At 38.8% G+C, this 138,806-nt stretch overlaps 11 protein-coding genes, 3 long non-coding RNA genes and 1 pseudogene across 27 annotated transcripts in view; 7 read left to right on the top strand and 8 right to left on the bottom strand.

Annotated features, from left to right (window-relative positions):
- LOC126584716 (malate dehydrogenase-like) overlaps window positions 1-4,006 on the bottom strand; it is a 6,298-nt gene extending 2,292 nt beyond the window's left edge. The window contains exon 1 of one of the 3 annotated variants that reach the window (XM_050249043.1): window positions 3,888-4,006. Coding sequence is in view for 2 of the 3 variants with exons in the window: in XM_050249041.1 (XP_050104998.1) it covers window positions 47-245 (199 nt within the window). In the remaining variant the exon portion in view is untranslated. Of the gene's footprint in view, window positions 1-46; window positions 249-721; window positions 1,022-3,887 lie in introns of those variants that run through there. The other 2 variants (XM_050249042.1, XM_050249041.1) reach the window with 2 other exon arrangements.
- Window positions 4,007-6,595: 2,589 nt separating this feature from the next.
- On the top strand, window positions 6,596-9,238 carry LOC126584606 (uncharacterized). Its single transcript, XM_050248937.1, has 3 exons — window positions 6,596-7,070; window positions 7,240-7,587; window positions 8,513-9,238. Exons 1-3 carry the CDS (start codon window positions 6,741-6,743, stop codon window positions 9,008-9,010), a joined length of 1,176 nt encoding a protein of 391 aa, XP_050104894.1. The 5' UTR covers window positions 6,596-6,740; the 3' UTR covers window positions 9,011-9,238.
- A 4,758-nt stretch (window positions 9,239-13,996) lies between these two features.
- On the top strand, window positions 13,997-14,613 carry LOC126584490 (uncharacterized). Its single transcript, XM_050248848.1, has 2 exons — window positions 13,997-14,201; window positions 14,246-14,613. Exons 1-2 carry the CDS (start codon window positions 13,997-13,999, stop codon window positions 14,611-14,613), a joined length of 573 nt encoding a protein of 190 aa, XP_050104805.1.
- A 7,422-nt stretch (window positions 14,614-22,035) lies between these two features.
- On the bottom strand, window positions 22,036-24,415 carry LOC126586615 (myb family transcription factor IPN2-like). Of its 2 annotated transcripts, XM_050251521.1 has the most exons (7): window positions 24,298-24,415; window positions 24,029-24,245; window positions 23,863-23,939; window positions 23,685-23,745; window positions 23,471-23,537; window positions 23,169-23,211; window positions 22,036-23,032 (listed from the first exon to the last, which is right to left on the bottom strand). In XM_050251521.1, exons 2-7 carry the CDS (start codon window positions 24,210-24,212, stop codon window positions 22,355-22,357), a joined length of 1,110 nt encoding a protein of 369 aa, XP_050107478.1. In that variant the 5' UTR covers window positions 24,213-24,245; window positions 24,298-24,415; the 3' UTR covers window positions 22,036-22,354. The 2 variants fall into 2 exon arrangements, with proteins under 2 accessions (XP_050107478.1, XP_050107477.1); XM_050251520.1 differs by having other exon boundaries at window positions 24,029-24,413.
- Window positions 24,416-30,814: 6,399 nt separating this feature from the next.
- On the bottom strand, window positions 30,815-37,817 carry LOC126586614 (succinate-semialdehyde dehydrogenase, mitochondrial-like). The gene is made up of 20 exons (XM_050251518.1): window positions 37,526-37,817; window positions 36,576-36,689; window positions 36,352-36,451; window positions 36,101-36,149; window positions 35,920-36,007; window positions 35,712-35,822; window positions 35,270-35,332; window positions 35,054-35,164; window positions 34,258-34,323; window positions 34,057-34,134; window positions 33,873-33,950; window positions 33,366-33,432; window positions 32,650-32,735; window positions 32,509-32,541; window positions 32,371-32,403; window positions 31,996-32,096; window positions 31,682-31,767; window positions 31,443-31,549; window positions 31,286-31,363; window positions 30,815-31,087 (listed from the first exon to the last, which is right to left on the bottom strand). Exons 1-20 carry the CDS (start codon window positions 37,787-37,789, stop codon window positions 31,049-31,051), a joined length of 1,752 nt encoding a protein of 583 aa, XP_050107475.1. The 5' UTR covers window positions 37,790-37,817; the 3' UTR covers window positions 30,815-31,048.
- A 6,335-nt stretch (window positions 37,818-44,152) lies between these two features.
- On the top strand, window positions 44,153-48,757 carry LOC126585833 (ALA-interacting subunit 3-like). Its single transcript, XM_050250389.1, has 8 exons — window positions 44,153-44,673; window positions 45,557-45,615; window positions 45,738-45,812; window positions 45,902-46,015; window positions 46,224-46,294; window positions 46,928-47,225; window positions 47,448-47,737; window positions 48,466-48,757. The coding sequence occupies exons 1-8, from the start codon at window positions 44,586-44,588 to the stop codon at window positions 48,518-48,520; spliced, it is 1,050 nt and encodes a 349-aa protein (XP_050106346.1). The 5' UTR covers window positions 44,153-44,585; the 3' UTR covers window positions 48,521-48,757.
- LOC126585832 (uncharacterized) lies at window positions 48,692-53,070 on the bottom strand. The gene is made up of 8 exons (XM_050250388.1): window positions 52,898-53,070; window positions 51,493-51,718; window positions 51,272-51,406; window positions 50,607-50,829; window positions 50,316-50,502; window positions 49,821-50,005; window positions 49,505-49,642; window positions 48,692-48,967 (listed from the first exon to the last, which is right to left on the bottom strand). Exons 1-8 carry the CDS (start codon window positions 52,998-53,000, stop codon window positions 48,839-48,841), a joined length of 1,326 nt encoding a protein of 441 aa, XP_050106345.1. The 5' UTR covers window positions 53,001-53,070; the 3' UTR covers window positions 48,692-48,838.
- Window positions 53,071-53,429: 359 nt separating this feature from the next.
- LOC126585834 (uncharacterized) lies at window positions 53,430-56,252 on the top strand. The gene is made up of 4 exons (XM_050250390.1): window positions 53,430-53,541; window positions 53,642-53,696; window positions 54,031-54,238; window positions 55,917-56,252. The coding sequence occupies exons 3-4, from the start codon at window positions 54,053-54,055 to the stop codon at window positions 56,106-56,108; spliced, it is 378 nt and encodes a 125-aa protein (XP_050106347.1). The 5' UTR covers window positions 53,430-53,541; window positions 53,642-53,696; window positions 54,031-54,052; the 3' UTR covers window positions 56,109-56,252.
- Window positions 56,253-58,201: 1,949 nt separating this feature from the next.
- Window positions 58,202-73,504, top strand: LOC126586842 (ent-kaurene synthase 5, chloroplastic-like). 9 transcript variants are annotated; one of them, XM_050251808.1, is made up of 15 exons: window positions 58,202-58,465; window positions 59,080-59,132; window positions 59,219-59,263; window positions 69,331-69,571; window positions 69,663-69,843; window positions 70,345-70,562; window positions 70,661-70,781; window positions 70,868-70,965; window positions 71,047-71,270; window positions 71,371-71,483; window positions 71,619-71,717; window positions 71,876-72,091; window positions 72,226-72,367; window positions 72,703-72,948; window positions 73,036-73,504. In XM_050251808.1, exons 1-15 carry the CDS (start codon window positions 58,414-58,416, stop codon window positions 73,336-73,338), a joined length of 2,352 nt encoding a protein of 783 aa, XP_050107765.1. In that variant the 5' UTR covers window positions 58,202-58,413; the 3' UTR covers window positions 73,339-73,504. The 9 variants fall into 9 exon arrangements, with proteins under 9 accessions (XP_050107765.1, XP_050107761.1, XP_050107763.1 ...); XM_050251804.1 differs by having other exon boundaries at window positions 59,213-59,263; XM_050251806.1 differs by lacking the exons at window positions 69,331-69,571; window positions 69,663-69,843; window positions 70,345-70,562; ... (7 more) ...; window positions 72,703-72,948; window positions 73,036-73,504 and adding exons at window positions 59,590-59,770; window positions 60,112-60,329; window positions 60,423-60,543; ... (6 more) ...; window positions 62,407-62,652; window positions 62,740-63,137 and having other exon boundaries at window positions 58,216-58,465; window positions 59,219-59,504.
- On the bottom strand, window positions 63,003-64,599 carry LOC126586844 (UDP-glycosyltransferase 88F4-like; annotated as a pseudogene).
- Window positions 73,431-76,300, bottom strand: LOC126584489 (UDP-glycosyltransferase 88F4-like). Its single transcript, XM_050248847.1, has 4 exons — window positions 76,099-76,300; window positions 75,815-75,979; window positions 75,288-75,694; window positions 73,431-73,679 (listed from the first exon to the last, which is right to left on the bottom strand). Exons 1-4 carry the CDS (start codon window positions 76,298-76,300, stop codon window positions 73,431-73,433), a joined length of 1,023 nt encoding a protein of 340 aa, XP_050104804.1.
- Window positions 76,301-77,792: 1,492 nt separating this feature from the next.
- LOC126586799 (uncharacterized) lies at window positions 77,793-84,629 on the top strand. The gene is made up of 2 exons (XR_007610905.1): window positions 77,793-78,156; window positions 84,164-84,629. It is a non-coding gene; the product is annotated as an uncharacterized LOC126586799 (long non-coding RNA).
- A 4,807-nt stretch (window positions 84,630-89,436) lies between these two features.
- LOC126586784 (MDIS1-interacting receptor like kinase 2-like) lies at window positions 89,437-113,127 on the bottom strand. Of its 3 annotated transcripts, XM_050251734.1 has the most exons (3): window positions 111,138-113,125; window positions 90,079-90,864; window positions 89,437-89,983 (listed from the first exon to the last, which is right to left on the bottom strand). In XM_050251734.1, the coding sequence occupies exons 1-3, from the start codon at window positions 113,059-113,061 to the stop codon at window positions 89,634-89,636; spliced, it is 3,060 nt and encodes a 1,019-aa protein (XP_050107691.1). In that variant the 5' UTR covers window positions 113,062-113,125; the 3' UTR covers window positions 89,437-89,633. The 3 variants fall into 3 exon arrangements, with proteins under 3 accessions (XP_050107691.1, XP_050107693.1, XP_050107692.1); XM_050251736.1 differs by lacking the exon at window positions 90,079-90,864 and having other exon boundaries at window positions 110,352-113,126; XM_050251735.1 differs by lacking the exons at window positions 89,437-89,983; window positions 90,079-90,864 and adding an exon at window positions 109,614-110,256 and having other exon boundaries at window positions 110,352-113,127.
- Window positions 94,802-95,577, top strand: LOC126586800 (uncharacterized). The gene is made up of 2 exons (XR_007610906.1): window positions 94,802-94,915; window positions 95,008-95,577. It is a non-coding gene; the product is annotated as an uncharacterized LOC126586800 (long non-coding RNA).
- A 9,566-nt stretch (window positions 113,128-122,693) lies between the features above and the next one.
- LOC126586794 (uncharacterized) lies at window positions 122,694-123,600 on the bottom strand. The gene is made up of 2 exons (XR_007610901.1): window positions 123,355-123,600; window positions 122,694-123,030 (listed from the first exon to the last, which is right to left on the bottom strand). It is a non-coding gene; the product is annotated as an uncharacterized LOC126586794 (long non-coding RNA).
- Window positions 123,601-138,806: the final 15,206 nt, after the last annotated feature.

Raw genomic sequence — 138,806 nt, 5'->3', positions numbered from 1 at the left:
GAAATCATCCAAGACGGGTTTATCGATATGAGAATATATGGCATGCCTGCAGCACCGGTGACCAAAACAGTCACAGGATCCTTCTCCATATTCAAGAAGCTCCACATGTATTTTACGAGCTTCCAAAAGAAGGCAATAGTGAACAGAACAACCAAACTTTTCTGAATCAGTACAATATTCATATTCTCCATTTTCTGAAGCAGTACTACAATAGTCTCCATTTTTCTCAGAAAACAAACAGACATGCAACAAAGAATTCTCGTTAAAATCAAAACAATCCAATCCTATGTTTATATATAGCTTTAAGAATACCATCAATCAAACAAAGAATCTACAGTCTACAGGGACACCTCTTCAACAAGGCAATCAGATACCAGAACAAAGTCCACAAGATATTGTAAATACAGAATTTTTTTTATTATATATTCGAAAGAAAAGAACCTATACGTCCTTCTGTTTGGTCTATGCAAGAAACTAATAATAATAATGATATGAAATCTTGGAAAGTTAAATAATCGTGTTAGACCATGGGAGGAGATTTGGGTTTTCTGATCATTAACTAGAATACCAATTTTGATGATTTCATAACAATGAAGAAGTAGAACCGAAATTTCGCAGAACCGAAATTTCGAACTCTTCTCGGTATATCCACATTTTCTATAAATCCAAACTGGGAAAATTACTGGAAAAAGAAAGTTAATTTTGAAAAATATGACCATACCAGCGGCACCAGTGACAAGAACTCGAACTGGGTTTTTCGCCATTGTTGCAAAAAGTAGTTCTGGATCGAGAAAATGGGAGCAATTAGGAGTGAGGATGAGTGAGAAAAATGGCGGTGAGGACTGAGGAGGTTGTTCAAAATAATAGGAGTGGTTTATAAATGAGAAGGAGATGAGGAGGTGAAGATTACAATGACGAGAATCGAGGATAAAGATAATCAGATAACCGTGATGATAGGAGATGAGAGGGAGACTGTCAACTCACACAGTTACGCAGCAGAAATAGAAATTGTCGCCATGCAAACACTAGTTGGACGTCCACTTGTAACGCTCTCATCTCAGCGACTGCGTCACTGTGGTTTGTTTGGCTTTGTTTTATTTTTTATTTTTTGAAAATTGAAACAAAAAGTATTAAAACTCTAGCTGCTCTACTTATAAGTACAAATTTAGTTTATTTGGAAGCTTTTTGGTACCATTTGTTTTGATTTTTAGCTTTATCATTGGTTTAGAGATGGAGGAAAAGATATATAAACAAACAAATGCGAAACTAGTAGGGGTTGTGTTGTTGCCCTCGTTAGAGAAAAAGTTTAAATTGTTTATGATAGGGTGCAAGATCGAACATTTCTGAAAAATTAAATGGAAGTTGGAATGCATGTAGAGATTTCAAATCCAATCTAAATTTTACGTCTTTTTAAATTTGCTCTCACAAAAGCAAAATCTTGAGTCCGTCATTGGGTGAAGGAGGGTGGTGGAGCAGAGGAGGAAGAGATGAAGAAGAATTTATGAAGTGTATAAAGTGAAAACAATATAAAACTGGAGGAGAAACCCCACCAACCACACCGCCCAAGAAGTAGGAGGAGGCAGGGAGAGGGAGGCCTCTGATGAATGAGATGGAGCACTGGAGGCTCCAATCAGATATGATTGTGGTGGAGGACGTTGAATTCCAGGACCAATCAGAGTCGGCCAGGTCACAGATGTTGGAGCTTGTGGTGCATGAGGTGGTGGTGGTGGTGGTGGTGGAGCAGTGCCTTGTAGGGATTGCACATGTGTCGACACTGATGAAGATTTGTTGGCCATCAAAGAGTGATGCCAAAGAGACAAGAATGCCTTGGAGGAATTGTTTCCACCCAAACTTGATTGCTTTTGCACAATTATTTGAGCTAGGGAATTGAGGAGATTGGTCCTCAGAGTTTCTGGGTCTTCCATGTTTGGATTGGGGCCGAAGGGGTTGGATCAGCCATTACATATAATTGCTAGCTAGAGCATCTTCCAGAGAACCAACTAAACGCACACACTTTAATTTATTTTTCACACGTATTCATACGACACACTAATTTAACAGATTAATCATCCACAAGTCAAATTTAATTTAATTATAGGGTAAATTACATAGTAGCCCCTCAGGTTTGAGCTCTATTGCAATCTCATACAACATCTTTAAAACATTTCACTTTCATACCTCAAGTACTATTTTATTTCAATTTCATACAACCGTTAGATTTTCTATCAATGGATCTGTTAAATGCTGACGTAGCTGCCACATATATGACACGTGGCTGCCAAATGTCTGCCACGTGGCAAATAAAATAATTTTTTAATTTAAAAAAAAAAAAAACATATTTGTCACTTCTTATTCTTCTCTCTCTTTCTTCTTATTCTTCTCTCTCTTTCTTCTTCTTCTCTCTCTTTCTTCTTCTTCTGGGTTCGGACCTTTTTTTTTTTTTTTTTTTTCTTCTTCTTCTTCTCCCTCCTCCTCCTCTTTCTTCTTCTCTTCTTCTTCTTCCTCCTTCTTCTGGGTTTGGTCCCTTTCTTCTTTTTTTTTTCTCTTTCTCTTTCTTCTTCTTCTTCTTCTCTTTCTCTTTCTTCTTCTTCTGGGTTCGGACCTTTTTTTTTTTTTTTTTTTTTCTTCTTCTTCTTCTTCTTCTTCTTCTCCCTCCTCCTCCTCTTTCTTCTTCTCTTCTTCTTCTTCCTCCTTCTTCTTCTAGGTTCGGTCCTTTTTTTTTTTTTTCTCTCTCTTTCTCCTTCTTCTCTTTCTCTTTCTTCTTCTTCTTCTTCTGGGTTCGGACCTTTTTTTTTTTTCTTCTTCTTCTTCTTCTTCTTCTCCCTCCTCCTCCTCTTTCTTCTTCTCTTCTTCTTCTTCCTCCTTTTTCTGGGTTCGGTCCCTTTTTTTTTTTTTTTTTTTTCTTCTTCTTCTTCTTCTTCTTCCTCCTCCTCCTCCTCCTCTTTCTTCTTCTTCCTCCTTCTTCTGGGTTCGGACCCCTTTCTTTTTTCTTTTTTTTTTCTTCTTCTTCTTCTTCTCTTTCTCTTTCTTCTTCTTCTGGGTTCGGACCTTTTTTCTTCTTCCAATTTCAGGTTTTTAAAAAAAAAATTAAAAAATTATTTTATTTGCCACGTGGCAGACATTTGGCAGCCACGTGTCATATATGTGGCAGCCACGTCAGCATTTAACAGATCCATGGATGGAAAATCTAACGGTTGTATGAAATTGAAATAAAATAGTACTTGAGGTATGAAAGTGAAATGTTTTAAAGATGTTGTATGAAATTGCAATAGAGCTCAAACCTGAGGGGCTACTATGTAATTTACCCTTAATTATATGGAACCAAACAAAATGAATTTGTAGTTACCTTCTTGCATATGTTTCCTCATGGACACAAGGTATGGACTTTCACCTAATTTCAAAAAAAATATTCAAGTAGGGGTGTGCTATCCACACACCCTATTTTACTTCTCACACACCCCTTGATAATTTCTGTTCGTTAATCTTTTTCAATTCATTTGATCCGACGGCCGAAAATTAAAAAGGTGTGTGAGAAATAAAATGAAATGAGTGGATATCACATCTCATTCAAGTAAAAGGGCTGGTTTCGGTTTGGGACCCAAACCAAAAACCAATCCCGAATTCTGATCTCGAAAATGTCGGCTCATATTTTATGTCCGGACCCCGAACCAAAACTTTTAGAATCCCAAAATGTGTTTCGGGCCGGGTCAGGAACTAAATGATGTTTTTTTGGGCAAATCTTTTTTGGGCAATTAGCTGTGGAGTTGAAGCCATAATTCCAATAGATGCCCCAAACCCATAACCCAAAATCAAAAAGCCTAATTAAAAAATTTAAGAACCCTAATTTCAAAAATGAGGAATTAAACAAGGGAAAACATCAATCATACCTTTATTTCAACTGGAATTGAAATGAACAATTGGACCCGTTAGGGTTTCCAATCTGGTTGTGGAGTTGAAGAATGAGGTCATAGCCTTACGAGGGGGTTCAAAGATGGAGGACAGAGAGCAAGAGGGAGAGAGGGAAGTTGAGAATGAATTTAAATTCATCCAACGTCTGTCATCTTCTCAAACATATATAAAATATAATTAATATATATATAAATTAAAGTCGATTCAGTTTGGGATTACTGAACTAAACAAAACGTTTCGGGGCCCGAAATATGACATAGAGGCAAAATGATCATACAAAAGAAATAAGGAGTATAAATTCTGATTCTGAGTTAAAGAGCTACAAGGTTATGAGCTTGGGGCCTAAATCACATGTGGAATGACTGTATATTCAGTCAAAGTGTCGCTCAAAGGTGAGTGAGAAGTCCCCCACAAAACAGATGTGGCAGGGTCAGAACTCGACACATGTTCAAACTTCCTTTTTCTGTTTAGTTATTTTTGCATCTAAATGTACTTCCTCGGTACGATGAGAAAGCTAATATGTTAAACTTTGGCTTGTCCCAACCCCAAGTCTCATTAGCATTTCAAGCTATGGACCAAACACGAACCCAAGCCCTAAGTTCCTAGATGGTTATTTTTAAAAAATTTTAACGAAAAACTTTCGGTATTATTTATATTAACGAAAAATCACATTTTTATACTAAAAAATCAATCATGATACTATTCACTTTATCTTTTATTTTGTCCTTATAGTTAAAACTCAAAGTTTTCAAACTATTTTCATTAGTTTTTCAACTTTTTCTTATTTCTTAATATTGAGATACACATATTTTGGGTAAAGATTCTAAAGTCTCAAGAGATTGACGATAATGGACAAGCTTGGCATATTAAATTCATATGCCACATCGGCTGAAATGCACACTTCCATGAGGATCTAAGCCAATGTAGCAATTACAAGCCCCTCCCAACCAATGAAAACCACACTTGAACGTTTTCTAATATTATACAAACAAACAAAGAGAAAGCTTGACTTGAAAGATCACCCAGACCTTAAACCCATCGCATCCGCCGCTCCACCACCACTCACACACACCCAACCTCTCCTCAATCCGTCATATTTCCTTTTCTTTGATGCCGACCTTCCACCACCACCACCAGTTGCCTTGCTCATTTCAATTCATTTGTATTTGTCTAATTGGATTTGGGACCAGCATCCGGCCCCGACTTGCAGGCCCCACCTTCTCCCCACTATCCCCATCAGAGCTCGACAGCCGGCCATCTTCCCCTCACTATCCCCATCAGAGCTCGACAGCTTGCCACGTTGACAAATTAGGGTTAATGTTAACTCTTCTATCATGCGAAAAATTGGTATCATGTGTATTCTGTGGGTTGGGAGGGCCCACTTTGGTAAGTGTGAATACGTGTTTATTGTTTTGACCGAGAGAATAATCAAAAGATGAGAGGCTGATCCTTGTTTTTGGATCTGATTTTGATAACTGATCTGAGACTTGGAGTAATTAATTAATATGTAAAAGAAGATTTGGTAGATTTGTCCTACATGGGAGTGGGTGAAAAGCCTGCAGTCATTCAGCCTAGGTTACCATAATAACCTTGCGTAAATTTACGAGAAAAAATACTCTCGATTACGCATTTACCCAACGTTCATCCATATGTGGGTTAAATTAGTTGAACATGATCAATCTTCTTATATTTTAGTTTGAAAATTCTTCTTATAACATCGCTAAATGGTTTATAGTTGTTGTTACTTGTCCAAAACTTTTACCTCATGAGATCTCAATATAAAAGATTCAACGTTGTCCGATTTTTTTTCAATTTTTCATTCAGACATTTATTCTAGTACTTGGTAGGCATGTCGTTATTTTCTTAGTTCTATCGACAACTTTCATTGCCTGATGCCCAGCATCACTTGGCCCAGGCGTGTTGGTAAGACTTGTCTCAATATTTATTGAGCATCACTTGCCAAGGCCTGCCAAATTCTGCCTAAAAGTCATTTTATCGAACAGTTTGTTGACATACTAAAGATCGCATACTAGAATGCCATAAGGTCCTCCAGAAATGTTCTTTATATGTTTTTCGACTTCAATAGGATTCCGGAACCCAGAAGAACTAACTAGGCTCCATGCAGATGTTTGTATTACCAAAAACTAAATTAGTGCCATTGTGTTCGTACTACAACCATATACACAAACTATGGTATAAATTATATATGCCATTTAGCAACTCTATGTTTGCACTTGCCAAAAACCAGAATAAGAAATAATACTCCATAATTTTCTAGAAAGGGCATAAGGGTCCTTCACTGGTTAAGACATGAAATGGGGACAGGCCAACCCAAATAAGCCGGTAAGAAGGGAGGCTTTGAGCGGCTCAAGAAAGAGAATAATGAACATAGAAATAAAATGACAAGAGAGAGACACCTAAAGAGAGCTAAGAATAAAGTAATAGACAGGCCAACATGCGATAGTGTGGTTTTATCATACGGTAATATTATAGTAACTAAATTTGATAAAATAAATTATATGAATATTGATGATTGAATTATTAATTAAATATTTTATTTTTTTATTAATAATATATTATTTAATTTACAAATTTAATTTAAAATTTTGATTTTCCTAACCTTAACTCTCTGTCGTCGGATAGATAAGCTGTCCCTTTTGTCTCTCTCATACCCATATAATCCCTCCCTCCTCGCTCTCTTCCAATCCAACCTTCATATAATACGATCTCCCTCTCTTTTAAAACCTCACCACTCCAAACCTACATTAATCCCTTCCTTCTTTCCATCTTTCTCTTCCACCATATATCTTCATCTTCCAAATCAGACAACTATGGCTTCTAAAGCAAGGAAGAAGCAGATATGGTGTCCACAGCCACTGACGCCGCTCATGGAAGGGCCAGACCCGGAAATGCAAGAGGAAGGTGGGAAAAAGGAGAGCTCTTGGGAAGTCATTCGTGAATGGTTTAGGGCACAAAAGGGTGGTCCTCCTAGTCCCGGGACTAATTTGTCAGCCTCGGGATATGGCAGTGGTGGTACTATTCCAGCCAAAGGACAAGACTTGAGGCTCTTGCTTGGTGTTTTAGGCTGTCCTCTTGCTCCAATCCCGCAAGCCAATGACCCAATTGATCATCACCTCCTTCACATTAAAGACATCCCATTTGTAAGTAAAAACCCAACATTATATTATCATTGTCATTATCTTATACAAGCAATCCTAGAACATATGGGTGTTGAGCGCAGAGCCTCAAATGCATGAGAGAATGTTCTCTCAAATTTTTGGTATTTATTGTTTGATTTAGGTTTTTTTTTGTTTTTTAAATAATATGTAGGAAACTTCTATAGCGCATTACATTATACAGCAGTATTTGGCAGCCACGGGGTGCTTGAAGCAACAGAAGTGTAACAAAAACATGTATGCAAGTGGGAGCGTGAAGATGGTTTGCTGTGAAACGGAGGTTTCTGCAGGAAGAAATGTGAAGACTTTGGGAACAAGAAGTGGGGAAAACGGGTGCTTTGTTCTTTGGCAAATGTTGCCTGGAATGTGGTCTTTGGAGTTGGTCGTTGGAGGCAACAAGGTGGTGGCTGGTAGTGATGGCAAGACGGTTTGGAGGCACACCCCTTGGCTGGGTACTCATGCAGCCAAAGGCCCCCAGCGCCCGTTGCGCCGCCTCATACAGGTATACAAACAACGCCGTTCTCACAATAATCTTCCGACATAAATCGTACCACTAATTAATTTATTAAAAAAAAAAAAAACAGAACATGCGCACCTTATATTTAAGAAATTTTCATAAACTTATAATGCTACATGTTAATGATTCCTATTATGATTTTGGCCACAAACAACTTTTGATTTTGAACTACAAAGAAGAAGAACCGTAGCCTTCAATTATTCGAAATAGCCTTTACCAAACAAAGATAGAGATTGAAGGAACAAATCACAATCCCAATAAAATGGTATTTGGCTGACAATGATAGAGAAAAACTGTTTCATGCTTTCCCTACAGACTTTTTTTTTTCCCTTGTGAACAGCTCCAAAGGGACCACGTGATGCCCTTCTTACTTCATATACTGGTCATATGTATTTATATACATCCAAGAATACCACATATGCTGAACTAAAGTGTCTCTGTATTATTTCTTGCTTTAACTTTTTCTTTTGCACTTTAGTAAGTGCTGCCGGATCTATTGTGTCGGTGGCTCATACCAGCATTTTTTCACAACTTAATATCATAATTATCAATACTTTGTAGAAAGGGTTGTTTTGATTTAGTGTTGAATGTTTTGTTAGTGATGAATATACCCTTTAAATTAAATGAGGAAAAAAAATTAAAATCTTGATTAAATGCATTATTTGATTAAATTATACATTTTGAATTTAGAGAGCTTGCATTACCCCTATAAAAACTTGAATTCATAAGAATCTGTTTGTCCATCAAAAAATCAAGTGTTGAGATACACAATCGGTATCTAACTCATCTAAATTACCTACAAATTCGGTATCAAATCATCACGTTACCTACACATTCGTATCAAACTCATCACACTACCTACACATTTGGTATAAAAAATTTAATAAACATCTCTATATTTAATTTGCAGGGCCTAGATCCGAAAAGCACAGCAAGCTTGTTCGCCAAGGCACAGTGCTTGGGAGAGAAAAGAATCGGAGATGATGATTGCTTTGTACTAAAAGTCTCCGCCGATCGAGCGGCTGTGATGGAAAGAAGTGAGGGTCCGGCAGAGGTGATCCGACATGCGTTGTATGGATATTTTTGCCAAAAGAGTGGCCTCCTCATTTATTTAGAGGACTCACACCTCACCAGAGTTGAAACCCCAGAAAGTGAAACTGTGTACTGGGAGACCACCATAGGAAGCAGCATTGCTGACTATAGGGATGTCGATGGTGTGCTCATTGCTCATCAGGGCCGCTCAATCGCCACAGTTTTCCGGTGTGGTGAGGTGTCGATGGAGTACACAAGGACTAGGATGGAAGAAGCTTGGAGCATTGATGATGTTGTGTTTAATGTACCAGGGCTTTCCATGGACTGTTTCATTGCTCCTGCCGATGTATTTGATAGTACTCTACCATCACCATGATCATTAACTTTCTACTCACGTACTGATGGAGCTTAATTACTAGGATGTTAGTTTGGTTTTAATTACAAAAATATTGGTGGGTACACTTTGTTAATGTGGTGTAATATTTTGGGCTTTTTCTTCCTTTCTTCAAGTGTATTATGTAATATGTAGTAGGGTTTGAAGTCACTAAGTTTAAAATGACAAATTCAAGCATGGGGTGGAATAAGGGATCTTTTTGTATTCTAATCTATTGCATTGTCTTCGTTTTGTTTTGTTTTTTTTCCTGAATCTATTGAATTTCAAAAATATAAGTAGACGCAATGAGTAAAGTAATTAATATTTTCTAAATGTATGTTACATTCACTGTAGGAAATGTGATTTGTAATCGTGATTCCACACAAAATTATTAACGTTCTCCAAATTTATGTTTGGTGGTTTGATAAGAAAAAATTGAAATGATGAATTCTCCTTCCACAACGGATGGGTGGAAAAAAAAAATCAAAATCAAGAAAAGTGGCAAGAACATGAAATATTAAACTTTCTTCTTTCTCTCCAGAGGTGGTCTACCAAATCTAACAGAGTAGCCCTAGCCCATGTGTACTTTTATATTTACATCGGCCTGACTAAATTTTGGTTTAAGACACATTTTAGACCTTTTGTCATGAGCGAGCAGGTTCAAGTATTAAGCCCACCAAATCCGTGGTTTAAAAAATTCTCTAAAACAAAAATTGAATAGATGGAGGAGGTCATTTGCAAGTCTTGGTTGTTGAGACTCTTGAGACCGGCTCCACATATAGAACTTCATATTGCCTCAAAACAACCAAGCATGCCTAACATATTAACCAAGATCACCATATAACATAATTATAAACATAATTATATAAAAAATGTGTGATGTTATTCATAAAGTCAAAAGTGTGTAAGTGCTAGCTAGATCCATGCACAGAACAATAGACTGGTTGGGCTACTCCGGTCCCTTTTCAAATGAGAAAATATTTAACATAAATAACATCAGAACCGATTATGAGTTTTTGGATGCCCGTGGCGAAATTCACAAAAAATAAAGTTTATGGCTTCAAAATAATCCATAACTTAATTCAAAGACAAATTGGAAATTGGGTTTAGCCTTCAAGTAACTCCAACCCAATAATATAAGAAAATGACACATTTTGATTTTTCTAATTCGTCTCTCATTCTCACTACTCTATATTTTTTTTCTTTTGAACACACTACCAGCATGATTGTTTAATGCACGCATACATTTTCTTTATCAAACAGTCATTTGCCACAATAATAACTTGGTGTTGGAATATTTTCTTTAACTACCGCACCTATTGGGAGAAATCCCATTGGTACCTAATGTCTCCTAGTCACTTATGCATTGCTTGGAAATTCAATTGGGATTTTGGAATATTAACTTATCATATATCATGTGCCTACTAATGTTTACTGTTTCAAAAATCCCCGCCTAGGCATTAGACGGCTGACCACTGTCTCGATTAATGCTTAGGCGTTTGAAAATTAAGAAAGGGTGTCTAGACTTGTTTAGGCAACCGCCTAGACTTGCTGAGGTGCCCGTTTAGCCCGACAAGACCAGCCTAGGTCGCGACTCACTTAGACAAAAAAATAGATAACTTTCATTTTGCATTTTATTTTATTTTTTTCAATAAGTTGTAAGAGACTTGTTGTATACTTAAATGAACACACATTATATCCTTGTTCCATAAGTTTTCATTATGTTCCAATACTTCACAATATATATGTCATTCTATTTTGTAGTTTATGATGAAATTATATATATTTTAAGTATAAGCTGACACTTATTTACACAAAATATAATAAATTTACTTAAATCCGCATAGGCACCCACGTAGGCCTAGCCTAGCCGCTTAGGCTCTAGGCCCCAGCCCGTCACCCAACTAGCGCGTAGCGTCTTTTAGAACCTTGCTAATGTTTAATGAATTTAGGGTTAATCTCAGTTTACTGCCTTGAAGTTTCTTGGTTGTCAACATTTGATACATAAAGTTTTTTTCGTCCTAGTATGGTACCTAAAGTCATAATTTTGGGACACTCTTATACATCTGTTAAATTTTTTGTCAAATGATTCGTTAACTAATGACGTGGTGTCCACATGGACAATGATTAGACGCTATGTGTCAATATGAGCCCACGTGGGTACTAAAAAATTTAAAAAATTGTTCTCTTATCCTCCCCCTTCTCTTCCCCGATCCTTCCCACTCATCCCTCTTCAACCCCTCCTTTCTTTCTCCCCAAATCAACCTTCACCCACCCCAACCCAAACTACGCCTCCGCCATCGCCCAAACACTAAACCTCCAAATCCAGACCATTCAAATCCAATAAACAAACTCAAAAATCAAATAAACAAACAATTAGCAATCAAAACTCACTCTATAACAATCAAACCGGCTCTGCGTTTCAGAGAATCCACCGAAATCATTTATATCCTCTTTTTCACCATCAGCCTATTCCTTCCACGGCTCTTCCGATACATCCTGCAACTATTTTTAGGGGTATAATTTCACCAATGACTTCCACCTCCTCGCCGTTGTAAGATGCAACATGGTTCTCAGAGTTGATTGGTTGGAGATCTTAGGATTCATTGGTGGAACTTTCTACTCCAGGTCATGGAATTCTCGGTGCACAAACGAACTATCGCTTGGTGGGGTCTTCCACCTCGCCCACAGTAGGTTCTCCTGTGTCAGTGTCAGTTGACCATTCACCTAGGGACTCCCTCAGTGTCGCTACGCAGTTGTCCAGTCTCACCTCATATTCTCATATTCATGCACCAACGCCGACATGCATTCAAGCTCTCATTCTCCAACACCATACCCTCTTTCAAACACCAATAACCTTGCCCCCACATCGTGACATTGACCATCGGATTCCCCTACTCCTAGGCATGGGTCCGATTAATGTCTGGCCTTATCGCTATGGGCATGCCCAAAAGGCCGAACTCGAGCGCCAAGTTGACGAGATGCTCGCTACAGGCATTATTCGCCCCAGCATGAGCCTTTTTCTTTGCATGCACTGTTGGTGGTGGCAAAAAGTGACTCTTCCTGGTGTTTCTATGTGGACTACCGCAAAGTTAATTCTGTAACCATTAAGGATTGTTTCTCGATTCCCATTATTGAGGAACTCTTGGCTGAATTGCAAGGGCGTTTGTTTTTTCAAAACTGGACCTTCGCTCAGGCTACCACCAAATCCACATGCATGAGGTGGACATCCATAAGACGGCGTTCCACGAGGGTTATTACGAATTCACTGTCATGCCATTTGGCCTTACCAACGCTGTCGCAACGTTTCAGGCTCTGATGAATGCTATCTTAAAACCACTACTTAGGAAATATGTCCTTGTGTTTTTTGACGACATTCTGGTTTTTAGTGCTTCACTGGAGCAACATGTTAGACATTTAGCAGCAGCTTTTGACATCCTTCAGGAGCCTCACCTCCATTTGAAGCCATCTAAATGCTTATTTGGTTAGGAATACATTGCTTACTTGGGTCATCTCATTTCGGCCAAGGGTGTCACAGTTGACCCGTCCAAAATTACAGCCATTGTGGACTGGCCGACGACCACAAGTGCCTGAGCCCTTCGAGGATTTTTGTGTCTTGCTAGATATTACCGTCGGTTCGTCTGACATTTTGGTCTTATTACCAAGCTATTGACATACTTGCTAAAAAAAGAAGGCTTTGGTTGGTCTAAAGATGCGAACACCACATTCTCTGCTCTCAAAGGGGTGTTTTCCACCATCCCAGTCTTGGCGTTACCCAACTTTACTAAGTCTTTCACAATTGAGTGCGACGCCTCCAATGTTAGTATTGGTGTTGTGTTATCCCAAGACAACCATCCGATCGAGTTCCTCAGTAAGTCCATCGCTCCCAAACATCAATCTCTCTCGGTGTATGATAAGGAAATGCTAGCGGTAGTGTTTGCGGTTCAAAAACGGCATCCATACTTGATTTGCCACCATTTCAAAATTCTCACAGATCATCAGACATTGAAATATTTCTTGGATCAGCGCATTACTACTCCAATACAACATAAATGGTTACTGAAACTTCTCGAGTACAACTATACTTTGGGGTACCGCTCCGATGCTTCCAATGTCACGGCCGATGCATTCCGGCCGTCCGGAATTTCTCTCCTTAATGGGTCTCTCTTAGCCCTTGTTTGATTGTGTGGCCGAAATCCAAGCAACCTATGCCACAGATCCTCAAGCATCAGTCATCATCACGGCCTTACACAGCGATCCAACTAGTCAACGTTCCTTCCAACTCCAAGGAGACCTTTTATATTACAAGTTAGGCATTTTTGTGCCTTCCACGTCTCCTTGGCGTTCCCACATTTTCAAGGAGTTCCACGCATCCCCATCTTCTGGTTACTCGGGCTTCTTGCGCACTTATAAGCGCATCACCCACAACTTCAATTGGCTTGGCCTAAAAAAAGATGTTAAGCACTTTGTGGCAACTTGTGTTGTGTGCCAACGAACCCATTATGAGACAATAAAATCGTTGAGACCATTGCAGCCCCTATCCATACCCACCCAAGTGTGGACAGATATTGCCATGGACTTTGTCGAATGTCTACCCACAACCTATGGACGGAATGCTATCTTGCTTGTGGTGGATCGTCTCTCCAAATATGGCCACTTTATTCCTATTAAGCACCCTTATATTGTACCTCAAATTGCCAATATTTTCATTCAGGAAGTTTTTCTGTTGCACGGGATGCTAGTGTCCATTGTGAGTGACCGGGATCTGATTTTCATTAGTGAATTTTGGACTGCCTTCTTCAAACATCAACAGACAATGCTTTGCAAAAGTTCAGCCTATCATCCACAATCGGACCGCCAAACGGAGGTTCTTAACCACACATTGGAACACTATCTAAGAAGCTTTGTCATGGACAAGCCGAGCACTTGGATCCCTAGCTTCCATGGGCCGAGTGGTGGTATAATACTACATTTCAGTCCCTCATCAAGATGTCACCCTTCCAGGCAGTTTATGGTTACCCTCCACCTTCTGTGTCCTCTAACCTTCCTGGTTCCTCGCTCGTGCACTTGGTCGATATCACTCTTCGAAACCGGGACACCTTACTCAAGCAACTCATGGAGAATATACAGGTGGCACAGCAGAGGATGTGTCAACAGGCGGATAAACATCGGTTGGAGCGCACTTTTCAAATAGGCAATTAGGTCTTCCTCAACTATAGCCCTATCGGCAAACATCAGTATCCAAAAATCACTGCCCAAAACTGGCTCCTCACTACTACGAGCCCTTCCAGGTTGTCACCAGAGTTGGATCGATTGCTTACACCTTGGACCTTCCCCCGCAATCACGTATTCACCCCACATTTCACGTCTCTCTACTTAAGCCCAAGCTCGATGCTCACACAGTTGCCTCTGCCACTCTTCCCCAGGTCACTTCTGATGGCTCTCTTCTGTGGTTCCCGGAACGAATTCTGCAACGTGGCATGTTCAAACGTGCCAACAAAGCGGTTACTCACTGGCTCATTAAGGGGACAAGACTGCTGAAGCATGATGCCACGTGGGAGGACACTAACTCTATCTTGAGCCGTTTTCTAGATTTTGAAGCCTGAGGACAGGCTTGTTCTCATGAGGGGTGCCTTGTTAGGACCCTGCATGCCTTGGTTAATTTACTTGGCTCGTAGTGGAATATAAGAGGTGGTAACTCAGTACTTGGGTTACCTAAGTCTTTTGTCTATAGTGGATGATGTGGGTATTTACAATCCCATTGTAATCTCCTTTGCATCATGGAATAACAAAACTTATCTTTCTGCAATTTTCCTTTTCTCTGCAACTTTTCCTTTTCTCTGTAACTTGTTCCCCTATTGAGAGACTGGAACCTACCATTTTGGGCGCGGGTTCTCCTTGTCCTAGATCTCCTGCGGCGAGGAACGGCTCCGGATTCTAGTGCCTTTCTCTCTCTTTCTCTCTACCTCTTCTTCCTCATTGATGGTGCTGCGACTGTAGGGGAAACTTTTTCTGCTATTGAAACTGGAAAGTTGAAACCACCACCACCTTGATTTCTTCAGTCTAAAATCCTAATTATATCTCAATCAAATTGCGGTTTAGTAGTCGATTTGGATTTGGAGGTTTAGTGTTTGGGCGATGGCGGTGAGGATGGCGATGGGGAAGGCGTAGTTTGGGTTGTTGCAGCAATATTAGAAAATATGAAAAATATAAAACAATTCCAATAATAATTATTATAAAGATCAATAATATATATGAGATTAATATAAATAACTAGAGAAAAAGTTAGAAAAACTGACAAACTTGGAGATTGAGGCTTGCATAAATGCAATGTTCTAAAGTTCAACAATCTTCTTTAGTTGTCAAAGCACTTCAATCTTTGGACTCTGGCGAACTTTATATATTCCGCACTCTCAAGACACGACTCGAAATTTGATGCACGAGTCATTTGAGAAACAAAGTGGGGCAACCCTATTTCTCAAAAGTAAAAATTAACTCTAATTTTCTATATTTAATAACAATGGTAACATGAGTTTATATAGAATTCAACTTCTACTTATTAAAGAGATGTAACTTTTCATCTATATGTATACATCACTTATAAAGGGAATATCACCTAAACAACATAATCTTTCTAAGAAATTGGTTAACCCTATTTTTCATTCAATTATTAAAATTATATATTACAATATTTCATATTATAATATATAATTTCCTACAATCCCCCACATGAATGAAAAATCAGGAAGAATTTGATAGTACAGGCGGACAAGAGATGCATCGGGATATGTGTCTTTTGGACTTGAACCTACCCTAGTGAATACTTATCGGATTTACTTAGTGACGCAGTGAATATAAAATCTTGAACTGTTCACCGCAGTAGTAAACCGAGACAATAAGCAACACACATCACTAATCCTAATATATTACGGTTCATACGGTTGTGTTCATTTTGGTCCTGAACAAATCCCGGATTCATGAGAGCTTTAAAGAATTTAGCCATCTCATATTCATAGAAGCGACCCACTTCTACTCTCACATAGGTGACCACTGATTAAGAATAGTCTGCTCTATTCCTCTTATTTATAAGATATCACTGTCATTAAGTATAAATATACAACCTAAAACGTCTGCAAACAACACACTTCTTCCATCACAGGAATGAGGTATATAGTGTGTTAACTTCTTTGAATCATGCCCAACCAGTTTGCCTATTGAACTTAGACCATGGGATCTCCAATCAACTAAGTTAGGTTTCCACTCGGCTGATTTAATAGTTATGTTAGCTTTAGCCTCATTCCCCTCGATGATCAACTTATTCTCTAGTCTAACCTTTAATAATTGGTACCATTTAGGTTGACTATCTTTAATGGTGCGCACAATCCATCTTATGAAATTGTATTTCATATGAGAGTAGTTGTTTGACATTGTTTGAAATGTCAAGCCCTCATTATATTAGGACTTAATTACTATGTAATTTGCTAACACTTGGGTAAACTCCCCCACATTTAAGGTATTTGTAAGATGGTCTCTAACCTTGTCATACCTTAAACAATTACTCATTACAAGAGATGACATTTTGATTGTCTCACTCAATTAGCAAATTACATTTCCATTCTTCTTATGCATATCTCATATCTCAAAGATAAATAAGCGGCCCCCACAATTCTTTCATAATTGTGGTTAATGCTTAACTTTATCGTTGAATTGATCACATTTGTAGTTTAAGAAGAAGGAAATGATTAAGATATAGACTCTATCTTCTTATATATAGACTCTATCTATCATCTTAGGCCTTAATATGCCTCACTACTCAGTTCTAGGCAAAGCACTTCTTGGCTTTCATCCTATGCCTACTTTCAAATTGCCATGGATGACGGATTTGGAATCCTCACAAAGGAAATGTCATCCCCTTTTGAGTTTAGGCTTTGGCCTATCAAAGTGACTATGCAAAGTATTCTAATACTTTCAAAGTCTCTTTATTTCCTTCAACATAGGTCTTGTCCTTTATGAAAGACCGCCACACTTTCATGATTATTTCATTATATTAATATCACTTTAAATGACACTCAATATCATCATGGGCCTCTTGAAATTTATAAATATATCACTTCGAAGAAAGCATATAAACGATTTTGCAACATTATTATCACTATATGATAATACATCCAGTCGGTATGTAGAAGTTTACATACCAGCCCATGAACACATTTGAATATGTCAATGACTAGTTGGAAAGGTCATACCATTTCACTGTCAAAAGCAGCTTTTCAAATGGCATGCTTTTTCCTTGAATCTCACATTGCAGATTCAATTTTCAATTCCACCACATTACAAAACCATCCATTTGTTAAATAGCTGCATCTTTCTACAACTTAACCGCCACATGGTTCTATATGACTCAAAATCCTTGACTCAAATATAATGGATATAAATATTTATTATTGATCTTTGAAATTAAGAAATTTATCCATAAGACATATCACATAAGTCATGCAATTCATGCTTTCAAGATAAACACATATAGACGTAAGCATGCATATACATACCAGTGATCCAAATCACCCAAACAAATTGCTCAAGTCTTTTCATCAAGTGATGCATTGCCCAGAAAGTTATAATTTTAAATTTCATCTTTTCAAAAAGAAACAAGCGGTTGATTGACATCGCTCCACATGGATAATACCACAACATCATCCAACCCAATCATCAAGACTAAATCAGAGATTGAAGTCTTAATTGCATCAATTCTAGGCTTCACATCAAATATAACACACATGTTGCCCAAGACTTTTAAAGCCACAGCTTTAAACTCTCAATATGAGAATTGTGAACATTCATATTTTTTATTGTTCCATAGAGATAAAAACTTCTATCTTTAGATTGTTGGAGCAATATTAGAAAATATGAAAAATAACACAAGAATTCCAATAATAATAATTATAAAGGAAATTCACAACATCAATAATATATATGAGGTTAATATAAACAACTAGAGAAAAAGTTAGAAAAACTGACAAACTTGGAGATTGAGGCTTGCATAAATGCAATGTCATAAAGATAGAATTACGTCCCTACTCTTGTGCTTGTAGTTTAATAGCCGTCCATCTCTCAGGATTCAACAATCTATAATCCGAAGTCAAAGCACTTCAATCTTCGGACTCTGGCTAACTTTATATATTCCGTACTCTCAAGACACGACTCGGAATTTGACGCACGAATCATTTGAGAAACAAAGTGGGGAAACCCTATTTCTCAAGAGTAAAAATTAACTCTAATTTTCTATATTAAATACCAATGTTAACATGGGTTTATATAGAATCCAACTTCTACTTATTAAAGAGATGTAACTTTTCATTTATATGTGTACATCACTTATAAAGGTAATATCACATAAACAACATAACCTTTCTAAGAAATTGGTTAACCCTATTTTTCATTCAATTATTAAAATTATATATTACAATATTTCATATTATAATATATAATTTCCAACATGGGTTGGGGTGGGTGAAGGTTGATTTGGGGAGAGAGAAGGGAGGGGTTGAAGAGGGATGAGTGGGAGGGATCGGGGAAGAGAAGGGGGATGAGAAGAGAATTGTTTTTTTTTTTTTAGTACCCATGTGGGCCTATATTGACACGTGGCATCCAATCATTGTCCACATGGGCGTCACATCATCAGTTAACAGAGCATTATTTGACGGAAAACTTAACAGATGTATGAGAGTGTTCCAGAATTATGACTTTAGGTATCATACTGGGACGAAAAAAATTTCATGTACCAAATGTTGAAAATCAAGAAACTTCAGGGTAGTAAACTGAGATTAACCCATGACTTTAAGTAATATGAGCAAGAGGTTTCCTAGTCTATTTGGACTTAATATAAGGATGTATAGATGCATAAGGATTCCTGATAGACTTATGATGTGCATATCCTATTACGTTATGTACGTTATATAAGTATGAGTCGTTGACTCCCTTGTTGGTACTACGAGCATTAAACATAGTACTCTCATTCAGTAATAGGATATGCTGATCATGATTAGTACGTAAATTACCAATTGTGCAACTTAGATCTGTACACATCTCAATTTTTTCACATAAATAATGTACATATTTTTACGTAAACGTAGCTAGTAACTAATGTGTGTAAGATTCATCAACAACAAAAAGAAAATGTCTTTGAAACCCAGCGATCCAGGTTAGTACGTAAATTACCAATTATGCAACTTCGATCTGTACACATCTCAATTTTTTCAAATAAATAATGCACATATTTGTAGGATTTATCTGTTATATGTGCAGCATATTAAATACAAAGCAGAAGTTATTTTTCTTGTTAGCCGATATGTGCATCGATCGAACTACATTATTTCAAGATAATCACTACTCCCTACTCGTTATTATGCCAATCCCATAGGATCAAATACACACTAGTTTTTTTTATTATCATTATTTTTTTTTTTAATTTTGAATTAGCTAGAAATTATAAGTCTTCTTTGAATATACTAGCTACGTTAAAGGTGCAGTGTCTCTTTGTCTCCTTTATTTATTCCATATGGATCAAATAAACGTTAATTGCTTCTTCTTTGTTTTTATTTAAGTGGTTGCTTTCTCTTTTGGTAGGGGGTGAAAACGCATAGAGCCAGCCATGCCATTTTCAAGAGGTGGTGGTTTAGTTGTGGGCGTGTCCTAACTGATTAGTACTAATGTTTTACCAGGGTCCATGTATGTATACGAGAGAGAGAGAGAGGAGGAGGGGGGGGGGGGGGACAAAAGAAGCTTCTGGTGTATACTTCGTAAGCAACAGGAAAAAAGACCCAAAGTTGTCAAATGAGTAACATGCAGAATTCAAAGTACATATGTTGGACAAGTACTGCAAATGATTTGCATTTGCATGATGGAAGGATATGCCTTGAATAACAGCTTCTTCAAATCATAATCATATGCTGATCATGATTCCTTATAAATTACAAAAATATTATTACTGCATGCAAACTGCTGAAATTATATAAAAAGAAAAACGTAATTAATCAATATAGCTTCATATATAGCCATGATCATCATCAGCAGCTTTTGATGCAATGAGAGTACCCTTTAACTTTGCCCACATAAAGATAGAAGCTTCCTCGATATGTGCACGCGTGGGAGTGCGTTGTATTCTTCCTTGCTTTTAGGCTTTATCATCTTTTTCTCCATCTCTCCCTCTCCCTTCAATTGTGTCTATGCTGAGATTAGAGGTAAAGGTGGCAAATCAATCTATTAGATTGTTAATAGGTACTCGTTAAAATTTGTTTAATTTGATATCGTCATAATATATAGGTTACGATTTGTAGTGATGATTATGGTGTAAGATGAAATTAAACTAAATGAATCTTAATGAGTACCCATTAACAACCCAATAAATTAATTTGTCACTTCTAATAAGAGGGGAACTTTCCTGCCAACTTGCAGTGGCTAGATTTTTCTCTGCAACCAATAAAGCCAATTGTGGCACCACTTTCTTTTTCCACACACGAAAGAGAACGCCCTCTCACTCTGCATGGATCTAATCTATTTACTTTGCCCTTAATGGGATCACCTGTTAGAGGCAGTTAGATACACACATGACCTCTATCTTACTATAATAATAATAGTAATTGGAATCCATGCATGATTGCATGTGGCCCTATAACCTAGTGAATAAGGTGTTGGGTTTCCAACCATGCATTATGGGTCTCTAGATTATTGTAATAATTTTGAATCCTCCCTCCCCTTAATAATAATAAAATTTAAAAAGAAAAAGAAAAGAATCCATGCATGATTATCAAAAAAATCAAATTAAGTGCACCAATCATGAGACTTTTTTTTTTCTTTTTTTTTTCAATAAAACTTAAACACACAATACTGACATACTTGCTAACACATTTATATTATAGATGTGAGCTTTATGATTACATGTAGGACTCAAATATATCAAACAGTTGCATCAACAAGTCTTTCAGTTTGTATGTATTGCGAAATAAAAGTCAATTACTATATATGTCACCTAAGTAAGTAGTTGTGTTAAAAATTGTTTAGTAAAGTGGATAAAGTCAAGTACATACTTATTGTTGGGTAAAGAAAAAAATTGATGAAAGGTACACTTGTTGTCGGCCTCCTTGTATGACACCCAAGGAATGTGAAGGACTAAAGAGTGAAAAAGGAGCTTGAAAGATATTTAGATATATACTATTGGTCGGGTTCTTGTAGGGAATTCTTTCTCATCTTTAAAAAGGAGCACGTCCTCCCTTAAGATCTTCCTATGCCAAATGAGTATTGTATTGTTCCTTAATAATTGTATAATCAATTTGTTTTCTTTACTGTGCTCTATGCATGTGTTCGTTAGCGCGCTTATACAATTTTGTACTTTATTGGGAAATATGTTTTGTTAAATTCTTAGTTATTATCCCAAAAGGTTTTGTCTTCAACAAGAAGATTAACTAACATAAAAAAGCAGCATCATTGCTACTTGCTAGTCTTCATATATGATATAACAATAGAATTAATCTAATAAACATGGGATCACATTGACCACATACTATTACCATACCTGCAACTCAAAAAATGAAAAGGAGAGAGAGAGAGAGAGAGAGAGAGAGAGAGAGAGAGGGGGGGGGGGACATAAAAACCCTTCAAGTGCATGGCCTTACCCTAATGTATTATGGAATTCAAACGCTTGTAAAAACCAAAGTATCATCCAACCGTAAGATGACCTAAGCTATAACGTTCTTAAGACTAAACGTTAATTGGGAACTAGAAGTTGCAGTTCAGTTTCTTTTAATTAAAGAATGCATGCTGAAACCTTTAAATAAAATATCTTGATTAATACCTACGAGAGACATCAAAGTTTGCATGCTGTATATCAGACTTGAAAAGTACAATCGAAGTTGTATTACTTGCAAGTAAGGAACAATATATTACTTTGCTTTCTCAATCATACTTAATAAACAAAGAAAATATACCTGAAGGTTTTTATTGTTAAAAAAAGTTATTATTCATAACTAGTATTCAGGAATTAATGTTGCACATTGCCACTCATATATAGTACTTATTCATGTCAAGATCAAATTTACCATGACATCCATGGAAATGTGGAAATTAGGTATCAAGCTACAAATGTGCTGATAAATTTAACAGTGTAACTTTATAGGTTTGCCATGCATGGCATTTATCATACTTTAATTTAGTAGAAACCTAATATGACGTAATAACCAGCATGAACATCCCGACAAGAAAAAAACAAAATAAAAAGAAAACCTTCATGTCGTGCATGGACCAAAACCCTAGATCGATCTCATCCTTCAAATCTTAATATTGATTTTGGGCTCACCCGAAAGGTGAATTTCTTCCTTGTCGAATACCACTGTTAATCATGGGGTTCATCCTGTCCGAGCCTAGTGGTGCTCTCCGTGGCGAAGGCCTTTCGAGTTTATTTGCTGAATCAAACTTCTTGTCATCTCCTTGTAACATTGGCTTGGATTCGTAAATGTCTGAAATAGAATCGATCTCTGAGCCTCTCTCGATAGATGGCGGAGCAATTTGAATTGAATCTGATGATTTGAAAGGATCATCCTGAGGTCCAAGACATGACGCGGCTGTTCCCAAGTCTTGAAGCCGGAGATCGTCAGACCAAAGCAAAGGGCTCTTGCCGCTACCACTATAAGGGCTAGGCCTTTTCTTTGATCCCAAGCAAATGTTGTTATCGTTAGTCGGCATGAAACTGTGATCAAGAGGTGGCCTGTCCAAGTTTTGTTGAAGATCGAGGTGGTCTCCTCCATATATGTTAAGGTCTTGAAAAGATGGAAAGTTGAGAGAAGAATTGAAATCTTTCAACGCTCCCATGTCAGTAGGGTTGACACCTTGGTTTCCAATATTACCCTTGTAACTTCCTGCAGCAGCAGCTGCCATACTGTTCTCACCAGCAAGTGTTTGGCAGGCTTTCTCTAATATGCTTTGCATGTACTTTCCCTGAGCCTCGATTCTCAACTGAAGGTGTTTCTGGACCTTTTATATATATAGTACAACATATTATAATCAGGATCAAGGTCATCCATGCATGAAATATATGTACAGAACCTTAATTACTTTTGAATTTTGATCACTGATATATTTAGGTACCAATGCATGAGTTGAAATATACCTCCAATTGTTCATGCAGTCTTCTCTGCACCTCCATTTGCATCCTGATCTCATCAACCATGTTGCAATTAATACCGTTAGATACAGTTTTTCACATACATTCCACAAGAAAATGCAAAATCCCCAGCCCTCAACAAGGCATATGAAAGGATATACCTAGCCAACCGAGTTTTAAAATTAATAATAAATAATTTCTTTGCATAATTGATAAAAAGGTTATACATACTTTCTTCAAGATATTAAAATTCCTAAACGAAAAAAAAAATAAGAGAAAGAAAAAGAATAGAGAATATATATACATACTCATTCATACTGCGGCCTATTATGGCAGAAGAAGATGCACTATTTCGTTGGAGATCCAGTGGAGATGCTGCCACGAAAATCAATGAATAGAAATCAGATATGCCACATGAAAACTAAAATTTGTTAATGAAAACAGTCGAAATTTTATACATGTATATATATATATATATATGTACTGTAAGGAACCCTAGAAAGGAGTCATATATACTCATACCATGATCCTTGATTGAGTGGTCATTGAATTCCTTGTGAGGTTGCTTTCCAAGCCTAAATTTCTTTACAAGTAGGAAACAAAAGAAATTAATGAGAAGAATGGAAAAGAGAGAAAAAGAAATATCAATAGCCGACCGAAAAAGTTTGAAAAAAACATTATGTGTGTATGAAAATTAAACCTGGAGGTGGCTCTTGAGGTGATAAAGTGTAAGACCCTTCACACCCATAACCCTCATGATAGTTTTAGGTGTAGCCTCTGAAAAATTAAGAGGGAAATCAATGAGCTTATGTGCATAATATGCATGAAAGTTTCATATATGATGAAGCTTGAAATGGTGGTATTACTGTCTGGTCCTCCAAGCTGAGTGACAGCATCGACAAAGCGTTCATGGAGCTCGACAGTCCATCGGAGACGAGGCTTAGGGTCAGTGGTGAGGACAAGGCCAGAGTCCCCTTGGACACACATGGGTCTGTCATGGGAAGTCATAGTTGATGGCTTCTTGTGGTGTTGGTGTTGGTGTTGGAACATTATTCTCTCTCTCTCTCTCTCTCTCTCTCTCTCTCTCTCTCTCTCTCTCTCTCTCTCTCTCTCTCTCTCTCTCTCTCTCTCTCTCACTCAGAGTTGGGGGCTCTGGGAATACCGAGAGATTCAAGAACAAATGCGATGCAAATAGGGAAGAATAGGGTGCGGTTTTGAAGAAGAGGAGGTGGGCTGCCTTTGGTTTCTCTCTCAAGTACTAGAAAGCATGGGAGACAAGCTAACCTTGTATAAAAGAAAATTGTTTATCATTTAAAAATAAAAATAAAAAAAATTAAAGCACACCCTAATTTGTGCTGCTGGCCTGCCTTTGCCAAAATATTCTCTCTCTCTCTCTCTCTCTCTCTCTCTCTCTCTCTCTCTCTCTCTCTCTCTCTCTACACCAATTTTACGCTAATTATACTTATGCCAGAATGTTGATTATATATATTATAATGTAATTAGATAGTATTAATTTGAGTGGTTTTTTTCTAGTGGCGTTTCTTTAATTAGTTTGTTATTTCCAAAAGAGGAAGAGATCTTTGTAGTGTTATATATTCTGTTAGCATGTGAAAGCTTTTTTTTTTTTTTTTTTTGGCATTAAGATATGAATGAGACCCCTCATGGCAATGACAATGGGCAGTATATGTTGTATTTTATTTCCCCCTTCTTTTTCTGAACCATGTATACATATAACACTGCATATACATACACACACACACACACACACACATATATCCCCTCTTCTCTCCCTCATTATATATATAAACCTTCACCATAGTTTTTAGTATACTTACATTGAACCAATTATAAACCTATATATCCAACATCATATGGTGTTTAGAACACAACGACATCCTTTATGTCATTACCAACAAAAAGGTTTCAAGTATCATTATTACCATTTTTTCGTGTTTGTATTAATTAATGTAAGATTCATTTGCCATCAACCCCATTAGTTTTCAAGTTTTCTCCCCCTTTATTCGTGCTGCTAGCTAGATTTGGTTCAATGAGTGTTTAGCAGTAAATTTGTCTTCATTTAACTAAAAATTAGTATTTATCTTATGTCAGCCGATTTTAATTACGCTTTCTTCTTGGAAGATTCCGACTCTGTCATTATTGAATGGTTAGGCATTGCATCAAGCTTTTGGGACTATATGTGATTACAAGAACTTGGTTATCAGAAAGATAATCGAAACGGAAATATAGATATGACCCATTAGATCTTATCCTAAAGTTAAATTGTTACTACTCTTAATGTGCATGGTTGTTTAAAATAATCTTTATGCGTAGGTTTTCATATCAATCGTATTTTCATACAAACATTTCATCACATAATACTCCATGAAGTATAAAATGCGGCGTAGGACATGTTTTCAACGTCATATATCCAAAAATATTGTTTGCAAAACCCTCATCAAAGACGTCTCAAGATTAAATGTGAAGATAAACTATCAAATTAATATGTTGTATATATTTATAAGATTAAAGATCAATGAATCTGAATGCTCGAATTAATTATATATGGAGGAGAAAGCACTAAAAAACAAGAAAATAAGGAACCAAACTTTAGGGTTTGTGGTTGGTAATATATGAGGACGTGAGCATCAATGCATAAAGGGTGGTGTAATGTGGAGCTTTTGATGACATGAGGAGTAGGGGACCTTGGCCTTACTTCTTCTAAAGCTTAATTTGCTGGGCCTCAATCCCTTATCTCACTTTCCTGGAACTAAAGACTGCTCAGCTGCCATGCAATATATTTCTACTCCAATCCAAACAACAACAAACAAAACAACTCAAGTAAGAATATATTCCTACTCCAATCCACAACAACAAACAAAACAACTCAATATTTAGGTCAAACCTAATAAGCTACCACAATGCCCCACTCACTCTATATACTAAAGGATGCAAATTAGGATGCGTATATATGAACAACGTGAAGAAAAACGCAAAATGGAGAACAAAATAAAAATCCCTCTCTCTCTCTCTCTCTCTCCCTCTCTGTCTCTCTCTCTCTCATGCAAAATGTTAAATATCTACACAAGTCATTATATATATATATATATTTGCTAATTACTATTAGTACTTCACCCAAAAAATGGGGGATCAAACTGGAGTTTTTAAGTATAAGGGCGAACGCTTTTAATTATTTGAACTGAAGTACATACTAGCATATTTAATAATACTATTCAGTCACGAGCTATCTTTTTCAACTTTATCAATTCAAATGGCAATTTTTTATTTATTGCAAGTAGATTATAAGATGCACCTGACAAATAAAACATTATCACATCAATTAGAGTCTAAAAAATTTGAAATACTAAAACACAACTACGGTTTTTAACAAACTTTCTTACGTACATTTTCGTCTATAACCATAATTGTACCGGTGACTCTATAGTATTTGCCTAAATCTCAATTGAGAATAAATGCTTTCTTCTTTAACAATCAAAGGAAGATTCTTCTCCTAAAAATCTAGAACTTCATGAGTTACACAAAGCTCAATATTTTAAGATATAGAACACTTTATGACCGTCCCATCTTTGTTTACATATATGATTTGGCCCCATATTAGTAAAAGATGTTGACCAGGTTCTGCCTGATTGTTCAAATCAAACCTACGCATTCATGTCAGGTAGGAAATCAAACATTGCAGCATAGATTGATTTTTGAGTTCCTTAGATTTGACCCTCCCTCCCCCACCACCCTTTGCATGTAAACGAAATTGCTTTATAATTTTGGCACCCTCCTCTATCCAAAAATGTGTGAGAGAAACAAAGCATTTCTATTTAGAATTAGAGATTATTCTTCTTTAAATTAAACCACTAATTATAATATAATTCAAGCAAAGTAATGATTTAACTTTTAGTTGATAATAATAATGGTTTTAATTCAAAGCTAAAAACCAGTGGAAAAGTTGGTTGGCTTAGTGTTATGGGTATGTTTGCTTGAATTTCAAGCATCCTTTCCTTTTTATGTGATCTATAGAGAATTATTCGATAAAATGAATATATTCCTTAGAAGGTGAATGTGAATTTGTGGGACCCTACTTTATTGTACAATTTGAATACTTTACAAAGCTTCCCGCTTTTCTATCGAGTGCCCAAGGAGGATTGGATTGCTGGACACAGCATGCATGCATGATGCATCTGCATGCATCAACCATGCATCAACCATGCATCTGCATGCATCAATCATGCATGGTTTCGTTGTAGCAAGTATGTTTGATTTCGTGTTAATTAAAGTTTTGACGGATAGATACATATCTATGTGGAATTACTTGGAAATGTTCATGGAGCATGAGAATTTTAAGTTTTATTTAAGGGAAAAATGTACATGACACAAGAAAATTAAGACATAATGGCTATAAATTAGGGATCACGTGATGAGCTATATTTTATAGGGAACTTTAACGAAAAGCACCCGGTACTGTTCACTTTAACGAAAAACCACATTTTTACACTAAAAAGTCAATCCTGGTACTATTCACTTTACCCTTTATTTTGTCCTTATCATTAAAACTTAAAGTTTTCAAGCCCTTTTCATTAGTTTTCCTTATTTTATATAGGATAACCAACACATGAACGGACACGACACTGTGTCTAATGATTTGATATATGTATCCTATTTTCTTTTGTATGTAAAACAGTGTCTCTTAACTAGCATATTATATATTCTATCACTGGACGACGGTGGTTGTTGCTCATCCCTCACCTTTTTTATTTTTCAAATAAATTATTTGGCAAGACAGGGAATAGATGAGATGAAATTGTATTAGTGAAAGAGAGAGCGGTTTTATTTTATTTTATTTATTTACACTTGTAAGGAATTTAGAGCTATTTATATAAGATCAAGCTTATTCTTTATCAAACTTTTTTCTTATTCGCGCACCGGAAGCTTAATTTTTCGCCAACTCCGGCAGCCCACCCCATACTTGTATTGAATTTCATGGATTGGTTTGGTCCCGTCATTTCTCACCAATTTCAACTGAAAACCACCACTATTGCAGTGATAGCGGCGATCCCATATTTGTGAATGATTATTATGCTCCAATGACTATTGTTGTGATATTTTTGCCTATATTATATTTTATTGTACATATTTTTTTTAATAATGAGATAAGACATAAAAGACTTAAGCTTAACACCTCAACATCTCAAGACTCGCGCCTCGTTTTGTGAGACAAAAACCCTCGACTTACACTTTTGTCTCTGAAAACATTGGTAGCATCTCGATCAATGAGTAAGTGAATGATGAAATGATGAACTGATGATGATGTTTTTCTTTCTGTAGTTCTTTTTTCTTAATTTTTTGCTGGCAGAGAGATAATGGTTGAGATGATCATGATATGAGAAAACAGGTTTGATCTTGAAAGCATATATAACATATATAGGGAATATATGACATTCAATTGTCACGTCACTTTCACATCTTTTTCATAAGGGACCTCTCATAACTATTTTGATTTTAATTTTCAATTTTTGTTGTCATTTTTTATTTATTTAGAAAACTGAAAACTCGTTTACAACAACGGAGCCAGCTAATGGATGCTCTAGGCTCTAGCATACCCTAAATTTTAAAAGAAGAAAATTTTTGGTGTTAAAATAAGCATGTTGTGGAAAACTTAAGCCTAATATATATTCACAAATTAAACAGAAAATTGGCCTACCCCCAACTTCTAAATCTCACTTCATACTAAAGAAAATAAATTAGCCCACCCATAAATAAGTTTTTAGCTCCGTCCTTACTCGTTTAGTGACTACTTTTTAGAATGTGAATTGTATATGGAATTTGATGGGCTTTCCTTTCAAATCTAAATGTACTCAATATAGACTTCTATTTTTTTTAGTACATCAATATTTCTACATTGGGGGGAGGGAGAGTTCAGCTAAGCCACACAATGGGCAACCTAATTTGGTATCCATCAACAAGATTCGAACCTAAGATCTCTCACTTCCAAGTGAAAAGGAATACCATCATACAGTAATAATGTGTGGCAAAGAAAAAAAATATAGACTTTTAAGGAGTCAACAAAAGTTACCATGTATTAAATAAAGACTTTTTATAACTTATAAAACGTCAATGAAAATATTGTGGTATTCAATTATGGTTTTTTATGAGTCTACAAAAAACCAAGTGTATTCAAAATTTCATTTATTGTATAAGATCTTAAAATGCCATGGATTTTGAGTGCTTTTATAGTAAGTTTTTTGTCATAGCAAACCTAACCTCCCCTCCCCCCCCCCCCCCCCCCCCCCCGATTTTGATGGATTTCATTTTTCTCAATTCTTTGATGATGTACTCCACCCCCACCTTAATGCCATATCATTATCATGTCACCACCACCATCTTACCATGACCATCTCCTTCATCCCCACCACTATCATTGTCACCGTTGCCGCCGCACTGTCATTGCCATGAGCGTCATCTCCACCATTACTATGAACCATCACTGACACCCTATCATCATGATCGCTACCTCTATCATCGTAACCACCCCATCACCACCAGCCTCATCCCTACTCCTCTATCGCCCCAACACAACAATCACCACGTCTCCTTTCGCGGCACCTTGCCAACAATCACCACGTGACATTTTCACCACCTTCGTTGCTACCACCACCTCCTAGGATCACTTTGTGATGGTCATGATCAGATAATTTTAATAATGAAAAGTTAAAAATAATAATGCTTACAAATAAATTGGTCATAAAAAATCCATGAGAATCCACATAATTTTAAAAAATTATGCGCATTGAAATCTCTAGAATTATACAAAAGGCTATCATTTTACTCTTGCTTTTCTAAAAAGTATATCATTAGAATATGGAATTTTATGGTATTTATAATAGTAAAAGTCTACTAAATTCTGTCTTTCACTTTAAAAACTCAACAAAAGTTCATATAAGTATAAATACATTACACCCTTTAGAACTGAAAATAAAATAATTATCAAATGACCCCTAAATAATTATATACTTATCAATCCAGAACACAGAGGCAAGCTGCTGACCTACTATTATACTTCATTAGTAAGTTAGGAGAAAATGGGGGAAAAGGAAAAAAAAAAAGCAAGCAAATAATGTGGTAAAGTTTAACCCAATGTAATATGAGACTTTCTTCACAGCCCGAGCCTGGCTAGTAGATAATGTGGTAAAATTCGGAGGCTCCAATTTTGTAACTCTGCCACTACTTGGGACTTGCCTAATCTGATTTTGTAATTTGGCCAATGATCATTTCGGACTTTCCCCTAAGTCTTTACTCGATGTGAAGAAATGTTCCACAAGTGTGCTTTACTTCACTCAAAATGCGTTTTGCATGTGTCGAGTTTGAAATTCCACTACGTAAGGAGGCGTACAAGAATATGAAAAAATGTACGACGTACGCCAAAAAGCTAATAAACTTTACAAGACTTTATAAGGGGTTTGGTTAGTCCCCTCACTAACTGCTTTTGAAGTGGAACCTCAATCTCATCTACTAGTTTACTTTGTCAAAAGAAGACCCAAACTCGAACCTCATAAAACGATGGTCGGTTAGATACCTAGAAACTTTGCTAGAATTTCAATTGGTACCAAAAATTCAGGTGAAGAAAAAAAAAGAAACAAACATAATTGAAAACTTGAAACATCAAAACTGAAAATTTATTCATGTTCTAACAAAATTACATTGGAAATTAAAACGTACTTCTCTACTACAACGATGACTTTCATTTTGTGTTCTAAGCGAAATTACATCAAACTGAACACTTATTATCTAGTACAACACATTTTCGAAGTAACAAAGGTTGCATCAAGTTCCAACTTGTGTTTTAAGCTTGGCAACGATCCAGCTAGAAACCAGGCACATCAGTTACTGCTCATATTCCCCATGCACACGTATTTAACCTGCGATGCAGCATTGAGAATTGCCTTAATATTACATAGATTATCGTTCGTAGGGGAGTATTGTATGTAGTGCCTAATTATCCCGTCTATAAGATAGGTGCGAACTGACATTTTGCAACATTTGAACCTACTGATGCATCGGGACATTTTGACATGTTTTGTTAACTATAATCAAAGGGGTATATTCAGTAAACTTACTTCCAAATATTCATCCATCCCATACTTGGAACCTTCTCGTCCAAGACCAGATTGTTTGACACCTCCAAAGGGAGCCACCTTCATTGATACAGATAATCTCATAAATACAGCAATAATTAGAAAAGAAAATGCTGGTGGATGTAGGTTTGGGACCCACCTCTGTCGAAACTAGGCCTTCATTGACACCAACAAGTCCATATTCAAGTGCTTCAGAGACACGCCACGAACGTTGAATGCTATTTGTAAATATGTAAGCAGCTAACCCTGTAAATGTATGCCAGAGAATGTGTACATGAGCAGCAGGATAGAAATTTGAATGAAAAAGTTCACCAGGTTCTCTAGGGACTAATGGAGGATGAGGTATCAAAGTATGAAAAGGAAGCTCGAAAAAAGAACCTGCGTTGGTGTCATTAGCGATGCGGATAGCCTCCTCCTCAGTTTTGAAACGCAAAAGGGGTGCCACAGGCCCAAATACTTCCTCTCTGAACCAAGATAAAATGTTCTGAGCGCATATAATCAACTAAATAACAGAAGCCAATAGTTTCTGAGCACAACTACATAAAAAATTTCAGACCCCATAGCAAGCTTGCGATCATCTTACCAGAGTAACCAGTGTTAAGCTTCACTAGTTTAAATAAAAAATCCTAATAATTTGATAATGGAATTCAAATACTGTTAATATATCATATACCATTTTTCCAAGTATTTACCTTGATATTAGCATATCACTCTTGACATCTCTGAGAACTGTAGGCTCATAAAAAGTCATTCCAAGGCTATGCCTCTTGGCTCCAAGAACAACTTGTGCTCCCTTCAAAAGATTAATCGTCAAAGAATTCAAGTCATTACTGTTTCAATGAAAAGTTTCATTTGTTTTATGTCCTTAAGTAGTTGAATAAGAGAGACAACGCAAAAAAACAGTGGGATAGCAACATAACAGTAAAGAGGAAGATAAATGGCAGTCAACGTTTCATCCAACTGATCTTAGTTCCAACCAACTTGAATACTGCAACAAGGTCACATTTACATTTGTTCTCCAAGGTCAAGCTTAATATTCTTATGGCGCTAAAATGTAGAAAACTAACCTTTGATAAAGCATCTTGAACAAATGATTCGACCTGTAATGTGAATTTCCAAAGTGATATACAGAAATGCATAAGATTGAAGGGAAGATGTCATACATCAATACTAATGGAATACTAATTTGAAAAAGAAAAGCAAACCTTTTGTACTGCTGCTTCATTTATTAAAGGGCCCTGCAAAGAAACAAAAACAATAGGTTAAACCATGGTTACATAGTGGTGATTCCAAGCATAAGCCCTGGAAACCAAAAAGGCGATCACGATAGATGCATGAGTGACTACCTGGACCACACCTTCACTGAAGCCATCCCCAACTTGCAGATTCTGGACAGCTTTCACAAAAGCATCCATAAATTTCTCATAGATACCTGAACAGATAAAAAACTTAGTTACAAATGAGCACCATACATTTTGAGTCGAGTCCTAAATTGCACGAAAAGCTCAGTAAGGAAGAACCAAAATCAGAACATAAACTTCAGTCCAAATCTGGATTTGTTCAGACAGGAACGAGAGCTTTAAGTATTAAAATAAGAATCAACAGATCTAACTTCACAACCACCCACTTTAGTGTGCATAAAAAATCTTGTTTTTTAGAAGAAAGAAAGAGCATACTAAATCCAAAAGAAGCCCAAACCCTCGCGGGGCATAATGATTCTTTACCGCAATACTTGAAAATAATAAGGATACAAGAGTTTAAAACTCCAAAATAAAATGGTGTTGAAATGACTAGGGAGTAGGGAGCACGTATTGTAACAACGACTTTCAAGAATTAGCAGACCTCACTATCACAAATCTTATACATGCCATTTGAAAGGAGCTGGTGCTTAATGGACACCTGAATTTCCAATGTGTATGGAAGCATACATCAATGATTAGTCTCAGAATCTATACATGAGGGAGCATTCACTCAACTAGAAAGTAATACAAACTGAATAGCAACGTGATTTCAAAATGCATAAAGTTTGTAACTTATTAGTCAAGTGTGTTCCCATCCTTACCTTCCTGTACGATAATCCTGTTTGCACAAACACATGTCTGTCCACTATTACGGAACTTTGCTGCAAGCTGCAAAAAAAAAAGCAAAAAAAAAAAAAAAAAAAAAAAAAAAGCGTGATTAATGGTTCTGCTGATGAATGTAAAAAGAAAGTACTTTCAAACAAACAAACAAATGTACAAGGTACCAACAACACAAACAGAATATTTTTGTGGCTAACTTCGGGAACCTGAAATGAGAACACATTTCCTGCTACAGAGCTAAAAAACTTGAAACTACAACATTCACCAGACTTTCTATTCAAGAAAACATTACTGTGCACGATTGATGCTCTAATTCTTCGGAATCAATAACCAAATAGAAACCAGACTATCAGATTGGATGCATATATTATTTCCGTATCAAGTTATTGAACGGAGACACAATTAAAATAGGTGCAACAGTCAATAAATCAGCACATATATAATATGAAAACAACACAGTTACAATGCATTTAGACAGTTTTACTCACAGTTCCTTTTACTGCTACATCCAGGTCGGCATCATCAAAGACTATGCAAGGTGCATTGCCACCAAGTTCAAGAGATACCTAAAGTAATCAAGAAACAAAAACAATTAACCACATGATGATTCCTCAACTGCACGGACCATCAACTTCTTTCCAAAACTCTATATCCAATAGACTATATCTTTACCTTTTTAACAGTCCCAGCTGCACCGGCCATCAACTTCTTTCCAACTGCTGTTGAGCCTGTGAAAGTGATCTTTCTTACCTGAATAAGTTGTATAATGCAAGAATGGTTAGTGTTTTATATTTCTATAGCCATATACCTTCACAGGAAAATTGCATTATTGTATTACATGTGAAAGGACCGGCTTATGTATAAACTATATACCTGTGGACTTGCAAGTAAAGCATCCCCAATTTCAGAAGCATTCCCCATAACCACATTCACCACACCCTATATCACCAAGGGTAAACACCATTAGAAACACAAAAAAAAAAAGGTCGTACCCAGTGCACAAGGCTCCCGCTTTACGCAGGGTCTGGGAGAGGTGAATGTCGGCTAGCCTTACCCCCATTTATGGAGAGGCATTAAAATTCAATTAGGATGACTGATGACTGTATCAAAGTTTGGGAAACCAAATGTTCTTTATACAAGATGTAAAGTCAACAAGGAACTACAACACATGTTTCATGGAACATGGTATCATGCATCAAGACTTTTCTTTCTAAAAATTTTCAATATTCAACACTGAGAGTGAGAAGTAGAATCCTAAAAGCCAATCAATGGTTCAATTGAATCTGCAAACGGATATTTGGTCTACTATTCTTTTCTTTGGAAGAGTGAAGATGGAAACACATTTTGTGGTCATGACAGGAATAGTCTTTACCAAAATCAAATCAAATCAAATCAAACCAGACATTCATAAAACTATAATTATCAAAACATAAACACTAAGCACTAACCAAGAAATTAAGACACATTTCCAGCACTTAACAACAATACAAATGACAATCTATATTACATGGCAAGCTTGAGGGTAAGAAATATTAACCAGAATGAGTATTAAAACAGATTCTGGGTAAGGAACATTACCTGCAACTCCAAGGCCAAAAGAAAACATCATACACTATCCTTAATACTAAGTGTAAATGTGTGTGGATGTGTGTGCATGTAAGAAACATACCGGTGGTATTCCAGCCTGAAGGGCGAGCTCAGCTGCTGCTAAAGCTGTGAGGGGAGTATATTCAGATGGTTTTATGACTACTGTGCAGCCACATGCAAGAGCAGGACCAACCTTAAACAAGTGAGGAGTAGAATATGAGATTTTTTGAATGCTAGTCATGCACTAAAAAAGATTGGAATGCTTGAAGTCTGCACAATTCAAAAATACTAAAAATACCTTGCGGGTAATCATAGCCAATGGGAAGTTCCAGGGACTAACTGCACCAACAACACCTACAGGCTGCAAATTAAAATTTAATAAGAGATCAACGAATAAAAACAAAAGTAAATCCAGCCCCCTGCCTTCCACCCAAAAAGAAGGCTAAACAACCCCTGTTTGTCTATTTTATGCTAACGTGTAATAGCAATCTTTAAAACTGAAGTTGGGAACTGGATGGGTTTGAAGAGTTTTTGTTGATGTACTTGTATGTTTGAACAGCAAGTTTAACATAAACAGAAATGTACCTCTTGTGTCTTTCTTTTTCTATTTAATTTTTCAGCAAACCACTAAGATATTCATTTCGATTAATTATACAGGACATCAAAACACAGTGATGAGCTAGTTCTCATTTGGAGTAATTATATAGGACATCAGAACACAATGATTCATAATAAATCACCTGCTTCAGAACAAACAACCGTCGATCAGCAAGAGTAGCAGGAATTATATCACCATATACACGTTTTGCCTCCTCAGCATAGAACTCAATAAACGCAGCCCCGTAGTTCACCTGTAATATCCAATTTGTATTACATGTCGATGATGATGAACGAAAGTACAAGCAGAGCTTGCTTAAATTCCTTAAACAAAAATCTGAAATAAGATACCTCACCAATCGCTTCTTTTAGAGGTTTCCCTTGCTCCAAGGTAATGAGTTGTCCAAGCTCTTCTTTGTGGGATATTATCAGATCATACCTTGAAGGATGGGGAGGAAAATGAAATACAAGATTCAGGATCAATGCAAGTTCTACAACAAACAGATATAGAATCACAGAACAGCAAATATACCATTTCCTTAGATATTTGCTCCTTTCAGAAGCAGTGAGGTTGCTCCAAGCTACACTCAGAAAGTTTAGATATTTAAATCAGTAAAAGAAATTTTTACAACCTCAAGTTATGTTAAATATGACGCCTTCTATATTTATGGTGAACACATAAGCATCATTAGCTCAGTTATAGAAAGTATGCTAAATGCCGAAGACAGATTTCTTCAAGAGTCTGATGCAATCACAAATTCACATATGGATCAGTTCCCATACAACTAAATGCACCATAGGCTGAAGATATTGCATCATTTGTCTCCTTTTGACCCATGCATGGAACAGTTGTTATAACTTCGCCGGTTGCTGGGTTGTGAACCTGCATAATAGGATATAGATGCAATATTTGAAACATTCAGAACCAGGTAACATTTATTAAGTTAATGTAAAGATCATCCAAAGGCATAGGCACCAGGGCAAACAAAGAGATTTTTTGTACATACCTTTATAGTGTTCCCATCGTATGCATCAGACCATCTCCCCCCAATAAGGCCCTGGCTACGTAATAGACCAGCACCATTAAGCTGAGAAACGAAGCTTTTTGCGTCCATGCTAATCTGATAACAAAATCCCACATTAAAACTTTGATATATAATTATGCACACAAAAAAAAAAAAAAAACCAACTTCAAGGTGGAAAATTCTAAAAATAAATTGTATAAAGTGAAATCTGATCATGCTACAATTTCTTGAATATAAAGAAGAACAATCCAAACATAAAGAACAATCCAAACATAATCAAACAGTACTACTAGAGTAGGAAGAAACATATAATAATTTCATGTATACTAAAAACAAGAAAAAGATTAAATATTTCTATAGGAGAACTACTAAAACACTTTGATATCCTCCTGCATGTCTGAGAGCACATTGAAAATGCAAGGGACATAAGCATAGTATATCAGCATTTTGTGGTTCCAATATAAATTTGAAAGCTCCTTCAACACCCCAAATCCTTAGCAATATCCACTTTTCAATCTAACCCATTGTCACACAGACCAATTTCGACCATAAAACAAAGCAATCAAATGGGGATACAGAAAAAAGCAGAAACTTTAAATTAAAAAAAACCCAGAAATTTACCTAAAGAATATTTCTCATAGAACATTGAGGCAATTGCCAACCTGATCATCCTCAATCAAATTGATATTCAATATCCAACAAAACCCAACTCAAATCTAATCAAACCCAACGTATACACATGCTTGATCATACTATACAAGCATAGAGAGAGAGAGAGAGAGAGAGAGAGAGAGAGAGAGAGAGAGAGTCACTAACAGTGCTGCTTGCTCACAGTTCAGAGTGTGAGGGTGTTGCAGCTGCTGGGCAATATAAATACAGAGAGAGAGAGAGAGAGAGAGAGAGAGAGAAATGACAAACAGGTGGTGGGTTACCTGGCGAGAGAGGGGAGTTGGGGCGTGCATGTAAGGCAAATGTGAGAGGAGCTTAAAGGATCGACCTGCCATGGATGACGCTCTGAAGGTCATGTCTGATTCAAATTTCTGTCCTTTTACTCCTTTTCTGCTGCTTCTAGCTCTCGTGTTTTTTCGATTGTTGCAACTCACTGCTCTCACTGAAACTCGCGCTGCCTTCGTGACTGCAATTTTGACAATTGGGGCGGTCTCCCTGAAGAGGATTTTGTTTTGGAGTGTCAGCATTTCGGGGTGTTTGGCTACGAGCTTATTCATTTTCTGGATTGAGGTTTGATTCTTGATCACTATTGTGCCTCATTTGGTAAATCTTAGGACATCTCCAAACGAAGGAGGGTCAGCGAGTTCGTTTTAACCCTCTAACCCTTCAAGAAATTAATATTTTTATGAACAGTGCAAGATCATATTTCTTACCATCTCCAACTGAGAGGCCAGAGAGCCATAGGCCAAACATTTGCACATTTAGATGTTACTATCCTACTATCAAGGGGATTAGCTACCAAGAGTATCTATCCATCAGTAGATCATTTAGATTCAACATCAACTATGCTCCAACCTCGTATTGTCGGTCAAGAACATTATGAAACTGTGCAAAGGGTTAAATAAACTATACATAACATATTATAACACAAGAGATTTTTTTAGTATATTCAAAAAATTTAGCGCTAATATATTATAAGAAATATCGTAAATTTTTTTATAAGGGTTATTATACAAAATGGTCCCTGAGATTTGCATGATCAATAGAAATGGTCCTTCAGATTCTCCATCATCCATGATTTTGGTCCTTCCGTTAAAAACTCTTTGGGCAATTTTCAAAGCTTAGTAACTCAATCGATTCTTAACCAAATTCGACCCATAATATATCAAAATGAAGATAAGAAAGTGTAGAACAAGATTATACCTATTTGGAAACCCAATGATTGCCGAAGATGGCCAGAAAATAGCCTGAAAGGTGACTGGTCAGCGGGAAAACTGGAAAACTCGTCAGAAACTGGGTAAACTATAAACGTTCATAACTTCTTCAATACTCAACAAAATTGAGTGATTCAAAAAATGAAAATCACACTTCTCGACGAGACGAAGAGAATGATATCTTTTTTTACTACTAACTCGCCGTGGTTTGGCCAAAAAACTGCTCGAAAGTGGCTAACTCAAAATGGTTAGCCACTTTCGAGCCGTTGTCCGACCAAACCACGGCGAGTTAGCCTTCGAAAAAGGTACCATTCTTTTCGTCTCGTCAAGAAGTATGATTTTCATTTTTGAATAACTCGATTTCGTTGAGTATTGAAGAAGTTATGAACATTTAAAGTTTACCCAGTTTTAGGCGAGTTTTCCAATTTTCCCACGGATCAGTCACCTTTCAGGCTCTTTTCCGGCCATATTCGGCAATCATTGGGCTTCCAAATAGGTATAATCTTGTTCTACACTTTCTTATCTTCATTTTGATATATTATGGGTTGAATTTGGTTAAGAATTGATTGAGTTACGAAACTTTGAAAATTGCCCAAAGAGTTTTTAACAGAATGACCAAAATCACGGATGGTGGAGAATCTGAAAGACCATTTCTATTGATTTTAAATCTCATGGACCATTTCTATTGATCATGCAAATCTCATGGACCATTTTGTATAATAACACTTTTTATAATGATGAGCAATCATGTTTGATCAGCCTTGTCAATATTAAGTGGTTGCCAATTCAAGTATTCAAGCATTACCTAAATTTCTGGTAGGCTTAGAGACTCATCCAGTGCTTATGTGTTGGGGCTAGGTTTACGAGTTCCTTCATTAGTTTCATGTTGGCATGCTGATCATCAGCTGCACCAATCCATGCATGCAGCAATGATCCACCATTAAGAATTGAACTTGATCACGAAAACTGGATTGGAACATGAAGACTGGTATTTTTGTAGATTTAAAAAATTATAGTATTGAATAGTAAATGAAAGATTGTAGTATAAGAAAAAGAAATTGTCCAATAAGAACATAAAAAGACTTAAATAATATAACTCTAGTCGCTATTTGAAGAAAAAAAAAACATTTTGGGATGGCGGCAGTCTCTCTTTGGTCTCCTTTTTCTTTTCCATTTCGTGTTGCTTTTCTGGTTATGATCGCTCTCTCGTTGCGGCAAGAAGAGTCTTCGTAATTGTGGTCGTTTTCTCGCTTTATTGAGAATAGCCTCTGTGGCGTCTATGATTTATGGGTCACACTCAGATCTTGAACAACGACTTTTGTTTAGAACTATGGTTGGTTTTTTGTTTTGGTTTGTCAACATGACAAATGAATATGACGAGGATGCTCGATGTTTGTTGGAGGTTTTCATAGCGGTGCTTCTTTCTCGTGATGTGGTTACAGTGCTCTATAACTTGCAAGGTTGTTTATCTTTCGTGTTTGTTAGTTGAGGAATTGTATTGTATTCACGACGAATTTATAATTGTGAATTTGTGTGATGTTCTTTTGGCCTGTGTGACCTTTTGGTTACGTTTGGTATGCATATCTTATGTACATTTTTATTGCCTAAAAAATTTCTATTCAAAGATTAAGGTTACAATAAAGGGATTGACCACAATACATATATATATTTAATACAATCATCATTTGATGTTTATATAAATAATTCAATCATTATTTCAACGTCGAGACAATAATTGTACTATAAAATATAAAACAAAATTGTCTGACTCCGATCTGCCCTTTATTATATCACCAGTTTACAAAAACATAAATAATAAATTGAGCAAAAAAAGACTATATATTCTCACCAAACTATTGATATTATATATTATATGATCTATAGCCTATGGGTTAAGCTTCTACTTATTTGTTAAATATTTTTTTGATGAAAATTGTCACCCAAAACTCCTTCCACATACTCTTTCTTTAACGTCACAAGAATTAAAAAAAAAAAAAAGACGTAAAACAAGATAAAAATGCCCAAACTCCAATCATCTTCATTACTTGTTCTCCAGTTTCTTTGTAGGGACCATTTTTATCTTTTTACCTGTTACCATATATGTTTGTAAAAAATTCGATACTTAACTGTACACTAATAGTGTAACTATCTTATCATTTGCAACAACAAAGTACATAAATATTTCAGTTGTAGATGGTGTTTTAACACAATAACAAAAAATAATCATGTTTATGCATTCTAGTGCAGATTCTATCCTTGTTGATTCTACTTTCCTTAATAATTAAGAATGACAATGTGGCTGAGTAGGGACCGGGAAGTGCCCTTATTCCTCTTACTCCGGTTATGTTCTGCCCCCATAACTATGTATTTTAATCGTGGATTCTCCACCCATGCCTTTGCAAAGGATAGTACCTCTAAACTTGCACTTGTCAACCCACATATTATGAAACTACGAGTTGGTGGTCCAATGGTAAATGGTGAATTGCGAGACTTCATTCAAATTAAAACTTGATGGTCTTGGGTTTGAAACCCGCTGTTGGTGTGGAAGCCATACTTGTGGCCATAGGCGGTTGAAATGTCTCAGTGAGTCTTCCCGGCCCCCATAAGGGATGGCTAACCGTGGTTTGCCACCAGTTGTCCCCATTTAAAAAATAAAAAATAAAAAAACCCACATATCATGAAAATTTTATTTAATTAGTCAACTACTATATGTAAATAAAAAAGCTAATAAAAATAATTACCTTTAAATAAAATTTCACACAATTGTGGTGCTTTAGCATAGTGGTGGAAAATAATGATGCATATATCACAGCCTGTCCCGAAATATTTTTATCGGTGGTGTGAAAAGTCTAAAATGCCATTGAGCGTTGGGTTGTGTTTGTGATTTAAGCTAAGGTTTTGGACCAATTAAGTTCATTTCCTAATTGATTGGACGCAATTAGATTTTTAAGTTTATTTGTCTTTGGTTGGGGACCAATCTGGACCACACACACATACCCTCACCCTATCCCGTTGACACTCTCTCTCCTCCCTCTGGCATTTTCTACCATTTCCGTACAATTGTACGGACAAACCTTGAACCTTCACTTCCATCCTTAGATCGAACCAATAGAGACCATTTCAAGTTCCTTGCGAGCCCAGGAACCCATTAATACTATTATTTGAACGTGAAGCCTTTATTTTTCTGAAAAACCATAATCTCTTATTTGAGCACTGTTCATGCAATCGTAAATGTGAAATTTTTAGGAGATTTTAAGTGCTAGGAAGCTTTAGGACATCTTCGCGAAGCTCAAAGAAGAAAAACGAAGTGTTTTGGACGTCGGGAAGTTGAGTTTGGAAAGTTTCAAGTTTGGCAGGATTATCGAGGTTTCTCCGGTGAGATTCTGTGGATTTTAGGGCTTGAAATTGGAAGGTTTTGTTCTTATCGTTGTAAGCTTCATTTTGGTACAAATTTCATAAATTTTGGTTGAGAAATGAAGAAGATATTGAAGTTTTAAGATTTTCCAGTTTCCGGCGATCGCACTGGCACTGGCGTTGGACTCCGGCGAACCAAGGAAGAAGGAGGAGAATATTCCGTCAAAGTTGACGGAATATTTTAAAGCCGTCAGGTATAATTAACGGTATATGCTTATATTTAACAAAATATTCCCTAAACCCGTTAGGGAATCCGTTTGGCGTGCCAGGCACGTGCCTGCGTGTGGGCCGCGCGTCTGGCCGTACCTTGGCTAGTGCATGAGGGTGCATGGGTGGTCGGAATTTTTTTCTAAAAATTTGGGGATGTTCCTGAGGTTGAGTAGGTCATGACGGTATATTCAAATACCCTAATTGAGCAATGTATGAGAAGTTATTTCCTAGTTTTTGTGTATGTGCTTTAAATAACGTTTATTTAGTTATTTCGCATATAGGTGAGACCTAAGGACGAGCGCCATCAATCGAGGCTCGGGGGCTACGACCCTTCGACATATCAATGAGTGAGCTTTTGGTTTTCCGTATATATCTATATACTTGAGATTTTTCCCAGAAAATGAAATTGAATAATTATGCGTTTTAAAATGTCATGCAAAGTATCTGCCTATTTTATTTATGCATTAGTCGTTGCATATATTTATGGTTGGTGTTGCAGACGAACATGTAAGTGCCAGGTAAGTTCAAAATTAAAGATATGAGATTGCTTTAGTTATGTGTGATGTGTTGAGAGCTCATAAACCTACACCCTGGTGTTAGTGCTCCCGCCCAGAGTTAGGGCACAATCTTTCACGTGATGTTCACCTCCCGCACCATATACTCACCTTGTATCCAAGTTAGGTGCACATGCTTGTCGTATAGACCATTATAGATGGTTTCGACTTGTAGGTGACCTGCGATCATTCGCACAATATTCATGTGATCGTAGCACTTGAGCATATTTATTTTACACCCAGTCTTGTAGTACAGACCACTTTAGGTGGTTCCGACTCGTGTGCAGGATTTGATATGATTGAGATTGGTTATGAGCTATAAATTCATTCATGCATGTCACGTTAGATGGATCTGGCATTGATATATTTTAACTAGATTATTTATGGCATTTCATTTAGACACTTTGGCATGGTATATTTCTATGGATTTTCATCCTAAGCATGATTTCTAATATGACATATATTATATATTTCTGGGAAATTATACAGGTTTTACGGCGAAGGCTTAGAACTTTTGAGAAATGAAATGATTTTGAAATGCTTTGTTTTTGCCCACTCACACTTTCTGTTTTGCGCCCTTTCAGGTTTTAGGTAGAAGTGCTTTGGTGGCTCACGGGGATTTCGACGGTGGTTTTGACAAAAGATCATGTAGGATCACCTTTGGGTGTCGTATAATTAGTACTTGTCCTGCTTGACTGCACTTAGGCTATTTATGCTCTGGTTGTGTATTTCACACTTAATCTCGCACTAGCATCTTATCTTAGCTAGTACTGCTAGTAATTTGGTTTTTATTCACGCGTATTTCTCTATATCCTTATTGTTTCCGCACTGTGCACATAGTTACGTCACGCTCACGTGATGGCTAGCACGTCCTGATTTAGATCGGGGTGTGTCAGCATATGTGCCTGGTGTGGGTTCAATCCTTATTCCTCTAATAACTAATAATTTAGGGGTGTGATATCCACACACTCCATTTTACTTCTCACGCATTTTTTTAATTTTTGGCCGTCAGATCAGATGAATTGAAGAAGATCAACGGACAGAAATTATCAAGAATGTGTGAGAAGTAAAATGAGGTGTATGAATAACATATCCCATAATTTAACCCACTAACGCTATTGTTTATCCATGAAAAAAACCTCCAATTCGTTGACTTTTTATCCTTCCATGTAACAGCATAGAAACATCCAATCGGGTCGGGCTCAGGTTAGGAGATAGTAATACCATCATCGCTCGATCTGCGGCTCGGGTCTTTAATAAAATCCCCAAACTGTCCCATTACGGACAAGTATCTACGGAAAACCAAACCGGTGGAGTTTTTTTTTTGTCATCCAACTAATAGCTAACTATTTAACTTACCACCGTTTGATTGAAAAAAGACATTTCAGCCATATTTTATTTCAATTTTCTTCGATGAACAAATTATAGTAAATATAAAAAAACAAAAAAAAAAGAGCAAAAAGAAAAATCAAATTGAAAAAGATTGGACACCGAGTCTAACCGTGTAATTGCATTGGACTGGTTCGATACTTGAATGGTCTTTGTTTCTCTCTCTCTCTCAGAAATTTCTTGTTCTTCTTTCTTCTACAGAGAGAGAGAGAGGAGAGAGAGAGAGAGGAGAGAGAAGAGAGAGAGAATCGCCGGCCACCTTGCAGAGAGGGAAAGAAAGGAGACGCTTTCTTCCACATCCCTCTCTCTAAAAAAGTCAATACAAATTCACCAATTCCTCAATTCCTCAAAACCCACCACCACCACCCCCATTTCCAATTAAACCCCCTCCCCCCACACCCACACCAAAGAAGAAAAAAAAATCCGTTGGTCTCTTTGATCGTCGCATACAATTCGAATCCATAGGTGGAGTGGGTTTTCTTAGTTTTCGGAAAAGAAAAAGAATTTAAAATCTCTGCTGCGGAAGACAGGGTTCGTCTCTGATGAGTTCCAATACGGCGCCGTCTAGCTCAGGAGGCGCCGGATCTGCGGATGCAACGTCTACCAGGAGGCATTCCAAGCGACCCAAATGTGATTTCCTTCCCAAGCCCTAAACTTTTGTATTAATTTTAGGTTTTTAGTTCATTTCAGAAATACCCAGATGGTATAGATTTTCAATTATCTGAATTTTGTTGTTTCAAAATTTAAATTATTTAAATTACATGCTGTGCATCTCCTAGATGTTCCTGGTTGATACATATTTTCTGAGTTAGGTTTAGAAATTTAGAAGTCAATTATTTATCGGAGATAATTTATTAAATTGTGAGAGTGAATTTTCAACCTAGGCTGCTTTCATCAATTCGAAATCAAGGCTAAGGAGACTGGGTTTACGAAGATCGACGCGAATAACGTCCTGGTTTTACATTTAAATTATAAGATTTGAGAGCATTAGGAACCTTGTATGCATATGGCATCTGGTGGGTTAGCTTAGATAATGGATAGTTAGGGGTCCATACCGCTCAAATTACTCTTACTACAATCGATTTATATAGGGCACACGGAAACTAAAGTTGGAAATCTTTCTGTAACTCAGTTCTTGGGTACCTATGTGAAAGACTTGTCTATGGTAACAAAAGGGTATCTAATGTATAGATGGATGTGCCACATACATAGCGAGTGATTTCAGCCAAGTGTGAAATCTGTGATTATGTAATCCAAGATGCTGATATGTAGAGGAAGCTTTTCCATTGTTTTTCCTTTTCTTCACCTGATAAGTTGTAGGAGTAGGTAATCCAAGATGCTGATATGTAGAGGAAGCTTTTCCATTGTTTTTCCTTTTCTTCACCTGATAAGTTGTAGGAGTAGGTGGTCATGGACGAAGCTGACTTTATGTCGTTACATTGCATTTCATATGATTCTCAGTAGCCTTTCTATCATTCGTAAACTAAAGATGTTATAAACTTGATCTTTTCAGATTCAAGATTTACTCAGCAGGAACTTCCAGCGTGCAAGCCAATTCTCACGCCACGATGGGTATGTTTTATAGTATTGTATTCGATATCTCCTTCGTCATCGACCTTTGCGTGTTAGATTTTTAGCGGAACTCTTGCCTTATCTCTTTGTGCATTTGTTCGTGTGCACGCTTGTTCATGCAGGTGATCTCAGCATTCCTGCTCGTAAGCGCTGTCTTCATTCCCATCGGAGTTGTTTCCCTCTTTGCTTCTCGAGATGTATGGCTGAGTTAAACCCAATTCTCTGCATAATTTGTTGTTCTTTTCTAGTCCTGCGTGTAGATTGATCAGGAAAATGTTTCTGTCAGGTTGTTGAAATTATTGATCGGTATGAAACTGATTGCATACCAACACCCTCTAGAGATGATAAGGTCAGGTTCATACAAGGGCCTGGAGTAAAAACATGCAACAGAACTCTAAGGGTAAGGTTCTCCTTGTTTTTTATCATCAAGAGATTTTAGTTGCCACATTTGTGATTAATACTTATTTTTGGTGGTGGTTGCAATCCTTGTCGAGCTACCAAGGTATCTCTAGGAATTATGCAGCATTATGTGCATTTAGATAATATTTTTAATTATGACTGAGAACTTAATCCCCATGGTCACTGATGGATAGTTTTCCTGCGTGAAGGTATCAAAGCATATGAAGCAGCCTATATATGTATATTACCAGCTTGACAATTTCTACCAGAATCATCGCAGGTATGTCTCCTGCCTTGGCCATAATCCTCCATTTATGTTTAATATGGTTGATGCAAAAACGTTTATGTGGAAAGTTAACGAAAGGATTGGATCAAGTTACTGCAAGGCCAAAATTTTATCATAGCTATATTGGAGCCTTGATATTTGCGGGCCATATATGGACAGAGCAGTAGGTAGACCAGGTTCCATGGAAGCTCTTACAGCAGATAATGACATATGGTCCAAAGAGTCATTATGGTCCAAAGAACAGCACCCCTATGAGATCATGTTTGGCATCCTGATTATGTTGTAGTTGTTGTCTAGTAGAATTTGATTCCTACTTGGTCTTGTACAAAATAACAAAAATAAAAAACTTAGTCAATCACGAGAATCTTAGTAGTATACACTTTATGTAAATCCATGTGATGTTGCAGCATAATTTGGTTTAAGGCATGCACACTAGTTCTTTGAAGAATTTTTTCATGTACACGGTACACTATTCTCACTTCTACTACCGCCAGCAGTTCTCGTTCTTGAATAGTTTCACTCTACAAATGGTTTTGTGTGAAATATTTATTATAAAGTCTGAGATCTTCATTTTCCATTATATATAAATAATATCATCCAGCCTGACTGCGGTTTTCTACATGTCAGATATGTTAAGAGTCGAAGTGATCAACAGTTGAAAGATTCAAAGTCTGAGAGTGAAATAGATGCCTGTAAGCCTGAAGATAAGGCAAATGGTCTACCTATTGTACCTTGTGGTCTTATTGCTTGGAGTTTGTTCAACGACACCTATACTTTTTCCCGCAATAGCCAGCAGTTGACGGTGAACAAGAAGGATATCTCGTGGAAGAGTGATAGGGAGCACAAATTTGGCAAAAATGTCTTTCCAAAGAACTTTCAGAATGGAACTCTTAAAGGTGGCAAGTCTCTGGATACCTCTAAACCAGTAAGCATTTTGCCCCTTGTCATCTCTAGTTTTGTAAGCGTTACAGTTGCTCTTATGCATCTTTAAAGACACTGAACCCTGATAAAATGTCTTTTGTTTACTGTCAGAAATAGGGAAAAGTGTCTTGTATTGTCCTAAAGGTTATTTTTGTGCTGAAAAGTTTTATTTTAACTGTTGGGTTAGCAAACTGTTTTCTCAAGGAGGCAATTTTTTGTTTAACAGTTAAGTGAGCAAGAGGACCTTATTGTTTGGATGAGAACTGCTGCACTACCGACATTTAGAAAGCTGTACGGGAAGATAGAGGTAGATCTGGAAGAAAATGATACGATAGAAGTGACACTGGAGAACAATTACAACACATACAGTTTTAACGGAAAAAAGAAGCTCGTGCTCTCGACCACCAGTTGGATTGGTGGCAGGAATGACTTCCTTGGCATTGCTTATCTCACTGTTGGAGGGTTGTGCTTCTTTCTGGCCATGGCTTTCACTGTTGTGTATCTTGTTAAGCCAAGGTAAACTCCTAAACCAATTGCCCTGCCTATGTTTATCATGCGAGGAATATTAAATGTTATCAAGAGTTGCCTTACATGAACTCTCCTCTTTGTGGCATGATCTCTTGTATTATTGTCTGAACGGTCTTTCAAGATGCATAAGCACCAGCTAAAGAAACCCTGTAGATTAATTCATGTCGAGCTAGTTATTAGGGTAGATGCGATTTTTCAAAATAGAAAGATGTGGCATTTTTACTCCGTACCCGCTTGTTGCCTCAAGTAACACTCTTTGTTGGCAGCTTAAAGATGCTTGTTTTGCATGCTATGGACCAACTTTCCCTTGTGATTCTTAAGTTCAGTCCACTTTTGCTTTGCTTTATGGCCGGTGTACTATTACTAGGACTTGCTTTTTCTTTCCCTTAACTTTGATATTACCGGCCTTGATTTTCCAGCACAGCCTCCAATTTCGTAATATGTAGACACACACACACTCATCCACATTAAATCTACGGCTTTGGCGAATATGAACTTTCCCCATATTATACGTTGACAGATGATGTGTTAACCGTACCATCCATGTTAATCCAACAGACTGTTTCGCAGTGATCAACTTTGTCAATGCCTAGATAATTTTGTCCAGGGTTGGATGTGATGTGGCCGCTATTTCTAAATGTTTCCACGTATTTGTTTTTTGATGGTAAACAGTTTAATGTTGTGATCCCATGACCGATGATCCTCTCTTCTTTCAGGCAACTTGGAGACCCATCGTATTTGTCGTGGAACAGAAATCCGGGAGGTCACTAAGGCGAGTAGAACCGCTGATGTCGACGGACTGGCTTAAGCGTTTCCCAATCACCGATTTTAATTATATGTATATTAGTGTTTTCAGTGTGAGCAGTACATATAACTTCGAAAATAATTTTGTGTCATTTGGAGTTTTCTTTAATTTTTTTTTCGCAATCTCTTTCGAGAGAATGACTGAATGAACGCGTCCATGTATAATTCCAGAAGTAGTATTGAATACATCTAAAGTTATGTCCATTGATCGATCGCTTTGTGTATGCGCTGTTCAAAAATATTATTGGCTTTTTGCTTGTGTTCTAATGCAAGTGATTGTCATCTTCAAAGGACCCTCAGAAGGACGTTCGAAAGGTATTTGCCTTCTGGGTAGGATGGGTCAATGGGATGATCGCATGCCGCTCCGGCGTCCCGTAGAACGGTAATCTTTCTCCCTGCCGCTGATGCTGCACCCTGATACAAAGAAATCAAAACAAATTGAGAAGGATGAAGAGAGGTTCATCAAATCAAATATTAGCAAGTCACTCGTTTTTGTAACAGCAGATGATTCCAGCCAAATTATATGCCATTTTAAAAATGAGAAGCGATTTTCGTTCTATCCTTCTCTTCCCGTGCACTTGCAGAAACAAGAGGAGTGTAGAAGGAGAAAACGGGAGCTTGAACACAAAATCTATTCGTTTCGGCTGAAAAAACGATTTTCAGAACCTCACTTGAAGACTGGATTGTATATGCTTTCTTTGGTTTCAGATATTGAAAGGCAGAGCTTTTTCCAGCGTTTAAAAAAAAAAAATCAACTTATTTTCAACTGAAAGAGTCATCAACGATACAAAACACAGATGAACCTGAACGAGTAATCTTCTTTATACATATGAGGCTCCTAAGCCAGCGAAAATCGGTGTTCATAGAATTTCAGGAGATTAATAACCTCTACTGTATTTATGGGTGTCAAACATTTAGTGAAGGCACCGTGCAACAGAAAATTGAAATTACCTGAAGAATACGCAAGAACATCCCACTTTGCGTCATAGCCCCCGAACATGAACAAGTCATGAGAAGACCACCTCTCTTTGTCAGTTGCATTGCCAGTGAATTTAAATTTCTATACATGCCTGATGCATTTTGTAAAACCTGGATTCAAAGTGACCCAATAAGAAGGGGTAGCCAAGATTCACAAACGAATCACCTATGGTCAGGTAGTTGAAGTAAGGAGTCATAGACGGGGGAACAAGCAATGCACTCATATTTGTACCGAAACAACTCGTATACATGCTACGGAAAGTAACAAATGCATTTAACTGAATAGTACCTTCTTTCGGGGTGCTAGTTTAGGAGGATCTAAAATGACAATATCCCATGATTCGTTCCTAGAAAGAGCACCCTTCATAAACTCACTTGCATCTTCTTTCAAAAATGTTATTCTCTGTGGATCCATGTTGTTAAGAACAACATTTTCTTTGGCTAGCTCAATCGCAGGCAATGATGAATCGACACCTGACGGAATACAGGAATGATTAGAAACTCATCTAGCCTTGAACATGCAATCTTAAGATGTCCCACGAAGATGAATATAAATCATCTAATTCTAGATGTACTTTTGAACAAAAGTCTCATAAAATGACTATGTCACTGGTATTATAATGATTACTCCACGGCTTCATATGCATATTCTATGAGCAGGATGACCAAACAACAACAGTGGGATATAATCTAGCCTCCAATGGCAGTTCAGTAAGGATCGAACCTAGCCAATTTCAATGAAGTTCTTATAGAAAGGCAGGTTCTAAATTCCAATTATTCATACCGATGACATTTGCAGCACCCCCTCCTGCAGCATTTAGAGCAAAACCACCACTGTAGCAGAACATATCAAGAACTTTCTGGCCGTCTGAAATTGTTGATATGAATTGACGGTTTTCACGCTGATCCGCATAAAACCCTGTCTTCTGTCCCTCAAGTGAAATGGAATAAAAGATCCCGTTTTCCATAACCTAAATAATTGCAACATGAAATTAAATATTCACATGCAACAGACCTCATATAGCAAGAAACAAAAAGTATAAAATATGCTGTAACATTTTGTGGGATATCCTACCTTTGTTCTTTGAGGACAGATAGACGGATCCCTTTCCTTGTAATTTGACACATCCAATCCTTCTTCTTTTAAAACTTCCAAAGATGGTCTCCAGTTTACATAATTAACTTCGTCAATTCTACTAATACAGGCCTCTACTTCTGCTTTGTACTTCTCAACCCAAGCAGCAGACGATGCCACTACTGCTACATCTCCAAATATATCAACTATTAATCCTGACAATCTGTGGTAAAAAAGTGACATTGACCTGAAATTAGTGAACTAGTATGTCCAGAGACAATTCCATGTAATGTAGACAACTGGTGAAAATAGCTATGGATCCACAAAATAGTATTGCCACCAGTTACACTAAACATTTCAGATTAAATGATACAAATCCCACATGTTTCATTTACCCTAATTTAATTACAATTTAAAGGGTTCTTACCAAAGGATAACTAGTTTCTTTCAATCCTAACACGCATACCACATAACATCCACACATTCTCAACCCCCGGAGGAGCTGAATTATCACCGCTACGTTGAATAATTAAGTGCGTCTTTAGTTCTTTACCAATCCATATATAGGTTTGGCCCTTCTAACAAAAGACAAGGGGAGAATCTTCATTCATACTCAATTACAAAACACTGACAGAAATCTCAATTTACTACTCAAGGTCATGTACCTGTCTGCTTCACTATTGACAAGACGGAATGCATTTGTACTAACTGATGGAAGTCCCAAACTCTTTCGTAGTTCTATAGCTTCATTAATTCTTGTCTCAAGCAGTTTCTCCATGTTCAATGCACATGACAAATCCCTGTTTCATAAAGGTTATCAATTTGAACATCCTTGTGAATGTAATGATAAATCAGAACTAGAAAGGACTCATAGAAATAGTACTACCTTGTTGCTTCCTCTTCGAGTTGCATAAGCCGAACACTGAACATGGAGACTGAATTGTACATGCCCCATCCTATTGGTTTTTCTGCCCCATCAGCTACCAACACAATGTCTCCAGTCCTGGGAGGTGGTCTACCAATTATTCTATCAACTGCTCCACTGTAGACCATTGGGCTGCCATCCTTGAATAATTGGGTCTTCCCCTTTTTCAGTACAACCCTCGCAACACCTACCAAGGCCAGCCCAATCACAAAAACGTTTTAAGAAATTTTAAGAAATTAATCAATGGATAAAACACTCCTCAAGAAATGCATGAATTTCTAGCACCAGAAACAAATGAATGTTTGATTGAGTTACACACTTCTAAGGAAACCAAACATCTTTGGCTTCCTCTAGCCTAGACCCTAGAATGGCTACAAGATATTGTTCTACAAAGAAAATAGAGCTTCAAGATTCAAAAGAAACCCGAGCCTGATCATCGCTCTCCACACATCAAATTATCGTCATCATCATCTATTAGCTATACATTGTAGAGTTGTCATCTTGAAAGGTGTAGAGGTTTATCTATCCCTTTTCATCTCTTTTACTCTTTCAACTTTTGGGGTAGGCATGAGATTGCAATGGAAGATGAAAAGAAAGAAATGAACATGAATGCAACCATTCAATTTTCATTAGATGTCAAAGCAATCCCCTCCTCCCCCTCCTCGCAAACCATCAAAAGAAAAGGATTGCACAATCACCCAAGAATCAAGACCCGTTTATCGAATACCATTTCTTGCATTTTAGCAGTCTAAAGGAATTACTTGCAATTGGTCATCAGATAACCTTCTAGTTCTAGCTGCAAACGGAAATATAGTTTTCGTATCAAGCTCCATTAAATAGCAAGCCGAAAAGAATCTCTGCAACAAACGAATTTCAGCAGCATTGGAAATCGGGTCTGGTGATTGAGCAAAAGTAACAGAATTTGAAGGCTAGGCAGGCATTTTCACAATCTGTCAAATTGGATTTGCTTCAGCAACCACATTATCAGGTAAAGAAACATTCACATGGTTTTGAGCTTGACTCATAAACACACACACACACACACACAAAAACAAAGCTGTCTTCTTGCATATTACTTCTCATTGCCCATCATCCATTACTTAGATACAATACACAGTTTCAAACACACACTTCAACTTTAACAAATTGGTAGCCCTCCAGATTAAGGATTTGGTCACTCGAGAGGTTGTATTCAGTTGACACCCGTCTTGTAATCGTGTTGCAATCTTGTTTTCTTATCAATGAATTGTCGCTGTTATTCGGTTGAAAAATAAATAAATTGGTAGCTTTGTTTCTATTGAGAAAGCAATTTGTGACAGACACAGTACCCAAAGTAGGAGAGAGAGAGAGAGAGAGAGAGGCAGACCTTTGGGGTGAGTAAAAGCAAGTTCGTGAAGGGTGGAGGTGGTGCCTGGTAAAGAAGTAGCAGACAGAGACTTTATGAGGCGGGCTGGAAGAAGATGCTGCATATTTTTCAGCAACTCAGAGAAGAGCACTGTTTCAAAACTCAAGGATTTATCTTCACTTTTTCCATTAGCAAAAGTAGGGTATTCATACCCGAGATTACCCGGTTTGCATCACATGGATCGGGTCATAGTCCATCAATTGTTTTTATTTTATTATAGCAATGGATCGGTTTCGTTCTTTCTTCCTCAATATCACTTAATTGAAAGGAAAAAAGGAGAAACTTTTTGCACCATGTCAATTTTGAATTCGACTAGTTGCATAATCAATACCTTTAGTAGGAGGGATATGTGTTTTAAACGTTTTGCGTATTGATTAACATGTAAATTGACACTAACCAATTTGAATGTAAACGGGTAATTTGAGAACGACCCAGTTACCTTGGGCTCCATTTAGCGGGTTAAGCGTGTGGTTTGACAGAAGTGCCCACGCTCTTAGCTCAATATTACAGATTGCCAATCCATATTGTATCTCTTCCGCCTCCGCTGCCCGCTGCTCGACCCACTCCCAGTTCGTCTGTCATCTCTCGCCATCCACCGCCACAGTGAGTGCCCATCTTCTTCTTCCTTGTTCTTTTTTTTTTTTTCCTGGTATTGTTAATTGCAAAGTAAAAAGCTTGTTTCTTTTGATTGGTTTCATGGCAAGTTTTGCACAACTCGGAGCTGTTGATACAAAAAGGAACCCACCTCAGATAAGCTCAGGTGAATCGAGAAAACCCATCTTTCTTAATTGATAATCTGGTTTATGAATCTTAATCACCTTTTAAACTCTTTAAATTTGTTGAAGAGATGTTAAATATTCCATTTGGCAATAATTTACTTTGGAAAAAGTAATTTTTGCTCTTAAAGTTGTAATCTTTAAATAATTAACACCATTATACTTGATACACTCGTGCAATTAGGAATTTTTCGTTTGTGGTTAATTGTCTGTCTTTGTTCTTCAATTGGAAGAAATGGGTTTCTCAAATAATTAATAATTATGGTGCTGATTATTTTTTGTGGTCTGATGTGTCTCTGTGTGTGTGTTAATGTATAGGATAAAAGAAGGAGAGTGAACAATGAATAAGGGTAAGATTTTCAAGCTAGCCAAGGGCTTCAGGGGAAGGGCCAAGAATTGCATAAGGATTGCCAGAGAGAGGGTAGAGAAGGCCTTGCAGTATTCCTACAGGGATCGCCGCACCAAGAAGCGAGACATGCGCTCCCTGTGGATCCAGCGTATCAATGCTGGCACCCGCATCCATGGAGTATGTTTCGAATTGTGCCTAATACTTTATACGTGGTGCATTTTTGAGAGAATTATAGAAGTTTCTATTCTTTTTTTTTTATGTGGTTTTGGTCTTCAATCTCAGTTTTTTTACTTTCATCAAACTGCCGTTTCTTGCGTCCATAGTTTTGGGTAGTGCTATATCCACACACCCCTCTCAATTTTTGAAGTTGGGTTGAATGAATTGAAGAAGATCAATAACCAAAAATTAACAAGGGTGTTTGAGAGGTAAAAATGGGTGTGTGAATAGCATTTTCCTATAGTTTTATCTGTTCACAGTTGATTTATTTCTGCAAATTTGATGAAGGGAGAGAGACCAAGAGAGAATACTTGTGAAAACAGATGCACGATGAATATTGATTTGGTCTTGGATTTTTATGTTGAGCATTGGGCAGCCAATACTTGTAATGGGTGGTGGTGCGGCAGTAGAGTAATGAGTCCTTGGTTTTTGGTGAGATAGAAGTGAGTCAGTGACTGGGTGATGCTGGGCTGTAAACCAAGGCTCATGTTTTCAAATACGAGCCTCACCATAAGTAGACCATGTAGGTAGGCTGCGGGGCTTTTAAAAAATAGGATATAAACGGAACTGTGTCAGGTCATTTTGTTTGGGTATATTTCGAGTGACCTTACCTCCCAGCTTTGTCAATTCTCTGTCACTTTACTTCTCTTTCTGTATGTCCTGACACCCTTTTGGGTTTCTTTCGGTCTAAGATTATGTTGAGGTCATGTATTGTTGACAAGCCTGATTTATTGAAAATTGTGGACTTGAGAGCTGTTCAATATACTGCAGAACAATGAATCTGTCTATTAGTTGGTTCATAACGACTTTAGTAGATTGCCTTTGAACATATGTGGATCGCAAGTTGTTAGGGGAAAACCACAAAATGTACTTTCCAGTGTTTGTTGGTTTTAGTCGTTAAAATATGGAAAACAATAAACTACCTTCTTTATGCTTAGAAGGATATTGTTCTCGTAAGATAGCAAGAAGATATGGTTCATCTATGCAGGGTCATCTAAACCCAGTAGAGTTTGTTTTGTAATGTTCTGTTTACTTTGTGTGTCTAGAGGTTGCTTATTAGCCTTGGTTGAATAAAAGATGAAGACATTTATTGGTTCGCTTATTGTTCTTGTATTTATTAAGAGATGGAAATATAGAAAATGGAGAGTAAACGTCTATGAATTTGATTACTGAAAAGTAGCTGGAAAATAAAAAAATCGTATGAGAAATTAAGGGTCCTCATTAGAATTCTCGGACTTGTTGTACATACATACAAGCATGATTAATTAGCATGTTGATCCTGGCTTGCTTAGTGTTTTGAAATTGACTTTGAATTTTTAGTTTCAAATTGGATTTCTCTGGCATTAAAGTAGATTCAAAATAGATTTGGCTTTTCGAAAATCTTGGAAGTTAGGGAGAGCTTCAACTGTTTAGAAGATTTGGATTAAGATGTGCCGGATCAAATGTATCTTTCCGGATATTCCGGCATGAAAGTAGCTGTTGAGTGTTGAGATATTGGATCGGTAGAAGCTGGAATATGTTGTTGATTTGATCTTCTTAAGTTATTGTACTTTCCTCTCTCTCTCTCTCTGTCTATCTATATATATATATTGTAGTGCATGCTGATCCCCCTATTATCTTGTTTTACTATTGTCATCAGGTTAACTATGGAAACTTCATGCATGGGTTGATGAAGGAGAACATTCAGCTGAACAGGAAAGTTTTGTCAGAGCTGTCGATGCACGAACCACACAGTTTCAAGTCCCTGGTAGACATTTCTCGCAGCGCCTTCCCTGGAAACAAGAACGCGGTGCCTGCTCCTCAGAAAAAAGGCCTTCAAATTCTTGTGTAATTGGCCAATTAGTTAGATAAAATCCATCTTTGCTTAACATTTAGAGCTTTTGTGGAACAAAACTTGATGAGATTTTCTTTGTTTTGGTCCTTCAGAACTTGATTAGTATTATTTGCCGTCAATGCAAATTGGTGAACCTGCAAATTTCCTCTCTTTGAACTCCTCTGACCTTCCTTTTCCACTTCCTCGTTTATCTTCACTCCAAAATAAATTTAAGCTTCACAAATCAATTGATAATATCATAATAGACTCAACTTCTTATAAGCTCATGCAAGATTTTTTATTTTCTCGATGTGTGATATTTCTTTGCATCCTCATGCACCCATCCCCATGTGCCGTCATATTGCATTGTCACTCAGTATTACGGTCTGATGGTATTCCTCTTCATTTGGAAGTAAGGAGTTTTAGGTTCGAATCTCATGGATGACAAATTCGATACCAAATTCGGTTGTCCATTATGTGGCTTGGCCGAATTCACTTTTCTCTTATTATAAAAAGATAGATATATTTAAAACATGATATTGCACTGAATAACGTAATCAAAACATTATTTACAGGATAATGCTTAACTCACTTTTTGGTTTTGCCCCAATGATATTTAACATACGTTTTATTGTTTAAAAAAAATAGACGTGTTAATTAATTTTGATTGGGTAAAATAAGAAAGTGAATATATATGGTACTCACTAGTGACTACCTAAGTATTATCCTTATTTAATTGAGAAAAATATGTATTAATATTCAATATTTATTATAATCGTTGATCAAATTGATGACATCATTCAATTTAAAAAAATAAAATAAAAATTCTCATATTTGATATTAGTATGCAATGAATTTATAACATTAATGACAATTTTCCTTCTTTTCTTTTAGCAAAAGCATTAATTCCCCTTGCCACTTAGTAATATGGTCTACTGGTATTCCTCTTCATTTATAAGTGAGAGGTCTTAGGTTTGATTCTCGCAAAAAACGAGTTTGAACCACATTATTGTTAGCTCATTGTGAGGCTTAGTCTACACCCTTAGTGTAGATAATATCGTTTGTTCAAAAATAAATTTTTTATTAGTCCCCCTTACAATCCACATAGAATTAAGGGTAGTGCTATTCACACACCCATTTTCTTTTCTCACATAGCCTTGTTAATTTTTGTCCATTAATCTTTTTCAATTCATTCAATTTGACTACTAGAAATTGAGAGTTAAATGAGAGGTAAAAATAGGTGTGTGATAGCACCATTGTGTACATCCTACATCATACATGCAATAGGATTTTTTAGGAACCCGAGAAATGTAAAATTTGTAAGTTAGCATAATTAATGAATTTGTTTAGGTGGATCCTAGTCATAGAGTTTTGTTCGAGTAAACAAATTATATTGGTTTTTTGTGAAGAAAATTGAGTTTGAGGGGGCTAAAGTCACATTTTCAGAAAAAAAATTCAAAGGATGGTAAAAGACTAATGGTGCACAAGGCCAACTAAACATGGAGTGAGACTTACTTCCATGTGGAATGATACTACCATGGTGTTCTTAACTAATAGTGCACTGTTATGTGGTAAAATCAAACACATGTTACTGACTTAAATGGATGATATTGTCCCATTGACATATCAGATATCGATAAGTCATTTCCCTAAAAATGAGTTTTGTATCCCAAACTTTAAAGGAAGGATATTGGAGAGTAATTTTAAGAGATGGTGATGTTATTTATTTATTTATTTATTTATTTTTACAATTTAAGCTACAAGATTCTTGTTTATAATTTGTCTTTTGGATGGAGAAATTTTGTTTGTGGACAAGGACAATTTCATCTTATAATAAGTAGACAATAAATCTATACTTTGTAATATTGTAGTTATTAAATAATATTCATGATTAATCAAATAAAAAATAAACATGTTATAATATAAGTCCAGATGCTTAGTACCTACACATATCAAATTTGGTATTCCAAAATTTGTCAAATGACATTTTGAGTAGGTGACAAAATTATGGACATTGACATGTAAAAAATATGCTGTAAATTATGATATAACAAATCTAAATATATAATACACAGATATATATATATATATAGAGCAGTAGGTGTCAATGGTTCGAAGGAAGGCGAAAGAAGCGCAGACAGCAATTTACTTGATGATTTTTTTTGTCGTTTAGTCTCTCTTGCTGGGCGTATATTGTGCCATTTTTATTCCATTTTTCTGTTTCCATTTCTCCACCAATATTTATAATTAGACTCTCCAGAGTGAGAGTGAGCTTCCTGGAGTTGCTGCAGCTATCAGAATCTCTCTCTCTCTCTCTCTCTGCATGTCTTTCTCTCACCTCAGCACTCTCAGACTTTCCACCTTTCCCTCACCAGGTCTATCTCTCTCTCTCTCTCTCTCTCTCTCTCTCGCCATTTTTTCTGTGGTTTTGTTTTTGTTATGTTTTTTTTGGGATCATGCATGATTTTCTCGAATTGGGTATTTTTATTTTGTGTTGAATCTTTGTTATCTTGAAAAAGCTTGTGTCTTGATGGTATTGATGTCCCAATTTTAGAACTTTACTTGTCAGTGGTTGGTGAAATTGTACTTTTGAATTGTTGGTGACCTTAGTGCTCAGGTGGGTTTTATTTTATGGGAATCCCCTACTCGTTTAGGCTTGCAGACACGCGTGTAGCCAAGTTGACTAGAGCATGTGCTCCCAAGTTAGAATCCCCTGCGCGTTGTTTAGATTAGATTAATTAGAATATTGCGCGGAAGAAGAAAATATAGGATTGATTGCAACTAGAAGAACCAAAAGAAAGTTCTTTAGTTAGTAAGCAATTAATATGCAGGTTTACTGGCTTCTTGTGAAGATACATTCAAGTTTGGCAGTCTGATTTATGTGTTGATGTAAACATGTGAAGGGTCACTGACCTCTTGGATTTCTGCTCCTTAATATGTACCTTTTTTTAAAAAAAAAATTCTGGACATTATTTCTTGCCACAAGCAGCTTCAACAATGTCGAGATTAAATGGGGCAGCGGAGGTCAATGCTGCTGTTTTGGTAAGATAATCCTCCTAGTTCTATGATTTCCTACATACTCTTTTATACCGTTAACGATATAAATTTGGTTCTTTTAATAGAAGCAGAGTTCTGAGGGTACGAAAGAAAGAATAAAGAAGATGTTCGACAAGGTTCATCTCTCGGTTTCCTCATATGACACTGCTTGGGTGGCAATGGTCCCTTCTCCAAATTCCCCAAAGGACCCTTTTTTCCCCGAATGCGTAAACTGGTTATTGTGTAATCAACTCCATGATGGCTCATGGGGTCCTCCTAATTTGCAACCCTTGTTCACGAAAGATGCTCTCTTATCTACCTTAGCTTGCATCCTTGCACTGAAGCAGTGGAATGTTGGCGAAGAACAAATTAACAAGGGTATAACCGTTATTCTTGGTTCTTGCTAAGTTTCCTCCATTAATGTTTCAAACATGAACACCTTAACATCCTCTTGTTGTTTTAGGGCTACATTTTATTGAATCAAATGTAGCTTCAGCTACTGATGAAGAACAACAATCTCCTGTTGGATTTAATATATTGTTTCCTGCGATGATTGAGTCTGCAATGAATTTGAAGATGAACCTTCCCTTGGGTGCACCAACCCTAGACGCCTTATTTCACAGAAGAGACTTTGAGCTGAAAAGGTATATTTTCATTTTATTTTATTTTCTTGTTTTAAGTTCGGTTCCATCTTGTAGTAATTTATTTATTATTACATCCTGCTCTCACTAAGCAGTGAATCCCATGGAGCTCAGCTTTTTCTATGTGGCTTTGTATGTTAGAACCTCAGGAACTGTTCCTTCATCACAGGGGAAAGAAACTATTTTCTTTTCTTTTCTTTTGATAGGAAGGGAATGGATATACATGATATAATCAGTTCATATGCTAGTGATAATAATAGAAATGTATCAGTATAGTTATACTTTTGTTTTGCATCCTAAACGATTCTGATTGACGATCCCTGTTCCAAAATGTTATTATTTAGAGGCTATGCAAGCAACTCAGAGGGGTGGAGAACGTTGTTAGCATATATTTCAGAAGGATTTGGAAAGTCGCAGGATTGGGACCTGGTCATGAAGTATCAAAGGAAGAATGGGTCCTTGTTTAATTCACCAGCAACCACCGCCTCTGCTTTTGCTCACCTTAAGAATGCTGATTGCCTTAAGTACCTACGCTCACTCTTAGAGAAGTTTGGGAATGCAGGTTTCATACTCAACATTTTCCATTAATTTCCTAGGTGTATTTATGTACTACATCAGGATAAAGCTTCCAATGTTTTCAACCTACCTTTTTCAGTTCCAACGGTCTATCCTCTAGATAAATATGCCCGCCTTTCTATGGCTGCCAGTCTTGAAAATTTGGGTATTGATCGACATTTCAGGGAGGAAATTAGAAGTGTACTGGATGAAACATACAGGTAATTTTTCCCATATAAGTATACCCCAGTTTCGAGATTTTATTAGTTTTCATCCATGGGAAGCATGACATTAGCCAACAAACAGAAGCTGGCTGCAGAGTGATGAAGATATATTGTCAGATGCTGCCACCTGTGCAATGGCGTTTCGACTCTTACGTGTTAATGGATATGACGTTTCTGCAGGTATTTTCAATTTTGGGTACCTTGGCTTTCATGACTATGTTTTGGCAAAAAAAAAAAAAAAATGTAACTGAGTTATGCTGTCTTTTAGATCCATTAACTCAATATTCAGAAGATCGTTTGTTCAATTCCCTTGGAGGGTATATGAAGGACATCGATGATGCCTTAGAGTTGTTTAGAGCTTCAGAAACCATCATACATCCAGATGAATCCGTTCTAGAGAAACAACATCACTGGACAAGTCATTTTCTGAAGCAGGAGTTATCCAATACTTTAATTCGGGGTCATAATCTGAATAAGCATATCGGCCTAGAGGTAGCCTTCTATGCTAAGCCTATCTGATTTATCTGACATCTTTAATCTCCTATAATCCCAAGATAGTTCATAAATTAAAGCAACTTTTGATTGTTTCCAGGTGGATGATGCTCTTAAACTTCCTCGCTATGCAATTCTGGGCCGATTGTCAACCAGAACAGCTATAAAATATTACAACACAGATAGTACAAGGATTTTAAAATCGTATTATCGGTAAACTTCTAGTATTTTCTTTGACAGCTCCTCTTCTTCCTTTTCCCTTCCTTTTAAGAAAAATTTAATTTGTTCTGAATTATTCTGAAGGACCAGTGGATATAACCTATTATTCCTTGCGCTCGTCTTATGTTAGTTGTTTGAATATTGGAAATGAAGATTTCCTAAAGCTGGCTGTGGATGACTTCAATAATTGCCAATCTATACACCGTGAAGAACTCAACCATCTTACTAGGTACGTACAGTACTCTCTCTCCCAAGCCGAGCTTCTTGGTACTAGTGTTTCCACCTGATCTTGATATAATATAAGTGAAGGAGAGTGCAGTTGTATAAGGAAGTGCAGAATATTCTAATTTATTTGTTTGTGATTTTACCTAAGCAGGTGGGTTGAGGAGTACAGATTAGACAAGCTAAACTTTGCTAGACAGAAGCAGGCATACTGTTACTTCTCTGCTGCTGCAACCCTTTTTCCTCCCGAACTATCAGATGCACGCATATCATGGGCCAAAAATGGAGTCCTTACGACTGTGGTTGATGATTTCTTTGACGTTGGAGGTTCCGAAGAGGAACTGATAAACCTCATACAATTGGTTGAGAAGTATGTTTCCTTTTCCCATTTGTTTCTTATTTCTGTTGGATCCATTGTTGGGCTACAAGTCCTGCTTGTGCTCCTAGTCCTTGTTAGTTGTTTCTGACTTGAAGGTCTTAAATTTTCATGTATTTGGGCTTCAGGTGGGATGTGAATGTGAGTGTTGATTGTTGTTCCGAGAATGTTGAAATTATATTTTCAGCACTCAAGAACACAATCAACGAGATTGGAGCCAGGGCATTCACGCGGCAAGGACGCAGTGTGACAAGTCATGTTATAGAGATTGTAAGTTGAAATATTTTAATTTGTCCTTGTCATCGTTGTTTCGGTTCATATAAAATGTTTTTTCTTAGAGCACTAGCTGTCTCCTGAACTACTTAAAATGTTTCAAGTACTTCACTTTCACGAAGTATCTTACAATAACCCGAACACTCCCTTAACATTGATTCTGATGGTACTTTATCGTGACTGTCTAGTCGATGATAAGACCGTTATTTGAGTTTTCTATTCATTGACTTCATGAAAAGAGAGTAAAGGGATGAAATGAGCTCTGTTTGATTTTCCAGTGGTTGGATTTGATCAAGTCTATGTTCAAGGAAGCCCAGTGGTTGAAAAACAAGTCGGTTCCAACAATGGAGGAGTATATGGAAAATGCATATGTATCCTTTGCCTTGGGACCGATTGTCCTTCCAGCTCTCTATTTGGTTGGGCCTAAGCTTTCAGAGGAGGCTGTAGGAAGTTCCGAATTTGATCATCTGTATCGACTCATGAGCACTGCTGGGCGCCTTCTCAATGATATCCAAGGGTTTAAGGTAGACAACATCCCCCCATTCTCCTTCTATAAAAGTAATAATATCCCATCTAAAATTGTTAACTCTGAACTCTTGGCTACGTTGCAGAGGGAATCTGCAGAAGGGAAGCTAAATGCTGTGTCCTTGGCCATGATTCATGGCAACTGTGTTACCGAGGAAGAGGCCATTAACGAGATGAAGAATGTAATAGTCAGCAAGAGGAGAGAATTGCTAAGATTAGTTTTGCTCGAGAAGGGGAGCGTAGTTCCGAGAGCTTGCAAAGATTTGTTTTGGAACATGAGCAAAGTGCTGCACCTGTTTTACGCTAAGCATGATGGATTCACAGCACATGATATGATGAAGACGGTAAATGCAGTAATGGAAGAACCTATCATTCTCAGCGAACTGTAACTTTTGTGTAATACATCTACAAATAACTGTCTTCTAAGTTTGCATCTTCATTCTGAGATTTAATCCAAATGCAGATTCCGAAATTGCTTATCCAATGACATCTCTCCAGTTTTCTTGCTCCTTTCTCTAAGCGCTTTCCCTCTTTCCAACTGCATCAACTCCCTCACTTTCCTCTCCAATTCTTCCCCGCTCACGAACCCATCTTCCTCTCTCTCTCTTCCACCCTTAACGCTATTTCCATGTCGTTCACCAGAACATTTCTGTTCATGTGCTGCTCCTTATACAGTGGCCATGCAATCAATGGTACCCCGGAAACCACTGCTTCGAGCACCGAGATCCAGCCATGAACTTGCTTTGTTTTCACATCTACCGGTGGCTTCTTCACCACCCACAGAAACCTCTTCCCACTCCTCTCCAACCCTTTTGCTACCTCTTTCAGTTGAATCAGCGAGAATGATCCCCTGCTTCCGAAACAGAGAAATATCACGGCACAACAGGCAGTCCTCCTCCCCTTCCGCGGTAGCATTACCGGATTCTTTCTCTTCATCAATCGAGGGTCCAATATGGTACACAGGCGGAGTGGGACCATCAGAAACGCAGAGACCTTGGACTATAGCCTTTAGGGTGGAAGCAGGCTCGAGTTCTTCGACTGTGTTGACAATGATACCGTTGGATTTGGAAAGATGTGAGCAGAAGTAGAGCATGTCCCAGTAAGCAGGGCGGTCTCTGTCGAGCATTGGCTGAACCATGTGGATGGCCTTCAGAGGGGACTTTTAATCCGGGGATTTCGAAAACAGTGTTGGTGATGTCCTGGAAACTCTTGGTGGTTTGTTCATGGAGTTTGGGGAAGTACAAGAAAGCCGCAAGAGCTGCTGCACCAGAAGTGTAGAAGTAATAGGTTGGGATGTGGAGTTCCTTTGCGATGGGAAGCGCAGAGATGCAGAAGAAGTTGATGATTAAGGCGCGAATGGCGGTGGAGGATTTGGAGATATCTTTGGGGGCACGGCGGATATGGGGATCATTTTGGGTATTTTGAATGAGAGGGCGGGAGACGTTCTGGGGCCCGTAGCGGGGGAGGACAAGCTTGCCGAGCTCCACAACGGAGACTAGGTGCCCCATTTGTGGAGCTGCCTAGAGCACTATAGCATCTCCCATATTTCTGTGAAAACCGATGCTTCTGCTGCTGCTTTACTTGATCTGAGAACCCTAAACTCACAGTCAAGAAATTCAGCAGAATAAGCGCTGGTTCGGTATTGCTGTGCTTTGAAGAAAAATAAGTTTCTGCTGTGCTGTGAGAATAAGTAGCTGTGAAATAAAGCAGCAGAGTGTTTGGTAAATTTTTTTGTAAAAGTGTTTTTGAAAAAAAAAAGTAATATTATAGTATTTGGTAAACTTTTATGTAAAATAGATGTGAAAAAAAATCGGTTTTTCAAAGCTGGGTTTTGCAGCTTTGTGTTTTTGGTTTTTTTTCATCCAAAATTGTGAAAAAAAACTGAAATTGAATGTTTACCAAATACAAAAAAGCTTCAAGTTTTTTTTGATACCCACTTTTTTCAGAATCTCAAAACCAAACCAGATATATCACTCGTGCTCATGTGTAATTTGTTACAAGGAATAGAGGGCCGAACAAAACTTAATTTGTTACAGGTAAAAGAAATCAAGCAGAACGACAAGGAAGACCATGATTTGTGACGCATTGGCATATAATATTACGGACGGATCCACAAGCGTCTAAATAAAATATTTAAAGGATTAAATTTTTCTTTACTGCAAGTTTCAAAGACAAAGACAAACACGAAACACGTGTTCTTTGTCAAGCTCGTTGAGAATCAATAACTACAACCACAACATGTGTTGTTCATTCAACACAAAAGCCGAAGACCACCCATGACCCTACTCTTGGTTCCAATTTGTTTAAGATCAAGCCTCGACAATCCCAGATCAAATTACATCCGATACAAGAACAAATACTCGCCACTCTTAGATGAAACTCAAGATTGAAAGTCAAATCAAAAGAATATTCTTTTAAAAGAGTATTATAATCCTAAACAGTGTAAACACTCAATAGTACAAATATTATTTTGTATAAAAAAACTGCTAGAAATTTGGAGCACCATTGTGCTCGGACTTTTCAATGCTCCCCTTCAATTTCAAACCTGGTGCTATCACTCTCAAATTAAAAATATTCGCCACTTGTAATAATTACACTAACATTCATTGAAATTTATAGAGTTTTCACAAAACTCATTCACATAAAACATTTCACAAGCATCCATTCTAATTACCTCTCATACAACTCCTTTAGTCAAAATTTTGCTCATAAATTTACTAATTTACCATTATAAATTACTTGAAACTAATAAAGAAAAACTTTATCATTAAGAAAAAAAATTATAAATCATTAAGAAACCTCATTTATAATTTTTATTGTTATAATCAACGTCTATCACATGTTAATTGTATTTATCTACCTATATGAAAGATTTTATTTTATTTTTTTATTTTAAACTGTATCACTGATTAATGTATCTTATTTGTAGGTGTGGTATGTTTTTGTATCTTTTAGTTAGGTTTCATATTTCACTTATAGATATTATGTTTAATTTTTTATCTACCTATGGCCTAGATTTTTGTTCATAGTTTACCTATAACACAGATTGTATTACATATTATTTCTTTTTATAATCTACCTTTATCACAAAAGTTAATGAATTTAATTATTTTATCTAAAAAAGACAAAATTAATATAAAAATATGTAATTAGATAAATGAACTCAGTGTAAAAAACAACCTATATTTTTTAACCTAGATATAAACGCCCTAAAAAAAATGTGCATACCATATTACCATGTGCCATTCCATATTGTATTCTATTAACATATGACCACGTGATATGCCATGTGCTATAGCATATTACCATGTGCTATCCCGTATTGTATACTATTTATTTATGATGAATTTTTTACGTTATATAGCAAGTCTAAATTATAAATGTAATATATAATAAGACTCTCCAGTGTGAGAGTGGAGATTGAGCCTTCTGGAGTTGCTGCAGCTTTCACAATCGCTCTCTCCATGACTTCCTCTCACCTCAGCAATCTCAGATGCTCCACCTTTCCCCCACGAGGTCTCTCTCCCTCCCATCTCTGGCCATTTTTTGTGTAGTTTTGTTTTTGTTATGTTTTTTTGTATATCATAATGTTTGCCGGGAAATTTAGAAAAATAACCATTATTATAATTTTATGATAATTATAACTAAACCTTGATCTCACAACAACCAAAACACAACCTTTAAACTACCTTACAATGAGAAATTAATCTCCATCATTTTTTTGTTTTCATTATTCCCTACAACTTTTGAACTACTTTGCAACTTTCGGATTTCTCACCTTAAATCAGAAAGAATGAAAGCATCCTTCGATTTTGTATAAGCAGCAGGGATTTTGCATAACTCAATATAGTGAACTTAATTGGGGCTATGGGACACAGCAGCCTTTTTTGACCTATGTCTTTGCAAGCATTAGAGATTTTACATAAGCAGCATGGACGCGAGGAATATATTCACTTTGCATAACTTTGATTATTTTTTGTTTTTACTTCATCCTTTCATTCTGGTTTAAAGGTTGCAGACATCTAAAGATGTAGTTAAAGGTTGCAGACAATAATGAAAACAAAAAAGTGATCAAAATTAATTTCTCCAATTGGAGCCAACTTTTCAAAAATAATGTGGGAACTCGAAAAACTCTCTCCATCTATATTCAAATCTGCATTTTTATAGGTTGTGTTTTAATTGGTGAGAAACCCTAAAATTAAGGATATATTAGTACTTTTCCATAAAGTTTTGGTTATAATTATCATAAAATTAAAATGGTGGCTTTAATTCTATATGAGACCTAAAATTTGGTTATTTTTCCAACTTTCTCATATTTGCCCCCTCCCCAATTCTTTTAGAAAAAAAAAAAAGTTTGATCTTTACATAATAATCAACAAAAAATTTCAAAAAAAATCATGCACTCAAACACGTCCAATACCAGAGCTCTTTCAAATGTTTCTAAAAGAAGAAAAAGAGAACGTGTTCATCACTGATATTGAAACGAAAAGAAAGTAAATTTGTATATTTATCTTTCCGCATTCCCAGTACATTTGAGAAATTTTTTCTTATCAACGAAAAGTAAAATCACACTAACGCGCTTAATCATCGCACGCAGAGATTTGTAAACAAATTAATATTTCCAAACCACTATTTAGAATTACTTATAATAAACCTATCTAGAAGTTGAAATTCAACCCAAAATAAACATTAGGCACATCACTAACAGTTTAGAAAGAGCGAAGGTGTATAAAAAAAACATAAACCCATAACTCACAATGAATCGATACTCAAAAGGCAGCAGCACAACAATCGCATTAAAAAAATACATGTTTCACTAAACATTTGCATGCATATTTCACTTATAAAACCTTCAACATATCCATATCCAAATAATTCAAAAACTAATCAAAGCAGTTGAACCCACACGGTAAAATAAGTCTTTCAATTTGGATCTACATTCTATTGACTTTACATGAAGAGCTTATGTACAATAAAAAAGGCGGATCTCTGAGTTTCAACTATATACAATTTCAAAAATTACCCACATTGATTAGTCTTTCAGTTTGCACTTACATTTTACTGACTCTATATTAAGAGCCCATGTACAACAAAAAAAGGCAGACTTCAACAACTTAAAGGATGGACTTCTAAGTACCAAATATATACAATTTAAAAAATTGCCTACATTGTTCTATTTTCCATGACTTAATTTCTAAGTTATCTGTTCTTGGGCTCATCACAAACTTTTCACATTGTTCTGTATTGCCAACGAGCACCTCGCTCTTCTTTGTACTTCGTTTTCCTGTAGAGACACTTTTATTGTCATTGAATATATTGTATGGCTGATACATTGCCAGTGAGATTTGTGTTCAAGTAAGTTCATTTTTGATATGTTGCCAACTGAGAAGACGCAATCTCAACCCAATTAGTAAGCAAGATCTGCCCAAAAAAAAGGATTGGGGTACCATCACCTACAAACAACCCATAAGTTGTTATGATCTCTATGGCATTTGAAGTGGTATGATTGTACACATAGAGTTTGGAATGAAATTTACGTGCTGTTTGATTTTAAATTTTTCGAACTGCAGTTGAAGTCTTGAAGGTTTTCTCTCCATTTATGTCCTAGTTCCTATCCACCCTAAAATAAAAATGGAATAAAACACTGATCTTCTTTCTATCATATTTGTTCTTTTCTCTTCTAGCGTAACATACATTGTAAAGTTGCTTCTTACTGAAGTGTGTATGGGCAAGAACTATGCTGTTATGTTTTCCTTTGAATGATCTTTTTCCAAATCCTTTACTGAAACGTGTTTCTAATTTTTGAACATCCTAATACATGGATAATGCTGCTTGGCCAACAACTCTCCTTGCTCTGCTTCTTTTAAGCTCAAAACTTTCACACTCAATGAATCAAGTAATCCTTGTTTTTGATACCCTTTTGGAGTTTGATTTTGAAGTTGTTACATTTTTTTTTTCTGATTTGAATAAAGGAAGGAAAATAATTTTGAAGAGGAGTATTTTTGCCGTTTTTGTGCTTAGAAGAGTGTTTTTCCCTTTGAATTTTAGCATATATAATTTTGTAGATAAGTGCCTAGTCAAGTTGACTATAGTATGTGCTCTCCAAATTAATTTGGCTATGGCATGTGCTCTCCACCCTACGCGTAGTGTTTAAGACCTCTCATTTATAAGTGAAGAGGAATACCACTAGACCGTGTCATTTAGTACTACCGTCAAGTAGTATTCCTCTACACTTGTAAGTGAGAGATCTTAGGTTCGATTCTTGCTAAAGGAGAATTTGAATTATATTATTGCTAGCCCGTTGTGAGGCTAAGTCCATACCCCTCCCCTTTAGTGTAGATAATATCATTTGTTAAAAAAAAAAAAGTGTCGACACCCTACGCGTAGTTAGATTAATTAGAACATTACACGGAAGAAGAAAATATAGAATTGATTGCAACTAGAAGAACCAAAAGAAAGTTCTTTAATATGTACCTTCTTTCTTGCCACAAGCAGCTCCAACATCGCCGATATTAAATGAGGCAGCGGAGGTCAATGCTGCTGTTTTGGTAAGATTATCCTCCTAGTTCTATGATTTCCTACTCTTTTATACTGTTTACGATATAAAAAGTTTGCTTTTTTAATTTGAGCAGAGTTTTGAGGGGACTACACTAAGAATAAAGAAGATGTTCGACAAGATTGATCTCTCGGTTTCCTCATACGACACAGCTTGGGTAGCAATGGTCCCTTCTCCGAATTCCCCAAAGGACCCGTTTTTCCCCGAATGCGTAAACTGGTTATTGTGTAATCAACTCCGTGATGGCTCATGGTGTCCTTCTAATTTGCATCCCTTGTTCACGAAAGACGCTCTCTTATCTACCTTAGCATGCATCCTTGCACTGAAACAGTGGAATGTTGGCGAAGAACAAATTAACAAGGGTATAACCGTTGTTCTTGGTTTCTTGCTAAGTTTCCTCCATTTATGTTCTATAAATGAACACCTTATAGAACATCCATCTTGTTCTTTTAGGGCTACACTTTATCGAATCAAATTTAGCTTCAGCTGCTGATGAAGAAGAACAATCCCCCGTTGGATTTAATATATTATTTCCTGCGATGATTGAATCTGCAACAAATTTGAAGATGAACCTTCCCTTCGGTGCACCAACGCTAGATGCTATATTTCACAGAAGAGACTTTGAGCTGAAAAGGTATGTTTTCATTTTGTTTTATTTTCTTGTTTTAAGTTCGGTTCCATCTTGTAGTAATTTATTTATTATTATATCGTGCTATCACTAAGCAAGTGACCCCATTGAGCTCACCGTTTTAGATGTGGCTTTGGCTTTGTTTATTAGAACCTCACGAAGTGTTCCTTCATCATGGATATTCGCAATATAATCAGTTCATATGCTAGTCAGAATAATAGAAATGCATTGGAAAAGGGAAGAAATATTTTTTTTGTAGGCTAGGGTTCAGGAAACAGAAAACCTAAGCTCTGATACCATGTAGAATTGTAAAGTATTGATTCAATTAATATCACAATGGTACAAATATATACTAGTCAAGCGCCTTGTTGTACAAGTAAGCCTAAGCCCATGGGAATTTACAAAACCTAACCCCAACAGAATCCTAACCGGATTCTCCTATACTAACAGTTTTGCATCCTAAATTATTCTAATTTAAGATCTCTGCTTCAAAATGTTATTATTTAGAGGTTATGCGAGCAACTCAGAGGGGTGGAGAGCGTTCTTAGCATATATTTCAGAAGGATTTGGAAACTCGCAGAACTGGGAGCTGGTCATGAAGTATCAAAGGAGGAATGGATCCTTGTTTAATTCACCAGCAACCACCGCCTCTGCTTTTACTCACATTAAGAATGCTGATTGTCTTAAGTACCTACGCACACTCTTAGAAAAGTTTGGGAATGCAGGTTTGGTACTCAATATTTTCCATTAATTTTTTAGGTGTATTTATTTACTATACTACATGAGGATAAAGCTTCCAATGTTTTCAACCTACCTTTTTCAGTTCCAACGGTTTATCCTCTACATAAACATGTCCGTCTTTCTATGGTTGCCAGTCTTGAAAGTTTGGGTGTTGATCGACATTTCAGGGAGGAAATTAGAAGTGTACTGGATGAAACATACAGGTAATTTTTCCCATATATGTATACCCCAGTTTCGAGATTTTATTAGTTTTCATCCATGGGGAAGCATGACATTAGCCAACAAACAGATGCTGGCTGCAGGGTGATGAAGATATATTTTCAGATGCTGCCACTTGTGCAATGGCATTTCGACTCTTACGTGTTAATGGATATGATGTTTCTGCAGGTATTTTCAATTTTGGGTACCTTGGCTTTCATGACTTTGTTTTGGCAAAAACAAATGCAACTGATTTATGCTGTCTTTTAGATCCATTAACTCAATATTCAGAAGATCGTTTCTTCAATTCCCTTGGAGGGTATATGAAGAACATCGGTGATGCCTTAGAATTGTTTAGGGCTTCAGAAACCATCATACATCCAGATGAATCCGTTCTAGAGAAACAACATTACTGGACGAGTCATTTTCTGAAACAGGAGTTATCCAATACTTTAATTCAGGGTCATAGACTGAATAAGCATATCGGCCTAGAGGTAGCTTTCTGTGATAGACCTATCTTATTTATCTGGTGCCTTTAATTTCTTATATTCTCAAGATAGTTCATAAAATAAAGCAATTTTTTATTGTTTTCAGGTGGATGATGCTCTTAAAATTCCTCGCTACGCAATTTTGGGTCGGTTGTCAACCAGGACAGCTATAAAATATTACAACACAGACAGTACAAGGATTTTAAAATCTTATTATCGGTTAACTTCTAGTATTTTCTTCGACAGCACCCCTTCTTCCTTTTCGCTTCTTTTAAGAAGAATTTGATTTGTTCTGAATTGTTCTGAAGGACCAGTGCATATAACTTATTATTCCTTGCGCTCGTCTTATGTTAGTTGTTTGAATATTGGAAATGAAGATTTCCTAAAGCTGGCTGTGGATGACTTCAATAATTGCCAATCCATACACCGTGAAGAACTCAACCATTTTACTAGGTACGTACAGTACTCTCTCTCCCAAGCCGAGCTTCTTGTTACTAGAGTTTCCACCTGATCTTTATTTTTTTTAAGTGAAGGAGAGTGCAGTACCTAAGCAGGTCGGTTGAGGAGTACAGAGTATTCTAATTTATTTGTTTGTGAATTTACCTAAGCAGGTGGGTTGAGGAGTACAGATTAGACAAGCTAAAATTTGCTAGGCAGAAGCAGGCATACTGTTACTTCTCTGCTGCTGCAACCCTTTTTCCTCCCGAACTATCAGATGCACGGATATCATGGGCCAAAAATGGCGTCCTTACAACTGTGGTCGATGATTTCTTTGACGTTGGAGGTTCCGAAGAGGAACTGATAAACCTCATACAATTGGTTGAGAAGTATGTTTCCTTTTCCCATTTGTTTCTTATTTCTGTTGGACCCATTGTTGGGCAACAATTCCTGCTTGTGCTCCTAGTCCTTGTTAGTTGTTTCTGACATGATGGTCTTAAATTTTCATGTATTTGGGCTTCAGGTGGGATGTGAATGTGAGTGTTGATTGTTGTTCCGAGAATGTTGAAATTATATTTTCAGCACTCAAGAACACAATCAACGAGATTGGAGCCAAGGCATTCACGCGGCAAGGACGCAGTGTGACAAGTCATGTTATAGGGATTGTAAGTTTGAAATATTTTAATTTGTCCTTGTCATCGTTTGGGTGTGATGAATATAATAAAATGTTTTCTTAAAGCACTAGCTGTCTCCTGAACAATTAAAATGTTTCAAGTACTTCACTTTCACGAAGTGTCTAACAATAACCTGAACACTCGCTTAACATTGATTCTAATGGTATCTTGTCGTGTCTGTCTGGTCAGTGATAAGACCGTTATTTGAGTTTTCTATTCATTGACTTCACGAAAAGAGAGTAAAGGAAATTTAAATGTTCATTACTAAGTTCAACTTCCTTTATTCATTTAACTGGGGATGAAGTGAGCTATGTTTGATTTTTCAGTGGTTGGATTTGATCAAGTCTGCCTTCAAGGAAGCCGAGTGGTTGAGAAACAAGTCAGTTCCAACAATGGAGGAGTATATGGAAAATGCATACGTATCATTTGCCTTGGGGCCAATTGTCCTTCCAGCTCTCTATTTGGTTGGGCCTAAGCTTTCAGAGGAGGCTGTAGGAAGTTCCGAATTCCATCATCTGTATCTTCTTATGAGCACAGCTGGGCGCCTTCTCAATGATATCCAAGGGTTTAAGGTAGACAACATCCCCCCATTCTCCTTTTATAAAAGTAATAGTATCCCATCTAAAATTGTTAACTCTTAACTCTTGGCTACGTTGCAGAGAGAATCTGCAGAAGGGAAGCTAAATGCTGTGTCCTTGGCCATGATTCATGGCAGCGGCATTACTGAGGAAGAGGCCATTAACGAGATGAAGAATGTAATAGTCAGTAAGAGGAGAGAATTGCTAAGATTAGTTTTGCACGAGAAGGGTAGCGTAGTTCCGAGAGCTTGCAAAGATTTGTTTTGGAACATGAGCAAAGTGCTGCACCTGTTTTACGCTAAGCATGATGGATTCACAGCACATGATATGATGAAGACGGCATATTCAGTTATAGAAGAACCCATCCTTCTCAGTGAACTGTAACTTTTGGCTTGTGTAATAGAGCTACAAATAACTGTCTTCCACAAGTTTGCATCTTTTTTCTGAGATAATATAAGTTTTCATTTATATAATTTTTACCAAATCCAAATGCAGTTTAAGAAAACTTGCTTATCCAATGCTATTAACAAAGTTAACCAAGTTTCAAGTCTACGAACCAGTCTCTCCCAAAGCAGCCATTGCCATCTCTGCATTTGCTTGCTCCTTTCTCTAAGCGCTCTCCCTCCTTCCGACTCCATCAACTCCCTCACTTTCCTCTCCAATTCTTCCCCTCTCAGGAATCCATCTTCCTCTCTCTGCTCCACCCCGGTCGCTATTTCCATGTCCTTCACCAGATTATTCCTGTTCAGATGCTGCTCCGCGTACAGTGGCCAAGCAATCAATGGTACGCCGGAAGCCACCGCTTCGAGCACTGAGTTCGGGCCACAATGTATCACAAACCCACACACCGATTCCTTCTTCAACACCGCTGCTTGCGGAGCCCATGACTTCACCACCATGCCCCTGTCATTGGTCCTTTCCAAGAACCCTTCAGGCAACAGACCCTCCAAATCAAAGTCGTTGTCAACTCCATGAAGCCGCTTTGTTTTCACATCTACCGGCGGCTTCTTCACCACCCACAGAAACCTCTTCCCATCCCACTTGTATCCCACAAAATCTGCTAATATTGAAATTGAGAGACTTAGGATGGAGGCAAGTGAGAGAGAGAGGAAAGGCAAAGTATTGAGTCAGCAAATGTGGTTGCACAATTGAGGAAAGAGCATACCGATTCAATGGTGGCACACAACAGACGGGTGGACTTGGAAGTGGAGAACATGAAGCATGAAATGAGGGCTAAAATTATGTCCGCGCTGAAGAGGACTGCTGATGGAGGCATGGTGGAACTAAATGGAGTTGATGTGACTCAAGTTTGTGTCAATAGAATTGAACAAGGAACTGGTTTGGAGATCCAAGCAAGTGGAGAAGTTGAAGATGACGGTTTTGTTGTGCTGCAGAATATTGGCATAGATGATGAGATTGGGTATCGTCCATGCATGGTGAATGTCACTGGCATTAGTAAGTGAAAAGTTAACTGTGATCCTTTTTGTGAATTTTGCTTGATGTATATAGTACAAATGCCATAGGGAAGGCATAGAACCAATTAGCAGATTTTATTAGTTATCAGTTTGTTGTTGGTGGATGTGCATAGGTACATAGGTGTTATAAAATATAACGTCATCACCCTTGGGTACTTGGTTGTGTTGGACAACAGCGTTGAATGTAATATGCTTTCTTATGTAGCACAAACCTTGTTATTGATAAATCTATTGGATATAAAGTGTGGTTGGTTGGAAATGTGAATCCTTTTGCAAATTTAAATTTCATGTGAATTTTATATTAAAAAGCTGAGTTTTAATATAGTACAGAGATATTACTAAAATGCATGTAATACAATTCGAACCTACTAGCCATTTGGAATGCTGTAGATTCACACCATTGTTGGTGCCTATACTTTAAAAGCCATTGATCCTAATAGAGACACATATGATTGGTGTGTGTATGAGTATGAAAGGCACCAATGTTAGTCTCAAATCTAGCTACTAATAAGAGGGACAATGAGATATTTTGAATTTTAGAAATAATTATAAAACCATAAAAAAAGTTGTACTATTCACATACACACAATGCAATATTGGTAGCCATTGCTACAATAGAGTCCTCTACATAGAACATGTTCTCTAGTTTAGTGGCTGCTTGGTGCCCATTGAGGTTTGCCACCAATGAGAGTGTCCACAAATGACAATAGACACCAATGAAAAGAGTGGCTTTTAGCCAAATTTCTAGTAGTGGGTGTCCATTTTCTACTTTACGTTGTGCATTATTTATCTTGTAGTAATCACATTCCTGACACCATCTTCCTCTCTCTCCTCCACCCTGGTCGCTATTTCCATGACCTTCACCAGATTATTCCTGTTCAGATGCTGCTCCGCGTACAGTGGCCAAGCAATCAATGGTACGCCTGAAACCACCGCTTCGAGCACTGAGTTCGGGCTACAATGTGTCACAAACCCACACACCGATTCCTTCTTCAACACCGCTGCTTGCGGAGCCCATGACTTCACCACCATGCCCCTGTCATTGGTCCTGTCCAAGAACCCTTCAGGCAACAGACCCTCCAAATCAAAGTCGTTGTCAACTCCATGAAGCCGCTTTGTTTTCACATCTACCGGCGGCTTCTTCACCACCCACAGAAACCTCTTCCCATCCCACTTGTCTCCAACCCTTTTGCTATCCCCTTCAGTTGAATCAGCGATAATGATCCTCTGCTTCCGAAACAAAGAAACATCACGCTTCGACTTTGCTGCTTATCTAGTCACTAGAGGCAGTCCTCCTCCACCTCGGTGGCAACATTACCAGATTGTTTTTCTTCTTCGATGAAGGATCCAATGCAGTATACAGGTGGAGTGGGGCGATCAGAAACGCACAGACCTTGAACTATAGCCTTTTAGGGCGGAAGTGGGCTCGAGCTCTTCAAATGTGTTGTCAATGATTCCTTCGGATTTGGGAAGATGTGAGCAGAAGTAGAGCATGTCGTCCCTGTAAGCAGGGTGGTCTCGGTCGAGCATTGGCTGGACATTTGGATGTCCTTCAGAGGGGACTTTAATCAGGGGATTACGAAAACAGTGTCGGTGAGGTCCTTGAAACTCTTGGTGGTTTGTTCATGGAGTTAAGTGAAGTACAAGAAAGCCGCAAGAGCTGCTGAACCAGAAGTGTAGAAGTAGTAGGTGGGAAGGTGCAGTTCCTTTGCTATGGGAAGCGCAGAGGTGGAGAAGAAGTCGATGATCAGCGCGAATGGGGAGTGCTTAGAACCGTGGTTGATGATTTTGCTGACATTGGAGGTTCCGAAGAGGAAAATAAACCTGATGATACAATTGATTGAGAAGTATGCTTCCCTTTTCCCGTTCATTTCCCATCTCCATTAGATCCATTGCTGGTAAAAAATTTCTGCTTGTGCTCCTGATTTTGACTTTCCTGCATGTAAATGTGAATGTGAAACCTCATGTGAATGTGATTCACTTTTCCATCTCCATTGATCCATTGTTGGTCCTAAAGTTCCTTGTATTTGAAACCTCAAGTGTGTGAGCGTCGATTGTTGTTCTGAGCACGTTGAGATAATATTTTCAGCACTTAAGAATGTGATCAATAAGATTGTAGCCAAGGCATTGGCACGCCGCACCGTGACAAGTCATTTAATTGAGATTGTAAGCCGAAATCTTTTAAATTGTTCTAACAAGGGAATCTAAGGCTCGTTCTAGTTTGCTATGTAAGAAATACTTACGTTCGTAAACAGGATAGAAATGCTTTTATTAGAAGCATGTTGAAATTAGCATTGAAAATCCCAGTGCTTTATAACTTACACTCTCTCATTAAAGATACATTTTTTCAGCCAAAAAGATATACATGTATTATACATCTCCATGTACACCCTTAACGACATATGTTGTTAGTCCATCTCTCATACTCTCCAAGGCGTTACATTGACCGAAGCCTAATAGCTGCCTCTTGAGATATGGCAATGTCCACTATGATCAAACCTGAGCCAAACCGAATCTAAAATTTGGTGCAATCGATTCATTGACAACCAATTTTTCTTGAGGAACTGTTGTACACTTGCGGTTCCAACTTGTAGCTTTCTACAATTCAGTTACTAATTTTAAGTGTGAGATAGTTCGAAACAATGGACCATGGTTTTCCTTGTCGTTGTCACACCCATTGATGCTGCAAATGTTTTCTTTTCACAATAGCTTTCTTTTTTCGGACAAATAAAAGGATAAGCCAACCATTGTATGTGAGGCTCACTTACAGTAAAAAGTGTGTCAACAAGTTCTTTTTTTTTCCAAATAATATAATTCATATTTCTATGCTAAAACCGCAAGCTTTTTTAGTTGGTTAATTTTCTAGATTGTACATGATACGTCTGTAATACTTGGTCTTTAAATTCGTGTTAGTCCTAAATTTTAAGTCTAGGTCTAGAAACAGTGGCATTGTCTAGAAATGGTGACCATTGTTAGAAATAGTGTCATTGTCTAAAAAGGGTGAACACGATTTTTAGAAATAGTGTCATTGTTTTTAAAAATAATGTCACCGTTTTTAGAAATAGTGTCACTGTTTCTGGAAATCGTGTCACTGTTTAGAGATGGTGATAACTGTTTTTAAAAATAGTGACACTGTTCATAGAAACAGTCACGATCTATAAATGGTGACTACTTTTTGTATAAATAATGACAAAATATTCAATCTAAAACGATTATCATCTAAATTGAATTAAGTGAGATGGTTTTTCAAATACCAAAATAATCATCAATGAATTAGAATTCAGAATTCCTTAAAGTTTCCCAAATAAGTTAGGATTCTTATATTGACATTTAAAAGCACACATTGTTCTCAAGGGTGGAAAATAAATAAAAGTAAAATAAAAACAACTAATTAAAACTATAAAAAGAAAGAGATAAAAACAGAAAGCAAATAAATAAGCAAACAACGAGCAGCAAACAAAGATAAAAATGAAGAAGAAAGGAAAAACAAGGAAGAAAGTCACCTGGAGTTGAACTCGCGACGTAGTCCAGAGCCGCTCAACCAATACCATCCTCCAAACCCAGCAATCCATTTCTCTCTCTCTCTTCAAGAAGTCGAAAAAAAGAAGTCGAGATTCTTCCTCTCTCCTCCATTTCTGCAACGGAAACCGAAGGCCCCAAAGCTGCACCACCTCTGTTCCACCCCCAAACTTGTTTACAGCTGCAAATACAGAGCCACTTTCCTCAGGTAAAATGCATCCACATCTTCTTCATTGGAGTTCATGACTGAAGGTCAAATGAAAACGAAATTCTAACACATGCATGTATGTATTCTGTAATAACTGAGGGTGTATCATAGCTTATTATTCACCACATGTCATTTAGTACAAGTCAGTTACAAGTTAGTTAGTTGGTTAAGAAAGGGAGTGCTGAGTCATCAAGTGTAAACAGCTATAAGTATAGCAAACCATGTGTAATCATTCATTCAATACAATATACAGAAAGACTGTTCAGTTTCTTTTCTTTCTCTCTCTCTCTATTCCTTCCTTCCTTCTTCTTCGATTTCTCTCTAAGATTTCTTCTGCATTTCTTTAGTAGTTAAGATGGTATCGAGCCAGTGATTCGTCTGTGTGGATTATGGGTTCGTGTGTTACGTCAATGGTGATTCTGGTGTTCTTCGTTTTGTGAGTTGAAGACAGATTCAGGTGAAATTTTTTTTTTCCTTGTAAGCAAATATGTCAATTTGGAGGCACGAAGCCATTTCTGGTTTTCTGTAGTTTGTGAAGGCACGAAGCCATTTCTTGAAGTCTTGATTTGTAGTGGGCACGAAATCTTTCTGGGTATTTTTTTTTCTCTGTAGTTTGTGAAGGCACGAAGCCAGTTCTTCAGTCTTGATTTGTAGTGGGCACAAGGCCATTGGTGATTACTTTGCTGTAGATTGTTGTGGGCACATAGTCATTTCTTGATTTGTGTAGTTTGTTGATTTGGGTGTTTAATATTCTAGATTGAAGGTTCTTGAAGTGCTGTGTGTCGATTCTTTGTTTTCTTACAAATTGTACACATAATGTCGTCATCTGTGAAAGTGGAGAGCCTTTTAGGCATGCTGACCATTAAGCTGAATGATAAGAATTTTGCGAAGTGGGTCTTTCAGTTTACTTCTGTTCTCAAAGGCTATAAACTGTTTGGTCATTTTGATGGTTCTATTTCATGTCCACCAAAGTATGTAGTTAGTACGGATCATGGGGTTACAAATACACTTTCTGATGCATTCTTGGAATGGGAGTATGTGGATCTTGCTCTTCTGAGTTTATTGATTGCTACCTTGTCGGATGAGTCAATTGAGTATGTTTTAGGGTCTAGAACTGCGCATGAAGCTTGGATAAATTTACAAGATCGATATGCATCTGTTTCTAAAGCTCGTGTTAATACCCTCAAGACAGAGTTTCAGACTATGCAGAAAGGGGCAAGTTCAATTGATCATTATCTGTCTCGTCTTAGAAATATTAAAGATCAGTTAGTTGCAGCTGGAGAAGTAGTCAGTGATAATGATTTTATTGTTGCAGCTTTGTCTGGTTTACCAAGAGAGTATTCGGTTATAAGAACTGTAATTTTTACGAGAGATACAACTATGACGCTAAGAGAGTTTAGGGAGCAGTTATTGTGTGCAGAAAGAGAGGCTGATTCTGTTATTCAAAATCTGTCTCCTAATATTGCTGGATTGTATATGCAAGGGAGTTCTGGTTCTGGTTCTTATTCTTCCATGGCTCAAGGGTCTTCTAGTAATTCTGCTAATGTGCCTCTTATTCCCGGAGGTACTTTAACACCGATACCAGGTGCACATTCTGTTTTTGGAGGACATTATAGTTCAGGAGCATCTTCTTCGAATGCTGGTAAGATGCCATATCTTTTTCCACAGTCACAAGAACATTATAACTCAGGAGTATTATCTTCCAATGTTGCACAGATTCCTTATCCATTCTCTCAGTCTCAAGAACACTATAGCTCAGGGGCATCATCTTCAAATGTTGCACAGATGCCATATCCTGTTTCCCAGTCTCAAGCTCCGATACATTTGCCCTTTTCACAGTCTTCTGCACCAGTGATGTTTCCTTCATCTTATCCCTTTTCACAACATCAAGATTTAGGATATCATGAGAATGCCAGTGCTTATGGTTTTGTGGGGACAACCAACATTCCACGACAGTTCCATCCTAATGGTTCTCGGCCTCAGTATGGCTCCAAGCCAAATGGGAATGGTGCATACAGATCTCAGAATTATGGAAACAATAGAGGTGGTCAGTCTGGGGGCAGATCAAATGGAGGAAGCGGGCAATCTTGGTTTGGTAACACTGAGGTAAAGCCCAACATAGTGCCTGAATGTCAGATTTGTTTCAAAAGAGGGCATACAGCCCCTAATTGCTGGAAACGGTCTACTCAATCAAGCTCAGGTGGACAGGGTATGGAATGTCAGATTTGTGGCAAGAAAGGGCACAGTGCATTAGATTGTTATCACAGGAATAACTTTGCTTATCAAGGGACACCACCTGCTCCTACTCTCACAGCAATGCAAGCTCATGCTTCACCAACAGTTTTACCTAATGATTCCTGGATTATAGATACTGGGGCTTCTCATCACATGACTGCAAACATTGATTCTTTGCAACAAGTCACTTCATATGTAGGCAATGACAAAATTACAATTGGCAATGGTGAAGGTTTGCCAATCACACATATTGGGTCTACACATTTAAATACATCACCTTACTCTTTGATTTTGAGGAATGTTTTACATGTGCCAACTATAGTTGTGAATTTACTGTCAGTTAAACAATTGTGTAAAGATAACTTCTGCTGGTTCATATGTGATGATGTAAATTTCTATGTGCAGGACAAGGTAACCAAAGCTGTTCTTTACCAAGGAAGGAGTGAGGATGGTGAGTTGTTTCGGATTCCAGTCAAGCTGTTCCCAAGGTGTTTGTCTCCATCAGTTCAGAAGTCAGTAACATTACTTGGTCATAAGGTGAAGTCTACAGTGTGGCACCAAAGACTTGGACATCCCAGCAATGAAGTGCTTTTAGAGATGATTGAACTATCAGATATAGCTATTACAGTGGATGATAATCAGCATGTATGTTCTTTCTGTATTTCTGGAAAAATGTCAAGGCAGGTGTTTTTAGATAGGACAAATACATGTACTTTTCCATTTCAGAAGGTTCACTCCGATCTTTGGGGTCCTTCACTAACTAGATCTATAGAAGGATATAGATACTATGTTAGTTTTGTCGATGAATTCACAAGGCATGTATGGATATTTCCTTTAATCAATAAATCAGAAGTTTTTGGTGTTTTTCAGAGATTTTTCAGCTTTGTTCATAATCAGTTTAATGTTAGCATTAAATGTCTTCAAACTGATGGGGGTGGAGAGTTTATAAGTAAACAGTTTGATGATTTCTTGAAACTTAAAGGTGTAGTACATAAGATTTCGTGTCCCTACACCCCTCAACAGAATGGGATGGCTGAAAGGAAGCATAGACACATCATAGAGACTGCCATTACTTTAATGACCACTGCTCATTTGTCTCAGAACTTGTGGTTTCATGCCTGTGCACATTCTGTATATCTCATAAATATGATGCCAAGTAAAACATTAGGGATGAAATCCCCTTATCAGTTGTTGTTTGGTACAAAGCCTAGTTTACAAGATATTAAGATATTTGGAACAGCAGTATATCCTTATATCCGACCCTATAATGAGAACAAATTGCAACCAAGGGCTGTTCAATGTGTGTTTCTGGGTTATGTAGAAGGTTATAAGGGAGCACTATGTTTTCATATGCAGTCTCAGAAACTGATTATATCCCGGCATGTTATACATGATGAGAGTGTGTTTCCTTACAAAGTCATGCGTTGTACTACAAAGGTGTCTTCTTCGAGTGAATCTTTCAGAGATAGATATGTGAATGTCCTATTATTGTTACACTTCCAGTGCAGCCTCGTTCTGGTGATTTTGATGGCAGAAATATGACATCTGATTCAGTAGGTGTAAGTCTTCCACATTCCGTCAGTGCACCAGCTAATCAGATTAGTACAAGTACAGTTGGGACAAGCCCTCATATTTCAACAACAGCATCTTCTCAGTCAACTGAAACAACTCATTCATCTCATCCACACACAGCTTTGATGTTACCTGTCCACAATCCTGCACAATTAGAGGTAACTCTTCCTCTACTTTCTTCTGAAGTATCTGAGCATATTCAATCTGATAATTCTGTTCCCAGTATGCAAACTAGGTTACAAACAGGGGCTATTTCAAGAAAAGATTATTCAGCCTTTATAGCTAGCTTTCCTCAGTTGTCAACTTTACAGATTGATGAACATGATACCTTTGGTACTGGGGGGTTTTCTTTTTTGGCTCAAATTAATGATCTAGCAGAACCTACAACCTTTCGAAGTGCAGCTACAAATATTAATTGGCAAAGAGCAATGCAAGAAGAGTTCAATGCATTGAAAGCTCAAGCCATATGGAAGCTTGTCCCTCCACCTACACACAGAGCAATTATTGGTAGCAAGTGGGTTTACAAGCTGAAAAAAGAATCCTGATGGGTCTATTTCAAGATATAAAGCTAGATTAGTAGCTCAAGGGTATAATCAAGAGCATGGAATAGATTATTTTGAGACATTCAGTCCTGTTGTGCGACATACCACAGTTCGGTTGATCATTTCTCTTGCCACTCAATTTCAGTGGGAACTAAGACAGTTAGATGTTAAGAATGCATTCTTGCATGGTGAATTGGAGGAAGAGGTTTATATGACACAACCACAAGGGTTTGTGGATTCTACTCATCCTGGATATGTATGCAAGCTGATGAAGTCTTTGTATGGCTTAAAACAGGCCCCACGAGCATGGAATGCCAAATTTACAGGATACTTACCTGCAATGGGTTTTCAAATGTCTCAATCTGATACAAGTTTATTTGTGAAACATGATGGCACTGATATTGTTGTTCTATTACTATATGTAGATGACATCATTCTCACTGGATCCAATAAGAATCAGGTTCAGGCTATAATTCAGGAACTTGGAAATGTGTTTGAATTAAAGGATATGGGTAGATTGGCTTATTTTCTGGGTTTACAAGTTGAGTATAAAGCCAATGGGGATATTTTCATCAATCAGTCTAAGTATGCAAGAGATTTGCTTCATAAAGCTGGTATGGATGGTTGTAAACCTACTGCAACTCCATGCAAGCCTCATACTCAACTTCTGGCTACTGAAGGTACGATTTTGGAAGACCCAAGTGCATATAGGAGTCTAGTTGGTGCTTTGCAATACCTCACTTTTACTAGACCTGATTTGTCTTATGTTGTGGGTGTGGCTTGTCAATATATGAACACTCCTACTGATATACATTTTGATCTCGTTAAAAGAATCTTAAGGTATATCCAAGGTACTTTGCAGTGTGGAATTACATATTTAGCATCACATGACACATCCTTAACTGCTTTCTCAGATTCTGATTGGGCTGCTGATCCGAATACAAGGAGATCTGTTACTGGGTTTGTGGTTTTCATGGGGTCCAATCCTATATCGTGGCAGTCTAAGAAGCAAGCCTCAGTCTCAAGAAGTTCAACGGAGGCAGAGTATAAGGCCTTGGCACATTGTGCAACTGATATTGTCTGGATACGCCTACTGTTAAAAGACCTACATCAGTTCTTGTCTGAACCACCATTGTTGTAATGTGACAATCTTTCTGCTTTAGCTCTCTGTTCAAACCCTGTCTTTCATACACGAATTAAGCATTTGGACACGGATTTTCATTTTGTTCGCGAAAAGGTTCAAAGGAAGGATTTACAAGTTCAGTATGTGCCTACTGATCATAAGACTGCAGATATCTTGACCAAAGGGTTGCATGGTCCTGCTTTTGTTCGGCATTGTTGCAATCTCAGACTAGGTTACCCTAGCTGAGATTGAGGGGGGATAATAACTGAGGGTGTATCATAGCTTATCATTCACCACATGTCATTTAGTACAAGTCAGTTACAAGTTAGTTAGTTGGTTAAGAAAGGGAGTGCTGAGTCATCAAGTGTAAACAGCTATAAGTATAGCAAACCATGTGTAATCATTCATTCAATACAATATACAGAAAGACTGTTCAGTTTCTTTTCTTTCTCTCTCTCTCTATTCCTTCCTTCATTCTTCTTCGATTTCTCTCTAAGATTTCTTCTGCATTTCTTTAGTAGTTAAGATTCTGTAGGTAAAGTTCGGGATCCGAGTAAGACCAAGGGAAGAATAGTGACTGCGAGGGGCAAAGGTGCACACACGGAGCTTCTGTACACACAGCAAAGATGGCTGCTCAGATCTACGAAATGGAAGGTAAATCAAATCCCTGTACTGCGTTAAAATTAAGCATGGTATGATGTCTCTGGAAATCATGCGGATCTCCGAAATGTTTTTGTCATGCATTCTAAGACTTAAATTTCTTCAATGCTCATGTAATTTTCTGTGTGCTTGCATGCCTCCATATGACAAATATTGAGCAAAAACTGTGCATGATACTGGATCTGTGACATGGCTTGATGAATGTCTGCCTCTGTGCTGTCTGGACCACCCCCAAACTTATTGTAAAACAATTATTTTATTAAAATATAAGAGAAAGAGTGAGTGAAAGGGGATTCCAAACAATGCAGAGGGCTCTCCCACAATAAGCATTCTTGAACTCTGCCTTAATCTTTTCTGCATTCGTTTGGAATCTGATTATTGTGGATGAATGATGAATGTACTGAGTTGAGTGTATGAATACTACTGAATGCATGATTCAGTCGAATGTGTGCGCTTAGCGCATATTTAGGGCCAATTGATTCTGAATTCAACCTGCCAAAAACACACATTAAAAATCGGATGAGAATAAAAACCCAAAATGGGAAAAAAAAAAATTACACAAACAAACAAACAAACAAACTGATCAACTAAAACGAATTGCTGTTTTTGTATTTTTTTTCAACTTTCTAAATTTTTTTTATGTGATTTTTTTGTTTTTCGGCTTTTTGTGATAAGGAATAAAAACAAGAAATAAAATGAACGAAAATACAAAGAAAAGAGCTGGAAAAATTGGGTTGTCTCCCAATTAGTGTTTTAGTTAACGTCTATAGCTAGACGATTGGGAATGAGTTGATGATCACGTCACTTGTTCCTTTAGGGTCAACCATGCCTTAGTAGCATCATAGAGCAATGGTAAGTATGGAGTGACATGAACTGTGCATTTAAATTCAGTGGCTGAATCTTTTATGTCTACCTTATATGAGAATGAGTCTTTGAAATCAAATAAGGTCCCTTCCAACGAGGCTTGTGTCTCCGTCGAACTAACTTCCACCTTGTATTTATGTCTCTATGAAGAATCTGGCTGCCATTAAACTTTTTCTCCCATTCCTTGTATGTCTTAGCTAGCTTGCAGGACTTACGCCCGAATTTCTTTAATTACAATTAGCTGTGCTGGTGTACTGCCCAATACAGCAACTAAAACGTTTGTATCAGTAACCTGCCCTGTATCCAAAGTGATAGTGTCCAAGAGCTGGCCACATGATTTCCCAGATTGTGATTTGGTTTGTACATCCCCATCCAATAGGTCAGTTTCAATGAATTCCTGCAGCTTTATCGGTTGCTTTGCAGCATCTTGATATGGTATGTGTGGTGTATGAACTTGAGTAGGAACGGATTTTGGAGAAATTTCAAGGTCATCAGGGGTTGTTTCCTCCTTTTGGCATGAGTTACCGGCAGGCGGCTCTTTAATTTCATTTATCATAACTCTTCACACATTCTAATGTACTAGTAGTCCAACCGTCCTTTAAACTTTGTGGCACATTAGGCTGCTCAAAAGGCTGTTAAGTACCTGCCCATCTAAAACTAGGATGCTTATTCAAATCTGGAGCATAGTAATCAAAAGTGGGATCGTCCCAATGCCTTTGTGAGTCGTTCCTTGTATTAATATGCTTCTTCACATGGTCTAGAAAATATTTCCTTTCAGGGCATAGCAAAATTTCGTGGGCATTTGAACAACAAAGGGCATAAATTGTAGGTTTAAATCCATAGAAACCCCATTTTACGAAAGAAACCCATAAAGGTGGTCCTTCTGGTGGTGGTAGTTCCCAGCCCATCATTGTAGTGCTCTCAAAAATCAACAAACCAACCTAAAAAATAAAATTAACAATTAAATAAAAAATATATGTATGTACAATAATAATTAACTAAGAATAAGAAAAACCCAAATTATTTATAACAATCTCCGGCGACAGCGTCAATTTCTTGATAAGAATTTTTACCACCTGCAGAAGTAGAGAAAAAAACACTTAAAAATACTTATAAGAGAACAAAGATAGTTATAATATAAACGGCTCAAGCAATGTCGTTTTCCGCAGGAATTGAATGAATAATTTATGTAAATACAAAATCTTAATTAATTACTTGAAAATAAAGATTGGAAAAGGTTAATTTTGAATTTAAAAATAATAAAAACGAATTTAACTAAAAAGGTTAAAGAAATTAGCAAAGTAAAGAAAACAAAAGAAAACGTTTTGAAAACCAAATTATAAAAGTCTAGGATTCCGCCGTCCCCTTAACAATCTTATGTAGATTTACCAATTACTTATGAATTACACATGCAATTTTGAAAGTTAGGTTTTCCTAATGCATATTCTGCTCGTGGTATTCAAGTTAGAATGTATATCAAACATGCAATCCGTCTATGGTATTCAGATGAAATATAAACATGCATGACTCATAACGCTTTGTGAAAACCCTTTGAAAAACCATGCAATCCCTAAGACGTGGTATTTGTCCAAGGTGAAATTATAACTACCAATCACAATAAGCAATATTCAATCAGCCGGTGGTATTCCAATCGAATTGCATCCGATACTTATCTAAACATCATAATGGTAGCTAAGCATTAAGATATAGAGACAGTTTAAACATAGTGATTAATAATTCAAAGCATGTATGCATAATATCATAAGCAATTAAATAAAACTACATATTCATGAGAAGGCTCAAGGCATCACCCTAGCAAACAAAAATTAATTATGAACAACCATTAAACAAAAGAAATTTTATTGAAATAGAAAAAAGATAGAAAACACCTTGAAATACAAAACGTCAAAGCCTAGCTAAGTTCTTCCAAATTGATGCCTTCGTACTCTCTCCTTTTCTTTCTAATGGCTAAAAAGCCTTATTTATACAACCAAAAAATAAAATCCTACCTAGAAAATGTCTTCTAAAAACTAGGAAACATAATAGAATAAGATAATTAGGAAATAAAAGGTTTCCTATTTGAACTGAAATTTGAACTTCTCATAAAATCAGACTTTTGACCGACCAAATCAACTCTGATTTGGTCCCAAAAGGTATCTTTTTAAAACTTGAGACGTCCTTAACAAATCTTCAAGATGAATCTTCCTCAAAATATGCCATATTGACCTTCAAAATACCCAAAGTGTCCAGAAACGTCAATATGGGAAAGCTGCGCCCTGGGCCTTTATTTCTTCGCCATGGTCAAACGGCTTGGTAGAAAAATCTGGAATTTTGACACAATCATCTTGAAAGACTCACGAACATCCTCCAATTAGAATTACTTCAAAATTCATCCGTTTGATCACTTTTTTCTCCAGAGGAAGTCGAATGTCCTACATTAAAAATATAACAAAGTATTAAAATTCTACCAAAATAACTAATAAATTAATACTAAGATAAGGGTAAAATATAAAGTATAATATCGACTTATCATGCGGCCAGGAAAGTATTTCTTTGGGCAATATAGACATTGGCCCCGAGAACTGCGCTCACAGACTACTGTTGGAGATAGGTGTAGCGGTGGCCGAGCTGCCGAGGAGGGAAGTGGTCGGGTGGGTGGAGCGGATGTCGTCGAGGACACTACCAGAGACGTCGGAGAAGGGCAAGGAGAGTATTAGCGGAAGGTGCTATGACATCGTTGTTGCTTATTGTCATAGATACGGGCGAGTTTGATGGCGCGGGCCAAAGAATGAGGTGCTTGAGATAATACGGAGGTCCATCTTAAGCCCACGCTCCTAAATGTTGTGCATTGGTCCAACCTTGAGCTCGGCAAGACAAACGAATGAAATCATTAACATAGGCCTCGAGAGATCCTTTTTGGGATACATGAGAGAAGGACATATTGAAGTCTAATTGGTCACCCGGCCCAAAGCGTTGTAAGAGACATTCGGTGAAGGTGGCCCATAAAATGGATCCAATATGCAATTTGTACCACTTCTACCACAAAGCCACATCACCAGTGAAATGGAGGCCCGCCACCGTGACCCTGTTGGGGGGGTTGACACCATGGTAGTCCAAATACTCTTCCGCCAAAGCTAACCAGCTGAATGGGTCATCGCTGGAGAACCAGGAAAGCTCGATTTTCATGAATTTGGTACCAGTGGAGTGGGACGGGGCGCCAGACAGGATGGGGTGTTGTTGGTGGGTGGGAAATAGTGTGTGAGGGGGGTGACGAAGAGTGGAAGTGGACGTGGAAAACTAGGGAGATGCCAACGGATATCCGATCACTTGTGACAGGGTGTAAGGGATGTGGGGGGATTTGGAGTATTGAGAACCCCATGTAGGTGGAGGGACAGCAGCGGGTGGGTGGCGCTGTGGGGTGGATGCCGAGCCAATCAGGATGTGGAGAGAACCGATGGGATCAGGGAGACCTGGGTAGGCGGCGGTGGTTGGTGGGATGACCAGAGCTCCTCCATCAAATGGGACTGAACAAGGCTGATATTAGCCAAGCAAGCTGAAATGTTCATCAAGTAAGACTAGAAGGTCTCTTGGCGAGTGGCCAACATCAACATCGAGTCATGAAACCCATTGAGTTGCTCAAGGATTTGGTGTTGCTGATACTCCAGTTCGAGATCGGCTTCCGTGACGTCGGCAACAACGACAAAAGCTTTGCTCTTGCCCATGGAAGACAACACCTGGCTCTTGATAGCAGATGATAGGTGCCAAACAGTAGAGAAGCAATTCGAAAGAGAAAAGGGAAAAGATAAAGGCTAAAACATTTTGATTTCATTCATACTTTCTCAAATGGTGAAAGTTGGTTCTTATACAACCCTAAGGCAAGAGTGTGCATGATTGGAACACGTCGCCACTCACAGACCGTTGCATGAAGCCAACACTTTACAATTCAAAAGATCATATTACCATAAGACATGAGGACTTTTAATTACCAAATTCTACATCCACAATTTTTGTAATCATTCACATAAAATAATAACAATTCGAATAATCTCTTATATCAAACACAATATTAAATGGTCAGTTTTTAGTCTAATAAAACACCAAATGTCTCACTAATTTAATAGTCAGTACAATCCAAGTTACCAAACGAGGTTTTAGGAGTGAGTCCAACTAGCACTCCTCTTCTTGTTAATTTACCTGCAATTATAACTTAGTACCATGTGGCTTCAATCCAGTAATGTTAACTCAACTACAAAAAATAAATTATAGTCAACTCAATCCAGTTGATTCTGCAATAAAAAAATATTTATAATTAGTTGAAGATTGTACTTAATCTTGGCTGAAGAACAACATACATATATTACAGCAACAACAACAACAAACAAACCTTATTTTACTAAGTAGGAATAACAATATAGATATATTGATATAATTAAACAAGACCATCCGACTTTCGTGCCAACTCAAACAATGTCAAACGCAATTCAAATCTTAATGAGTTGTTCAAGTGTGATGCCTGGTCCTCCAGTGGAAGTTGCATTTTGTAATGATAACAACTGAGAAACCATGTGCATTGTTGGCCTAGATTGCGGTTGCGAATGCCTGCATGCGATTGCTACACTTGCAATGGTTGTCAGTTCATCTTCAACTTCAGGTGTAGGAGGTGGAAGCCGTTGGTCCAATACATCCTTCAGCAATTTGTTTTCACACGCGGATGGAGACGAAAAGGACGAGATTAAATCGCCTAGTCGCTTTCCCATGATCACTTCCAGTGCCAGCACTCCGAAGCTATAAACGTCACATTTCTCAGTTACCTTCATTGTGTAGGCCAACTCTGCATAAAATTAAGGAACAGCAAGCCATTAGTATATTTTAACTTGATATCACAAATTTAGAAAACATTATATTTTTTTAACTGTTTTACTTTACCTGGTGCTACATATCCGTATGTGCCTGCAAGAGAGCTCCAATTCGATGAGTCTGGATTCAAAAGCTTAGCAGTGCCGAAGTCCGAAACACAAGGCTCGTAGTCGTAATCCAGCAAAATGTTGCTGCTTGATATGTCCCGGTGTACAATTGGTGGCACGCAATCATGATGCATGTAAGACAGTGCATGAGCTACGCCTTTTACAATTCTCACCCTTCTACTCCAATCCAATTTTTTTGCTTCGTCTTCTTTGCTCAAGATTGAAGCCAGACTACCCTTGTCAAGATACTCATAGACCAGAAAGGAGTGCTGTGAATTTGAACAGAAACCACAAAGTTTCACAATATTTCGATGTCGTATATTGATTAGTGCACTTATTTCATTGTGGAACTCCTTCTGTGATGTCTCCTCCCTGCCAAGTTTTTGATGGAGTTTCTTCACTGCAACTATGCTGCCTGATGGTAGCTTTGCCTTGTAGACACTTCCAGACCCTCCATTCCCAATACAATATATGGAGTTAAAACCATCGGTTGCTCTTATGATCTCCGAATACAATTTTTTTCCATCAAAAAGGGAGATTGAAAAAACTTCTTCTTCATCATGGATATCGCTCTTGTCTGTTTCTGGCTCTTTCTTTCTTCTTGTTTTAATGAAGACAATTGCAAGGAAAGCGAGTAAAACTACTCCCAAGATAGGGAAAACAATTGCAAACGCGAGTTTTCTGTTGTTTTTTCTTTTTGAGACGTGCTTATTGCAGGATTGTAGTCCTACAACATTTCCACACAACCCTACATTCCCTTCAAAGCTGTGGGCATCTTGAAATGCCTTGTTGTTGGGGATGGGACCCCGCAAGTGATTGTAGGATACGTCTACGTACAGCAAGCCGCGCATTCCATCAAACATTGCTGGAATGAGACCGGAAAGATTATTGTGGGAAAGATTCAGTCGCTCCAAGCTCTGCATATTGCTCATTTCTGATGGTATCTTACCTTCAAGTGAGTTATGACTTAAATCTAATTGTGACAGGTGAAATAACTGCCCCAACTGAAATGGAATTTCTTGACTGAAATTGTTGTTGCTCAAATTCAAGTAGTTTAAACTGACCAATTCGCCAAAAGTGCTTGGAATTGAGCCGTTCAGCATGTTGGTTGACACGTCAAGATATTCGAGTTCAGTGAATGCTCCAAATTCAGAGGTTATAGAACCCAAAAGTTCATTGCCATTCAGTTTTAGGTTCACCATCGAAGCCAATCTCCCCATATCCTTGGGAACCACCCCAACCAGATGATTCGAAGAAAAATCGAGTTCTTGAAGGTTTGTTGCATTGGCAATCTCAGATGGTATGCTACCAGTAAGGTTGTTCCCCGCAAATATTAGAGTTGTTAAGTTTGGACACTGTCCCCAGATGTCTGAGATTTCACCATACATGTTGTTGTCGCTTAGGTCTACAAACTGAAGATTCGGATAGACACCAAAGTCTTCAGATATATTGCTTGTAAACTGGTTCCCTTCAAGACGGACTCTGACTAAGCTCTTGCAACCTTTCAAGCTTTTCGGGATTGGACCTGAAAATTCGTTGTTTTCTGCACTAAACCTTTGTAGCAATCCACCTCTACATATATCTCGAGGCAAATAACCAGAAAATCGGTTAGTAGCCAAGTCAAGTATGGTCAACTTCATTAGATTCTCCATCTCTTGGGGGATTGATCCAGATAATTGGTTACCGCGGAGGTATAGGTTTTCTAGGCTGCTCAAGTTGCCAAACGAAGAGGGAACGGTTCCGTTGAGCTGATTGTTGGTCAGCTCTAGAGACACAAGAAATTTCAAGCTTCCAATCTCTTGAGGAATAGTGCCGGAAAGTTTATTATCGTAGAGAGAGAGATAAACAAGGTTTGTCAAATTGCACAAAGAAGTTGGGATAGAACCAGAAAGGGTATTGTTGTACAACATCATCGTGGTTAGATTTTTCAAGTTTCCGAAACTCAGAGGGATTGGGCCTGATAAATAGTTGTCAAACAAGTAAAGTTCAACCAACTTCGAAAGGTTTCCTATTTCGGGAGGGATAGGACCCGAAAGTTGGTTTCCGAAGAGAATCAAAGAAGTCAATTGGCTCAAATTACCGACAGAAGCTGGAATTGAACCCTCTAAATTGTTGAAGTTTAGAGCTAGCTCATAGACGAATTTAAGTTGGCCTATTTCTTGAGGAATTGAGCCGTTGAACTTATTTGCATTTAGGTGAAGAACCTGAAGATTTGTTAAAAGACAGATTTCGGGTGGGATTTTTCCAGACATTATTATAAGATACATCAAAGTAGATGAGTTTTGTAAGTGAACTGATCTCAGGTGGGATTTGATCAAAAACTTCATTGAGGCTTAGATCAATATATGCAAGATTAGGCAAGGACATGAATGGAAATTCAAGTAGAGTACCTTGTATACCAGAATTGGTGAGGTTTAATCTGTTGACACTTCCAGCTGAGTTGCATGAAACACCAATCCAAGTATTGCATGGGGCTTTATTTTCATTCATCCATGAGGTCAGGTTGTTTTGGGTTTGGTTTTGAAAGCCAGCTTTCCATTTGAGAAGTACCTCTGCTTCAGTGGAATTGGCAGAAGCAAAAGCATTTTTTCGTGATGAAGCTAGCTGAAGATACAAGATAAGGCAGGCTAGAAAGCATAGTTTCTCACAATAAGTTGAAACACTAGTCATGGTTTTTGTGTACGCCTTTTTCTTAAGCAATTCAGGGCTTTACTTATAGTGAGATGCATTCTTCATGGTCTTTGTCTGAGAAGACTCTGAATTTTGTTACACTTTGTGTTGAAGTCTTTGTCTCTCATCATTAAAATAGAAATTGGAAAGCTTGCGGTGTGAACATATATTCATATTCCTAATTGGAAAGTTTGCGGTATCATGTCTCTAACTTGTTATTGCTTCTTAGCCATATCTTCAACAAAAAGGAAAGCATATCTCAATTGGTGCTAGGGATTCTTCATCTTTTTCTTGTTTTTTTGTTATCATCGTATTTTTGCTCTTTTGATTTTAGCGTGCATAAGGTCTCAACTACAAATGACCCGAATTCACCATCAAATTAGACGTTAATGTTGATCATTTCCATCAATCTAACCACGACAAAAGCAATCATACAGTTTTATTTTTGAACAAATAACATTATTTACACTTAGAGGGTGGGGGAGTGGGCTAAGCCTCACAATGAGCTTAATAACATAGTTCAAATTCGCTTTTGGCAAGAATCGAATCTAAGACCTCTCACGTACCAGTGAAGAGGAATATTATTAGACCATAATCCTAAAAGCTACATTTTTAACCTTTTTAAACGTTCAATGTAATATTTTAGTTTAGTTTCTTTTTTCTTTTGAAGATATAAAAGAAGATGTAAATTTATATAAATATTTATATTTTTTTTACTAAAATGGGTATAACTTACACTCTCTCATTTAAGATATATTTTTTCAACCAAAAAGATATAATGTATTAAACATCTCCATATACACCCTTAACGACATATGTTCTTAGTCCATCTCTCATACTCTCCAAGGCGTTACATTGACCAAAGCCTAATAGCTGCCTCTTGGGATATGGCAATGTCCACTATGATCAAACCTGATCCAAACCGAATCTAAAATTTGGTGCAATCGATTCATTGACAACCAATTTTTCTTGAGGAACTGTTGTACACTTGTAGCTTTTTTAGGCTTTCTACTAATTGTAAGTGTGAGATAGCTCGAAACAATGGACCATGGTTATTCCTTGTCGTTGTCACACCCATTGATGCTGCAAATGTTTTATTTTCATAATAGCTTTCTTTTTTCGGACAAATAAAAGGATAAGCCAACCATTGTTTGTGAGGCTCACTTACAGTAAAAAGTGTGTCAACAAGTTCTGTTTTTTCAAATAATATAATTCATATTTCTATGCTAAAACCGCAAGCTTTTTTAGTTGGTTAATTTTCTAGATTGTACATAATACGTGTCTGTAATTCTTGGTCTTTAAATTCGTGTTAGTCCTAAATTTTAAGTCTAGGTCTAGAAACAGTGGCATTGTCTAGAAATGGTGACCATTGTTAGAAATAGTGTCATTGTCTAAAAATGGTGAACACGATTTTTAGAAATAGTGTCATTGTTTTTAAAAATAATGTCATCGTTTTTAGAAATAGTGTCACTGTTTCTGGAAATCGTGTCACTGTTTAGAGATAGTGATCACTGTTTTTAAAAATAGTGACACTGTTCCTAGAAATAGTCACGATCTATAAATTGTGACTACTTTTTGTATAAATAATGACAAAATATTCAATCTAAAACGATTATCATCTAAATTGAATTAAGTGAGATGGTTTTTCAAATACCAAAATAATCATCAATGAATTAGAATTCAGAATTCCTTAAAGTTTCCCAAATAAGTTAGGATTCTTATATTGACATTTAAAATCACACATTGTTCTCAAGGGGTGGAAAATAAATAAAAGTAAAATAAAAACAACTAATTAAAACTATAAAAAGAAAGAGATAAAAACAGAAAGCAAATAAATAAGCAAACAATGAGCAGCAAACAAAGATAAAAATGAAGAAGAAAGGGAAAACAAGGAAGAAAGTCACCTGGAGTCGAACTCGCGACGTAGTCCAGAGCCGCTCAACCAGTACCGTCCTCCAAACCCAGCAATCCATTTCTCTCTCTCTCTTCAAGAAGTCGAAAAAAAAGAAGTCGAGATTCTTCCTCTCTCCTCCATTTCTGCAACGGAAACCGAAGGCCCCAAAGCTGCACCACCTCTGTTCCACCCCCAAACTTGTTTACAGCTGCAAATACAGAGCCACTTTCCTCAGGTAAAATGCATCCACATCTTCTTTCCTTGGAGTTCATGACTGAAGGTCAAATGAAAACGAAATTCTAACACATGCATGTATGTATTCTGTAGGTAGAGTTCGGGATCCGAGTAAGACCAAGGGAAAAATAGTAACTGCGATGGGCAAAGGTGCACACACGGAGCTTCTGTACACACAGCAAAGATGGCTGCTCAGATCTACGAAATGGAAGGTAAATCAAATCCCTGTACTGCGTTAAAATTAAGCATGGTGTGATGTCTCTGGAAATCATGCGGATCTCCGAAATGTTTTTGTCATGCGTTCTAAGACTTAAATTTCTTCAATGCTCATGTAATTTTCTGTGTGCTTGCATGCCTCCATATGACAAATATTGAGCAAAAACTGTGCATGATACTGGATCTGTGACATGGCTTGATGAATGTCCGCCTCTGTGCTGTCTGGACCACCCCCAAACTTATACGTAAAACAATTATTTTATTAAAATATAAGAGAGAGAGTGAGTGAAGGGGATTCCAAACAATGCAGAGGGCTCTCCCACAATAAGCATTCTTGAACTCTGCCTCAATCTTTTCTGCATTCGTTTGGAATCTGATTATTGTAGATGAATGATGAATGTACTGAGTTGAGTGTATGAATACTACTGAATGCATGATTCAGTCGAATGTGTGCGCTTAGCGCATATTTAGGGCCAATTGATTCTGAATTCAACCTGCCAAGAACACACATTAAAAATCGGATGAGAATAAAAACCCAAAATGAAAAAAAAAAAAAAAAAAAAAAATTACACAAACAAACAAACAAAGTGATCAACTAAAACGAATTGCTGTTTTTGTATTTTTTTTTCAACTTTCTGAATTTTTTTTATGTGATTTTTTTGTTTTTCGGCTTTTTGTGATGAGGAATAAAAACAAGAAATAAAATGAATGAAAATACAAAGAAAAGAGCTGGAAAAATTGGGTTGTCTCCCAATTAGTGTTTTAGTTAACGTCTATAGCTAGACGAATGGGAATGAGGTTGATGATCACGTCACTTGTTCCTTTAGGGTCAACCATGCCTTAGTAGCATCATAGAGCAATGGTAAGTATGGAGTGACATGAACTGTGCATTTAAATTCAGTGGCTGAATCTTTTATGTATACCCTTATATGAGAATGAGTCTTTGAAATCAAATAAGGTCCCTTCCAGCGAGGCTTGTGTCTCCATCGAACTAACTTCCATCTTGTATTTAATACCCACAACTTTTGCACTGGTGGAATGTCTCTATGAAGAATCTGGCTGCCATTAAACTTTTTCTCCCATTCCTTGTATGTCTTAGCTACGTTGTAGGACTTAGGCCCGAATTTCTTTAATTACAATTAGCTGTGCTGGTGTACTGCCCAATACAGCAACTAAAACGTTTGTATCAGAAACCTGCCCTGTATCCAAAGTGATAGTGTCCAAGAGCTGGCCACATGATTTCCCAGATTCTGATTTGGTTTGTACATCCCCATCCAATAGGTCAGTTTCAATGAATTCCTGCAGCTTTGTAGGTTGCTTTGCAGCATCTTGATTTGGGATGTGTGGTGTATGAACTTGAGTAGGAACGGATTTTGGAGAAATTTCAAGGTCATCAGGGTTGTTTCCTCCTTTTGGCATGAGTTACCGGCAGGCGGCTCTTTAATTTCATTTATCATAACTCTTCACACATTCTAATGTACTAGTAGTCGAACCATCCTTTGAACTTTGTGGCACATTAGGCTGCTCAAAAGGTTGTTAAGTACCTGCCCATCTAAAACTAGGATGCTTATTCAAATCTGGAGCATAGTAATCAAAAGTGGGATCGTCCCAATGCCTTTGTGAGTCGTTTCTCATATTAACATGCTTCTTCATATAGTCTAGAAAATATTTCCTTTTAGGGCATAGCAAAATTCCGTGGGTATTTGAACAACAAAGGACATAAATTGTAGGTTTAAATCCATAGAAACTTTGTTTTACGAAAGAAACCCATAAAGGTGATCCTTCTGGTGGTGGTAGTTCCCAGCCCATCATTGTAGTGCTCTCAAAAATCAACAAACCAACCTAAAAAATAAAATTAACAATTAAATAAAAAATATATGTATGTACAATAATAATTAACTAAGAATAAGAAAAACCCAAATTATTTATAACAATCTCCGGCGACGACGCCAATTTCTTGATAGGGATTTTTACCAACTATAGAAGTAGGGATAAAAACACTTAAAAATACTTACAAGAGAACAAAATAGTTATAATATAAACGGCTTAAGCAAGGTCGTTTTTCGCAGAAATTGAATGAATAATTTATGTAAATACCAAATCTTAATTAATTACTTGAAAACAAAGATTGAAAAAGGTTAATTTTGAATTTAAAAATAATTAAAACGAATTTAACTAAAAAGGTTAAAGAAATTAGCAAAGTAAAGAAAACGCTTTGAAAACCAAATTATAAAAGTCTAGGGTTCCGCCGTCCCCTTAACAATCTTATGTAGATTTACCAATTACTTATGAATTACACATGCAATTTTGAAGGTTATGTTTTCCTAATGCATATTCTACTCATGGTATTCAAGCTAGAACGTATATCAAACATGCAATCCGTCTACGGTATTCAGATCAAATATAAACATGCATGACTCATTACGCTTTGTGAAAATCCTTTGAAAAACCATGCAATCCCTAAGACGTGGTATTCGTCCAAGGTGAAATTACAACTACCAATCACAATAAGCAATATTCAATCCGCCGGTGGTATTCCGATCGAATTGCATCTGATTACTTATATAAACATCATAATGGTAGCTAAGCATTAAGATATAGAGACAGCTTAAACACAATGATTAATAATTCAAAGCATGCATGCATAATATCATAAGAAATTAAATAAAGACTACATATTCATTATAAGGCTCAAGGCATCGCCCTAGCAAACGAAAATTAGTTACGAACAACCATAAAACAAAAGGAATTTTATTGAAATGGAAAAAAGATAGAAAACACCTTGAAATACAAAACGTCAAAGCCTAACTAAGTTCTTCCAAATTGATGCCTTCGTACTCTCTCCTTTTCTTTCTAATGGCTAAAAAGCCTTATTTATACGACCACAAAATAAAATCCTACCTAGAAAATGTCTTCTAAAAACTGGGAAACATAATAGAATAAGATAATTAGGAAATAAAAGGTTTCCTATTTGAACTGAAATTCAAAATTCTCAGAAAATCAGACTTTTGACCGACCAAATCAACTCTGATTTGGTCCCAAAATGTATCTTTTTAAAGCTTGAGACGTGGTTAACAAATCTTCAGGATGAATCTTCCTCAAAATATGCCATATTGACCTTCAAAATACCCCAAGCGTCCAGAAATGTCAATATGGGAAAGCTGCGCCTGGGCCTTTATTTCTTCGCCACAGTCAAACGGCTTGGTAGAAAAATTTGGAATTTTGACACAATCATCTTGAAAGACTCACGAACATCCTCCAATTAGAATTACTCCAAAATTCATCCATTTGATCACTTTTTTCTCCAGAGGAAGTCGAATGTCTTATATTGAAAATATAACAAAGTATCAATATTCTACCAAAATAACTAATAAATTAATACTAAGATAAAGGTAAAATATAAAGTATAATATCGACTTATCATGTGGTCAGGAAAGTATTTCTTTGGGCAATATAAACATTGGCCCCGAGAACTGCGCTCACAGACTACTGTTGGAGATAGGTGCAGCGGTGGCCGAGTTGCCGATGAGGGAAGTGGTCTGGTGGGTGGAGCGGATGTCGTCGAGGACACTACCAGAGACGTCGGAGAAGGGCAAGGAGAGTATTAGCGGAACGTGCTATGACATCGTTGTTGCTTATTGTCATAGATACGGGCGAGTTTGATGGCGCGGGCCAAAGAATGAGGTGTTTGAGCTAATACGGAGGTCCATCTTAAGCCCACGCCCCTAAATGTTGTGCATTGGTCCAACCTTGGGCTCGGCAAGACAAACGAATGAAATCATTAACATAGGCCTCGAGAGATCCTTTTTGGGATACATGAGAGAATGACATATTGAAGTCTAATTGGTCACCTGGCCCAAAGCGTTGTAAGAGACATTCGGTGAAGGTGGCCCATAAAATGGATCCAATATGCAATTTGTACCACTTGAACCACAAAGCCACATCACCAGTGAAATGGAGGCCCGCCACCGTGACCCTGTTGGGGGTGTTGACACCATGGTAGTCCAAATACTCTTCCGCCAAAGCTAACCAGCTGAATGGGCCATCGCTGGAGAACCAGGAAAGCTCGATTTTCATGAATTTGGTACCAGTGGAGTGGGACGGGGCGCCAGACAGGATGGGGTGTTGTTGGTGGGTGGGAAATAGTGTGGGAGGGGGGTGACGAAGAGTGGAAGTGGACGTGGAAAACTAGGGAGATGCCAACAGATATCCGATCACTTGTGACAGGGTGTAAGGGATGTTGGGGGATTTGGAGTATTGAGAACCCCATGTAGGTGGAGGGACAGCAGCGGGTGGGTGGGGCTGTGGGGTGGATGCCGAGCCAATCAGGATGTGGAGAGAACCGATGGGGATCAGGGAGACCTGGGTAGGCGGCGGTGGTTGGTGGGATGACCAGAGCTCCTCCATCAAATGGGACTGAACAAGGCTGATGTTAGCCAAGCAAGCTGAAATGTTTATCAAGTAAGACTAGAAGGTCTCTTGGCGAGTGGCCAACATCAACGTCGAGTCATGAAACCCATTGAGTTGCTCAAGGCAGTTCGAGATCGGCTTCCGTGACGTCGGCAACAACGACAAAAGCTTTGCTCTTGCCTATGGAAGACAACTCCTGGCTCTTGATAGCAGAAGATAGGTGCCAAACAGTAGAGAAGCAATTCGAAAGAGAAAAGGGGAAAAGATAAAGGCTAAAACATTTTGATTTCATTCATACTTTCTCAAATGGTGAAAGTTGGTTCTTATACAACCCTAAGGCAAGAATGTGCATGATTGGAACACGTCACCACTCACAGACTGTTGCATGAAGCCAACACTTCACAATTCAAAAGATCATATTACCATAAGACATGAGGACTTTTAATTACCAAATTCTACATCCACAATTTTTGTAATCATTCACATAAAATAATAACAATTCGAATAATCTCCTATATCAAACACAATATTAAATGGTCAGTTTTTAGTTTGATAAAGTACCAAACGTCTCACTAATTTAATAGTCAGTACAATCCAAGTTACCAAACGAGGTTTTAGGAGCGAGTCCAACTAGCACTCCTCTTCTTGTTAATTTACCTGCAATTATAACATAGTGATAGTACCATGTGGCTTCAATCAAGTAATGTTAACTCAACTACAAAAAATAAATTATAGTCAACTCAATCCAGTTGATTCTGCAATAAAAAAATATTTATAATTAGTTGAAGATTGTACTTAATCTTGGCTGAAGAACAACATACATATATTACAGCAGCAACAACAACAAACATGTTGTGATCTATTTTTATCTGACAGAAAGACTAGGGCCGGCGGCAGAGAGAGAGGAGAGAGATGTGTGTTTGTAGAATTGTAGGGGAATGTGTGTGTTGTTATCCCTCCTACATTGTGCCTTTATTTATAGTAGTAAAGGGAGAGAAGATATTTCTTCTCCTCCAAGTAATACAAGTTGTAATAGGAAAGGATAACTAGAATCAAATCTTATCTAGGATTTACACAATCATACTTAAACTAGGAATGTTTACAACACTCCCCCTTGAGTGTGTAAATACTCAAGGTAGATTCAGCATCATGCAGAAGTTGAGGAAGTCGACTCGTCGGCACTGATTCCAAGGAACAACGCTTATTCTCAATAAGGTAGGAACTTGCATAAGTAGTAAGTCTCACTAAAAAACCCTAAGGCTATGGCAAAAACCCGAGTAGGGACAAAATCCATAGTCTAAGGAAAAATGCATGAGAAATGCAAAGTCAAAAGAAACGTCTACAGGACGTCATCAGGGATCTGACCAGCCCAAGGTGGGTGCCTCGTTAAAACCTAGTTAGGTAGCAAAAACCCAGTAGGAAAAATGCTCCTAATCGTAGGGAAAAAGAGTACATTAAGATCAAGCAAATATCCAGAAGATACTCCCCCTGAGTTTGACATAATTCCAAAAAGAAATAGCAAAGTTACAACTCAGAAAGTTTACGCATACCAATTCCATGAACAAGCTTCTGAAACGTCGCCTTCGGTAGTGATTTGGTGAAGAGGTCGGCCAGATTGTCTTGTGATCGGATTTGCGTGACTTCAATCTTCTGGCTCTTGTTGTTGATGTGTAAAGAAGAACTTCGGCGCAATATGCTTGGTGTTGTCTCCTTTGATGTAACCCTTCTTGAGCTGTTCAATGCAAGCTGCATTGTCTTCAAAAATCGTCGTCGGGGCATTAACGGCGGGATGAAGATCACAGGAGCTTCGAATATGGCCCACTACTGCTCTCAACCAAAAGCATTCCCGAGTTGCTTCATGTAAGGCGAGAATTTCAGCATGGTTAGACGAAGTGGCAACTAAGGTCTGTTTAGTTGACCTCCAAGATATTGCGGTGCCTCCAACGGTAAAGACATAACCCGTTTGAGAACGCGCCTTGTGCGGATCAGATAAGTATCCAGCGTCGGCATAACCAACAAGGCGAGAATCAACCCGATGAGCATAGGGTGCGGCATCACTCGAGGATTCGTAGGGATAGAATAAGCCCAAATCCGTAGTACCCTTAAGGTAACGGAAGATGTCTTTCACGCCAGTCCAATGTCTGCGTGTTGGTGCATTGCTGTATCTTGCCAAAAGATTAACAGCGAAGGAGATGTCGGGTCTAGTGCATTGAGCTAAGTACAATAAAGCGCCTATCGCACTTAGATAAGGAACTTCAGGCTCCAAAATCTCTTCATCATCCTCCTTCGGACGGAAGGGATCTCGCTTTGCATCTAGCGTACGAACGACCATAGGAGTACTCGAAGACTTCGCTTTATCCTCATTAAAACGGCGCAACACCTTCTGGGTATAGTTCGATTGATGTACTACGATTCCATCCGAACAATGCTCTATCTCGAGACCGAGACAGTATCGAGTCTTACCTAGATCTTTCATCTCAAATTCCGACTTCAGGTGCGAAGCAGTTCTCGCGAGCTCTTCAGGAGTTCCGATGAGATTCATGTCATCGACATATACTGCAACAATCGCAAATCCGGAATGTGACTTCTTAATGAACACACAAGGGCATAGTTTGTTATTCACATATCCCTGACTAGTCAAATACTCACTTAAACGGTTATACCACATTCTTCCGGATTGTTTCAAACCGTATAGTGAACGCCTCAGCCGAATTGAGAGCGTGTTCCGGGGTTTGGAAATATTTGAACCAGTCAATGTAATTCCTTCGGGAACTTTCATATAAATTTCCGTATCAAGATCCCCATAGAGATATGCGGTTACTACGTCCATCAGCTGCATATCCAGTTTTTCGGAAACTACCAAACTGATAAGGTATCGAAAAGTAATCACATCCATAACGGGTGAGTAAGTTTCATCATAGTCAATCCCGGGGCGTTGTGAGAAACCTTGTGCTACAAGACGAGCTTTGTAACGCACAATTTCGTTCTTCTCATTACGCTTCCGAACGAAAACCCACTTGTAGCCAACGGGCTTCACATGTGGAGGAGTATGAACTATAGGTCCAAACACCTTACGTTTCGCAAGTGAATCAAGTTCGACTTGGATTGCTTGTTTCCAGTTTGACCAATCAGCTATACGTCGACATTCATCAACGGAACGCGGTTCAATGTCATCGCTCAACATGATCTCAGTAGCTACTGCAAATGCTAATGCATCGTCGACAATCATCTCATTTCTACGCCACACATCATCTAAGCTAGCATAATAGACCGAAATCTCACGATTCTCGGGAAGAGGATTCGTCTCTTCAAGGACGCTTCCATAATCTAGAATTTCCTCATGAGTTGGGTAAAATGAGTAAGCGATAGTCGGATTCACGGTAGGCTCTTCAGGACCTTGAGTCGTGGTTTTCCTCTTCCGGGGGTGTGAATCCTTTGAACCAAGGGGTTTGCCACGCTTTTGTGTAGGGGCAGATGATTGGCTAGCCGCTAATGTACGTGGATCACCAGAATTGGCGTCCCGGGCTTCCAGGAGGGTAGTCCGTCGTACATTTGGTACATCCATCTTTGCAGGCGTATTCGCAGCTGGAATATGTGATCTTGTCACGTGCGCTAGATCGGTGAAAGCATCTGGCATGCTCTGAGCTATGCTCTGGAGATCTAATATGCGCTGCACTTCAGCTTCAGACTGAGCGGTGCGGGGATCTAAATGAGACAAAGTGGGAGTCGTCCACGATAATTCGCGTCGTTCATTAGGAACGTTGACGTTCTTATCTCCCCCTAATGACGGGAAGACTGTCTCATAGAAGTGACAATCCGCGAAACGAGCGGTAAACAGATCGCCTGTCAAAGGTTCTAAGTAACGAATAATCGAAGGAGAATCATATCCGACATAGATTCCCATCCTTCGCTGAGGCCCCATTTTTGTACGTAAGGGCGGCGAGATCGGCACATAGACTGCACAACCAAAAACGCGCAGATGCGATATGTCGGGTTCGCATCCGGTGACCAACTGAAGGGCACTAAATGGTTGTGTCGCAACAGGCCTCAGGCGGACCAACTTTGCTGCGTGCAATATTGCATGGCCCCAAGCAGCGATCGGTAGCTTGGTACGTATGACCAACGATCGAGCAATCATTTGTAAACGCTTAATGAAAGCCTCTGCCAGGCCGTTCTGGGTGTGAACATGGGGTACATGATGTTCAACTTCAACCCCAACCGACATGCAATAGTCATCAAAAGTTTTAGATGTGAATTCTCCAACATTATCCAATCGAATAGATTTGATCGGATAATCAGGGTGGTGAGCCCTGAGCTTGATAACCTGAGCCAACAGTTTGGAGAATGCAGCGTTCCTTGTGGACAACAAGCACACGTGTGACCAACGTATAGAAGCGTCAACCAAAACCATAAAATATCTAAATGGTCCGCAGGGAGGTTGAATCGGTCCACAAATGTCCCCCTGAATCCGTTGTAGAAAAATGGGAGGATTCGAACGAATCTTGTCATAAGAAGGCTTAGTAATAAGCTTTCCCATAGAACATGTTTGACATGCAATTTCATGGATCGAACCTAAGCTTCGGGTTAGTGGATGCTCGTGTGAAGTTTTGAGGATACGGCGCATCGCTATTCGTCCAGGATGTCCCAAACGATCATGCCAAAGTGTAATTTCGTGCGCGGTCCCTGTGGTAGGGCCGGCCACATAATGGCATTATATGGGGCGTATGGTCGTAGTATACAGACCACTCGGGTTACGCTCCATCTTCTCTAGAATACGCTTCTGGCCATATTCGTAGGAAGTTACGCACAGATATTCAACTCCGTTTTCTACGTGGGTTTCAGCGTGGTAATTGTTATCTCTAATGTCCTTGAAACTTAGTAACGTTCTTCCGGAACGTGGAGAATAGAGTGCCTCAGCAATGGTCAAGATTGTACCATTGGACAACATTATACGTGCATTACCGTATCCTTCGATCAGGTTGGATGGGCCTGAGAGGGTTGTCAGAGGTGCATTCTTAGGTACGAAGTTAGTGAAATAGATGCGTTCATGCAAAACAGTATGCGTGGTTGCACTATCTGCCAGACAACTAACTTTCCCACTAGTCATACCTAGAATGAAAAATTAATTTGAATCGGTCACATGCATAAAAGTTTATAAAAACAAGTATCAATTCAAAATAATTTCATTTATTCAAGGATTAAAAACTTAATATCCAAAATAAATCGCCAACTAATAATCCAAAACATAAAGGAAAATTGTTCAAAATCAACCAAAAACAAGGTGGGGTTCGGCCACTAGGTGGAATTCGGCCCTAATTGTCTTATTTTAACTGAAAATAAGTCTATGTCTAAGATTCTAATCTTCCATAGGAGTGGTATCCTCCTGAAAGTCAGAAACCTCCATCTTTGTAGTCTCCGGTTCGTCCACTTGCAGGAAGTTTGATTCAAACTTCGTACGACGAGAATGATATGCATCCACAACCTTCTTGGGAGCACGGCAAATACGGGACCAAAGGTCCTTGGAACCACAACGATAACACATATCGTCATTCATTGTGGCAGGTGCTTTGCCCTTATTCTTGAAGTTCGGGGCCTTGGGAGCGAGGTTTAGGCGCTGCTGGGCTTTGTTTCCTCCCTTGGATGGGCCTTGGCTCTGTTGACCTTGGTGGGATGGCTTCTGGCCGCCCTTACCACGCCTCTTTTGGCGTTTTGGGTGCTGATTAGTGCTATAATGTGCTTCAGGCACAGCAGTAGCCCCAGTAGGTCGAGCTTGATGATTCTTCATCAACAGCTGGTTCTGCTTTTCAGCAAGAAGTAAAACAGAGATCAAATCCGAGAACTTAGTGAACTTCTGAGCTCTATATTGTTGCTGCAGGACAATATTAGAAGCAGAGAAGGTCGAGTAGGTCTTCTCCAGGAGATCCTCTTCAGTCAAAGTTTCATTGCAAAACTTGAGAAGTGATCGGATTCGACAAACTTCAGAATTATATTCATTCACAGACTTAAAGTCTTGGAAGCGCAAGTGCTGCCAGTCGTGTCTTGCTTCAGGCAAGAATATGTCCTTTTGGTGATCGAAACGATCAGCCAAAGCGACCCATAATGCACATGGATCCTCCTCAGCAAGGTACTCAGTTTGCAGAGCGTCATGGATATGTCTTCGGATGAAGATCATAGCAGTGGCTTTTTCAGCTTCGCCAACAGGTTTATCTGTTGCTTCTTCAATAGCAGGACGCAAGTTCTTTGCAGTGAGGTGGAGCTTCACATCTTGAACCCACTTAAGGTAGTTCCTTCCAGAAACCTCCAAAGCGGTGAAGTCGAGTTTGTTCAAATTCGACATGTTCCTATCACAAAATGGATGAACAAGATGTGGTTAATGTAATGGAGAAAAATCAATCCATTCACATAGGAGTAGAACATACAGGTTCTAATAGACATGTATTGGTTTAATTTTGCATGAAAAACTTCGGGTTTTCATGGGTGATATATTTAAGTGAAAACTTCGGGTTTTCAAACAAGGCATGTTTAGAAGAAACTTCGGGTTTCAAAGTAATTATGAACTTTTGATGCGCAAAATTACTTAACACACAAATTAAACCCTCTTTTTGACAATTGTAGTATAGATGTAAGTAGGGTATCGTTCTAGGCCGGGGATTAGGAGGGATTGCTAATCTATTGTAAATTAATTTAAAAATATTAAATAAGACTCAAGGACACAAAACTAGGCTAAAAACTCTAATAACTCGAAACACACTTAAAATGACTCAAAATAATGAAAACAATTAAATTAAACACTAGGAACTGAAATGGACGGAAATTAAATTAAAAGACTAACAATAAAGAAAACTAACTAAATAATATAATTTAATAATGGATGGGTGTTTGGTTTTGATGAAAAGTAAATTAAACATAATTAAATTACAGAATTGACAAAAACATAAAATTAAGGTAAAATGATAAATGACGGACTAGCTAGAGGGTTCTTCTCCACACATGTTATACTTGCATACAAAATGATTTCCAGTTGCTTTTCGATAAGCTATGAATACTCAACGCCCCAAATTAACCGTGAATTGCACTAATTAACCCTCAGTTTTTCCACAAGTTATTGGGTTGGATGATTGCATACGACAACCCAAAACATTCCCTACAAGTTCCCTACATGAGTTGCATAATAGAGATACAAGCAAGAATCATTAAGTTTTATGAAAAACATAAGCATTGACGGGACACTCGTTACTATGATTTGCATGAAACTTATGCCAAGAATTTACTTAACGTGATTGTGACTAGCAACCTTTACTACTTGTGAATATAAGTTCATAACGATTAGGTGAAATTCACTTATATTCTAGCATCAAATTCATGCATGTAAATTAAGCGTGCACTCTCAACCAACATACACAAATCAGTTTTTATACAAACGGATAAGTAAATTGAATTCACAACTTATGAAATCACAACCGAAGGTAATCAATTCATATTACAAATATATTCATGGCTTTGAATTAACCTCTAGTCAAAATAAGTTTAATTACACATTATTGAAACAGAAATAAAATAGAAGTTTGGAAAGATTAAACTGAAAGAGGATCTGCTGCGTTCGTGCCCATGCTTGCCCTCTCCCTCGCTGACTTGCTTTCTGTTTATCACCTGGACTGCACTGCGTCACTTCTCTCACTACCGCTGCCCAATGGCAGCCCTCGTGTTCTCTGTCCGTGCTCACAGCTGCCAAATGGCAGCTGTTCCTCTTCAGCCTTATTTCCTCGCCTCTCACTCCCGCGTCTTTTCTGCGCCTCCTGCGCTCTCTGCGAGCTGCCCAAAGGCAGCCCTTTCCGAGTTTAATTCTCTGCGAGCTGCCCAAAGGCAGCGCCTCTTCCGTCCACCAATCCCCCCCAGCTCAGCTGCTCTACCGTCAAGGCAGCTATAAGCTGCTTCTTATTTCCTTTTTTTTATTTTCTGTCAGTGCCCTTCTTTGTTTATTCATTTTTTTCTTTCTTTATTCCTCCATCATCCTTATTATTATGCCGTGTCCTGCTTTCCGTCCCCTTTCTTTTATATATTTCCTACCCACTGACTTCCTGCTGCTTTATTCCTCCACCAGCCTTTTGCACCGCCCAAAGCCTTATTGCCACACGTTGCAAGCTGTCAAAATCCCTCCTAGCCGTTGCAAGTGCATTACCAGCTGCTTTTCCACCTTGCAAGTTGTTGCAAACTTTTATTCTCCTTTTGCATGTTCTGTTATAAGTGGTCCGATAATTGAGTATAGAGAAATTCCATCTGCCAATTTCTGATCAGAATCCCCAACCTAAAGCACATGCCAGCTCTCAATTAGCAAATATGATCAGATGAATATGTCGATCCCATAAGCCATCTTTAGACTAGTAATTGTTATGCGACAAAAGGTTATTAGGATTGATTGGGGAATTGAGATAAGATCTATGATATGCGACAAAAGGTTATTAATATTAGTAATCCATACAGAATTAAGTTCACAAGTGACTCAACTCAAAGGTGAAAACACAAGGTTTTGGGCAACACAGGGCCTTAACATTTCTGTTTGAACCAACACTAACCACGAAAATAACGTAAATAGATCTCATTTGTGCTATTTTATTTTCTTTGCATAACAAATCCTATAAACACAAAAATAACGTAAATAGCTCAAAAATATAAGGAAATAACTAAGAAAAGACGGGTAAATTTGAAGTAAAAATATATATAAATATGATCCGATCAACTTTAGGTTCATATATTCCTGCAGGCAAACACAAATATATATGCAAACAAATGTGCAACAAATATATACAAAAATATAACCTTTAGGTGTATAATTATAATTGAATTAATTTATTTGGGCTTCGGGCCAAATTAAAATGTGGGGAAAAAATTATAAACCCATTGGACCTAAAAATAAGTAGGCGAATAAAATTTGGGACCCAAAAAAATATGGAGCAGTGGATGGCTAAAAAAAATTGGTCCGTAAGACATATGCCCAAAAATTTGGGCAATGGAGGGTCTCGGGGTGAGCTGCAGGCTCACGGGGTGGGGAAAAACATATGGGCCAGGAAACCCAAAAAGGTTTGCAGGTCACCGTAGGGGGGCCAAAGAAACAGGCCGAAAGATGGAGCCCAATAGGGCTCGGGTGTTGGAACCAAGCACCTCAGCGTGTGCTGGGTGCGTTTCGCCGGAGAAGAACACCGGACCTGTCGCTTCTGGCGGCGGTTTGGGTTTTGTTAGGACTCGGTTTGAGTCATGATGACCATGTAAACGGAGATTTAAAAAAAATCTCGATATTCATTGTAAAACCCTAGAAATTCGAATCGGGTTTATAGAAAAATCCCAATGAAACGCAGTCCAATTCCGGTGTGGGACGACTTCTGGTCGTCGTCGACTTGAACAAAACGTTCATGGTGATGGCTGCAGGCCATCTTGTGGTCGATATGGACAAGGACACCGTGATGGTGTCGGGGTTTTGTGGGTTTTTGGGATTCGGAGCTTCTGCTCCGTGGGTTTTTTATAGGAAAGAAGAGGGCTGCAAGCTCTTCTGCTTGGCGTGGAGACCCCATCCGCAGGATGGTGGTCACGGGTTCTAAAGAACCCAGGTCCCAATCGCAAAAAAAATGTTTTTTTTTTCAATTCAATTATATTATATGCATGTATAATTTTAATGAATCACATATTTACGTTGATGCATATGCAAATAATAGTTTCAATGCATGTACATATGTAAGATTCAATTCATGGAAAATATCAAATTCACATAATTGTAGCAATTTTGATTATGAAGCATACACAATTTATGTAGAATCTAAAATACGTTAAACGTAAAGTTGGGTCATGCATCATGGTGAATGTTCATGCTATCAGGGCTTGCAAAATATCGAGTTAAAAACCGTTGTTTGGAAAGAACCTGATTGCGTGATGATATGGATGAACTTGTTTGATGCAGAAAAAATCTCCAACGTCAGATTCCTAAGCGCAGCAGTAGGAGCGTGCTGATAACGTGTTGTGATCTATTTTTATCTGACAGAAAGACTAGGGCCGGCGGCAGAGAGAGAGGAGAGAGATGTGTGTTTGTAGAATTGTAGGGGAATGTGTGTGTTGTTATCCCTCCTACATTGTGCCTTTATTTATAGTAGTAAAGGGAGAGAAGATATTTCTTCTCCTCCAAGTAATACAAGTTGTAATAAGAAATGATAACTAGAATCAAATCTTATCTAGGATTTACACAATCATACTTAAACTAGGAATGTTTACAACAAAACAAACCTTATTTTACTAAGTAGGAATAACAATATAGATATATTGATATAATTAAACAAGACCATCCGACTTTCGTGCCAACTCAAACAATGTCAAACGCAATTCAAATCTTAATGAGTTGTTCAAGTGTGATGCCTGGTCCTCCAGTGGAAGTTGCATTTTGTAATGATAACAACTGAGAAACCATGTGCATTGTTGGCCTAGATTGCGGTTGCGAATGCCTGCATGCGATTGCTACACTTGCAATGGTTGTCAGTTCATCTTCAACTTCAGGTGTAGGAGGTGGAAGCCGTTGGTCCAATACATCCTTCAGCAATTTGTTTTCACACGCGGATGGAGACGAAAAGGACGAGATTAAATCGCCTAGTCGCTTTCCCATGATCACTTCCAGTGCCAGCACTCCGAAGCTATAAACGTCACATTTCTCAGTTACCTTCATTGTGTATGCCAACTCTGCATAAAATTAAGGAAGAGCAAGCCAATAGTATATGTTAACTTGATATCACAAATTTAGAAAACATTATATTTTTTTAACTGTTTTACTTTACCTGGTGCTACATATCCGTATGTGCCTGCAAGAGAGCTCCAATTCGATGAGTCTGGATTCAAAAGCTTAGCAGTGCCGAAGTCCGAAACACAAGGCTCGTAGTCGTAATCCAGCAAAATGTTGCTGCTTGATATGTCCCGGTGTACAATTGGTGGCACGCAATCATGATGCATGTAAGACAGTGCATGAGCTACGCCTTTTACAATTCTCACCCTTCTACTCCAATCCAATTTTTTTGCTTCGTCTTCTTTGCTCAAGATTGAAGCCAGACTACCCTTGTCAAGATACTCATAGACCAGAAAGGAGTGCTGTGAATTTGAACAGAAACCACAAAGTTTCACAATATTTCGATGTCGTATATTGATTAGTGCACTTATTTCATTGTGGAACTCCTTCTGTGATGTCTCCTCCCTGTCAAGTTTTTGATGGAGTTTCTTCACTGCAACTATGCTGCCTGATGGTAGCTTTGCCTTGTAGACACTTCCAGATCCTCCCTTCCCAATACAATATATGGAGTTAAAACCATCGGTTGCTCTTATGATCTCCGAATACAATTTTTTTCCATCAAAAAGGGAGATTGAAAAAACTTCTTCTTCATCATGGATATCGCTCTTGTCTGTTTCTGGCTCTTTCTTTCTTCTTGTTTTAATGAAGACAATTGCAAGGAAAGCAAGTAAAACTACTCCCAAGATAGGGAAAACAATTGCAAACACGAGTTTTCTGTTGTTTTTTCTTTTTGAGACGTGCTTATTGCAGGATTGTAGTCCTACAACATTTCCACACAAACCTACATTCCCTTCAAAGCTGTGGGCATCTTGAAATGCCTTGTTGTTGGGGATGGGACCCTGCAAGTGATTGTAGGATACGTCCACGTACAGCAAGCCGCGCATTCCATCAAACGTTGCTGGAATGAGACCGGAAAGATTATTGTGGGAAAGATTCAGTCGCTCCAAGCTCTGCATATTGCTCATTTCTGATGGTATCTTACCTTCAAGTGAGTTATGACTTAAATCTAATTGTGACAGGTGAAATAACTGCCCCAACTGAAATGGAATTTCTTGACTGAAATTGTTGTTGCTCAAATTCAAGTAGTTTAAACTGACCAATTCGCCAAAAGTGCTTGGAATTGAGCCGTTCAGCTTGTTGGTTGACACGTCAAGATATTCGAGTTCAGTGAATGCTCCAAATTCAGAGGGTATAGAACCCAAAAGTTTATTGCCATTCAGTTTTAGGTTCACCATCGAAGCCAATCTCCCCAAATCCTTGGGAACCACCCCAACCAGATGATTCGAAGAAAAATCGAGTTCTTGAAGGTTTGTTGCATTGGCAATCTCAGATGGTATGCTACCAGTAAGGTTGTTCCCCGCAAATATTAGAGTTGTTAAGTTTGGACACTGTCCCCAGATGTCTGAGATTTCACCATACATGTTGTTGTCGCTTAGGTCTACAAACTGAAGATTCGGATAGACACCAAAGTCTTCAGATATATTGCTTGTAAACTGGTTCCCTTCAAGACGGACTCTGACTAAGCTCTTGCAACCTTTCAAGCTTTTCGGGATTGGACCTGAAAATTCGTTGTTTTCTGCACTAAACCTTTGTAGCAATCCACCTCTACATATATCTCGAGGCAAATAACCAGAAAATCGGTTAATAGCCAAGTCAAGTATAGTCAACTTGATTAGATTCTCCATCTCTTGGGGGATTGATCCAGATAATTGGTTACCGCGGAGGTATAGGTTTTCTAGGCTGCTCAAGTTGCCAAACGAAGAGGGAACGGTTCCGTTGAGCTGATTGTTGGTCAGCTCTAGAGACACAAGAAATTTCAAGCTTCCAATCTCTTGAGGAATAGTGCCGGAAAGTTTATTATCGTAGAGAGAGAGATAAACAAGGTTTGTCAAATTGCACAAAGAAGTTGGGATAGAGCCAGAAAGGGTATTGTTGTACAACATCATCGTGGTTAGATTTTTCAAGTTTCCGAAACTCAGAGGGATTGGGCCTGATAAATAGTTGTCAAACAAGTAAAGTTCAACCAACTTCGAAAGGTTTCCTATTTCGGGAGGGATAGGACCCGAAAGTTGGTTTCCGAAGAGAATCAAAGAAGTCAATTGGCTCAAATTACCGACAGAAGCTGGAATTGAACCCTCTAAATTGTTGAAGTTTAGAGCTAGCTCATAGACGAATTTAAGTTGGCCTATTTCTTGAGGAATTGAGCCGTTGAACTTATTTGCATTTAGGTGAAGAACCTGAAGATTTGTTAAAAGACCGATTTCGGGTGGGATTTTTCCAGACATTTGATTGTAGGATATATCGAAATAGATGAGTTTGGTGAGGGAACTGATCTCAGGTGGGATTTGATCAAAAAGTTCATTCAAGCTGAGGTCAACATATGCAAGATTAGGCAAAGACATGAATGGAAATTGAAGTAGAGTACCTTGTATACCAGAATTGGTGAGGTTTAATCTGTTGACACTTCCAGCAGAGTTGCATGAAACACCAACCCAAGTATTGCATGGGGCTTCATTTGCCTTAATCCATGAGGTCAGGTTGTTTTGGGTTTGGTTTTGAAAGCTAGCTTTCCATTTGAGGAGTGCTTCTGCTTCAGTGGAATTGGCAGAAGCAAAAGCACTTTTTGGTGATGAAGCTAGCTGAAGATACAAGATAAGGCAAGCTAGAAAGCATACTTTATCACAATAAGTTGAAAATCTCACCATGGTTTCTGTGTTACTTTTTTTAAGCAACTCAGGACTTTACTTATAGTGAGATGCATTATTAATTTGCATATCCTCTATTTGTTTTTGTTTTCCCACTTAAACTCTGACTTTGCAGGCGGGCCCGTTCCTTGCTTAGATGCTACCTGTGCCTCAGTAGATGGATTCTAAACAACCAGCACTAGATTTTTGACCTGTTTAAGATTTTGCTATTAAACTTAAAGAAAATGGGAGAAACCTTGGACTTCTTGTGAAGTTTGAAAACTTTTTTTTTTTGTAAATTTATATCAAAATTTAAGATAAAAACTACCACCGGGCAAATTTAAAAAGTATGTAGAAAAAAAAAAGTCCCTTAATCAATTGTCAACGAGCACGACAATCTAGAAACCTTTGAATATTCTTTCTTAATTAATATATGAGATGGTATTTGTCTAAGAAGATTAAGTAATGTTATTCATACTATATTTTTGTATCACATTTTCATACCACTTTAGGTGACATTTGATGTGGACAACCACATCATTTGAATTAATCAGATTTTTTAATTTAGTTCATTATTTAATAAACTAATAATTAAGAAAAACTAGTTAATTAAATGATGATTGTGGTATATGAGGAGTCTTTCTCCTTCCTTTCCTTGGGTTTTACAAATTTTTCAAATGATGTGGCTGTCCACATCAGATGTCTGCTAAGATGATATAGAAATATGGTATAAAAATATAGTATGAATAACATTACTCGAGATGATTTGAATTTTCTTACACTTTGTGTTGAAGTCTTTGTCTCTTATCTTTAAAATAGAATATTGAAAATTGCAGTGTGAACATTTATTCATATTGTCAAACAAATTTGAAGTTTAGCTAGGTATTGAAAGCAATCCGTAAGGTATATTGACAATTTCCCAAATTGATAATGGAGTATTTGGTATGAATGGTATATTTAATCATGTTAGGTAGGTATTGAAAGCGATTGGTAAGGTATATTGATAATTTCCCAGATTGATAATGGGGAACCGGATCCCCTCCTGAGCATAGCGTGGAGATCCTCCTTACCGGCTCATCTGGACCATTGAAATTTGATCCAACAGCTACAAACAAGGGGCCTTCTAAAAGTTATAATTATTGTTAGCCGTTGGATCAAATTTCAATGGCCCAGATGGCCCGGTCAGGAGGATCCCCACCCTATGATCAGGAGGGGATCTGATTCCTGATAATGGAATATTTGGTGTCGATGGCATAATTAATCACGTCGAATATAAAAAAATAATTGCAATAATTAATTCAGTAAAGATTGGTATGCAAACTCAATTTTAAAATAAACAATTTTGAAACTACAGTCATGTCAACAACTTGGTTCTTTCTCTTCAAGATAATTTATGCCCCATCACGGTGTTCATTGTTAATCAAGGTTTTAAAAGATGCTATGTGCTAATCGGGCGATGGGCTGGGGTCTAGCGCCTAAGCAGCTAAGCGGGAGCCTGGCGGACTAGGCAGATTTAGGTAAATTTATCATATATCTTTCGTATTTTGATGAATTTGATTGTATAAAATAAAACTTCAAATTATTACAAGTCTGTGATAATTTACAAAATATTTTTTAGAGATCATATTAATTTCTGATGAATTTAAAGAGAAATAAAGGTGTCAAATATGTGAATGTAGAAAGCAAAGTGGCACACTAGGACGCATAAAGATGGGACTCTACACCAATACTTAATAGTTAGAGTAAATTGTAGCAATGGTCCCTCAACTTTTATCAAATTAGAGATATTGTCCCTTAACTAAAAATTCATTACCATTGGTACCTCAACATATCAAAATGTGTAGCTATGGTCATTTTCGTCAACTTCGTCAAAATTTTGTTAAAATGAGTTATGTTGGAATGATCATTGCTACAATTGGGTTAAAGTTGATGGACCATTTCTCGAATTAGGTTAAAGTTGAGGGACCATCTTTCCAGTTGGATTAAAGTTGAGGGACCATTGATAATAGATTTTTAGTTGAGGGACTAAAGATGCACGTTTTGGTGAGTTAAGGGACCAATGTTAATGGATTTTTAGTTGAATGATCATTGCTACAATTTACTCTAATAGTTAACACATTTTCAGCCTGACACCCTATCATTTTTTAATGAGAAAAATCAATAAAGCAAGCAACTTGATGCTAGCTATCTAAACTTGATTGGAGAGAAACTAAGAAAAAAAATTAAATAAGAAAAGGCTTTTTAGCCAAAATGGTCCCTGAAATTTGCATAACTCTTCACTTTGGTCCCTGAGATTTGAAATCAATAGAATTTTTATTTTGGCCTATTGTTTTGGCCTATTGTTTATTAAATTGAGGGTATTTTGTCATTTTGATTTTTATTCAACATAATGTTTTACGAAATGATCAAAATAATTGATGGTGTACAATCTCAGGGACCACTTCTATTGATTTCAAATCTCAGAGACTAAAGTGATGAGTTATGCAAATCTCAATGATCATTTTGGCTAAAAGCCATAAGAAAAGTATGAGAGTGGTCACGTGGTGTGAAAGGAAGAGAGAGAAAGTCATTTCTCATCATCTTCATCTTTTCCTCTTCGCCAAACAGAAAACCAGAAACTCAGAAAGGTAAGAATGCAGCTGATCTGCATTCTTGAAAACAAAACAAAACTGAAATTCTTGGACCGCCTAGGCCACTCAGTCGCCCGCCTAGGCCACCTAAGGGCTGCCCAAGGTCGGCCACCGTCCAACGCCTAATCCATGTCCTGATTTTGTCTCCCATCCCACCTTGTATCCTGTGAAACTACCTCCACCCCTAAAAGGCTAAAAGGGATAATGTGAAAGTGATAATTAAGGGATTTAAAAACAGATTTAAAGTTTACAAACCAAACCAAGAACTTAATGCAAAACCTTAAAACAATGCAACCCTAATATACAATGATTGGTTGTTTAATGCACAAACTTGGTTTTGCAACTAGGGTTTCATAAATGAGGAGGAGGAAGAAGGTGGAAGCATAAATGCTCTATCTCTCTCTAACTTCTCTCTCTAGACAATATAATCTGAAAACCCCAAAATGGAAAGAACCTTAGCTAGGGATCTTAACCCCAAAAGTATCAGTTTGTTTTTCTCACCAACTAAGGACACTTGTTGTACTACAAACTGATCATAAAAGATTAAAGGCTGAGATCTGACTATTAGCAGAAAGTTATCAGGAAGCCCATGTGGGCAACTCTTAATTTGCATGCCTAGCCAGCTGGAAATCAGCGAGCAGTTCTGACTAGACAACAACACTATAATGCACCAAGAATATAGACGTGAAATGCACATACATGACCAAACCTTTTGAAGTGATGTGAGCCACATCCTTGAACGTTTAATCCCAGTAGCAGAATCCCATAATCAGAGAATGTAGTCTAAAACTAAATTGAGCATGTGGTTACAAAAATATAATATTTAACAAGGAAAGCCAAACCTAAAAGTCTAGACTTCACAAAGTGGACAATAGAGTGGTTGTACCGAACAAAAGTCATATATGTATTATTGTAACATTACTGATGTACCTCTGTAATTTTACCCGACGCATGTTACAATTGGTTGGGCAAAAATGGTCATCGATTAGGGTTTTGTCAGAGGCTGTGCGCTAGGGGTGGGTTCAAAAAATAAAAAAAACCGAAAAAAGGGACCGAACACTAAACTGAAACTAAAAAATAAAAAATTGAACCGAAAATGAAAAAATCGAACCGAAGCTTATTGGTTCGGTTTCAGTTTCAGCTTTGGAGGTTTGAAAACTGAACCGAACCAAATCCATTTACACTTTATGAATGTATGTCTATGATGTTTCTTTTGTGAAACTTTGTTTCCAAGTTTGAAACTAACCTATGGCTTTTTCAAGGAGCATACTTGGTTCAATTAGGAATGGATGTGGTGGAGATGAGAATGCTTTGTTGGATGTGTGGGCACACGAGAAATGATAAGATTAGGAATGAGGATATCCGAGGTAAAGTAGGAGTAGCCGAAATTGAATTAAATATGAGAGAAAATCGGTTACGATGGTATGGACATGTGAAACGAAGGCCTACTGACACTCCGGTTAGAAGATGCGATTACGGGGAAAGTGGTTTAGGGTTGAAGGGGTAGAAGAAGACCTAGGAAGACTTTGGAAGAGACTCTAAGAAAAGACTTAAAGTACTTGGACCTAACGGAAGACGTGACACAGAACCGAACGCAATGATGTTCTAGGATTCATATAGCCGACTCTACTTAGTGGGAAAATGTTTTGTTATTATTGTTGTTGTTGTTATACTTGGTTCAATTAGGGAGTATATTTTATTGGTTATAGAGGAAAGTTTTGGAAGGCTTTGGAACTTGAAAGAGTTTTTCTATTTGTCTGCTTTTTTAATGGATATGGTGATCATTTTTCTTTGCAATTGAGGTTGTTGATATAATAGGATTGGTTTATATGATCTTGTATATATACAACTACCTTCCCACTTTCCACTTTCCCCACTTTCTTATTATTAGTCAACTAATGCAAGCCTCTTTTCTAAATTCCATATTAAAAAAAAAGATCAAGTTTTATAAATATAAAATAAAAAATCGAAACTGAACCGAACAAAACCTAACTGAAAAAAAATCAAAAGAAAATTGAACCGAACTGAACCGAGCCGAAATTTTGGTTCAGTTTCTGTTTTGGCAAAAAATCGAACCGAATGAAACCGAATCCACCCCTGATGTGCGCGACAGAGTCATTTAGTTGGGCAAGTCAGCTTTCGCTGGGCAAACTTTTGGCGTCAAGGGAAAAATGGCACGTAGGGTGTGAAATCTTGTCCAACGAACCTAAAAATGTTTTGTTACATAAAGGCTTAGGTTTTTTAGTTTAGGTTTTAGGGTTTAGGATTTTGTTTTGTTGTGTACATATTATCCTTTGTTGACATACTCTTTGATTACAGTTAATTTTGTGCGTCCAAATAGTATCACCAAATCATAAAGTCTATATCAACACTATTGTTTAAGAAACTTATACGAGAAATCTAGACACATACATAAAAGGGACTCATCTGTTTCTTTAACACGCAATATTTTTATATACTATTGTTAGTCGTGATGAAAATAAAAATGTCAAAGTCGCGAATTTATGAAATTAAGTAATCACTTTCTCAATGACTCATGCCCAGATTGTAGCGGGGGAGACATGCCAGATATGTATAATTCAACATGGAAGACAAAGTTAGATTGGACCAGAAAATAAGAGTCTGTCATACTTTGAATCTTCCAAACCCAACTGACTAATGCATGCATGCTCCATGAGGATCTGAAGAATAATGTACAACTGGAATTTTATTATTTTGCAAGTCAAATTCCGCCTACAACATATTATTAATTAATTTTATTATGAAATTAAATTTTTTTTTATGGTGTCAAAGCAAAATAGTCAACGTATTAAGTCATTTTCATTATATAGAGATATAGTTGTTAATTAAATGAACAAAAGAATTTTACTAACACATGTTTTTTAAAAATATTTTTTATTATTATTATGGAAAGAGAGACGTTTCGAAACTATTACAATAAATTTAAGGAGGGGCAGTTTCGAATTTGGACACATATGTAGAAACACAACACCCTACTCACTAAGATATTGAACCATATGCAAATTTCAGTCACACATGAAACTTGAAGAGAAAAAAAAAAGATATTGATCGAACATATTTTAGCCACCAATGGATACGTTAAGGCTATTTGTGTTCATGTACTTCGTGTTGCTTTCCTCATCTTTGCGTACGTACTAAATACAAAGTTGCCTTTTCTCCTTTATCTTTTTCGTTTTTATATCAATGTAGTATTAAAACTCCGACAATTTTAAGGCTTGTAATTGTATGTTTTTTCTTTCTAAAATATAGATATTTTATTTGGTAAAGTTTGTTGTAGTTCTAATTTAATTAAGAATGTAATTGTGTAAATCCTAAGTAAAGATTATGTAGAAATCTTATGAGATCTAAAAGATCTTTTTTATTAATGTTTGTATTACTTGAAGATCTTTCCTAATGTAAATTCCTCAAGGCCGTATCTCTCTTTTTACTCTGCGATCTCTCTCCCTTCTTGTAAATGTATACTACATTTGAGTTTAAAGTGTTTTTCTTTATTCTATGAACTTACTAAACACTTGCACATGAAAAGCCTCACGAAATTCAGCTACAGAATGCCTAACATCACCATCCTAAAAATCTCCACTAGGAGGCCACCGCCCCATTTAATTCCTAAGAGTTTGAAAATTAAGAAAGGGCCCCTAGACTTGTCTAGGCGTCCGCCTAGCCTACCTAGACAAAAAATAGATAACTTTCATTTTGTATTTATTTTTTTAATAAATTATAAGAGATTTATTGAATATTTGGATGAACCGTCATTATATGCTTGTTTCTATGTTTTTTAATACATTTTAATCTATATCTCATTCTATTTTGTAATTTATGTATCTTAGCACAATTATGTATTTTTTTAAGTATAAATAAACATTCATTCCTAAGAGTTTGAAAATTAAGAAAGGGCCCCTAGACTTGTCTAGGCGCCCGCCTAGCCTACCTAGACAAAAAATAGATAACTTTCATTTTGTATTTATTTTTTTAATAAATTATAAGAGATTTATTGAATACTTGGATAAACAGTCACTATATGCTTGTTTCCATGTTTTCTAATACATTTTAATCTATATCTCATTCTATTTTGTAATTTATGTATCTTAGCACAATTATGTATTTTTTTAAGTATAAATAAACATTTATTTATGTTACTGTTGACCCTAAAAGCTACCAAGCCTATGTGACACATAGACCGAGTAACTAATAAGCTAACTACGTCATTCGGTTGTGTGCGGGGCGTGCTAACTCGTCGACCGAGCTCAGCCGGGAGTAGAATGTGTTGCGTGGTGTTGGGCGAGCTGCTGACTTCTTAATCTTGCGATTGTGGCCAAGGAAGGAACACGTCTCGATTTTCGGGTTTTAGAGCCTGAAGACAAAGCTGCTAGTTCTGCGAAGTTCACAAATCGTCGGCGTCGGATTCGGTCATAGTGTTATATTCGTAAGAGTATAAGCACACCAAATCGACACCAAACTATATGGGCACAAGCAAGGTTCTAAAAAACGCTAGACACTAGTCGGGCGGTCGGCTGGTTTCTAGCGCCTAGGCGGTAAGGCGGGATCTAGGCGGGCGCCTAGGTGGCCTAGGCGAATTTAGGTAAATTTCTTGTATATCTTCTAAATAAGTACACATAAAAAATTATATTTGTATGAAATCCATGAATAAGATAATAAAAGAATGATAAAATACAAAAAAAGTATCTAACAAGTGTTCAAAATTTAAAAACACATTAAACATATATGCTATATAACTTAAGATATTTTAAATGATTATATCTTATTTTTGAAACATAAAAAGTAAAAATCTCACCCAAAACTGATCAGAAACCTATATATCAATTGAAAGTTGAGCTTGAGGTCAGGAAATCATGAAAAAACAATTATGAAGAGGTGCATGCATCCTTTCTTCCCCATTAAATAAAGCACCACGTGTGTGGTGGTGTGACCCCTCCCCTCCACCCATAGTCCCCATCACTCAAATCAGCCTAGAGACTCCCAAACCATTTTGACAAAACCGGAAAACTTTTCTTCTTTTTTATTCTTTCCTTTTCCTCATTGTCTTCGTTTTCTTTCTGTTTCCTCTTCTTCAGTTTGTCTTCCTTTTTTTTTTTTTTTTTCCGTTTTCCTTCTGTAAATTCTTCCTTTTTTTTTTTTTGGTTTCCTCTTCTTCTGTTTTGCATAGTAACCAACATTTTCGAGATCAACCGCTTCGCCTCCGTCTAAAACCATGGCGGACATTCAAACTCCGCCTTGAAAACCTTCATGTACAAGTTCATTAGATTCTCGACCTGGAACGGTAGAAATCCAGCCAGCAAAACAAACAGCACAACTTCGCACGACCAAATATCCGCCTTAAATATGTCGTACCCCTTCTTCCTCAGCACCTCCAGCGCCACATAAGCAGGAGTTCCACACTGGGTGTGCAGAAGCCCGTCGTTCCGGAGCTGCTTTGGCAGAGCGGAGAGTCCGAAGCCAGGAAACATTTCACTCCGCCTAGACCGCCGCCTAGACCGCCCAGGCCGCCTAAGAGCGCCTAGGTGGACGCCTAATAGCTCCCCGATTTTTCTTAACGATTTGGACCTAATCGGATCAGCACACCTACGCTCAGCGCCTAGGCGCCGCCTAGGCCGCTTTTTAGAATACTGGGCACAAGTACTCAAAACAAATGTACATCTTAATCGTAAATATAGTTCGGTTGTCAGAACGCCGCCTAGGCCGCTTTTTAGAACACTGGGCACAAGTACTCAAAACAAATGTACGTCTTAATCGTAAATATAGTTCGGCCGTCAGAATGCCGAACTTTAAATCCCACTTGCGAGTATCTAAACATAAAACAACTCAGCGTTCAATGTGCCGAGCCTGGTAACTTGTAACACCTCACTTTGCCGAGAAGGCTAATGAGATGACCTCTACCAACAAGAACTCGAAAATCCTTCTTCACCGAGACTTGGATAGATAACCAGTAGGCCTCGACGCAGTGATGTTTATCCAAACTTAAGGTGCTCTGTGGTCGGCTGATTCTACGGCAACAATGTTGTTTATCCAAACTGAAGGTGTTCACCGGTTGTCTTCACAGTGCTGTTTATCCAAACTAAAGATGTGTTGGCGAAAAAGAAAATAAAAATCTCAAGATGTTTGAGAGGTTTCGAGTAGAGTGAGGGTTTGCGCAGGGCAATTTGTGTGTTGAATTGGAGGGACTTAGAATGATACACCTCTTCCTTATTTATAGCAGCCAACCTTATCATGGCCGAACCAAGACTATACTCGGATTAGGATTCTTTATCCTAATCTAACCACGTCTCAGCCAATCCTACCTTTATTAGGACTTTGAACCAAACTCTTTATCTGGCAGCATTCACTTCTCAAATCTCAGCATCCTTATTCCATTAAGACTCCTTATCATACTAGGACTCGACCCATTCGCTTTTATCCAGTCTAAACCTTCTTGCAATAGGACTCGACCGACCTGACTAGGCGGCTTATGACCACTGGACGGCCCATATTATTTTTGGAAAAGCTTTTGATAGAACATAAACCTACGCTCAGCCCAATAATATTATTTTGGGCCCAAACAATTACATAATAAATTTAAAGAACTATTATTAGCACTCCACAAATCTCATTAAAACTATAAAAACGCCTAGGCGCTAGATCCATTCCCACTGCTCGCCTAGCGCATTTTAAAACCATGCCTAACATTGTTAATAAGAACAACATTTTTGCGTAACTTTTTTTAGCATCCCTTTTTTCCACAAAAGATTATATAGTAGGTAACAACAGTTATTTTGGATTTAACTTTTTCGTCCATTCATTCGTTTTTCAACTTTTCAACTAAGCATTAAGGATTTGTTTGAGACTTTCTCTGTAAAAAGCAGTTTTGCTTGTAAATACTTATTGGAATTAACTTGGCTACTGAACAATTCAGCAGTCATTCCTACTTATACCCAATCATGTGTGGACAAGTGTCCAAATTTTGATTAAAAAAATCAAAACTTGAATACGTATCCATCCGAGATTGGGTGTAAGCAGGAGTGGCCGCTGAAAATTGAGCAGCCAAGTCTTGTTGATACTTATTTATAAGTGTTTTATTACAAACATGTAGAAAAATTTAGTACAAACAAAGATACTAATCATTCTTCTGACAGGCTTGCTTGGAGATATTCGCCTAACCATCCTTCTCACAAGCTTATCGACGTGGCACTTTGAACCAATGCAACAGCGACACATATAATTTATAGCTATTATCCCGATCCCGGTGGTTTAGAACCTATTGGTACGTCTATTGGATCTTTCCCTGCCAAAATCATCTCCATTTGCGGATGCGACCTACTGATGATCATCTTCCGTGCTGCATTCTCTGCAATAGCAAAAAGAAACTTTTCATCGTTACAGATGACTAGATGTTTGTTAAGGGCTCGTTCAACAACCATTTAAATTTTAAATTTTTAGTTTTTCAGTTTTATTTTTGTGAAACTTGTTTGATAAGTGTTAAAAAATTTTGAAAATTGAAACCGAAAACAAAGCATATATATATATATATATATATATATATATATATATATATAAAACTTTCAGTATTTTGTTCTTTTGAAATTAAAAATAAAATAGATATCAAACGGCCAAAACAATAATTTAATGCATATGAGATATAATATGAGAGATAAGAGAGAGGGAGGGTAACCGTGTATTGGATCTTCTGAAACATCGGCAACAACTAATTTTGATGATAACAATAGCAATACAAGGAAGGGAACCATTTTCATTAGTAGAGGTATAAAGTTTGGCTCCTTCATTCCCCTAGCCAAGCTAGTAAGCTAAATGCGACCTACACCACAACGCGATATATATATAATATAAATGCGACCTGCACCAAAACGCGTTTTATCTGACCAAATGTTAGTGCTAGGTCAAGGTTTCTACGTTTGCATGCCCATTAAGTCATCCAACTTTATGTCAAAGTAAAATGCTAAGAAGACTCTTTTAAAGTGAAACACTTTATAAATTTTATATCATCTCACGTTAATTCTTCTTTTAATATTATAAATCGCTGTTCAAAAAACATGAAATGACAGAGAAGTCATAAAGAGTTTTTTTAGCATTTCTCTTATGTCCAAATGACTTGCAATAATTTGGTGTTAATGGAACTGTCAAAATCACGTTTTGATGAAATTAGGGCAAACGAAATTTCTTGTTATTATGTTGGAGGTTTTCAATATCTAAATTTTTCAATGTCAAATGTCAATGCCTGATTTTTTTGATCGGAAAATATAATATGTAATTAAGCATGGAAGAAAATAAAATACAGTCTGATTGGACCAGAATTAAGGAGCCCGTCAATGTCATAGTTTGAATCTTCCAACGCCCCGACTGACTCATGCTAATGCATGCTCCTCACTAGGGCTGGGCACGGGCCGGTCCGGGCCTATTTCTGAAGGGACCGGACCGGACTCTGAATTAAAGGAGATGGGACGGGCCGGGTCGGGCATTACAATTCTGAAAAATAGGAACCGGACCTTACCCGGTCCGGTTGAAACGGGCTGGTTCGGTCCAGGTACACGGGTTTTTTATTTTTATTTTTTGCTGTTTAAAAATGATTGCTACACAGATTGCAGTTTGAAAAAAAATTGCACATATTGCACAAATTGCAGTTTGAAAAAACTGCACATATTCCAGTTTACACAGATTGCAGTTTACACAGTTTGCATAGATTGCACAGATTCCAATTTACACAGATTGCAGTTTGCACAAAAACAGATTGCACAGATTGCAGTTTGCTGTTTGCAGTTTGCATTTTGCAGTGCACAGATTGAAAAAAAAAAAAAAGCAGACTGCAGTATTGCACATATTGCAATTGCACAAATTCAATACATCCAAAATAACATTGCATCGTCCAACATCTAAAGATTAAATCAACATACAAAACATCTGAAACCGAGAGTCCAAGACCACATCCGCAATAAATTTCAAATTAACATCCAACGCCCAAGTTCCAACAACAATCCTCATTGAATCTGTAAGCAAAAATAGAATATAAACATGACATTTGCAGCATAGATACAACCAGATACATTTGCAGCATAGATACAACCAAGAAAAAAACATTTGCAGCATAGATGTTAGAAGATTTTGATCTTTATTTCATCACCATTATGGTGCATAAGAAGGAATGCTTTAATTGCCTACCCAATCTCCTCAACAAAATGCAATCTCTTCGGTTAAGTTGTCCCCCACCATAAAACAGACAACAATAAAAACCAGACTACATGAACAATACAATTTCTTCTTACATACAGGACCTTCAATATAAATCAGAATATCCAAAAAAAAGTACCTTTCCAATCGAAGAATATGGATCATAAAATTGAGAAAATAGTCAGCCTACGTGGTGAACAAAATCTAACTTTATTCCGTAACTAGTCCTCACCCAAATATCGTTTTCAAAGATCCTCGTGTTTCTCTCAAACCAAGAAACCCCAAAAATTGCTGGCATACAGCACCTTCACAAAAGCCTTCATATCACCACCAAACTACTTATGTACCCTGCAGGAATTACCCAACTTACATTTCCTTCCCTACACAATCTCAGCCACACATATAAAGCTATAGGATAATGATAAAACACATGATCTACACTTCCTCCCAAGAGTACTTGTCAATTCAAGAATCAATACTCATTCAGACCACAAACATCCAATTGTTCAAAAAAATAAAAAATAAAAAATAATCTTACACACTGCAAAAATCAAATAGACAGAAGTCTGCCGATTATTTAAAAGCAACAAATGATTAGGACGTCCAAAACTCTATCACTCGTAGAACAATTATATTCAAACGCAAAATTTAAAACTACTGTAGAATGTTCAATATCCAGAACCAATGGAATTGCATCAGAAGGGTGAGGAAAGACAAGCTGAGAATGGAACAAAACTGCAATAAAGTATAATGAATGCTTATCAAAAAGAAAGAATAATGAATGCCATGCACTAAAAACATGTGTAGTGCCAATCATTAAGATTACTAATATAAAAGAACTGATCATGAACTTCAAAATCTTGATCAAAATCTTCTCCACGGAAATGAGCGATATTAAGAACAAAGTAAAACCCACAATCTTCTCTACTGCTGTTGACCCTAGAAATTACAAAGCCTACGTGGCGCGCAGGCCGAATATATTCTAAGCTAACTACGTCCTTCGGTGATTGCGGGGCGTGCCAACTCGTCGGCCGAGGCTCGGCCGAGGAGTAAATTTGATGATGCTGCGTTGGGTCGCGCTACTGACTTCTGCGTCTTGCAATTGCGGCCGAGAAAGGAACGCGTCTCGGCCTCTTGGGTTCTCGAGCCTGAAGACAAGGCTGCTATTTCTTACAAAGTTCACGAACCGAATTCGGCTTGCAATGTGCCGAATGTAATAACTGTAACACCTCACCTCGCCGAGAAGGCTAATGAGATGACCTCGACCAACAAGGATTCGAAAACCCTTCTCGACCGAGACTTGGATAGGCAATCGACCGTTCTCGCCGCAGTGCTGTTGATGCCAACGGAAGATACTGCGAGACCGACCGACTCTACGGTGACAGAGCTATCTATGCCGACTTAAGATATCACCGGTTGCTTCCACAGTGTTGTTGATGCCAACGGAAGATGTGTCAGCGAAAAAGGAAAAGAAAAAGATCTCAAGTTGTGAGAGTTTGCGCAGGGCAATTTTTGTGTTGATTTGCAGGGGGGCCCTTCCTGATGCACAGCGTCCCCTATTTATAGTACTGAACCTTAAGTCCGAGTTTAAATCCTACTCGGACTAGGTTTCCCTCTCCGGATCACTTCGACCAGTCCTACATCTACTAGGACTATGAACCTAGTCCTTAGCTAAGCTGGATTAGTTTCCTGGATATCCGATCCCGTCGAGACTCCCCATTGCACTAGGATTCGTCCTAACCGCCCTAGGTTTGGACGCCCACGTGTTGACCGATCCATGGTCCTTCTGCCGCCCGGCCTCCTGGACCGAGAGTGATCCTACCCTCGGCCCAAGCTATTATTTTGGGCCCAAACATTGCCCCCTCGCTTCTGAGGTCCTCAGCCTGAACCCTTCGGCCGAGTTTCGGCCTTGAAGAAGCGAATCTATCACTCAGGATCCTAATACCCGAGTTCCAAGGCGCATTTATTGAGCACGATCGCACGATCTTGATCCTGCTAACCCACTCGCCACGTGGCGCCCTCTAACATGACCAATCCCCCATAATGACGTCTAAGGCGTGCGGCAGCCTGAACTGCCTTGCCATTATGACCACCATCTCAATCCGCGAGCCACTACCTCAGTCCGTGAGCCCACTTGTCATCGTGCGGGCGTCGAACCGTCTTTCGTCATTAATTTCGCCGTCACACGCAATCATGCGCCCCCAAAACCCTAAAACCTTCGGTCTTCTCAACCGCGTTCCCCAAAGGTTCATTATGATCAGTAACTCCTTCGGTCGATTTTGCCCTTTGTTTTGAATTTCGAACGATTGCTCTTCCCCCATAACTCTATAAATACCGAAAATCCCTCATTTGTATTTTTACGCTCTCAAACTTCCTGAAATCCTCTGCCATTGATTTCTAGTGCATTTATCCTATTCCAAGTCTTCGTCTTTAAATCCCCAACCCAGACAACCCTTCTACTCCGTGCTTCTTTCTCACAATGGCGTCCTTCATCTCCAAGCTTTCCAGGGAATGTGACCAACATCAGAAGATTATTGATCGGAGCTCTATCAAGACCATCCGGTTTGAAAACGACATGAGCACCCAGTACCAAATCCTGGGTCCTCTCTTCAAGGCTACAATACCGCCGACTATCATCGGCCTTCTGCAGGAGCACTGCCTAACACCCTTGCTTCAAGGGTTTGAATGGTCGCGATGGGATGCGGCTAAACCCCAGGGTTCCTGGCCTTCGACGACCACATCCTGGGCAGCCTGGGTCGTTCGAATGGAACGACTCTTCGGCGAGCAGTGGAAGGCCCTTGGCATCTACGACGCCATCCTCCTTTCGTCTATGGAAATCGTCCCCGACAAGGAGCTTCTCCAAGCCGCTCTGTGCTTCTGGTGCTCGGCCACCAACACAATGGTCCTTCCTCTGGGTCCCATTGTTCCCACCATCCTGGATATCACTGCCATTCTGGGGACTTCGGCGACCGGGATCCCCGTCGACGCGACCCTCTCTGGGCATAGGTCGAATATCGACCTGAAAACGCTCTTCGATCGTCGGGCCTTCGAGACCTTGAACCGTGACGGTCACATCCCGTCGAAGGAAGATATTCAGAAGCTCCACAAGAACTTCTGTAATTACAACACCCTTTATCTTCACTTCGCCGGTCGAGGAGAAGAGGATCTGCGAGAATGAGAGCATGAAGCCTTCCTCTTCTACTGGTACAACAAATACATTTGTTGTACCAAGTCAAACAAGTGCTTGGTCGAGAACATGCCGGTAGCCGAAGCCCTGGCTAGTGGTCACGTCTTGGCACTGAGTTCCAACATTCTCGCCCAACTTTTCCGCTGCCTGGCCGAGGCGACCCTCCATAAGGTCGACCCACACCAGAATGGTCCTCTCTGGGTCTTCCAACTCTGGCTGCAGGTATACTTCGCCTCCCTTCGGCCGGCCATAGCTGAATTCTCACCAACAGAGGCGCTTGGACCTCAGCTGGCCTCTCGACCGACACCTCCCCATCAAGCCGAAGAGGTATTTCGGTACCTCTTCGCTCTCGACGACTTCTCCAACGACGAGTTCCTCATATGTCGTCGTCGGGACTATCCTTCTTCCATCAGGCTGCCTACCTCCCCATGGAGCGCGGAGGAGGACGCCGATCTTCGTCAGACCTGGGGATCATTTGTGCTTGCTCGCGACCTCCCTCTCGGCTGTGATGGGAAACGGTCAGGTTGGGAAGTATATCATCCGAACTTCCTTGCCCGACAGCTCGGCTACCTTCAGGGCTGCCCTATCCCCCTTCTCTCCTTCCGAACGGTCCTAAGCCGTGGACGCGAGCCTCGTTCCTCTGAGAAGGAGTGTAGAACCGCCGTGAGGGAGTTCCAAGAGCGCTGCCAAAAATTCCGCCTTCGACCAGCCACCCCGGAAACCCATTGCACCGACACCTTTGGTGAGTGGTGGGAGAAATACACCCAGGAATTCCTTGGTACGCCGGTCGAAGATGTGCTTAGCAGACTCTTCGGTGACCGGCCTAAGAAGGCCTCGGCCCCCCATCCTCAAGGTATCTGTTCCATCTTTTTTCCTTTCCATCAACCTTGCATATTAATTTGCCTTGCTGAATTGTCTTTATCTTTTTAGGTAGCCGGCCTTTGAGAAAGACGGAGGCAGTTGCCGCTGCCACGGCCGGGAAAAAATCGGTCGTGGCACTAAAGGACAAACCCGCTGGTAGGGCCGCACTGGACAAACCCGCTGGTAGGGCCGTGCTGATCAAACGGCCTCGCCAAGAGGTCGAGCCGGCTGTCGAACCTTCCCCGCCTGCCAAGCGGGTCAAACAAATGGCGAAGAAAGGTCCACGGGAGATCCACGTTATCTCCAGTCACACGACGACTCCCAGTGCTTCCCTTTCTCCCGCCGCCGGCCATTCTGTGGTCGAGAAACAGCCGGCTTCGGCCGCAGAGACGGCCCCAGCGCGACCTGCCTCTGTGGCCGGCAAATCAGTTGTCCCTCCCTCTGTCGAGAAGGCACCTGTCTCACAACAGGCGGCTTCTACGACCGAAGAAACCTCTCCCAAGAATCCAAAGCCCCCGGTCTTCGTGTTGGAAAAGAGTGAGGGGAGCGACGAGGTCCCGCTGGCGCATCGTCCTCATACTCGTCGACAACCTCCTCCAGTACCAGAGATGGCGGTCCAAACCGGCCCTTCTTCGGCTAATCGTGGCAAGCGCACGGTCGAAAAACCGACCCCGGTGGCCGAACCTCTCGTTCCTTCTCAGGACCAGGGCGTCCCTGCCACCTCTGAAGCAGCTACGCCAGTCGGCCCATCGGCAGCCGACCGTGGCAAATGGCTGCTCGAGGAACCCGAGGCCACGGCGGAATCGCCGGTCCATCCTCAAGACCAAGGCTTCCACATTCCTCCACAGGAAGTCACCTCGGCTTTTGTAAGTACCTTCAATTGTCTCCTCCTGATTGCTTTTCTGCTTTAGAATTCTAAACAAGGAAAATACTAAATGTCAGGTGCCTGTACATTCTTTTCACCGTCAATTCTATGCGCCGAAGGGCGTTATCTATATTTCCTGGCCGCCTCAGTGGCCATCAAACGTAGATAACCTCCATCGGCCGCGTGAAGTGAGAAGCAATTTGAGACACTGGGCTCGGCCATTGAGTTCTTTAGGTTCGAGCAACGATCCTGGAGACATGGCCGAGGTCTCCTCTCGGCAGGTTAAAAATGAAACTTTCTTGCTACTCCTGTCATGACTTCCTTCAAACTCAACCCAATTTGTATGTGCAGGCTTCGTGGGAGGTCGAATTCAAAGCCCTCCTCTCCAGTACTACTGCAGAGTCTGGTCCTTCGGCCGCTACGGCCGAAGCTGCCGATCCAAGCGCCCTAACCCAGTTGCGAGAAGTCATGTCGCTCTCGTCATCGCAAGTACTTGAGCGCAACGGTCTTGATCTGCTCGGCGTGTGTCTGAACGACCTTGGAGCCGACGGTCGCCTGAGCGGAGATGCCATTGTTCGGGCATCGTCTGCCTTGGAGCGCGTTCGGGAGACATTTAGCATCTTCCAGACTGCTCTGAAGGCCGAACAGGACCTGCAAGCCGCCACGGACGTTCAAGACACCCTTCGTCCGAAGATTGACGATCTACGGGCAAAAGGAGAAGCGTTAGCCGAGCTCGACCGTCAGATGGCCGAACTAGCAAAACGCCGGTCGGCCATTGCTTCTGAGCTTGCGAGGGACTTCGAGTCAGGCGGGAAGGATCGCCTAACTGAGTATGCGGCGACCAAAAAACGGGTCGAGCGCCTGAGGCTAGACAAAAAGAATCGGCAAGCCGAAGTCATCATGGCCGACGTGCGGTGGTTGGAGTTGAAAGCTCTGCTCAACACTCTTCTTCCCTCGTCTCCTTGAATGTATTCGACCTACTCATTTTTGTAATACCTATCAATTTTAATGGAATGATTTTTTTCTACTGGTACAACAAATTTTTTTTTTTATTCACGCATTTCCCATGTGACCGGATAGTATTTCTTCAAGAACTTCCCATTAATCGGTAATTTGTGAACTACTCCAGTCCGGTCTTTAAGATGATACGCCCATTTGCCGTATACCTTATGCACAATGAACGGCCCTTCCCAATTCGGCGATCATTTGCCAAACCTAGGATCTTTTATTCCTACGGGCAACACCGTTTGCCATACCAATTCATCCTCGCCGAACGTTTTCTGTCGTACCTTTTGATTATAGGCTCGCTCGGCAATCTGTTTTTGTGCCACCAGTAAGTTATAAGCGTCCAGCCGCGCCTCTTCCAAATCTTCTGGTTCCTGTCTCATGGACTGATTATATTCGGCGCTAAACAAACTACTTTGTTCAATTAATCGCAACGAATTCACGCTCAACTCGACTGGTAGCACCGCATCGTGTCCATAGGTCAATGCGTATGGGGTTGTTGCAGTCGCCGATCGGGGCGACGTTCGGTATGCCCATAATGCCTCGTTCAACTTCAAATGCCACATGCCAGGCCTTTCTTTTATTATTTTTTCGAGGATGCCAATCAACACTTTATTACTTACCTCGGCCTGCCCATTCGCCTGTGGATAATACGGTGTGGACTGTTCCAGCCGAATTTTCAAATTGGCCGTGTATTCCTTAAACCTTTCGGCTGTGAAGATTGTTCCATTGTCGGTTATGATCGTTTCTGGCACACCGAACCGGGTCACAATGTGTTCTTCCACGAAATCGCAAACTTCTTTAGATGTTAACTCGGCATATGATTTTGCTTCGACCCACTTAGTAAAGTAATCAGTTGCGACTATTATCCATGCATGCTTAGCAGCACCAGAAGTCGGCGTGATTTTGCCGATTACGTCCATGGCCCATCCTCTAAACGGCCACGGCTTAATGACTGAATGTAGCGATTCAGCCGGGACCCTTTGTATAGGCCCATGGATTTGGCACTGCACGCATCCTCGTGCAAACTCGATACAATCTTTCAGTATTCTCGGCCAAAAATAACCGTGTCGTCGGAGTAGCCATCGCATTTTCCGTCCAGACTGGTGAGCTCCGCATACCCCTTCATGAACCTCTGCGATCGCTCGAGCACTCTCTTGGGGGCCGAGGCATAGCAATAACAAACCATCCTCGCCCTTTCGGTACAACTCGTTCTGGTACGTGACATAGTTCGTGGCGTGGGCCCGCGTCCTGCGACTATATTTTCCGTTAGGATTGTCAAGTTACTGCATAATGGGCTTTCTCCAATCATCTGGTACCGCCTCGGCCGAGCAAATTTCTATAGAGTCCTACCGATCCAACAACGAAGGTAGGGACATGACCCTGGTGGGTATCACATTGTCTCGACGGAGGATTTGCTGATCAACCAAGGCCGGGTATAATTGTTGTAATATTGGTATCTCCCGGCTTAGCTTGCCCCCCAGGAGTTGTGCACCGGAGGCGATTTGAGCCAACTCGTCTGCGTCGGTATTATGAACCCGAGAAACATGCTCGAATGTAATACCGTCAAATGACTCGGCCAAATAGCTGGCGACCATGTGGTAAGGCGCCAGAGTACAACTCATGCAGCGAAAAGACCCATTAATTTGGTTAATCACTAGTTCAGAATCCCCGAGGACGAGGACACGAGTGGCATGTAGGTCAAGAAGAAGGCCTAGACCAATGACCAGAGCCTCGTATTCGGCCTGATTATTGGTGCAGTCGAAATCCAATTTGAGCGAAAAATACCAACGATCGTTGTGAGGAGATTGAATGACGATGCCTGCGCCGGCCGAGGACGAAGTACTGGAACCATCGAAATACATCGTCCAATAGTTGTCGCGGGTCACCACCATGCCAATCTCGACATCAGCACCCCCGAAATCGTAAGGCGAAGGGTGCTGGGCAAGGAAATCGGCCAACGCCTGTCCTTTCACAGCTTTTTACGGCACGTATTGCAAACTAAACTCGGACAACGCCATCGTCCATTTCCCAATTCGGCCCTTCACAATTGGCCGGGTAAGCATGTACCGGATAACGTCGGTCTGGGCAATGACTTGGGTGACCGACGGGAGCATGTAATGCCGAAGCTTGGATGCAGCGAAGAACACGGCGAGACAGAGCTTCTCAACGGCGGAATAATTGATCTCCGGAGGACTCAGATTACGGCTGAGGTAGAAGATAGCCTGTTCCCGTCCGACATCGTTGTCTTGCGCGAGGAGGCAACCGATGGACTCGTCGGCCGCCGAAATGTACAGCTTGAGAGGCTTACCGCGCTGAGGAGGGACCAGGATATGTGGGTTTGTAAGGGAAACCTTGATCTGCGTGAACGCCGCCTGGTGCTCCTCATTCCACATGAACTTATCTGAGTCCTTGAGCTTCAAAAGTGTGGAAAATGCTTTCATTTTACCTGCCGAATTAGCAATAAATCGATGTAAAAAATTGATCTGGCCGAGTAAGGACTGTAATTGTTTCTTCGTTGTTGGGGGTGGGGCGGTGATGATTGCGCGTGCCTTATTCTCATCGACTTCAATCCCACGATGATGTACGAGGAAACCAAGAAAATTCCCGGCCGATACACCGAAGGCACACTTGGCAGGATTCATCTTGAGGTTGTGCTGACGCATACGGAGGAAAGCCTGTCGGAGATCGTCCAGATGTGTCTGTCGGCGTTTAGATTTGACGACAACATCGTCGATATAAACTTCGACGATGGTGCCAATTAAATCATGGAAGATGGTGTTCATCGCCCGTTGGTACGTGGCGCCGGCATTCTTGAGGCCGAATGGCATGACAACCCATTCGTAAGTACCGAGTGCCCCCGGGCAACGGAAAGCAGTTTTGTGCACATCGGCTTCGGCAATAAATATTTGGTTGTATCCGGCATGTCCATCCATAAAGGATAAGATCGCATGATTCGCCGCGGCATCGATTAACAAATCTGAAATCGGCATTGTATACTCATCTTTGGGCGTTGCCAGATTCAGATTTCGAAAATCGGTGCAAATGTGCAGGGCACCACTTTTCTTTAAGACAGGAACAATATTCGCCAACCATTCGACATATCGAGCTGTCCGAATGAACCCGGCTTTCAAAAGCCGAACTAGTTCGTCCTTGACACTGAGTTGTACTTCGGTCGAGAATCGACGAGGTGGCTGACGAAAAGGCTTGAACCCGGGCTTAATACGTAATTCATGCTCGACTAAAGCACGATCTAAGCCGGGCATTTCATGATAACTCCAAGCAAAACAATCTTTGAATTCCGTAAGCAAGGCCCGCAACTCGTCCTTCATTTGTTGAGGAAGTAACGCACTAATAAACAAAAGTCGTGGGTCATCGGCCGTCCCAACATTAATCTCTTCCAAAGGGTCCTTAACAAGGGGCCGATGATCTTCGAGCTCGGCCGGGGCGGCTCGAATTTTATCAAAAGATAATACAGGCCCATTATCTCCCTCAGCAAGGAACTCGACGAGGTTAACGCCCGAATTTGGTTGTTTAGATATCGTATACCAATGGGCCAGCAGTCGTTCCATAGTAGATGAAACCGCGGCCCTACGTGCTTCCCGATCGGTGTCAAACATCGGTTTCGGGGAGAAAGTTAGCTACTCCGAGTCTCGCCGAATCCTGCTGGACAGTCTCGGCGCCAACCTCGATAGCTTTCTGAACGGAAATCCGAGTCGGCCGTCCCTCTTCATTGAAGCCTTGCAACGTAATATAGCCGACGTGATCGTCATAATACCGTGCTTGAATCATGTTGGCTTCGAAGGGCTGGCTATCGGCCGGATGAATAGTGACCGATTTGCCGTCCCAAAAGACAAGCACTTGGTACAATGAGGAAGGAATACAACTAGTTTGATGAATCCAATCTCGGGCGAGCAGTGCATTATACTCGGTTTTGGAATCAACCACGAAAAAGGCGGTCATATGGGTACGACCGGCAATATTCACAGTTAACGGAAGCACACCTTTGGTGTGGGATTTGTCGCCGACAAAACTACTCATTGTGATTCCTGACGGAATAAGCTCGTCATCTGAACGGCGTAAGGCCTTCATGATGTTCAGGGGCATGATATTGACAGTAGCTCCACAATCGACAAAAACTTTAGAAACCGGATATCCCTCGATGTGTGCCGTTACATACAATGGCTTTAAATGGTGAAGCTTGGCCGATGATAAACGAGGGAACAATTCGGCCAAAGCAGCCTTTAAACTATCATCTTTTGTTGTTGGCTCGCCTTCAGCAATTGATACGAAATCAACATGGCCGGTTTCCTCAGCAACCACATCTCCATCGAGGAAATTTGGCTGAGCCGTGCTTGATTGAAAATCGGCAGGTAACACATGGACCATACTGATTTCCATATTATCCAGGACTGACGGGCCCAACTGGTCAAGACCTTCTTCGTTCGGTTGGTCAGCGACTACGGATTCAGTTATCGTCAGAGTCGGACAACGAGATTCTTCCGTCCCTTCTTCAATAATGTCACTCGGCGGAGCCGCTTCGGCCACTTGTTGGTTCTGCGCGACCGCCTCAGGTAAGGTCGAGATTGACAATGAACTTGGGGTCAAAACCTGAACCTGCTCCTGGTAGTGTAGCCGAGCATCCCTAGTGTCAAGATAAGCATCCAGACGGGCAATACGGGCGATTTCATCGGTCGTAAGGCCGAAGAGAGAAACTGCCGAAAATACTTCAAAGTGATACCGTAAATACTGAAGGTCCTCCAACGAGAAAGGAAGGTCAGCGACATCGATATCGGTATACGGGTCAACTTCAAATCCAAAGACACGAGCTTCTCGTATGTGCTGGAACCTTGCTTTCAATCCTGGATCTGAGGTCTTCTGGATGATCCGCTCAGCATCCGGACAAGTCAAGACAAGATCAATGGTGTCCTGACATGCCTTCGGCAAACCATACAAATCGTTGGCCGAATGTTTCTTATGAAATTCTCGCATATACTCCAAAGACTCCCCAAGGAACGGGGGGTGCAAATTCCGTCGAATTTTGACCAAAGGCTCTTGTATAACTAGCGGGGATAATTTGCTTTGGGCCTCTTGCCTGAAATGTTCAACACGTGCCTTCATTTCCCCTGGTCGAATGAGAAGTTTGATCCGCTTATCAGCTTCTTCAAACATGGTCTCGACGTCTTGATCGACCAGCTGTTTCCCCTGAGCCAACTCTGTCATAATTGGTGGAGGTGGTCGCTCCTCATTAGTGGCAACTGTATCCTTCGGTCGCCACTTAGGGGCCGAAGTTTCTTGGGCTGCTTGTCGGCGAGCCATGCAATCTATCCGTTGATGCCGGCGTTTCTGAGATTTGGACAACGCGGTGTAAACGCCCTTCGAAGAATGGTATGTATACCAACGTTGATCTCTAGGCTCGGGAGGCTTGAAGGTCTTTTGACTCCGTGATGATCCTGAACTGCTAGAATTACGCTTATAGTAATCATCGTCATAAAATGAAGCATCAAAATCAAGGCCCCGCCTGACCGGGGGTGTATCTTCCATCCGTACTTTAGGACCGAGCCTCTCAAAAACCCCGTGATGGTGGCCTTCATTGGCTACCTTTTGCCGAGTTGCGGCCACAGGCTCCGAAGAAGGCTTCTCCTCTGATTCACTGTCGACCTTCGCTCTACATTTCCTGCACAAAATCGTCGTCCCACTATCTTCATCAGTACTATAATCCATAGATTTGACAATAGCGGGCCCCGTTAAAGCCGTAGGTGGTTTATTTGAACGAAAATCGGCCATGAACCGTGGCCGAACATTCTGATTCCGCGGGCGTTGTGTCTCAACCACTTTAGCCTTGCCTTTCCCTTTGTCCTTAGGTAGGTACGCGTCGACCATGTTTACTGTTGCCGTGGGGAATGGATCAGTATCCACACTCATCTTTTTTTCGGGGAATTTCAATTTGCCATTATCAATCCAGTTTTGAACATTGTCGCAAAATACGACACAATTGTTTGTCGTATGTTTGCTTGAATTGTGGTATTTGCAATACACCTTCCCGTTAAGCTCTTCGGCCTTAGGAATGTTGTGACCAGGCCGAAGCTTGATAATTCTTGCGGATAACAGTTGGTCAAAAATTGCGTCCGCCTTGGTAATATCAAAAGTATAAACCTTTGACGGTTTCGATGTTCCTTCAGTGGCCGAGCGACTTTTGGCTTCTCTAGAATCAACCTGAGTCAATGCCTTGCAAATGTATGGCTTATCTATTACTATCTCAGCCGCATCCACACTAACACATTCATCCTCGGTTGATGCATAATTGACAGTAGGGTTCTTGTAAATCGTTCCCCGAGTTGGAGTCTTCGAAGTCTTTTCCTCGCGGAGCAAATAATCGTACTGCTCGACATGCTGGGCCAATTCGTACATATCCCGAAAATTTGCCCCCAAGAATTTCTTTTTGTATTCGACGTCAAGACCATTCAAAGCAAGCCTGACAAATTCGACTTCGTGTAAGGGCACTCGGCACCAATTCCTAGCCGATTTAAACCTAGTAAGATAATCCATTGGTGACTCATCAGATGCTTGAGCCATCCGTGCTAATGAAGAAACTGACATCTCCATCCCCGGCCGATAAAACTGCTCGTGGAACTTCTCGACCAACTCCTCCCAGTTTTGGACGGAATTAGGCGGGAGATTGATGTACCAGGCAAATGCCGAGCCGATCAATGAAAAATTGAACAGCCGTAACTTGTGGAAATCACTATTAACATCTCCACATTGCGCGGTGAAACGAGCCACGTGCTCCAACGAAGACAGGGACGATTCACCAGCAAAAAGACTAAAATCTGGGATCTTGAAACCCTTCGGGTATCCAAACGTCTCCACGTAAGCTGGGTACGGATGAATAAACTTGGGAAACTTCGGCCCTTTCTTCATAGCCGAGTCGATCATCCGCTGAACTTCGGTCATATCAACAGATGCTGCTTCGACCCTTTGGTCGGTCCCGTCTGACCTACTATTCGACCCTCCTCCCTTCTCCAAGTTAATTGTTTTGAGCGGGGCAGGAATAGGCTCGGCCGGTACAATCGGTACCGGGTTGTTTCCTGGTAAACAATGTTGGCGAAGCTCGAAAGGCCTGCTACCACCAACTTGACTAACCAGCATTTCAAGCAGCCTGGTTTGTCGATCATTGGAACTGAGTATCGCATCATGCATCTTGTCAATGCCTCGACTAAACGTCTGCTCGACTGACCGAGACTGCTCGTCCAATCGCTTTCGAATAAACGACCTTGTTGGTGGATCAGATCCTTCACCACCATCCTCGTCACACTCTTCCACTATCCCTTCAGTGAGAACACAGGTGTTCCTGTTAGGGATTTCTGGACCGCGGAGTTGACTGCCGAGATTAACTTCTCTCTCTCGGCGGGTCGCACTCGTGGACTCAGGTGTCACGGCGCTATGGGGATTCTGCGCCTGTGGCACACTTTGTCCCGTGCTTTGATTCGGCAAATCAGCTATCGACTTTCCCATAGTGGTTTTCTTTTTTACCGATCGTGTTTCAATTGGCATGAACTTCGTAGTTTAGCACTAGGTCCCACTGGGCGTGCCAAAATGTTGACCCTAGAAATTACAAAGCCTACGTGGCGCGCAGGCCGAATATATTCTAAGCTAACTACGTCCTTCGGTGATTGCGGGGCGTGCCAACTCGTCGGCCGAGGCTCGGCCGAGGAGTAAATTTGATGATGCTACGTTGGGTCGCGCTACTGACTTCTGCGTCTTGCAATTGCGGCCGAGAAAGGAACGCGTCTCGGCCTCTTGGGTTCTCGAGCCTGAAGACAAGGCTGTTATTTCTTACAAAGTTCACGAACCGAATTCGGCTTGCAATGTGCCGAATGTAATAACTGTAACACCTCACCTCGCCGAGAAGGCTAATGAGATGACCTCGACCAACAAGGATTCGAAAACCCTTCTCGACCGAGACTTGGATAGGCAATCGACCGTTCTCGCCGCAGTGCTGTTGATGCCAACGGAAGATACT

The sequence above is a fragment of the Malus sylvestris genome, chromosome 10 (assembly GCF_916048215.2).
Source record: "Malus sylvestris chromosome 10, drMalSylv7.2, whole genome shotgun sequence".
Classification (NCBI taxonomy): Eukaryota; Viridiplantae; Streptophyta; class Magnoliopsida; order Rosales; family Rosaceae; genus Malus; species Malus sylvestris.
The sequence above is the reverse complement of the archived record's forward strand: the minus strand, read 5'-3'. Positions and strand labels throughout refer to the sequence as shown.

Coding starts and splice junctions, on each gene's coding strand:
- LOC126586614 (XM_050251518.1), bottom strand. CDS start 37,789: ATGCTGACACTCCAAAACAAAATCCTCTTCAGGGAGACCGCCCCAATT. Junction 36,452..36,575: donor ACGATGGGAACACTATAAAG/GTATGTACAAAA, acceptor CCTATTATGCAG/GTTCACAACCCAGCAACCGG. Junction 36,008..36,100: donor AGCAAATATCTAAGGAAATG/GTATATTTGCTG, acceptor CCATCCTTCAAG/GTATGATCTGATAATATCCC.
- LOC126586842 (XM_050251804.1), top strand. CDS start 58,414: ATGTCTTTCTCTCACCTCAGCACTCTCAGACTTTCCACCTTTCCCTCA. Junction 69,844..70,344: donor AGAGACTTTGAGCTGAAAAG/GTATGTTTTCAT, acceptor GTTATTATTTAG/AGGTTATGCGAGCAACTCAG. Junction 71,271..71,370: donor ATAAGCATATCGGCCTAGAG/GTAGCTTTCTGT, acceptor TATTGTTTTCAG/GTGGATGATGCTCTTAAAAT.
- LOC126585834 (XM_050250390.1), top strand. CDS start 54,053: ATGAATAAGGGTAAGATTTTCAAGCTAGCCAAGGGCTTCAGGGGAAGG. Junction 54,239..55,916: donor CTGGCACCCGCATCCATGGA/GTATGTTTCGAA, acceptor TATTGTCATCAG/GTTAACTATGGAAACTTCAT.
- LOC126586784 (XM_050251735.1), bottom strand. CDS start 113,061: ATGGTGAGATTTTCAACTTATTGTGATAAAGTATGCTTTCTAGCTTGC. Junction 110,257..110,351: donor ATACGGATATGTAGCACCAG/GTAAAGTAAAAC, acceptor AATTTTATGCAG/AGTTGGCATACACAATGAAG.
- LOC126584606 (XM_050248937.1), top strand. CDS start 6,741: ATGGCTTCTAAAGCAAGGAAGAAGCAGATATGGTGTCCACAGCCACTG. Junction 7,071..7,239: donor ACATTAAAGACATCCCATTT/GTAAGTAAAAAC, acceptor AATAATATGTAG/GAAACTTCTATAGCGCATTA. Junction 7,588..8,512: donor CGTTGCGCCGCCTCATACAG/GTATACAAACAA, acceptor TTTAATTTGCAG/GGCCTAGATCCGAAAAGCAC.
- LOC126585832 (XM_050250388.1), bottom strand. CDS start 53,000: ATGCAGCATCTTCTTCCAGCCCGCCTCATAAAGTCTCTGTCTGCTACT. Junction 51,407..51,492: donor CTCGAAGAGGAAGCAACAAG/GTAGTACTATTT, acceptor TTTATGAAACAG/GGATTTGTCATGTGCATTGA. Junction 48,968..49,504: donor TGTTCTTGCGTATTCTTCAG/GTAATTTCAATT, acceptor TCTTTGTATCAG/GGTGCAGCATCAGCGGCAGG.
- LOC126584489 (XM_050248847.1), bottom strand. CDS start 76,300: ATGAACGGGAAAAGGGAAGCATACTTCTCAATCAATTGTATCATCAGG. Junction 75,980..76,098: donor CTACTACTTCTACACTTCTG/GTTCAGCAGCTC, acceptor TCCCCTCTGAAG/GACATCCAAATGTCCAGCCA. Junction 75,695..75,814: donor CTATAGTTCAAGGTCTGTGC/GTTTCTGATCGC, acceptor CTAGATAAGCAG/CAAAGTCGAAGCGTGATGTT.
- LOC126586615 (XM_050251521.1), bottom strand. CDS start 24,212: ATGTTCCAACACCAACACCAACACCACAAGAAGCCATCAACTATGACT. Junction 23,538..23,684: donor CCACTCAATCAAGGATCATG/GTATGAGTATAT, acceptor TTTTCGTGGCAG/CATCTCCACTGGATCTCCAA. Junction 23,212..23,470: donor ATAGGCCGCAGTATGAATGA/GTATGTATATAT, acceptor TGATGAGATCAG/GATGCAAATGGAGGTGCAGA.
- LOC126585833 (XM_050250389.1), top strand. CDS start 44,586: ATGAGTTCCAATACGGCGCCGTCTAGCTCAGGAGGCGCCGGATCTGCG. Junction 47,226..47,447: donor CTCTGGATACCTCTAAACCA/GTAAGCATTTTG, acceptor TTTGTTTAACAG/TTAAGTGAGCAAGAGGACCT. Junction 47,738..48,465: donor GTGTATCTTGTTAAGCCAAG/GTAAACTCCTAA, acceptor CTCTTCTTTCAG/GCAACTTGGAGACCCATCGT.
- LOC126584490 (XM_050248848.1), top strand. CDS start 13,997: ATGTCACCCTTCCAGGCAGTTTATGGTTACCCTCCACCTTCTGTGTCC. Junction 14,202..14,245: donor GGAGCGCACTTTTCAAATAG/GCAATTAGGTCT, acceptor GGCAAACATCAG/TATCCAAAAATCACTGCCCA.